We start from the raw sequence: 139,836 nt of genomic DNA on the forward strand, positions 1-139,836 counted from the left end.
CAATCATCCACCATGGTCCACACACAGTCCAGGCATGAAGATTGTAAAAATATATCGCAATATCGTCTTATAATAGTAGCATTTTACTTCCTAAACCACATCGTTCACCGGATGGTGGTGGTTAAAATCTATTTATAATTCCCACTATATATCAGCCAGCCACTTACTTTTTGTAACCTTTCGCTCACAAGCTACTTAATTTTGTAAGTATTTTGACTAGGCCAAACTTTTATTTTACCACCCAATCCAAACCTTCCAGGCCAAACTTCTACTTAACATATGAGTACTCTGTATTACTTGTAAGGGTGATGATTTTGAATAATTTTTTGAAAAAAAAAATACCATAACACTTTTTTATGATTTGATGTATGTGAGATGAAAATGTACGATGCAATCAGATGATTGTTTGCAGGAAAAAGCTATTCAAACACAAGATTTTCTTCGCGATATACATATGTCTGCGCTCCATCAACAAAAGTTAATGAGTTCCTCAATTCACAATAGAAGGGTTTTAGTTTTCCATCTGTTATGGCTTTGTAACTCCATGCACGCGCCACAGATTCAGCACCAATTTTCCGGACATGTTGTCAGGTTAACCTGAAGGGCAAGCAACAAAATGGCTATAACTAAAGAGGCAGTCGAAAAATATCAATATCCAAATTAATACTACCATAAATTGCAATATGATACTTCTGTTTTATGACGAGACATTTCCCCCTGAACTCGAGCTCCCCTCTGTTTGGTCATTCCACTTTTCCAGGCGTTTCCTGGCTTTCTCCACCTGGCAATGGAAAAGGTCATTTTCCAATTACAGCTTCTCTACTTGAATTCCAAGTATCAATTTACCATTTTCCCTCTTTCTTAAGCACAGCCAGACATCCCTTTGTCCTTAATATGTAACAACTAAGAACTACTGTTGTTTGTTGTGGACCAACAGACAGGAGAAGACTTTGATTACTTAATTTTGTCTATATCATTTTGACAAAGTGAATAAAGAATATGTCCAAAAAAAAAAAAATTTCAGTGTTTATGCTGCATAAATTTCAAGGGATAATTTCCGAAACCTCCCCTGAGATTACTGACATTTTCACATAGCTCCCTTCAGGTTTAGAAAATTACACCAATCTCCCTTGATGCAGTGAAATGACAAGAATGTCCTTCATTAAATAGATAATCTATACCATGTGATTAAACAAAATGGTGAAAGGAAAAAAAAATTGTCACTACTACCCATCTTGCCACAAATTCATCAACTACTTATAGTTATTTGTTTCTCCCATCCCCCTTGAGTCCTATCTTTTTTCTCCTTCTTCCCATAACCTGTTCCCACCAACCATAATGACAGCAAAGCAATGTCCGCCTCTCTCAGTCTTAGTAATTAGAACCTTTCGATTTTTCAACTTTTCTTATGCTTTGCTGATGCTAATGACTTGAAATTGCCAAATAATAAATTGAGGTAAGTAGATTTTACTATCAAAATAGATAGAGACGAAGAGGATACTAGCGATAGATTTTTTAAAAAAAAAACATATGGTTGGAAGGGGAAGAGGTCTAGATGAGGATGCATGCAATTTTGCCTTCTATAAAAATAAATTTTCTTGTATATTAACAGCTGCATTTGGGTTTCTTTAATTGATTTGCAATAGTTGATAGTAGTTTGCTATGGATATCGAAGTTGGTCTAGATCCCTAGATGTTGATGGAGTATTACTAAATTGTATGCTTTGCTATGTAAAAGCATTGCTCTTTGGTATTGGGGGTTGTAGGCTAGGAAATTGTTTTATGTTTGACAAGATGACAGCCAATGATATCACAGTTTGGAATTTGAGATTGGTTAATTTTGGATAAGGAATGAAATAGATGAATTGTAGAAACATTTGAGTATTTGAGGTGACTGTTGTAATTGATTTGCACTGAAAGCATTTGAGCTGAGGTTAGGAATTTTGTGACTGTCCAAATTTTGGGGACTAAGTTGGAGTGAATCTGGGACTCTGCCATACTGTAGGGATGGATTGAGTTGGGAATGCTTGATTAGTTGCAAAAGTGTATAAGTGGAAAGTGGTGACTAAATTATTTTTCCTTTTTGTTTTCACAATTTAATAGAAGGTTAGTTTAGGATTATTGAAAAAGAATCTAGTAGGTTATTGGGCCTAAATGGTTACCTAAATAGTAAAAGTAAGGGCAGTAAGTATAATTTTGAATACTTGAGGGGAGCTATCCATAATTAACAAAAACTTTGGGGGAGGTTTCTGAAATTATCCCAAATTTCAATGAATTTGTGTAAATAAAACTTATCATATTGATGGGAAAAAGAAGGTGCTAATTCGACTGTAAAGGAAAGAAAATGGTGCAGGAGTTTCCCTTCTCACACATTCTAGACACACAAATGTGAAGCGTAATGATATGTATAGTATGTACCTCTGCATCCCAGTTGGTTCGACAAGTGACCCAAATTAAGATAAGAGTCTGCATGGCCATTCCTCCTGACAGTCCAGACCATATTCCCTACAAGCAAAAGTGGAGAAGACCAGGCATTTGCCCTTTTCCAAGATTTTATTTATGCCCACTAAACTTGTACTATGATAAATTTGAACAGAATCACAAACCTTAGCACCAAGTTTGAATTTGAAAGCAAGCAGTGTACCCAAGGGAACCCCTACACCGTAATAGCATCCAACGTTGACATAAGCTACAAACTTCTGCCATCCGCAACCAACAGCAACCCCTTCACCAAATTCACATGGAAAAAGAAAAAAGAAAAAAGAATCATCAGCCACAAGCTAGGACGAAATGACTGATAATTATCATCTATAACAGAACTGAATGTTTGAGACATTAATGATATAGTAGCAGAAGTTTCAACCTCAAGTATCAATAGCATTTGTCTTAATGCATAGAGCACACGTTTTAGAGCATATATGTATCATGAAGTATCTTGTCCTTGACGCTGGAAGAATGCAGGATTCTGAACTTAAAATTAGAGAGAAATTAAACTTTTCTGATTACCGGACAAAATCGGTTGAATGCCATTAAGAGTGATCGAAATTGCCAAGATCGGCATAAGCTCTGAGGTTGCGATGGCAATTTGTTTACCACTAGTGAAGGCATAACTTATGACATGGCGATATGCGAGCACCAAAATGGCAACGGTCAATGCGATTAGGGATGAGCTTGCAGTCACAACCAATACGGAAAATGCAGCAGCTTTGGCATGTCCAGCTCCAAGTTCATTGCTAACCCTCACACTGTAAGAATAAGAGGATGAGTTCTTGATCAGATTCCATACTGTCTAAATCCACTTGCCCTTTTCATAACAAAACAATTGTCTAGAAGAGTAATCCGATCCATCCATATTTTGTAATTTTTTTCCATATCATTTCAAAATCCTGCCCGATCGTGAGAAAAAAAAAACTATCTAGAATGCTTTCCGGAGGATTGATTACTGCCTTCAAGCAAGTATTAACATATAGATGACTTAATCATAATTAAGAGTTGCTTTTGCCAACTAATCACACATTGAGTGACGAAAAAGTTTATTTCACCCTCGGGCGAAGAATTTGTGTGGAAACATATCACATTAGAATACTAAAATGTAATGCAAAATAGGAATTAATATGACTAGAAATCATTGTAGCAAATATTATATCTAGCAAAATTCAAAAGTCGGACATAAAGGAGAGGAGAAGAATTCTTGCCTGGCTGCTGCATTGAACCCTGATGAGATCATAAACATACATCCGTTGATTGTCAAACTGCATATGAGGCCATAAATCTCTATTCAATGAGAAGTTTAGAATTTTATTGGAAAACCATATACAGCAAAACACTGGGGGAGACATCTTCAACATCTTCTCTAGTTAGAAGGAACAGGCACTATTCCAACTTTTTTGGATCATAAAAGTTTATTCTAACAGCACTTAAATTTGCATCATTTTCGTAGAAGGAAAATATTTGCAGCATTACTGATGATCGAAATATTATGGTTGAGGTAGCCGTCTCAAAGATCTGAAAGTCACACTTGTCCCTTCTAGAAAACGACACATTCAAATGGACACGTAAAACAATTAGATTACTACTGCATTAAGCCCAAAAAAAAATCTCAAAATAAATTGTAGCCCCTAATTAAAACATACACTTAAGTCTGGGTAATCCGCCAATTATATTTAGAGGTAAAGGGATGAGATACATATGAAATGCAAGCGAAAGAAAAGAGGAAAAGTAGTATTCTTTCAGCATACCAAATAGACACTGTCTCCAATGCCACTTCAGGATTTGGTAGTAAACCTGCAATCAAAACCATTATCTGGAAATACCAACACTCTAGGCAGAGCATGACAGCTGATGCAGCTGACAGTTTATAGAAGCTCCATAATCCAGAAAATGCCTGCATGCTAAATCCATTCCAAGTCTTGCGACATCTATCACTCACCAGTATATAGACAAACTGAGGAACCACTATCAGCACCCACGAGAAACTCAACACAAATGCAGCACCCAAAAGTCCCCATCCGAATTTAAACAGTGCGAACCATGTGAGCAACATGTGGACAGCCAGTGCAACTGCTGCTATGACTGCACTGGGGAGGATAATGCTCTGGGCTTGCAAGAACTTTTGTATCGGAAAATTGAAAGCATACAGGAAAATCTGAGGAATCAGGCCGTAGACGAATACAGCAGCTGCAGATGCAACCTCTTTTTTCTGGCCTAGCAAGAGGAAAATAGGCTTGGAGAATATGTAAGCTATCATAAGAGGAATTGCAGTTGCCACAAGTAGGATAGCAGCTCTCTGCAAGTAAATTCCTAACATATCATACTTTTTAGCTCCATATGCTTGCCCACACAGGGTCTCCACAGCACTTCCCATACCAAGCTGCCAAAAATATTTCCATAGTAATTAATTAACACATATTAAATATTTATGTTCATAAGCTTTTGCAAGACTAACGCTTTCTTAAGTCTTAACTAAGACAAATTTTTGTACTTGAATTACGATTTGGATTTCGGTTAGTAATTATCGATTAAAGAGTAGAGAGAGAAAAAAACAAGATTTTGATGTCATGCACTGGCACGTGAATTCTTGCATGGATTATTTATTTATGCCATGCCATTAATTTTGTAAATGGACACGTCAAATCTGCAAGCGTGACACGTATTGAAGGTTCTTGTGGTTGTCAGAAATCGGCAATGCGGTCATGGAGAAAAATTTCCAACTTACCATGAGTCCAAAAGCCAAAACTGAGAGTCCATTGTTACCAAGGGAAGAAGCTGCAAATTCAAGATTGCCCAGATGGCCACAGAAAACCTGTGTTGAAGTTGACATAACGGAGTTGAGAAGGTATACTATGCATGCAGGTGCTGCAATTTGGAAGAGAGTCTTCAACTCGGCGCCGGTGGCCCACCAGAGTCGCCGGAACCTCGGCAAGCTTATGTCCGATAGTATTGCTTCAGTTTTGGAGTCTATTGTTGTTATGTGCTCCGATGCCGGTTGTTCGGATGGTTGCTGCTGCTTAGCATCATGCACCTGATTTTCTTGATTATTGAACTCCATAATTTTTTATGTTTATGATTTCCTTACTGAAGAATCTGGAGAGCTTTTAGTTTGTCCCTTTTGGGAGTAAAAACATCAGCCTTGTTGGTAATGGCGGACAATGAGGAAGTGAGAACTCGATTCTGAGGAACAAAACACAAAAGTGCGATTGTCCTGTGATAAAGGGGTAAAATTCGGTATATATACTATAATTTAAAGAGATAATGTGATAATAATAATTATGTAGTAATGTTATAAAATAAAAAGGTATTTTTGTTAAATATTTATTAACATGCTGAGTTGAATTATCTATGGGTGAAATGATTAAAAGATAATATTATGAAGTAAATTGATAGTAATGAATAAGTTTAAGGGAATAAGTAAGAGCAACTGCAGCGCGGGTGCAATGGAGAGCCATTATTGGAGCCGTGTCATGGAGATTACACGCATGATGCGTGTAATCCATTGAAGATGGGACTCATGATTAAATGTAAAATAATTCTAGTCACCAACGGTTATATCCAATATTTGCTTCAACGGTAAATTTGCAAGCACACAACACATTTTAGCTTTCTAATGGTTATATCCAACGGTTAGATTTTAGCCTTCTATATAAACACACAACACTTTTTTTAAAACATATCTCACTATTCTACTCTATTATTTCTTTTACTCTCTCACTCATTTAATTCATTTTTTGTGATTATGGATGAAAATTTTAGTAGTTTTACAAATATGTTAATTGCTCCAAATATAGAAAATTCATCATCCTCACAAAATCAAAACCCTCAAAATTTTCCAAATTACCCATTTTCTGGTATTCCTACAAATGTACAAAATTATGCATTTCCCCCAAATTTATCCACTTGCAATCATCCATCAAATTTTCAAAATCTGCCAAATTTTTCATGTCCAATTCCCATGTATCCCCCACCTCCTTATTTTAATCCAAATATGGGAAATCACTACACATCGGGGTATTATAACTTTGGTATGGGTTATGGAGGCTCAAGTGCTCCGTCGGAGATAAGGAAGGATTTTGATTTTGCCGGCCAACAACAAAATACTACATCAACGGAATCAATGCCGGACTCTCAATTTCCACCATATTCAACACAACGTGGGCTAGATAACATTACTCTCACCAATGAGTCAATGGAAGAATCTGATTATAAACGCGTTCCATGGAGTGTGGATGATGACAAGATACTTGCAAGTGCTTGGCTCACAATTTTTAATTGTAGCATTGTGGGTAATTCTCAAAATGAAGAGAGTTTTTGGAAATGAGTCACGGAATACTTCAACGAGAATCGGCAATCTGGGCCGCCAAGAAAATATAAAGCTGTGAAATCACATTGATATTGGTTGAGTCAAATGGTCAATGAATTTAACCAATGCTACAACAAATTGGTTGGAGAACATTATAGCGGGTGGAATGATGATCAAATCAAACAACATGCACGAGAGCTTTTTCACCAGAATAAGAATAAGCATTTTGTATATGAACATGTATGGGTGATGTTGAAAATTGATCCGAAATGGAAAGCAAATACTCCTATGCAGCGTTCTTCAAAAAAGGTAAGGACTGATGAAAGCGGGGCATACACTTCTTCATCCAATGTGGATTCAAGTTTTGACATCGATGATAGTGAAGTTCGTCCACTTGGTCAAAAAGCAGCAAAAAAGGAAAAGAGAAAGGAAAAATCAAAAACGAATGAGCAAGATGTTGATGGAGAACTTAATCAAATCCGGAGGATGTTGAAAAAGCACAAAGAAGAAAAATTGCAAGCTATGGAAAACTTAGCAAATAAGTTAGACAATTATAATTTTGGAAGTGATTATGAAATCTTATTGAAGGATACCCCAGGCATGTCCGAGCAGCAGCTTAAAATTCATGAGCAAATGTGTTCCATCCTAAAAGTCAAGTATAATATTCCTTAGTTTAGCTTTAATTTCATTGTTAGTAATGTAATTTTTTAATTTTCCATTTTACATTTAAGTGATTAATAAAAATTTGTTTGCACTATGTACTTTTATAGTTAATTTTGCATTTTACTATTTTTATTACAATATTAAAACTAGCCGTTGGAAACTAGCTCTAATAAATATTTGATTTAATTGTGGACCCATGCTATTACAACTTATGGAGTGTAATCCATTGTCAGTGAAAGTGTAATAAAAGAGGAGAAAGTGGAATGCTGACGTGGCATGTGAATTACACTCCACAAGGTGCAATAGCATTGTGGATGCCCTAATAATAAACCTTATTATTATTATTATTGATACATGGTTGCATGTATTAGTATGATATAGATATCGTAATTACGGTCACTCTATATGGTTGATTATAGCCTTAGGATTTTGAGTTCTATATATAATCGGATATTTTCATAGTTTAGTATTAGAAATTTGAGTTTTATAATTTTTTTGTATTTTCCAAATTTTCTATATATAATAGGATTTTTTTTGTACTACGCTCTAAATTTATACAAGGTAAAATCTTCTTGTTCTTTTGAGTATTTCTTTGCCTAAAAATCCAAATTTCTTATAGAAATGATATAAATTTGTGAAAGAAGATTTAAGAACCAACATGTTGAGCAATAGACTTCGAAATTTTTGTTCACAAAAATTCTATATCTATATTCACGAGGGAAAAAAAAGGGAAAACATCCAAAACTTTCAAGATTAATCTTTCCTACACTGTCAGCATTGGATGAATGACAACCATGCAAAATTTGAATATCACACATATCATAAATCAAACGATGTTAGTGTATACACTGTCAGTGTATATAAGATTTACTCAAACTTTCTTTTGGGAGAGGAAATTTAGAGACAAATGAGTTTGGGAGTTTAGATCACATCATAGATCCAAATACCAACCGAATCCAAAGGTGTCGACAAAAGCCCATAATTTTGTCCACTTTACAGTATAGAAGCTGAGTCTCCAAAATACGCTGCTCTTCCTTTCCGTTGTGCAGCGGACGAAATCAACCATCCACTCCATGAGACAAATCAACATGGCAACTAAATCGGTTTTTAGTGTTTTTGAGTAATTGATCTTGTTTCAACCTTTTCTATCATAGACTGAAATTTAAGGTGTAGGCAAAAACGCCATTATCCAATCTATTATTCATTTTTGCGGGCAAAATCATTAATTTTTTTAAATAAACTACGCATATTTACGTTCGTCGTACGATTTACGACTAATTCTGCTAGAACTGGAAATTCATCCCTCTTTGAGAAAACTCATGATGGGCCACTGGGTTGTGGTGTCGTGTGCGTGGACTAAATTCATCATTCGAAAAGATAACTCAAATTGGGCCACTGAATTGTGGTTTTATATACGCTCTGCACCAAACTTTTGACAAGATTCAAACTCACACCAACTGCACGGAACTAGAATGGACAATATCAGGGTGTCAATCAGGTCAGGTTTCATGACCCGAACTTTAGCAAATTCACGCTTGTCGCAGAAAATAAATAGTAAGACTTATGGATTTTCGAGCTCAAGGATAGATTAAAAGGTTCAAATTCAATTCATACTTTAATACAAATTTTAAGGTTACATCGGGTTCAGCTAAAATTCATAATTCAGTACATAATTGTATTTAATCTACTAATATTCATAAATTAATATATAAATCATTAATATTTTTATGTTATATTATGTAAAATTATATACTATATACATCATTTTTTATACAATTATACATATTAAATATGTAATTATGCATATGCATGGTCCGGATCTTAATAAGGCTTGAGTTGAGTGAAATTCAACCTGGACTCACATTTAATTCGTGCTTATTATTCAGATTTAAACTCTAACTCACCCCATTAAACGTAACACTCATAGAATTTTTTTGGAGCCGAACAGGCTCTACAAGAAGAGTGAAAAGGTGAAACTACCACTGACACTGATTAAACCTAAAAGTGGCAATGCACAAGCAGTGATATCCAGTCTGATTTTAAGAAATTGTAGACAAAATCAAGGCTGAGGGCTGCAATTATGCCAATTCACCCATGCAAATTTAGAGCAATTGCCGTGTTTGTGAAGAATGCTTGACTGATACTATATGTAGATGTACAACAGTACAAGCTGTTGCTTTGGCAAAGGCGATAAAAAGACATGATACTCAAAATGGGGTGTCATTTTCTATATTTCCAAGTGGTAGAGTCGTTTTTTTTTTTTTTTTTTTGTGTCAAAAGGTGAATCTTGTAGTTGGTGAACTTGTATCAAGTACAAGATTCACCACTCCACTTATTGAAATGAACTTGTACCTAGTACAAGAATTACCACTTGTAGAAAAAACACAGCCCATATAACAAGAATTACCACTTATAGAAAACAAGGTGAATCTTTTTTGTTTTCTCCTCTACAAGTGCATTTTTTATTTATTAGATATGGCAAAGTATGTTTACAAAGCAATTCCTGGCCCTATGCACCCTAACTTGTTCTATATATAACAAGTAGCTCAAACTAGCATTTCAAATACCATATCCCTTTATTTCAAATTGTCATGCCCCATTTTTTGAAAAAATAATAATATTAATAAAATTTAAGGTGTTAGAAAAATGAATTTTTGATTAATTTTTATTTGAAATTAGTTTTTTTGTTTTAGAGAATAAATAAAGAAAAATGGCCTAAAATGGGACTTAAAAGTGCGACGGTTTTGACCCAAAATAATAGTTTAAAAGGGTTTTCAAGCAAACATAGGAGTCGCCACTTAGTATTGAGTTAAGGTGTATCAAGTCACCCAAAATATGTTTTTTAAATAAAACAAATAAATAAAACCCTTTTTAGACGACTCCAGATTTTCGAAAAACAAGAGAAAAGAGTTCGGGAGTTACAATTAAAGAAAAGAAAGGCAATGATTTGACAGAATCAAATTTAAGGCACCCTTTCAATCTAGCCAATGTTAGTTGCGAGATTTAGTCGAAAATTTTCTTAATCTAACGTATAAAACTTATCACATTTGGATGTTTCTACATGGATACAAATCTAGACCTAAAGGATATCGAGAGGGTCGAAATATCTTTTTAAAATTTAATTGGTGCAAATCATATTAATTATGATGTCCAAAATAAATTTTAGAAGAGGTCATGAAAAATGCAAAAGATTGGATTCAAAAAGAAATTATAATATATAGGTAAATATACATGATCTAAAAAGGGGGAGTGCAACATAATGGATAGTGGTTGTTAAAATTCGTGATTCAAATTTTCCTTCTTATAGAGGGGATGAGAGCGTGCTAAGGGTAAGGCTAAGAAGCCACACTTGATAATTTTTCATATTCGAAGGGTGACTCCCCTAACTTAATCAAGCAAATAAACTAGCCTACTTCTAATTTCTTAAATGGAATGCAAGTCTAAATGTCATGTTTTGCGCACATAGGGATAAGGGAGATAATAAATAGCAGGAAGACAATGCAAGATGAGAAAAGACCCTAAAAATGCAAAACATATATGAAATGCGATGAATATCACGTAAAAATGTGAATCTAGCACGAAAACGATCTAACAGGTCTAGCATTAGACTAACCAATTTCTATAAACTTTCACTAGCGTTAGACTAGCGAGAAATCGGGAAGAAAAGTTACAACTAGCATTGGACTAGTATGGTGATGTCATGCATTTATTATAGCTAAATAAATCATATGAAACATAATTAAAATAAATAAACACATAAATCACATATAGCACGTAACACATAACCATGATATCTAAATGCAAAAACCCTAAAGAAAGCGAATAAACACATACGCATACAAACATGCAAGCACACAAGCAAATAAACGCAAATAAAAGCCTAACTATTATATTCGAAGCTCTAACTACAATTTAAAGGGGAAATTTTAAAAAATAATAACCTAATTATTACATTTATCTAACTAATTACATTTTTGGCAAAATTAAAATCTATCTATTACATAACCTAACTAAATACATGTCTTGTGAGCATCTATTTATTATAATTTGGCATTTAAATGCCTCTCAAATAATCATCAAAATTAAATAAAATAAATAAAACTTAAAATAAATAAAATGTGTAATTAAAAGAAAAGACATTCAAAGCATGCAATTACACATAAAAAACACACGTAGGAGCACATAAAAGGATTAAAAATAATAAAAGAAGGTACCTCCCTTAAAGTAGTGGTTAAATGAGATTGAATTTGTCCTATTTATACTCCAAAATCAACAAAATGGTCAAAACATCAATTTAATTAACAAATAAATTATAATGAAATGAAATAATCATGAAATCTATCAATTAAAATCATTTAAATGAAGTATAATTAACAATTAAAGAAGATAAGCAACTTGTATTTAAGAAATCAAAGTTATTAGAGACCTAATTGTAAAAATTGAGAAAAAATTTTTGAGGTTAAAATACAATTATTATAATGATTAGGGGCCACAATAAAAAAATAAAGTTTAGGAACCAAAATGTAATTAAAATAGGGACCTAATTGAAAGCAATCCAAAGTTTTAGAGCCACAATAAAAATACCCGAATTTGTTATCATACTTCTTAAGAAAACAGGCCACTGGGCCATTCTTTGCTTCTTCTTTGGACCAAAAATCATCTTAGCCCAACAGAAGACCATAAGAAAAAGAGCAGGCTGGCCTGCCATTTGCTAATCCAACCCAATAAAAAATGTATGGGCTTCAACTGCTAAGTCCAGATCATAAACCCAAAATAAAACTCAAAGCCTTTTGTCAAAACCAAATAGAATAACATTTACCCAAATCTCAACTTCTTACTATTAAACCCAACAGAATATTAAATCAATTAAAAAATATGTAACCCTAATTTATATCCTAAAATCTAGAATTAATCTACCAAAAAAAACCACATAAAATATAAAAGGAGGATTAAAACTTAAAATGGGAAAAATTGGTTTGAATTTTCCAAATTTTGGGCCACAGTGAAATTAGGCAAAAGTTTGGGGCCAAAAATGTAATTTTTCCAGATTCTTCATGCATCATCTTCGTAGCGTCGGCAACATTTTTCCGCAACTTCCTTCTTATTCAACCCAGATGTGTTCATGCAAAAAAAAACTCAAACAAGACCCATCGATTCATCAACCAAAACCCAGCGCAAGAAATTTGGCCCATATTTATTAACAAAACCCAACTACAGATTCCATTTCTTGAAGATCAAACGAAGAAAGACAAAGAAAAACAAGAAGAACGTGAAGTCAGCTCATGGTGGAACCAAGGAATAGATCCACCGAATGCTGAAGATTTTCTGATCAAATCATTGTAGGATCTTCAAACCTTTTTGAGCAAATTCCAACCATCAAGACAAACCACTCAATCATGTGACAAGTCACAAAAAATCTAAGAACTTAGTTCAAGCAAACCAACTCACATAATGACTCAACAACTTCATGAAATAAAGTTAAATAATTTAAGGAAGAAAGCTATCATTACCTACCAATGATTGGGGTTCGAATTGATGTGAGAAAAGCTGAAGAAAAATTCACCAAAAGCTGCTGAAACGACGCCAAACAAGTTCCGTCGCAGGCCTTCCAGGGCTGACGATCCTATGATTTTTAGCTCGAATTCGAAGGAGTTAACGGTGTTTTTGGGAGAAAGATTCAAGAGCAAAGTTGTTGATCTACAACTATATATAGTTTAGAAACAAAAAACTAGCTTAAAGGGTTAAAATCAAAGTGAGGATTTGAATCAAAATAGGGCTGGTGCATCAACCCGGTAGCAATTTTTCCAGAAAATTTGTTCTTCTTCTTTTTTCTCTGACTTTTCTTTCGTTTCTCCGCATTTTTTTCTTCTCTGATGATCCGCCGCCTCCCCTCTTTTGTCTTTTACCTAGTGCTGCGTTTTTATCCCTTTTATATGGAACAAAACCTCCCTTGTTTCAACCCTTGTTTCAACGGTGGATGAAAAATTAGATTTTGTTGACCTCTTTGCAGCCATTAGATAGCTTCTATTCTAGAAAAATTTTGATAGAGATCAAGGGGGTGAGGTGACAAAAGAAAGACAAAAACAAAAACAAGTGGAATGAGCGGAGAATGGTTCGCTACAATTTTGTACCATGCCTTGTTCATGGCTTCTGGTTGTGTACGAAGAAGGTAGAAAACAGCGCGCGCGTGGGCTCCTCCTCATTTTTTTTTATTTTGATTTTTCTGATTTTCTTCCTTTTCTTTTCCCATTTTTCAAAAAAAAAAAATATTTGAAGTGATTTTCCTTTTTTTTTTATATATAGAAAAAGTAATAAATAAACATGAAATAAACTAAAATAAAACGAATATAACTAAATTAAACAAAATAAAAATAAGCAAAAAATAGTAATAAAAATAGATGATAAAATTTTGGTGTCTACACAAACAAAAAATGAAGAAACTGACGCTACTCTGGTGAACGTACGTTTCTAGTAAGGAAGGTAAATGTATTAATGTAGGTCATCTGGGAGATTATGACCACAGCTATACATTTTCAATGTAAGTCTTTTTAAGTAATGTTAAATATACTGATAGTGTATACACTGTTGTGATTAATTGTATAACATGTGTTTAAAATTTAAATTTCAAATTAATTGTTATACATTCAGCTCTAATATTGTATAATATTTCAGAATTTAGAATATTGCACCAAGATTTCATTGATTATTTTAACTGACTATCAATTTTGAATTTTAAATGACCAAAAAAGTAAAAATCTGTAATCATTCAATGAGTAGCTTTATTCATCATTTTCTATAATGAAATTTAGCAAAATCTAAAGAAGACAAAAACATAGTGGGTTCGCACTCCACACTTCCACCATTCATCACTATAGGTTCCAGGGAATCAGGTCTTCGCCTGACGTAAATTTCTTCAATCTCGAAATATTTTTCATGCCAAATAACTATCAACCTTGCCGTTCCTTCTAGTTCTGTGATAATGCTAACTTATTGTGAATATACTGTTCGTCTGTCTGAGATTAATAGTGGGTATTTGAAACCTGTTCATCTTGATTAATGTTTTTACCAACTCAATTTATAAATTTATATTCTATCCCTCTTACTCTAACATAGTATATATGATGTGGTCAAGTGGTGATGTTTACTTCAATACGTTTGTTTTTTTTTTTTTTTTTTTTTTCTGTTCCAACTATAAAAGTGAATATTTTCTTCGTACATTTAAACTCTATAATTAATTTTTTACCATCAATCTAAGACTAAGCATTCGTCTTTCACTGACATGAATGAATCTGGCTGTAAAATTTCACGATTAACCATGCATGATAACCCGGTCCTGCGTAATCTTTCTAAAGCAATACTCCCTCCGTTCCTTATTAGATGTCCTAATCCATTGTTTCTTTTTATCTGTCATTTTATTATATCAAGAAAGCATTTATGAACTTTTTTCCAAATTTACCCTTGCTTACCCTTTCAACTTTCTTGAATTGGAACTCTAAATAATTAAATGCAGTATTTGTAGCATTAACAATAAAAGTAGTTGAAGAGATGAAGAGACATAAAGGGTAATTTTGAGAAGTAAAGTTAAACTTTTGTTGACTTTTAGAAAATAACCAACTTTTTTAATCTAAGAGAATTAGTTATTCAAGCCATCTAATAAGGAACGGAGGGAGTAGTATGCAAGAAGGAAGACAGACTGATGCTGGCAAAATGTCATACATATACCATCGATCCCAACAATGTCAATGTGGAGGCAGGCATCTTGGGCTCGAGACTCCTCAGACTGACAAATTATTCATTCTAGTGAAGGGAGCAAATGAAGGCATGCAGAAAAAGCACCCACGCTTCATTGGTCAATGATATCATAAAAAAATATGTGAATAAGAATATGAGTCCCACAATCTCAATAGTTGCAAAAGCAAAAAAAAAAAAGAAAAGGTAATCTTAATTAGTGCAGCATGTAACGGAGGAGTCATTGAGCGAGCTTGCTATATATATATTGATCCAAGAGAACTATTGTAGCAGAGGTTCCTCTTTTTCGTCATCCCAAGTGTCCAGCCTAGTCCTTGCTTTCTCCACCTGAAGAATTGCGAAAATTAGACATTCCTACATAGGTTAGAAGAAATCTATGACCTAATTAATTCTTGGGGTACGTAGCATTTATACTACATAGGTTAGGTTAGAAGAATTTCGTATCAACTTAATTACAGAACCCGAAAAGCTTGACTCTGACTAAGAAAGTTTGATGGTCTTAATCAAGAAGTTTTTTTTTTTTTTGGGATTTTAAAAAAATGAGATGCTAGAAAGATTTGAATCCAAAATCTTTAATTGTTTTTTGAGTCGAGGTTTAAGTAATAAGTACCTCATCGTTCCAGTTGGTTCGAAAAGTGACCCAAACTAAGATCAGAGTTTGCATGGTCACGCCTCCAACCATTCCTAACCATATTCCCTGCAATTAAACCCGAACAAAAGTCACACGACAGTCGAAAATGGCATTCACTGCTGCTAGCTAGTAGGATCGATGCGATGGTAACAGTGGAATTCTTGTAGTTTTGACTTCATCCTTCTTCTAACTGGAAAAGACCCCCAAAGAAAAGAAAATTTGATGGCTATACTATACGTACCTTAGCACAAAGATTGAATTTGAATCCAAGAAGTGCACCCAATGGAACGCCCACCACGTAGTAACACCCAACATTCACATAAGCAACAAATTTTTGCCATCCACACCCAACAGCAACACCTACTCGTACGTGAACAATCCAACACCAAAACCTTTTTAGGAAAAAGGCAATAAGGTAACTGTTCCTTCCATATAGTTAGTCACTTAGTCTAGAGAAAATGTTCTGTCTGCCACAATACAAACTTGCATCTGGTCTAGAGAAACTTTGTAGTATTAACTTGGTTAAAACATATAGTATACAATATATGCAGCTTACCAGACAGAACTGGTTGAATCCCATTAAGCAAAATAGAGACTGCAAGAAGCGGGGTAAGATCTGAGACGGCATTGGCGACAACTTCACCTTCAGTGAAAGCATAACTCATGACATGCCGCAAAAGAAGCACCGCGATGGCGCAGATCACTGCGATGATAAGCGAGCTTCCGGTCACCACCACCACCGCCAATGCTGCTGATTTGGGATGTCCGGCCCCCAGCTCGTTACTAATCCTCACACTGTTCCATTAAGAACATTACGTTGACTAACGGGATCAATTATTGAGTCTGTCTAGTCTAATGGGTGTCCACTCGTTAAAATATGCATGGTGCATATGCATATGCTATATATATGCTGCGAGATTACAGTGTCGAGGAGGAGGAGGAGGGGAAGGGTCTCTTTGTAAATTATACAATTAAAATGCATTTTTTAAAGATATGTTAATTAGAACTTAAAAATGCACCTCGACCATAATCTTGAACCCGGGTACGTATTACAGAGTCTATAACCTAAGTATTTATTTACTCTTTGTGTATTAGGTTAGAGGTGATTTAAGTGTTTTAATAAGTGTTTACCAGGCACTCGTTAGAAAAATGCTTTAACAAATTAGTCAATAAAGTGGTTCAAAAGAACAAACAATAGAAAACAAATTAAGACAACTATTAATACAAAGTAGTACTTTTTTAGGCTTGGTTCATGTAAACTATTTGTGTACTACCGTACGCTGCATGTGTTTGGCTACATGTTAGTGATGATGTAGGAAAAAATGAGCACCAATGATTGATTGACATCACATGATTCACAAACAAATTTGTGGACCAAGCCCTACATATATAAATATCTGTCTCAATACATCAAAAGGTTTTCTAATCTTTGGGCGGAGGTCACAATCAAGTTTTCTTTCATGCCTCGAATTCATCAGCAATGAAAGCTGATAAATTATTAAAATCTCGATTGCTCTTGATTTTACAAAATTTGATTATAGAAACTGAGAGTAATTAGAATCAGTAAAAGCTACTCTTTAGATAATTTTAGATTTTAGATTTTTTTAATGATTAAAAATATCCACAATCAGAATACACCCTCAGCAACCGCAAACAACACACGCATACACTATTTAAGGGAATCTACGGCCCAACCCAAAAGGCATGGTAAAGTAATCGACAGAGAACATCACGAAAACTGATTATTCAAAATTAAAATTTATAACCATGGAAAATAATCAAACGAGAACAAACCCTAAGCCAGAAAGGCATTCCTATTTGTAGCAAGAAAAACTAATAACGAAACAAAAAAAAAAGGCCTAAACTTGCAGAGAATAAGAGAACTACTAACCTTGCTGCAGCATTGAAGCCCACTGCGACCATAAAAACCCATCCTTGGATCGTCTGACTGCACCACAGAGACATACCATTCCATTACTTATTTCTCTGCTATGTTAGGGTGTGGTGGAAAACATTTGACAAATGCTTTCTAGCCATACTGTGGAAACATGACAAAAGCAGAGAGTACAGAAATTTTGCTCACAAAAAGGAAATTTTCCAATTTCATGTTTCGTGGCCAAGAAAAGTTCAAAAACAAGCAACTATGAGTTCACATTATTCTGATCCAAACCTTGGGCCAATGCATTCAAGCAATTAATTGCATTTCATTTTCTTGCCTGAAAATTTGGAGGAAAAATAATTTAAGAAGTACCCTTTCACCCATCACCATTACTTTCCCTTGGTTGGGCCCATTTGATTTGCCTCACCTATCCGTATGATCACTGAGCACTGAATCATCTTGTCTTGTTCTGTGGTGTCACGTGCATAAATGGCAAAGAGACAAACTGATCGCACCATTTATATACATCAGACCAATTTCTAGTTCAATAATCTTTGCCAAAAAATATGCGTCCATCCAATCCGGCCCTAGTAAGGAATCCTGAGTAGTGACTGCTGACCCCTATTTCCTTCCCCCACCCCACGCCACCAAAAAACAAGAAAGAAGAGTGGGAAAAGGTGGATGGTAGTATTTTTTGTCTGAGGATACATCTAATAATAAAATTGAAGTTTGAAATCCGAATTCATTATCTTATTGAATTGTTAAGTATTAAATATAATATATTCAAGTACATATCACATTCAGTAATAAGTGAATAGCTTATCACTTAATTATGCAGTAAATTTTATTCAGAAAATTCAGTATCACTTAATTAATTCAGATAATCAATTTTTTATTATCAAATGGTCTAAATATATTAAGACCCTAAAAGAGTAAAAAAAAATAAAAATAAAGGGGCAGAAAACATGGCTTACACGTTAATCACAATTTGTTGCAAAAAGAAGAAAAACACTCTATTATCTTACCATATAGACAAAGAGTCCAATGCAATAGCAGGATTTGGAAGCAAACCGGCAATCAGAACCAATATTTCGAAGTACCATGTCTCCAGGCAAAGCATGACAGCGGATGAAGCAGACAATTTCAAGAAGTTCCATAGTCCGGAAAATGCCATCCAACTGAACCCATTCCAAGTTTTCTTGCATTTCTTACTCCCCAAAATATACACAAATTGAGCCACCACTATTACCCACCACGAAAAACTCAAGGTTAGCGATGCCCCTAATAATCCCCAATCCAGTACATACACCACAATCCAAGTCAAAAAAACGTGCAGGACTAATGCCCCGGCTGCAATATATGCGCTTGGAAAAATGATACTCTGAGCTTGCAAGAATTTCTGTATGGGAAAATTGGCTGCGTATGCAAATATCTGCGGGATTAGTCCATAAACGAACAAGGCAGCTGCCGATGACACCTCCTCTGATTCACCAAGTAGAAGAAGAAGTGGCTTGCAGAATATGTACACCATCATCAGGGGCACTCCTGTTGCCATGAGAAGCACTGTTGATCTTTGCATATATACACCTAACATGTCGTACTTGTGTGCCCCATATGCTTGCCCACAAAGGGTTTCCACAGCACTTCCCATCCCAAGCTGCGCATAATAACATTAGCAATGCATCAGTAATTTTTACTCGTTCGTTCGTGATTAATTCATCAGTGGTGTCTAAGCCACAAATTGACAAAACTGTGGTGGGAAAATGGAAGATGTTTGATTTGGAGGCGTAGGCTGGGCCCTAGAATATATGCACATTCGCAGTGCCGTACAAATTCTGTACCCAGAAAAAGCCAAGAAAAACGAAAAACAAAATGGTGCACAAATTGTACGCAAGCAAAAGAGACATTCAAGAAGAGACTGTTGCTGATTACTCAGTATCCGTATAAAAAGCACTTAATATAGAGGATATAAACGTTACCATGAGTCCATAGGCCAAAAGTTGGATACCAGTGTTTCCAAGAGAAGAGGCTGCCAGCTGAATATTACCAAGATGGCCACAGAATATCTGAGTAGACATGGAAACAACGTTGTTAAGCAAGTAAACCACACATGCCGGAGCAGCAAGCCGGAAAAGAGTCTTTATCTCAATGCCAACGGCCCGCCAGAGACGCTGGCACCGTGACAAGCTTGTATCCGATAGCACATCCTCAAGCTCTGAGCTAACTTCCTCCAACATGGATCGTTTCTGCTCTAGCAAAGTCTGATTGAACTCATTTTCTGGGGTGGACTCCATGCTTGTTCTTGTTCTTCTGCTTTTTTCCTTATTTTTTCTTGGTTTGCCCCCCTAATTCAAGAACAACAACTCGTGTATCTTATCTTATGAAATTTATGTTGGAGGTGAAGATCAGATATGACCCGCAGGCGGCTTTACAAGTATACTTCCACTAAGGTTTGGCAGACCTGCCCTTGCAAAATTGAACTACCGATATAACACGGTTGGAACGAAGACAGATGCCTTACGCATCTCTGAAAGGAAAAAGAAGAAACATTAATTAAGCTACCATATATATATATATATATATATATATATAAGCGAATTTCGTCATATATGGAATGAAATCAAGATATTAATTTGAGTTACGAATTAGTTACCTTGGAAAGAAGATTATATACTTGATTTCTTTTTTTTTTTTGAATAATACTGTAATAATTTTTTTTATAGTATAGATATGGGATAAAAAAAGGTAACCGCAAAAAGAGAAAGGTCATTAAAAATAGAATGAAATCATCTCTTCATTGAGTCATTGGTGCATTTTTTTTTTTTCAAAATGAAGAAATAAATAAATCAATCAATCAATAAATTCACGTACTGTGGGGTACCGAAGTTGACAGATGAATATATTACCCAATCACGTTGCGGAGCTGGAATGAATATGAATTTGCATCATCTACGATTTTGACCACGATTCAAGATGCAACAAAAATGCAGTACGCACACCTGTACCTCGAATTTTTTTTATTTTTTATTTTTTTTGCAGTCTACTTCTAAACTGTCAATTTTAGTGCTTCTTTGTTTTGTCACATCAATTTTAGCTTGTCACATCAATTTGTGTGCAGTCTACTTCAGCACTAAAAATTACATCAATTATATACGGATATAAATAGATTTGAAAAACAAATACTTGACACTACTGTGATATAAAAAATCAATAGAATATTAGATAGAGAATTCAAGAAAATCAAAAGATAAAATACTTATAGCTCCAAAATTATCTGTGTATGCATCCAACTATACTTCTTGCTTCCTCCCAAGTCTTCTTACTTCTTATACCTTTAATATATTGGTTGAAAAATGAAATCAATTTCTCTACTTACCTTTAGATGAAAGGACTCAATTAATGGTAGCTAGATTAAAGTCTTTTCAATTGAATTAGATTTTTAATGTTACAAAGAAAAAGCAAATTTATAAGAGGACTGTCTAACGGGCGCCCAATGATGTATTTCAGATATTAAATTTTTAAAAAGATAAGATTAATTAGAGAAAGTATATAAATGTCAGAGAGAATAGTAATTACTAATGTGTGTATATATATAATAGATTAAACCTTTCGATTATCAAAGAAAATATAGATTAGAAAAACTCTTTTAAACTTATACCCCTATAAAATTGTAAAAATTATTGATTGTTAGACTTATACACGATAAAATTCTAAAAATTATTAATCAATATACGAGAGAGATAGTTAAACGTAGATTGAACATACAAGATAGAAACGAAATCCAGGAAACACAAAATATCCCTATCAAGATCCTATTCTTTAGGATCGCATCAGCAATTCTTCAGCACTAATTGATAAGAGCAGCAGCAATGATTTGATTTCCACCGCCAATAGTTTAGCCTCTCTTATTTACTTTATTTATTTTTACTTCATTTTCTAGGGGGAGAGTGGACATCGGTGTCAAGAGAAGTTCAATACGAAAACAAGAAGACGAGAAAGGGGCATTGTTTATTTAATAAAAAGGACTGATTTGGATGGAGATTTTAGTCCAAAAGATCCACAAAATTTTTAATAATAAATTCTGAGAGTACGTAAAGATTCCCCCACCCGTCCAAACAAAAAAAAAAGAGAGAGAGAGAGAAAAATCCTTCTGGGAAACAACAGTACCTTGTCCTTGTGTTAAATCAATTACCAACTTTCGCGGATCCAATTATTGCCCCATGCTCGTGTGCCAGGTTTGGTGGCAAGGTCAAAATTGATTACTTCCAAAAGCTAACAAACAAGATTACTATACATAGCGATTTATCTATGAAAATAATTAATGATGCGTTTGATAAAAAATTCGAAATCTGAATTCGTTAAATTATTAAATATTAAATATAATATATTTGAGTGCATGTTATATCAAGTAGTTTATCACTTGATTTTGGGAGTAAGTTTTGCCTAGAAAATTTAGTATCACTTAATTAATTTAGATATTCAAGTTTTGATTATCAAACGATCTGAATCCATTAAATTTAGGTGCTGAACTGGGTTATCAAATAGGACCTAAGTGTAGAATGAGGAACAAGTTAAAGGAGGGGCACATGATATCTGATAATGTGGCCAAAATTATGTAACTCCGGGAAAATATATTATGATAAGTTTCTTTGGATGGTTTTTCTTGTTTAAATTGCAAAAGTCAACCTTACAAAGCAAACTTGTCTTCCATCATTCCATCAAATGTTTACTGTTAGAGTTACTTCCACGTGGAATGGAAATATATGTACACATTTCCTGGAAGAATTGGAAGAATATGAATCATGGCAATATACCATAAACTTGAAGTAGACAACAAAAAGATAGATGATGTCGCAAGGGGTGAAATCAGTTTATTGTCGTGTACTTGAATTGCTAAGCTCAAAAAAAAAATTTTTTTTTTTTAAGTAGATGAATCCCAAATAAGATATTCTTTGAGAAAATGACCTACACAGAGGTGCATAGAAAGAAAGGCGTCCAAGAATTGACACTGATTTTTTCATTTCTTAACAAGATATCATCATTTTCTTGAAAAATTTTTTGTACCAGTGTAATTTGTACAAAACAGCTCATCTACTTGTTGATACCAATTTGCTGACCCTTTTTTTTTTTTTTTTTTTAATAGAATTTTGGTCACATAAGTTTGGCACATGTTCCCGAGTTTCCAATTCATCTGCCTTTTTTCCACGATGCAGAATTAGTTGCCTTATTTGCTTTCTCTTCTTTCCCCGTAATGGCAGCCCTTTAATTTTCCAGTCAGTGCTTCTTTGCTGGACTCAGTCTCTATGCCTATGAAACCAATGTAACATGGAAAGGTTGTTGGACTTGGGTCTCTACGTTGTTAGTTTAGTCTAAGATTTTAAAAATATCACCTACCTTCTTTACTTTTCTTATTTGTGTAACAAAACTTTTAAAATCCTTGAACCACCCTTTCGCTCATTTTCCTATACTAGGCCTGGTGCCCTGTGAGTTTCGCGGAGTGTCCATTGTTGATTGTTTAATGATAATGTAGGTTATAATTTTAGAGAAAAGTTTTTTTTTATTTTGGTTTTTGGTTGTATATTTTTGAATTTTTTAGTTTTTGAAATATTATTGAAGTAATATTTTTGGAATATAGTTAATGGAAGGTAATGGAAAGTGGCATAATTAATTTGTATTTATTAAATAGTTATTGATTTTTTGTTGATAAGTATTTTATGGTAGTTGTATTTGTGTTATGTTATTTAATTTTATGGTAGTTGATAAGTATGTTATTTATCTTTATTGGATGTGTGTGAAGTTTTTGTTGATATATATATTTTTGAGAAAATGAATTTTTTATATATATATTTTGGGTGAGAAAATGTATGTTATGATTGTTCGATGCTGTTTATATTTTCTGTTTTTTGTTTATTTATGTGCGGTTATTATTGTAAATATTTAGAGTGGGCGGTAATGGTAAAATTTTGTAAAGTTGTGTAATGAGAGGAATTTGATAGTTGGTGGTAAATTTTTTATTTCATTACATGAAAGATGGATGATTTAGGGGAATATAACTGTTATGTCTAATAAGCTTGATGCGAACTCGATTCTCCAAGGACCACTCGAGAAGAAATTGAATTGATCAGACAGCGGAAAGATCTATCTTGATCAGGTTATGGGTACAAAAGACAGACTCTAAACCAATCAAGGACAGCTCGAGATTGTTTAGAACGGTAGAATGGCGCTACAATTCAACATGGTCTTGAATTGATAAGCCGAAACTTGAACAAAGGAGATTCAACTCACTTTGTATCAAGGGACGTTCCCAAAGGAACAAGAAAGAGAAAACTCTCACATTTTATTCATAATTGTCTTCCCCGTCATATATCATGAGCTATAATATTTATAGCCTTACAAGACTCAAAAACCTAATCTAAGTTGGAAACAAATCAAATTTTCTTACTTGACTTGACTTCTAAACTTGACACAATTTTCTAAACAAATTTGAAAGCAATTAACTATTTTCCTAAAACTCTAATTCAATTAGAATAGGAAACTAACTAACTCAAATTGGCTTAACTATGGTCAACATGACCTTAGCTTTTATTCCTTAATTCAAACAACTTACTTAACTCTCAAATTAACTCTAATTAACAACTAACATTGCTGAAAACTCAATTAAATAAATGATAACAAGAAATAAGCATGACACAGGGCTGGATCTTCAATGATTCTTGAGCCCGATTGCACCATCAACCATCATTGGAATGTGAAGACTTATAAAATAAATTTTCTTGGACTTGAAAGGAATCCAATTCTTCATGTTCTCATCATTCCCCTCCTCTTGAAAGACGATTTGTCCTCAAATCGAGTACTTGCTTACAAACGAGTAACTTGGAGAATGTCTTGATATATGCAACCCAAGAAGCATGTCTGCCTTTTTTTTCTGTCCAAATTGCTCTCCTGAAAAAGGATGACCAGTGGCAGCCTAACTCCCTAAAATATAGAAAAAGATGAGCGAATGTGAGGATAAGATGAATGGGCTAAGGAAAATCCTAAAAAGTAGGAGAAATGGTGGCTAAAATATAGGGATAGGTCTTTGTAACGGGTTAGGAAACTGGGTTGGGAGTGTTTTGGGAATGGTTAGATCAGTAGGTTCTTTGGAAGTCAATCAATATTTGGAAATCAATCAAGATATCAATCAAGATTTGGAAACCAATCAAGACTTGGAAATCAATCAAGATTTGGAAACCAATCAAGACACAACTCACTTTGGAAACAAACGCAAGGAAAAAAAATTCTTTTTTTCGATGAACAGTTCTGCTACAGTACTATGAACAGTACTACTACAGTAGCGGCGGATGAACAGTACTGCTACAGCATGAACAGTGCCAATGAACAGTACCCCCCGTGAACAGTCCGATTTTTTTTTTTTTTTTTTTGCTTTTGACGACTCGACACGAGGTTACGACTTCACTTGGAAGAAATTTAATGGGAGTTAAACCCTTGAAAAATCTGTTTTCAAGAATGTAATCACACCAAAAAATTTCAACCTCGATCAATCACAAGGTAGGTTAGACTCAAGTGATAAAATCAAGAAAACAAGAATCAAAAAATTTTTTTGTTCATTTAAATCGAAAGGCGGCTAGGGTCTTGTTAGAAAAATAAATAGAAAAAAAGAAAATCAAAGGATATTAACTTGAATCAAGAGCTGAGCTCTGATACCAGATGATGCGAACTCGATTCCCCAAGGACCACTCGAGAAGAAATTGAATCGTTCAGGCAGCGGAAAGATCTATCTGGATCAGGTTATGGGTACAAAAGACGGATTCTAAACCAATCAAGGACAGCTCGAGATTGTTTAGAACGGTAGAATGGCACTACAATTCAACATGGTCTTGAATTGATAAGCCGAAACTTGAACAAAGGAGATTCGACTCACTTTATGTCAAGGGACGTTCCCAAAGTAACAAGAAAGAGAAAACTCTCACATTTTATTCATAATTGTCTTTCCCGTCATATATCATGAGATATAATATTTATAGCCTTACAAGACTCAAAAACCTAATCTAAGTTGGAAACAAATCAAATTTCCTTACTTGACTTGACTTCTAAACTTGACACAATTTTCTAAACAAATTTGAAAGCAATTAACTATTTTTCTAAAACTCTAATTCAATTAGAATAGGAAACTAACTAACTCAAATTGGCTTAACTATGGTCAATATGACCTTAGCTTTTATTCCCTAATTCAAACAACTTACTTAACTCTCAAATTAACTCTAATTAACAACTAACATTGCTAAAAACTCAATTAAATAAATGATAACAAGAAATAAGCATGACACAGGATTGGATCTTCAATGATTCTTGAGCCCGATTGCACCATCAACCATCATTGGAATGTGAAGACTTGTAAAATAAATTTTCTTGGACTTGAAAGGAATCCAATTCTTCATGTTCTCATCAAAGCTGTAATGAACATTGTTGATCAAGATTGTTGGATGAAGTCTCTGTCAAAGAGGTTGGTAGAATAATTGTTTTCGTTGAGCAGGGTAAAGAGCACGATACTTCCTTCATGCAAGAAGTGTTTTTGTGTGAATATTGGTCAACCTTGTGTTATTTCTATTCTTTCTAGCTGAAAGATCCATTGAGTTTTAGTATAATAGCAATTGATGACTCCTGCTTCATTTGTTTGTATATATCTTGGTATATCACCAACGAGGATCCGAAATAGAGAGTGGAGGGAAAAATGTATTGGTTATATAGAGAAGGGAGTAGTAATGTGACGTATGGATTGTATTGATTGGAATGTAATTTATATGGAACTTACCAAACATTCAAGATCGTCTGCTGTTAGCATTATGTAAAATGAGAAATACGCCATCAGTTTTTCTTCTTCTGTGAATAGTGCTTGAGTGATGAAGAAAGAAAGCTATTAGTTTATTTTGTTATAGAGGGTTGATGTATTTGTGTGGAAGATGGAAATTGATTTATAGAAAACAGATTATTTACTGCATTCAATAGAAGATAGCAGGTTGTTGAAGAGAATGTTCCATTCGTGAGAAGCCAAGTAATTATTTGGATTGTAGATGGCGACTCTAAATACCATACAACCTATATGTAAAAATTGAAGGATCAAACCATCTTGGAGATTGTGATCTTGTATGAATTTGGTCCATCCGGAAAGCTGAAAGTTGGTATCAAGTTTGATGAACCATGTGCGATTTCCATTTCGTATGATCATTGTGTTTGTCCAATGATTTCTCAAATAGGAACAAAATGTTGGATTAATTGTCTGCAAGGAAGGGAATATCACGAATATAAATGACAGTAAAGTAAAAGTTCTAAGCAGGGGTTTTATAAGCTTACCAATCCTTCTGGGAATGCTTGTCTATATTCGATTAGGAATGATTTTGTTGATAAACCTGAGATTTGGATAGATATGTATTTTGTAGTTGGTTAATGGGAAATACATGTGATGTATATTAGTCAGTGGAGTATTTAAATGTGTAGAGGTTTGGTAAGTAGAAAAAAACTTACGTGATAACAGTTCTGGTGATGGATATTTGACTATGAATAAGGTGAGCCAATCTATAGCGTTGAAGTGTGACGACCAGTATTCAAGATGTGGATTAGTGAATCTGGAACCCATGATTCTTTTAAAGTTGAGACTGATTTCATATGTAAAGGTATTATTGGATGTTGGGGTTGCTTGGATTACTTGAACAGCTTGTCCATGAATTGTATGAAGGTAAAACAAACTGGTTATGAGGTGATCATTTTCTTCTATTGTTTCTGTTGTCCAGTCTATGAAAGTTGGTGTTGTCATGGGTTTTTTGTGTTGTTTGATGTTAGCGATAGGGAGTTATGCTATTTATAGTGATTTTTACTGATGTGCGATAGTTGATATGAATGATGGTGTTTTTGTTTTATTTTGATATGTTTTTATGTGTGAGGTTGTTGGACATGTGAGATACAGTTTTATGGAATGGAGTGTATAGGATGGGACTATTATATAGTCATGTGAATGTACAGAGATGTTTTGTTGTATCAGATGTATTAGTGTAAGGGAAACAAAGTTCATAAGTGAATATAAGCAGTGTTTCATACTGGTGATAAAGTTTTAGATATGTCTGATGAGGAATTAAACAAAAGTATGTTGTGGTTTAGTTTGCAGATAAAGTACAGCGGAGCAAAAGGTGATTAATAGCTGCAGGGAATAAAAAATATTAACAGGTACAGATAGCTGGCTTCACGTGCTTTTCTGCTTCTTGGATTCTTTGTCAAATTCTTGATCTAAGCTGCGTTTGGCAGATGGTGGTGCTGTTAGAGCCTATGGTTCAGTCAAAACAGTTGTCTGAAAAGCTGAAGATTCGTCTGAAGAAGTTTTTTGGTGGATTGAACTGGGAGTGGCAATAGGTGTAGATGGATCAGATGGAACTGTAACTTGCTGAGGCGTGTCTATTTTCTGAATCAACTGTTGCTGCTCTGAGCCTGAAGTTTTTTCTTCATCTAGGTGCTTGAGAAGTGGTTGAGTTGATGATTTGTCAGTAACAAAGGCAGTGAAAAAAATAAAGGGGTGTAAATTATCTTTGAGATAGTAGATACGACCTCATCTCACAGAGTAAAGTTTGCTGTTGGATTTTTTGATTGATAAGATCAACAGGGATTGGCATTTTCTGTGTTATTGAAAACAATATAGATTAGGCTATAAGAAAGAATAAATGCAGTGAATGTTTTATGTATATGTATCAGCCATTTGGTCTATACCTTGGTATGCTTGTCATAGATTTCAGCAGCAGTCATGCCAAGCAGGATTTCTGCATAGTTTTCTTCAATAGTAGCAGTGATGTAGCTGGTGTCATCATGTATGTTTACTTGGAATTTTGCTCTGTGAAAGAAATAAGAGAGTGCTTTAGTATATTGTGTGTTGTTAAAGGCGATTAAAGGATTAATATATAATTTATGTAAGAAATATAGATACTTTGGTTCTGATTTTTTGTCCTTTGTTTCACAGAAGCTGCAATCAAATTCAATGTCCATCATTGCTCCTGTTGATTTGCCACATATAACACAGCTAGGGACAAAGAATTTTTGCTCAGAATTGATTATCAATGGAGTTCCTTTGATCCAGAAGTTCTTGATCTATTCAAATGAGAAAATTGAAAGTTATTATTAATGTAAATGAACTATATATGTAAGTTTTTGGATCTACTATGTAAGGAGAAGCATATATTAAGAAAAGAAGTTATTTTACCAGTTCTGGGGAGGCAAGAATCTGTAAGATTGGTCTTATTTGACTGTTAAGAGGAGTAAGCACTTTCTGATTTATTTTTTCATAAAGCTTTTGGCTGATGACTCTATCAATATATGCTTTGTTCTCATTACACCTGTAGTATTTATGCAATATTTTGTTTTAGTTGTTATATTAATCTATGAATGCAGGAATATTGAGTATGGAAATTGAGAAATAGAGAAATGTGTACCAAATTTTCAGTGAAGCTGTTTGTTGTAATGGTGGGTCAAGCACAATTGTGGTGTTGGGGCGGGTAGTAATATCAATTTCTTTAATTGGTATTTGGAAAGAGGAAAAAAGAAGAGAAAATAATGAATGTGATCAGATATATTATTGGTTATGAAGTAATTGAATTGGTAAGGAAGGTACTGACCATGATATGTTGTGATCTTTGGGTGAATAAGCAGAACTACTGGGCATGTGTGTATAATGTTCATCAATTCAATGCCTTCGATGTAAACATATGGTTCCCACATGGTAAAGATCATTGGTTTGCATCTGGAGTATATGCAAGCAGTAATAAGTGGGAAAAAGAACTTATCATATAGATGATGGATTGGATAAGACTTTAGAGTGTATGCAGGTGAGTTTAATAAGATAAAATGGCTATGGTTAATAAGATAAAATAGCAGGAAAATTACTCGGGATTAACGGCAACAAATCTATGAATCATGCGTGGTCCTCTTGGAGTTGATATCATTGATTCTAGAAATCCTTGAATCAGAGCACAAAACAGATTTGCAGACATGAGATTATTTGAGAAATGAAAGGTTTTAATACAAGAAGATGTAAGATAGATATAATTGTATTGAACAAGTCGAAACAATGAAGGCAGGCTTACTGAATCTGGAAACATCATTGTTTTTATATTTATCAAGATCCCTGAATGAAGTTAATGGAAAATGATTGTCCAATGTCAGCTGTTTTGCTTTTTGTGTCTATTTGATAAAAGTTGTTTTTGTTATTGTCAGCTGCCATGCGACAGAACTAGCTTGATTTCTTTCATCAGTGATAGATGAAATAGCAGCATTGCCGATGTAATAAGTGTGATAAGGATGAAGCTTGCTATATGCATACTTTACATCTCTAGTGAAAGCAATTCCTTGAATTGATTCATTCTGCAAATAAGAGTCATTAATTGATTGGAAGTTGATGATAAATAAGAGTGATAATGGATAGTAGATGAAAATGTTATATTGAAACGGATTATTTTTAATGGGTAAGGGTCTTTTTTATTGCATCAGTAATTATTATAGTATAAACAATAAGTAAAAGCCTTGTTTTTATAGTTAATTTTTTTTTAATGAAAAGGATCTTGAAGATGAAATTTACCTGCTCATCTGCAAACATGAAGCGTTGGAACATGCTGTTGTCTTTTCCGGTGAAGATGTTTGTTTTTTCAATTAGAATGACTTTAATTATCCACTTACTTGATTTATTTGTCAAGCTGTTCAGAGGAGTGCATTTGTCATCCATGCCTGCAATATAGAATGTCAAAAGTATGTTAATGTGGATAGAATGATGTAAATATATAAGAGACTGAATATAAGCAGTTTTAATTGAAAATTTTTCAGTTCAGTACTTAATCTTCAGCTGCAGCTGCTAAAATTTCTTGATACACTACATTTCGAGTACAATTACTGGACATAGAATCAGAAGCAATACGTCTGAGCAAAATTTTAACATCATTAGCAGTTCTGGCTCTTGATAATGTAACATATAATTGGCCATGTGAGAATACTGGTTCTTTCAGATATAATCCTACAAAATCAAGTGTTTGTCCCTGTGATTTATTAATTGTCATGGCAAAACATAATGAAATTGGGAACTGAGTACGCTTGAATCGTATTGGATATGACTCATCATTAGAACTGTGCAATGGAATGCGAGGAATGAAAACTTGTTTACCAGAATGAATTCCAATTGAAATTTGAGCATGAATGATGTTTTTGTTAAAATTCAAGCATATCAAACGGGTTCCATTGCATAGTCCTTGTGTTGGATTCAGGTTTCTTAAGAGAATGACTGGGTAATTTGGTTTCAAAATCAACAAATGTGGAGGTAATCCTGGGGGTGGATAGTATTTAAGAAGTCACCGTGATCAGCTTGTTTTGTTGGATCTATTGTCTCATCGAAACTGATATATTTGATTTCTTCTCCAGGGAACTTTTGAATCAAGATCTGATTGATTTCGAGCATAATATCATTTGTTGTACTGAGAATGGCTCTGTTAATGAGAGTTGAATTCTGAGGGGGAAAGTTGGACAGAGATGGATAAACAGTGTCTATCAAAGTGTGCAAGGATTGCTGATCGTCATTAATGAAAGGGACAACCATTAAAGAAGGCAACCGTATCTTGTCATCTGTAATGGTTGCTTGTGTGCCATTTCCAATATTGAGCAGAAAATCTGAGAATGATGGATCAAGAAATGCTCTCATATTTTCTGTCAATCGAATCTTTTGGAGGTGTGGCCAGATATATGAGTTGATGAGAGATGCAGAAATGTAATCTTCTCTTTGATCTTTCTGGACAACTGGTAAAGTCTGGCAAAAATCTCCACCGAAAACAATGAGTTTTCCACCAAATATTTGATCAGAATTGAGCAAGTCTCTAAGTACTTTGTCAAAGGATTCGATTGCGTACTTTTTTGTCATTGTTGCTTCATCCCATATTATTAGCTTTGCAGCTTTGATTAGCTGAGAAACGGCACCTTGCTTAGAAAGATTACATATGCTGCTGGTTTCATGATGGAGTGGAATTTTGAAACCTGAATGAGCAATACGACCTCCTGAAAGTATTGATGCAGTTGCTCCTGATATTGTAGTTGCCAGTGCAATGTCACCTTTTGATCTAATTGTTGCACGGAGAGCTTTGTAGAGAAAGGATTTTCCTGTACCACCAGGGCCATCAATAAAGAATGCACCTGATTTGTTTGTATTGACTCTTTCCATTATTTTTTGAAATGTAAGTTGTTGGCCACTGTTTAACATAGCTACTGCTGCTAAATCTTCTCCTGATACAGGTATTGCAAGTTTAGCTTGTATTTTTTTTCCCGGATGGTTAAACTAAAAACTTGGAGTAAAATCTGAGAAGCTAAAATCTTTGATGCTTTTTCCCATTATTTGCAAGTATTGATCAATGAGGCCGAGAACTCTCATGACAATTGTATTTTCTGATAAAGAAGGATCTGCTGCAATGTTTTCTGACAAAAAGGACTAAAACTTTGACTAGAGCTGCTGCGGATTAGCTGGTAGACAATGGACTAAAATCACTGCAAATAACTGTCTCAAACATTGTGGCATTTTGTACATAACAGCCTCTGATAAGCATTCTTCAGCTCCGTTATCTGTGTGGAGTAAACCGCGCAATTCTGTTGCTTTTTTGAATGAAGACGTCAGATAACCATTGACTGTTTTAAGATCATCAAAGGAGGTTGGTTTTCGAACATTCATGAGTAGTATTCTCAGATAATATCTCTCACCTTCAATTGGTGTGCTGTTATTATACGGCCAATGACTTGTCCTCTTTTTCTTGTATACCAGATTCTATCATCTTGATCCCAAACAAAATGTTGAGGAAACTCCCTGTAGAGAAGACTTAAATCATCTGCTTCCTTATTTGTTTGATTCATGTTAAAAACTCTATCAGCATTGTTCGTGAAAGCCTGTCATCTGTAACTACCTGTGTCAAAGATTGATTCTCATCAAAGCACATAGATTGGTAGTTTTCAAGGTGCAAATGAAGTGAAATGACTGATGGACTGATAAGATTGAGATCAAAAGCATAAATCTTTCACATAGCTTCAGGAGCACACACCCATCTTGCAGACTAAAATTCTTGATCTCATCAACAATCTTATTTGCTTGTTCTGCTGTCAATTGATACATTACTCTGTCGTAGCCTTTGTATATATACTTGTATATATACTTGACAGCTTCGATAGCAGAACATATTTCCACATTGATGTGACAATCATATTTAACAAGAATGTATGGATTATAAGGGACAATCCATCGGTTGTCTAACTCATGCTCTCTGATGTAGATTCTGGTGCCATCATCTCGCCTTCTGTATATTGGATATGAGTTTTTTTCATGCTTTGTATATTTTGAAAATTTCTTTGGATAATTGTTTCTGCATTTTTTATTTTGTCGCATACAGGGATTACTTGGATTCATTGCTCCACATGGTCCATGAATCATATGCTTTATAACTAAAGCATGTAAGTAAGATGACTGATGTTTATCAGGGAGCTCTGCACAGACAATTTTGTCATATTCTTCGGGTGAGAACATCTTTGAACGTTTTTTCAAGATAACCAAAAAATGAGTATGTGGGAGGCCTCTTTTCTGAAATTCAATAACGTAGGTATAAGCGGCAACATCACCGATAAGATGCTTCTTGAAAAGGTTTTCTTTCAACTGTTCTATTTTTGCACGGAACACTCGTGTGATCAAGTCTGGGCGATTCTGAGTCTCATCCACCTCTTCCAAATGATTCTTTATTTCAGGCCAAGAGGGATTGCAGGTCATTGTAAGGGAAATATCCGATTTCCCATAACGCTGCACAAGGGTCATAGCGTCCATATATCGTCGCCGCATATCCCTTGGTCCTCCTATAAAACTTGCTGGCAATATGATACGCTTTCCTACATCTGATGCATTTGTCTTGCCTCTTGCTATGATATCAAGTAATCCCTGATAAGCTTCTGTCCTCAATTTGTTTTGCCTGTTTCTGTGAAATTCAAGACGTGATGTCTCTAACTTGACATAAGCATCAACAGAATACTGCTGCAATAACCGGCCAATGTGTAGCAGGTGTGATTGATCTCTATCTCGCATTTGGAATTTGTAAGCATAATATTCTCGGCACGAGACTGTTGGCCTTTTCCTTTTTTTTTTCTTTTTAGCAGCTGATAAAATAAGAAAAATGTAAGAATTAGTTATTTTACATTGTAGTAGACAAATGCTGAAAAATATAAAGGTTTCTAAATATACCTGTTTGTTCCACATCAAAGAGTTGTTCTAGATCATTGCATTGATGAACAGGAAGCATATTTTCTCTTTCACAAGTCTGATGAGAGTCATTAAGAATCTGAGTTCTTGTTTTCCGAAGGATTCCAGGATGCCATCCTGTTTCTCCACGAGCAAATATTAATGGATATTGTAATGTATCATAACAACCATAATGTTGCTTAATTATTCTTGTGCCTCCTGTTTTTGTATAGATTTCAATTTCTCTTGAACTGTCTCCATTAGTATTGTCATTGTCAGACCAAATTGCTGCCACTTGAGAGACTGCAGGAAAATTGAAGACACGTTGATCTAATCCTGGATTAGATTTAAGGAAAATTCTGTAGTTATCCAAATCTTGAATGTCTGTTAACCTTCGGATAAAGATGGAGTAGGGGTTCTGATCAAGAATGGATTTTAGCTGCTGAACAATTGATTCTTTGAATTTGCTGGAGAGAGCCATTCTATTCTGTATCTCATGTTCTATATCATAAAAATACAGTTGCAAATTCGATGCTTTTTCACCATCAGAAGGTTTCAATGCACTGACAAAATGGTATATCTGTCATTGTACTCGAAATGTGTATATACCTTTATTTCTCTTACTGAGGCCTTTGTTATAGTGAACTCCCAATGATGTAAAGGCAAATATATTGTTGTAACTCCTTATACATTGTCTAAACTCAGTAGCCTCAGGAGTATTTCCTTTATAGAGTTGCACAAGCATATCTGGCATTTTTGTTTCTGCTAAATGAATTTCTCCTGATGCATAACAAAATCTTGGCAGTTCCATATAGAAGCGTTTTGCACAACAATGTGGACAGTCTGGAGCAGGTGGGAGAAGAGCTGGTTCTAATGGTATTTGTTGGAGCAATGGGATATTTTTTTTGCGTCGTCGTCGAACTAAAAGTATGAAGTATAAATGTAGACAAGTTATAAGGCGCAAATACAGATAAAGCATGTGGTATGTATGAAAAGAGTAACAGGATAAAGATAGGAGGAAAGTTTTATCGCACACTTTGATTTTGGATAGGTGCAGATGAACTTGATGGTTCTGCTATCACCGATGGCTGTGCTGAAAATTTATCAACGTGAGTTAAGCTATGTTGCTCATGTAAAAGTAAAATATATTATACATATTTGTTATAATAAAATAGGATTAAGTAGTGATCGAAATTATTAAAATAAGGAGGAAACCTACAGGCAAAAATTGGACAGGGGAACCAGTGAATGGCAGCAGGAGATGATGCCGGATTGAAAAGGTTTTCTAAGACAGGATCGTTTCTTGCAGGAAGATAATCTATGTATGTATGTATAAGAAGGTGTTTAGTGTCATTGAAATGACCAATAAATACATGAAAAAATTATATGCAAAAGGTAGGAAGAGAATAAATACATGGATCAATCTTAGATATAGCTGATGTAGAGGAGCTGTCTGCTATATGAGGAATTGGCATAACGGAAAGAGGAGAATAGGAAGAAACACTTGGAACAAAAGGTGAGGATGGGGAAAAAGGATGAGTAGGTCTATAAGGAAAATGACTGCTGGCTGTTGATCCAGTAGTATAGATAGGCACATCAACTAAACAATCTTTATGTGTAGAGCAAGTAGAAACAGATGGAATATTTGGAAGAGGAGGTGCACTAGATTCATCAATTGGAGTACAATGTGTTTTTTGGTTGGCCATTTGTGCAGTTCCTTTGCATCGTCTCGCTATTTCTGCAGCATATCTGTCTCGGCGACGTTCATTCTTTTCGAGATGGCACTGATCTTCATAGTAAGATTTACGCTTTCGAGGCATAGTAAATAAAACTAACGGCAGATAGAAATAGATGTCATAATTAACGATAGTTATGGTTGAATGTAACAGTGAATGAATGAACCAAGCAAGCGTCAGGAAGATTGCATATAATAGTAAATGAATGAATGGAACAAGATAAGAAATGTGAGATTGTAGAAGTCAAGATTACCATGTAACTATAAAATAATAAGATGAAAAATATACAAAGAAAGACATAGAAATGTGAATGAAAAGGAACCTGCAGTTAAAGTGGAAATTGCAGGAAAGTGAATGAAAAAGTAAAGGTAAAAAATCTATAATAACAACTATAAGTACAAGAAGGGAAAAACTGTTTAGTATAAAATGATCAGCTCCTAAGTATGAAAGTTCGACTGATGCACATGCATGCAAGAGGGGAAAAACTAAAATCAAAAAATGGAAGGAAATATTTTTATGCCACTATATAATAAATGAAAAGAGGCGAGGATTAAAGGTAGTTAAATATTCTAATGAAAGGAGTGGTAGGAGTGCAACCATAAGAGAATATTAGGAGAAAGCAAATAGAAAAATCATGAGCAGGGACAATATTAGCCAAAAAGGGACATGGGTGAAAGGCAAACCATCTATTAGGAAGGAAAAGTACCAAAAAGAGATATAAATGCATCTGCATAATACGAGAGGCAATATGGGATAACGACAAAGGATGCATGTTTGATGGCAAGATGGCAAAGAAAACAGACAAAAGTAACTATTAATGCAACAGAAGGGTCGAATTAACGCATAGGGGAATGATGCAACGAAAAGTGAAATATTACAGAATGGAAAGGAGCATTCGTAAGGTTGAAAATGAGGAATAAGGAATAATTTACCAGGCAGAACCTGGAGCAGGATGATAAAAGGCTATAGCGAAAGTGAAGTCGACTATAAGGAAGCAAGAGCTTAAGTGGGAACCAAAGTGGAAGGAAATGAATAAAATAATGAGAGCTAATAAAACGAGGTGCTTGTTGGGAGCACGAATCCGACGGACAGAATGGTGGGAAGACTAAAATCAAGGATAATGAATATTAATAATATGATTCATGGAGGAAGGAAATATCTGGGCATATTTAATGCAGATTAGATGGTGAAAGTAGCTAATGTGAAATGGATCAAGAAAATAGTGACAATCCATGTAGATGAATAACACGTGTGCATAAAGTAAGCTAAGTAGTAAATAAGCACATGAGCACATTAAATGAAGACTGGACAATAAAAGAATTAGACATAAGAGACAAGGAGAGAAAACAAATATAGTAGAGAATATAAAATTGTAAATATAACATATATAAAGTAAACAATTTTAACAATAGGATATTAGAAATTACGAAATCATATATTTGTATTTATTAATTGAATAATCATTTTTCAATTGAATGAGTATTGGATGAATTGAATTGTAAATAAGTGTTACCGAAAGAAATAATAGTTGTATTAATTTTTTTGGTAATTAATAAGATTCCAAAATTTTAAAAAACACAATTTTAAAGAGTCTATTAGCTCATTGATATGAAAAATTAATCACGGTTGTTAGCTCATTAATATTGATGTAATGATGAAATCATTTATTTATTGATTAATGAATATGTTACTCAAAATCAGCGAATAGCACATGGCCTTCTGTGTTATGGGGAAAAAACACAATTTTAAAGAGTAATTTAAAAGATTGTATTAGATTATTGATGTCAAAAATTACTAACGCTTGTTAGCTCATTATATTTATCTAATCATGAAGTAATTTATTTATTTATTAATGAATATGTTAATGAAAGTTGACGAATAGTACATGAGCTTATGTGTTATAGAAATTTAAATTACAATAAGGTGACTGGAAGCATATTTTTTTTTATAAAATTAATATGTTTGTTAATGTATATATTTGGAGTAATTAATTTATTGATTAATGAATATCATAATAATATAAAATTGTATCATATTATATATAGAATTTATATACTGTTCTATACATATTAGATGGATAAAGATTTTTTATTGGGTTTGCATATTTGTTCACAAAATCAACATTTTTGCTAATATATATATTAATTAATGAATATCGTAATAAATATGGAATTTATATACCGTTCTATACATATTAGGTGCACAAATAATTTTTTAGTGGTTCGTATATTTTTTCACAGAATCAACATTTTTGCTAATATATATATATGTATATATTAAATAATGAATATCGTAATAAATATAAAAGAGAAGGGAAAATTATATTTTGAAGAAAGAAACCTTAATACAATGCAAAGTTAAGGGAGTTATATGCGAAAGAAACTTAATAAATAAAAGCAAGAAGCTAACATTTTGGTGAATAAAGTTAGACATAACAATTCCAGCGAAAATGGAAGAGAAAGAAAAGGGGAAAATCGTGGAGCAAAGGTAACAATTACAGTAGCGGAAAACGAATGAGAAAGAAAAGGACGAAATTGGGGAGAAAAGCCAACATTCGTGAGTAAACTCAAGCAACAGCGGAAGATCGAGGAGAAACAAAAGGACAAAATTACAGGCATACCAAGCGAAAGGGCAGAATGGGAACAAAGCAACAAGGACAAGCGGAAGCAGAAGCAATGGCGCTACACGAAACCTGCGAAAAGACTAAAAAGGACAAAATGAGCTGCAAAACCACAGCGAAACCGGCACAATCAACTGTTCATCAGGCTTCAGGGCTTTAAGTAGTTTAGATAAAAGTAGGAAATTTTGCCAATTTGGTCCCTAAACATTTTCACTTAAATCAATTTCGTCCTTCATTAAATATTTTAACCAATTTAGTCACTGAACTAGTTTTTTGCTTTCAATGTAGGACTTTTTACTACATTTTACTCAATTCGCGTGGACCAAAGGGGTATAATTGTCACACTGGCTTAATCTCCTGCAATTATCCACTGAAACGAATTAGATATCATTATCCCGCCCATGCGATTATCCTTGGAAATAGAACTCAAATGGGAAAAATTGGGAGAACAACTAGGGCGAGCGGTGAACAGAAGGTGGAGGCCGAAATCGAAATGTCTACGCCACGAGCTCAGGCAATGGACGATGGCGATTCTGTAAAGGATGGCAACGATCAAGTGGAGTCATTGGGCTTGGGTGAACAGACGATGGAGGCCAGAATCGAAATGTCTACACCACGAGCTCAGGCAATGGACGATGACGATTCTATCAAGGATTGCAACAATCAAGTGGAATCATCAACAAGATCAGGTAGCTCGGCTTACTTCAAACCTAACTTCATCAACCGTATGCATGAGGTGCTTGAGTTGAGTGCCACTACCCACTCGTATGTTGGAATGGTGATATACTGTATAATGGAAGGACTTGAGGGGGGGTTTAATTTTGCAGTATTGTACTTCAGTGGCGAGGCATGAACAGGTTAGGGGATGTTAAAATTTTTTGTTAAAATGCTTATAGATTCCACATGGGTAAGATAAATCATTTAGTTTGGGTATGGTACTTTCAAAATTTTACTTTATTTTCCTGAGATTTGTGATGTTGAAATGTTGGTAATTTTGAAATTGAATATGTATGCTTTTGGTTTAGGTGGTGAAATTTGGTCTCGATTAAAGTAAATTTGTTTGTTTGTGAACTATGATGTGGTCCCTGTGCCTTTAAAGTATACTATGCGTTGCTTTCATGTTGATGAAAAGTCAGACATAACTGGGGCCAAGGTTCTGCATCTGAGAAATAATAAAAGATTTCTATTTTTTTAAATAAAAAATCAGGTCAAGATATGGATTATTTTACTTTGAAAGTACATTATGGTGGTGTCTATGTTAAGGAGCCAAAAGAAGCATACGTAGGGGGTAGCGTGGAAACATTTGACGTTGTTATTCCAGAAAGAGTTAGTAAGTCAATTCTGAGTCACTTTTGCACTTCTGTGGGCTGTCGGGAGGATTCAAAGATGATGTATGGAATCCCCTATGAAAAAAATGTCCTGAAGTTTCAACAAATAGATAGTGAGGATGATGCAATAGACGTGGCTTGCATTGGTAAAAAATATGGAGAAGTTGATGTGTATGGTATCTATGAATTCCATATACGAGATGTTAATAGCAACACTGATTTAGGTGCAGCAACTGTTGAGGAGATTCAACTAAAAGATGATAATTTATATGTGGGGCTCACCTTTGATGATATTGATCTAACTGACTTCGAAGAAATACCAGTCAAAGTTGAGCAAATGATGGAGCGTGTGAGGTCAAAAAATGAAAAAGCAGAGCCTGCTGAACATGAAGGAAATGATGGTGATGATGATGCTGTCCATTCGGATTCATCTAGAGCTGAAAGCTTCCATGATAGCGATTATGATTTCAGCCATGATGAAGAAGATGTTATATTTCAGAGTTGCATTGTTACACCCGAGCAAGAGTTAGGTTGTCGAATTGGAAAGATACAACCTGATGGTGGAGCAAAAAGTAGGGGCAAGGAGTGTAAGAAACAGAAAATGTCTACGCCTGCAGCTGAGAAGAAAAAAGATAGAGCCAAAAATCATTCTTTGAAGGACTTGCACTTAGATGAAGGAGATCAGATTCCAGTCCACAAAAATCATTCTTTGAAGGACTTGCACTTAGATGAAGGACTTTGCCTCTAAGGTTGAGGCCAGTGATGACTCTCTTGTGATGAAGACTATGGGACCTGAGCACACTTGTGGCCGGACATTCTACCACAAGAGAGTTACCTCAGGTTTTCTAGCTAAAAAATATGCAAAATTTTTAAGGTTGAATAAGAGAATCACTGTTGAGGAATTTAGGGAGAAGGTGCATTTGGAACTTAATGTTCACATCACTATAGCACAAGTATACAAGACATTCATGAAAGCAAAGATCATAATCCATGGGAGCTATAAAGAATAATATCAAAGGCTTTGGGATTATTGTGACGAGCTGCTAAAATGCAATCCGGGTTCCACTGTGTACATGGAGACAGAGTTAGATGAAGACATTGGGAGAGAGAGATTCCGAAGGTTGTATGTCTGCTTTGGGGCACTAAAAAGAGGATATAAGTCTGCATGTAGGCCCGTCATTAGAGTGGATGGCTGTCATTTACGAGGTCCACACCCCGAAGTGCTACTGATAGTTATTGGGATTGATCCAAATGATTGCCTGTATCTCATTGCTTATGCAGTAGTAGAGGCTGAAAACAAAATGTCTTGGAAGTGGTTCGTCAAATTTTTGAAGTATGACTTGGAAATTTATGACCAAAGAAAGTGGACACTTATTAGTGATAGACAAAAGGTATTCTCTTGCTGAATTAATTAATTTTCATTCTTACGATAAATTTAATACTTAATTCTTACTGAAATTTAATAATTAATTCTTACTGAAATTTAGTACTTAATTTTATATGTAATCTTATAACAGGGTTTAGGGACTGCAATTCATGAAGTGCTTTCAGAAATTGAGCATAGACACTGTATTAGGCACATTCACAACAACTTCAAAAAGTTGCACCCGGGCTTAGCATTGAATGAGAGATTTTGGACTTGTACTCGGTTGTCCTACATGACATGGTTTGAAAATCAGATGGAGAGTTTGAAGGAATATGATGGAAAAGCATGGAAATGGCTAATTGAAAACACATCACCTTGTCATTGGTCAAGATCGCACTTTCGGACCACACCAAAGTGCGATATTCTGCTCAACAATTTGTGCGAGAGTTTTAATTCAGTCATTATGGCAGCTAGGGAAAAATCAATTTTGGGAATGCTTGAGACACTCAGAATTTATCTAATGGAAAGGCTGAGAACCAAGAGAGAATGGATGAAGAAGAGAAATGACAAGATATGTCCCAAAATTCAGAAAAAACTTAAGAAGGCAAAAACAGAAGCTGGTTCAAACATTGCAAGATGGTCCAAGGAGGACCAGTTTGAAGTGACACATGCGTATGGTGGAAAGTATGTGGTTGATCTCAAAAAACAAACATGCACGTGCCGAAGATGGGACCTGACTGGCTGGCCTTGTTGTCATGCCATATGTTGTATTTCCTTGACTGGTGTAACTCCCGAATCGATGGTTCATTAGTATTACTCAAGAGAGAATTACTTGAAAGCCTATGAACCAACCATAGCTCCAATGAGTGCCCCGAATGCTTGGGTCCAGTCCAAAAAAAAGCCGGTTCTACCTCCAACGAAGTTAAAGCTCCCTGGTAGGCCAAGAAAAGCACGGAGAAGAGAGTCTGATGAGCCAAGGGCCAATTCCGTAGGTGTAACAAAGCTGCCTAGAAGAGGACTTGTGAAAATAAAGTGTTCAAACTGCCATTTAGAAGGTCATACTTTTAGAAAATGCCCATTGATCATTCCAGTGAATGAGCTGCCCGGTTCATGCTGTGGTAGGCCACCATCATCTAACTCCAATAAATGCAGCTTCTGCAAGGAGAAAGGCCATAACAAGAGGACTTGTCCACAACTAAGTAAGACAACTAAGAGGCCTGAAGTGAATGAAGACCACGGATCAACTACTACAGCTGGTACTGAAGATTGCTTGTTGAATTAATTTTTTTTATGATTAATTCAAAACTAACATAAATTGATACTTTTTTGTTTAACAGATGTAAATCAGGCCTTCAATGATGGGGAAAGTGGAAGAGACCAACAAAAAGCTGCTACCATATCTTCATCAAATAATGGTTTGCTGTGTTTCTATGTTTTTCTAAATTTTTTCGACTAGAGTTCTTTTAATGGCTGTATGTTCTTTTGCTGAATTAATTGTAAGCTTTTCTAGTCCCAGGTGGAATTGCAGAAGCTGGTACTGAAGATGCTGAAGTGATAGAGTTCTAGCTTTCGGCTCCCCAAGCTATTTCTACTGATTTGCCGGAAAAGGTGATGAAGTGTTCAGTTTGCAAGAAAACTGGACATAATAGGCAAACTTGTGATTCCTTTCAAGCTCGATCTTGGAGAAAAAGACGGGCTGCTATGTCAGTTTATGGTCCATTTCCTCCTTCAAAAGGGAAAGTGACCAGGAGAAAACAAACGGTCTGTTTGCGTGTATAATTCTTAATCAAAATTGGAAATTCGTTGTATACTCTATTCCCTAACGCATGTATGTGATTTATGCAGGCACATAGGGTGTTAGACGAAGATGATGATGAAGCTGACATAGTAATACTGGAGGGATGATTAATAAATGTGAACCCCCCTGACTACTTAATTTTTTGTTGCACATGTTTAGGGCATGAAGTCTCCTTAATATAGATCTTACAATTGTAATTATAGCATACTGATCTTGTGGGGGAAAGAGAACAGAAAATATCATTGTGATTGTTTTGTTTTGTAAAAGTCTGCCAATGTTACCTTGCCATGTATCTCATTGCCTAGACATGAGCTTGGCATTGATCTCTTTTGGACAATTGGCATTCACTGGTTATATGAAATTCCTAATATCTTTTGTTGGTTGCATATTCATCAAGTGTTACATGGGTTGGTTGTGTTTAGAGATTGTCAAATTTTAAGGCGAAATCTTGCCAAATTTTTTAAGACACCATTAGCTACCTGAATGGCTATCCTTACCATCCAGAATGAAATTAAAATTGCAGAATTAGCATGTCTATCCTTACCTAACTCTGGATGGTATAGACATTTATGAGTGATACATGTCTATCGTTACCTAACTCAGCAACATGATACACCTATCAAAACAATTATGAGTGAAATATTTGTGGCAAAGCAACCAAAGAATGAAGGAGAACCGAGGAATGCTATCTTTATCCCACACAAATTTGCATGATTCAACCTTAGCTCCAATAGGTCTCAAAGCCGATGTGAAATGTTCTGCACGAACCAACTAGCCATTTATTTTGATCAGCCTTATCTAGAGTGGGAACAAACAGATTTGGAGTGAGGTTCTGCAATTCCCTCACTAGCCTACATCAGATAAGGACACTTGAGAAAGCGAATAAAACTACGGATCAACTACAGGTTCCAACAAAATTTGCTAATTCTGCATTTCATCAACAGAAGACAGCTTCCAACAAAATAGATTACGATGGGCTAAATCTAATTTTTAATCTCGTTCAGGAAGGCCTATCAACATGTCCATATACAAAATTTGCCCAAAATTCGATATATATATTAGACAAATGTTCATCAAATGCTTACACAGCCTTACAACCAAATCATAGTCAGACAAAATTAAGGCCAACCATAGCCACCTTATAACTTCGTGAACAAAAGGCTAATAACAACTACATACGTTTCTCTAATTCATCTAAACTAACATTTGGAGCCCCAAATCTTTTTTATCATGTCCTCTTTTCTCGTTGCCAACAAGTACAGCAATTAACAAGCAACCACAACAAATAGCAACAAAAACTAGCAACTTGCTCTTATCTCTTAACTTTCAAATTTCAGCCTTCATCATCTTCTTTTCTTCTTTCAACCTTGCAAGTTCAATCTTCATGAACCGGTTCTCTTGTTCAGCTTTCCTGAGTTCCTTCAAAAGTTTTGCCATTGTATTTTTTGTCATCTCCAGCATTAGTGGATCATACCACAAAAAGTACTTGCAAGTCTTCGGTGACTATAATCAATATCAATACCTCAATTAGATTACCTATTATTGCAAGTTAATCTAAAGCACAAATTACTACTAAATACCCATATCCGATTATACTGCCAAATTTAAAAAAATTAATTCCCCTGAAATATATTAACAAAATAGAAAAAAATACCCTATAATTCTTGCAGCTGTGGAATCTTCTTCCTGGATTTGACAATGTCCACGAAGTAGCTATTCGACATGGTTCATTACAATCACAAAACACGCTTTCAGATCCATTGTACTCACCTACCTTCTCTCTCTTCACTCCTGATAAGTTTTCACTTTCCTCATCCTTATGATTTGAGTGTTGGAAGCTGCACGAACTTGATGCTCCATTGAAATACTTTTTCCCTTGATGCATCTTACATGTGCTCCTTTGCAGAAACAATTGGGCAACTAAAAATGAGCCCTAATGTCTTCAAACCAGATGCTCACCCCTTTTTGTAATGATATCTAATTCGTTTCAGTGGATAATTGCAGGAGATTAAGCCAGTGTGACAATTATACCCTTTTGGTCCACGCGAATTGAGTAAAATGTAGTAAAAAGTCCTACATTGAAAGCAAAAAACTAGTTCAGGGACTAAATTGGTTAAAATATTTAATGAAGAACGAAATTGATTTAAGTGAAAATGTTTAGGGACCAAATTGGCAAAATTCCCGATAAAAGTACTCCTAAACCACTTTGTTTACTCCAAAAAGAGTTACCACCTGCAAAATAATCTCCAATAGTACCACTATATCACAGAGCTATAGTCCATAAAATTACAAATTTGAAAAATACAACCGATTTACTAGCGCCAATTCAATTATATATGCTTAAAATCGATTTCTTATGAACTTTATTTTTTTTTCCCAACCTCTTCTCAACCCATGGCCCAAGCCTTTAAGTTTTACTGAATCATTATAAAAATTAACTCAAAATAAACAAAGAAATCATACTCCACTCTGCCACAATCAAAAAAAGAAAAAGATAAATAAAATTTGACTCTAATTTATAGATAAAAAATTACAGAGTCATCTAACAAAATGAATAAGAGAGAAAGTTCGAGAAAGGGGAAAGAGAAAAAAGTGGCTTTGTTTCTTTTTCTTTAATTTTTATGAACTCCATTTAATTGATATGCGAATTATGTACCAAGTGAGGGATAATATAGTCATTTTAAAATCACTAGAGGAGGTAAGTAATGTTTTTAAAATTTCAGGGGTCCTAAGTGATATTAGAAAAAAATCTCAAAAGAGGTTTTACAATATTATATGATCAAGATTGGTTCATGTATTATGAAAATTCTACGTTTCGTTTAAAGAACTATACCCTTATATATATATATGCTGGGTCAAAATCAGTACCTCGGGGATTTTTTTTGTCAAGGTAGAGTAAAACTAGAAGTTATACCATTGTATATGCAAAATTTTCTTTCATTGCACAGTGACAGTAGTGGTCTTCTTTTCTTTTTTCTTTTTTTTTTATGGGAGTTCTTTAGAGGACGTAATTAATCAACAACTATAATAGTACTTGCTTTTTGATAACTCGACTAACATGATTCACTTTTTTGTCATTTACCCTGGATACTTACAGCCACAAAGGAGCATTACAACATCCTAATTCAATTGGAATTAGAGACTAGAGCATATAAATCTTTGCTGTCTATATTTGGACAAGACAATATAATCTTAGCTACTCAGTTATGTTATTCACACGGCAGAGAGAGAGAAAAAAAAGAGGAGAAAAAAAAAAGACAACCTTACATTTAACATGTCACTCTACAAGAAAAAAGAGATGAATTGAGTGGTTTGGAGAAGGGAGTATAAGTGAGAAGTTTAGAATTCGAATCCTTCCACTTATAGTAAAAAAGTAAAAGAAATAACATATCCTCCATATATAGTGTCACTCTACTATAGTTATGAACTATTTTATCATGGATTTTCTTAATAAATACACTTAATTTATAAATGACTTATTGTCTCCCTTGCATTTATACTCTTACCCAATATTATTCCTAGTTCAAGAAAAGGGACAATTTAAAAGACTTCTCTTAAGATTCCTGACGATTTCACTAAGCTTCTTTAAAGTTCCAAAATTACATCTACCTGTCTGGTTTGATAGTTTTAGGAACCAAAACTTAAAATAAACTTGACTTGGCCAAAAAATTTTAATGAATAACCTACATTGCCCTTATATAGCGAAGTTCAATATTCTTTCCCAAACAATTGTAGAATAATGCAGCACAATTATAAGGAATGGATGTCAAACTTTTCATACTTATATTTATTGTTTGATAAACAATAATTCGTTCACTACTACAGGTTATTCTTTTTAGTGCTTTACCGGAGACACAGATTTTTCCTGTGGAGAAGAAAGTGCTGCTATAATCTTTTTTTAGTTTGTGGATTTTCGAAGTGATGAAGCTACCACACTTTGGCATGGATTTTCTTTTTGAGTGGTTGTTGGTTATCTTCTCAAAAAAGGTCACTAGCTTGAAAGTCGATTATTACAAAGCCTTCGCCAAGCATTGATAGTTTTATAGTTTTGTTGGCAATATATAAAAGCAAAGAGTAGGAAGGACAAGAAGAATGAAGGAGAAAAAAAAAATCCTAGTAGCCATTCCTAGGCATACCAAACAAACAATGGAGAAGCATTAAAATATAATATTGTCTTTTTCAATGAATAAAGGAGTTAGGTGTAATTTTGAAAACCTCAAAAGGCACTAAGTGAAATTGCCATAAATGTTGGACGTTAACTACTTCTGTAATCTCCTACGAAGTCTTTAACTCTTAATAATGATTGTGGTGATGCTTGTGTTGGTGCTGTACTGCGTTTACGTGCTCAAAAATCTTCTCAAAACGGAATGTTTTTTCCCCACCATATCTTCTTCTTCATCTTTTTCCCTTTTTTTCTAAAGTTTCTTGGCACGACCTTCCACTGCCGTATTGTGCAGGCAACCCCAAGAATTGCTGCAACTTTCTTTTCCTGATCATAATAATCCTAAAGGATCGAATCAACAGTCTTCATGAATGGTCACCTTTCTACACATTTGGATGTGCAAATATGACAAATATAGGTTACAACTCATAGAATTCTCGTCGCTTTCACTGGTTATGAATTATGATATCTCTGCTCTGGAATCTGGTTGCAGCAGCTGTCGGAAGGATCAACCTGATTATGAACCCTGTATGCAGCAGTACATGATTTCGGGTTAGATTGGGTTTCCAACAAGATATTATTCAGGGCAAGTAATTCGATGTCTCTGGAAACCAGGTGCTTAAAGTCTGAATCTGCCCAGAAAGAGGAGGAAAGCAATTACCATTCATGCAGCCACAACTCAGCAAGAACCTTACTATACATGCATTATTAGTTCACAACATACATACATATATATATTGTTTTCCCAGTGTTGCAGATCTACAGAGACACTTTCAGAGGTGATAATTACATTAACATCCTCGACTTGTAAAACTTTACAAAATTTTTTATTACATGAACTTGCAGGAATGGATGCTAAACTGTAGTAGTAATAGGTATGTATATATATATATTTTTATATGTCTTTGCAGTAACCTCAAAGTTCATTTTCACCCGGTAGCTAAGTTTTTTCTGTGTGTACCGGTCAAAGCCCAATTAGTAGCATGATATTTGGCAGAATCCTCCTCTGCTTCAACTTTCACATGATGTTCTTCGTGCCCCAGGATTGGTACAATTCTTCAAGTTGCAAGGTGTAGATCCTCCTCTCAGGTAATTCAACAGACAAGAATGGCCAATTAAATTTTCATCAGGAGTGCAAATATGGCCAAGACTACAAAAAGCGCATGGGATGCTTGGTCCGCACTACAGATTCCTGAAGTGAACAAATAGTATCATGTCAAAAAAAAAAAACAAAGCAAATATAAAGATAAAATAAACTTGGAAAAATCTTTCTGATTTTTTTTCCGTCAAACGGTCAGGCACTTCATCCAAGACATGCAAGATTAGGTGAAAAAAAAAAAAAACCAAGCAGTCCACTGTACAATCCAATCAATAAGAGCATCGTAATATTATGTCTCTCTTTCACAAAACCACATTTATTTAGAAGCATTAAACTAGAACTAAGTTGAGGGGAAGAATGTTAGGTGATAACTTGAAAGAGAAACTTCTAATAGAAACACTCAGTGATGGCACATAACAAGTTGGTTAGAGTTCTCTCCCACCACAGCCACAAATCCCTGCAGTTCCCCACAAAAAAAAAATCCATGTGTCAGCTGACACATCAGTCATCTGGTTTTGTCATGAATAACTTTCTCTTTGTTTTCAAGCACTGTGAGAGCAACTGATCGTTAATTTCAATTTATGCACTCAAACAAGAAGAAAAACTAAACTGATGCACAGAGGAATGGATTTTAGCTCTTGTCAAGTAACTCCAAAGGAAAAAATAATGCTCTTACTGCTTTGCCCAGATGCTGCGGCAGGAAGTGCGGGAATTTTGACAGCTGCAGAAAGAGAAATTTGGAAGGCATCAGAAATGCTTTAAGGAAGAGAATGCATGCCTTCATTTCATACATCTAGTATTCCAGCTAATAAGTTGCAAAAAAATAAAATAATCATAATGTACTCCACATACTCTTATTGCATGATGAAGCTGGTAATTGAGAAGGAGCAGGCCAGGGAGCTGGAATATTGTCATTCAGATCACAGAGGAAGCTCAGACCAGTAGAACTGTCAAATACTGCATCTGATGGCAAGCTAGGCAAAAGGCATCCAGATTCCACACCTAAAAGATGCATTAAGGACACTTGGAAGGATGAAGTAAACACCACAAATGAATATTGTAAAACAACAATAAAAAATTGGTGCCCATGATCAAAAGGTTGTCAAATCTCAAAGATTTGATATTATCCTTCTTTAAATTGATCCTTTTTTTTTTTCCTAAAGAGGAAAAAGCATAATGCTCTATCTCAGAGTTGATGGCTTCTGGGAAGGCAAGGATAGACAACATATCAACTAAAAAATCATTCTTGTACCTCGTGCCTTGATATGTAAAAGAAGCTGAGTTTGGGTAGAAGAGCAGAGAAAAGGACATGATGTTCTTGAAGTTTATTATGCAGATTTCCTCAAATTCATCCACACTAGAGGAGCTAAGAGTAAACAATGAAAGCGATGGAATATTAAAGATGCACACTTGCAGCTTCAAATATGCTTAGACTTGGAAGATTTCCCTGTAAAACCTTGGCATGATATGTCAATGCTTCATTTCTCTAACCAATTGGATAGGGAATCGTTTACTCATTTGAGTTAAGAAATCCTGGAAGATAACATGTCCTTCATGTTACATTCTGACAAATCAAACTTGCACCTACTGATAAACGAACCATTAAATGATTCCTGAATTTGGCCTATTCATAGAATATCACCTTTCCTGGCAGGATATGCAAATCAGAACTCCTTAAGGTTTGAGCCCTAAAAGAGTATGTTGAATGAAGTTTATTTAGTACTGACTATCTTGCAGATCCACCAGCGGGTTGAAATATTATCAACTTCAAGAATGCTAGGCATGTGTAGGAGCCTTCTGGTCCTTCTTCCAATAAGTCCTAAACTAATTTCTTTGTTTATTTTCTAAAAGCTTTTTAGTCCTGACAGATCCCACTAACTCTATCTAAATTCCCGTGCTTTATCTTTCCAACATGTATGCATTCATCCTCTGGCATCAGATGTATGAACAAGGGAATTCTACGTAGAACATGATAGTAAGAAGCTTCTTCTTTTCTTCACAAAAATTTTATAAGAAATGACACAATCAATAGAGTAGGTAGATTACCTTGCGGGGTAACTGGTACACAGTTGTTGAAGATTGCCAGATCATATCATCAGCACAAGCTTATGCATTAGCATCTTCAAAATTTTCTATTTAACAATCTAATATTCAGAGCAGTAAAATAAAGAAAAAATTACCTTGGACTGAGAAGTCTTTGAGACTGACACGACAGAGATTATAAATATTTTTGGTAATATTTGCTTTCTGTAATTTAAGTCCCAGTGATGCAGCACAATTTAAAGCCTGCAAGTTGGTAACAAAACTTTGGTTTTGCAAATGAGACACATAACTCTCCACTGACTTGCAGCAAGCTCTCTGGTCATGCAATTCACTCCCACAGCTCTTTATAACATGGCTCATGTTTGGAAAAACCAGAGGACACACTGAATTAAGAACGTAGTGACATTAGTCAAATACAAGGGGGAAAAGAAAGTTAAGTTGAATGCTGCAAGGAAAACAATTGGAATATTTGATCTACACAAGTAATCACCAAAAGCGAGGGAAATATCAAAACACGTGTCAAATTGATATTTTCATCCCAAAAGTTTATTTAATGAAAACACATGTCAATTTGAATGCTGGAAGGAAAACAATTGGAATATTTGATCTACACAAATAATCACCAAAAGCGAGGGAAATATTAAAACACATGTCAAATTGATATTTTCATCCCAAAAGTTCATTTAATGAAGGAAGTTGAGGAGAAAACAGCACGACATTCCAACCACCACCACTGAAGAATGCAAACATGAGAGGCAACTATATTTCACCAAAATTTATGTTTCTGTTATCTGCATGTTAGAAAACAATATATCCCCTAAGATCCTTACACATGCCTGAAAACCTAAATAACCCTATCTAATCAAGATCATACAGTCCTACATATTTTAGCGTATCACTACTTAATGAAAAAGAATACCATATCAAAGAATATGACCTTCAAAAACTTCAAATTCACCAGAAGTTTGACATGAGACAACACAGCCAAAAAAGTGCGGATCATGATCAATCATCTGGTTCAGAACATCAAAGAAAGATTAATATATGTGATATCCCTAAATTAGCTACAGGGTAGGGCTAGAAATCCTTTTAGTTATTTATGCTTGACATTTAAAACAGAGATACTCATATGCTTGTATTATACTAAAGAAAAACAGATCCTGTTATTAATAACTGTAAAAATGAGCAAACAGAGCAACTGTGTCACAAAATACATATTGATTTACTAGCAACAGAGTAAAAAATGGAAGTATATTGCAATTTTACATTCACATTTATGTTAAATCACAAAAGAATCTTCATAAATCACTCTTAAGGCCTGGGACAAACTAAATTTCATCATTTTGGTCAGTGGGGGTGTGAGTAGACAGAGAGACAGAAAAAGAGAACAAAGTTAAAGGGACACTGAGTGTACAGTTGGTTAGGGTACTTCTGAACATCATCATGTATTTCAAGGAGCAAGAGATAAATGATATTCAAGATTTTTATTAGGCCAGCCAGCCACAAGACCCAGGAATTGCTTCTTTTTGTACATCCTAATTATCAGTCTTCCCTGATTTTTTTCCCCTAATTAGTACATCCTAAGTATTGTTTTGTTGTTTAACTGGAGGTATACATCCTTATTTGCAGTTTGTTTAAGGAAACAGTGAAGACTTTTCAAACATGAAGGTCAGAAGACAATTAACTATGTCACAGGTTATTTAACTCCAAAAGAATAGTCTGAAACATGGGTAAATTAACTCACCTTTATTAATTTTGCAATTAGATAGCCCTCTAAGAACTTCTTTTGCATGAGAAGGATCAAGTTTACTTGCCAGCCATCGAAGTACTATAGTTCTGCAATCATTTATTCGAGTTGAGTGGTCAGCTAGTGCATGAGAGCCACCGATGCTCATAAGATCATAAGTTTTTACAGCCAGCTTCCCAGCTGCTTCTGCTATAGCATTCTGACAAACTTGCTTGCAACATTCATTAACAGTGTCAATCTTCCCACAGGCTGCAAGAAGACTAGATGAATCCACTGTGCTCTCAAAAGCATTAACATCGCCGACTGGGCAAGAACCTTCAGTAAGGTTTGATGGATGGATGGAGCATATACGGGGCAGACTGTCATTGGCACCCTGACCCACTAGAATTTCCTCAAAATCAGAAAGGCAGGGTTCTGCAAGAGTTCCATTTAAAGCAAGCATATTGGTGTCCTTACTAGATTGACCAACAAGGACAGTAAGAGTCGCATCTACTTGAGGGCAGCATATAACATTAGCTAGATATGGTGCAAAACCACCCACACAATCAATTGATGTCATCCTCATCATGCTTTCCACGGCCGCAAAGTTTAATATGCAGACTCCTGAGAGAGAGAGAGAGATAGCTCAACGATGATATAGAAATTTATAATCCTCTTGATCTAAAATGGCAAAGATTAAAAAAGAGAAAGAGCAGAATCGAACCAGATAGTTTTGGTATACTGCTGTTGGTGAATGGTGAAAATGGAGAAGGTGCCAGGAGAGGAAGAAGGGGCTGAGGAGCTTCACTAGGAGATATTTCAGGCAAGAGGGCATGTTTTCTTTGAGCTATCACAGAACTTTTGATATAACTTGATGAACTGCAATACGATGTAAATAAGCCTGCATAATTAACATGTGTACATGAGAGACAGTGGGAATAAAGATAGTACTCAATTTAACTATAAAATCAATGGCCAAGGCTCATGTCAATTGCAATTGTGTAAAAGAAACAGAAATCATCATATACTATCCCAGTATGTAGCGGCAGAGTAGAAGATATTAGTTCTAGACCATAGGCAGGAAACCATACAATCCAACTTCAAGACGAATTTCAATCAAACAGACAACTAGGTTCACTGTGACTTTTCTTACATTGAAGATTTGAAGTGGAAATGATTGACAAACAAAAGTACTAAATGAAACTGGAATTGATACTCATACAAGTTATTCAGAAAATTAAAATTGGGCCGTAACTGTAACAGTCCTAAGGTTGCGAATTCCTTGTCGGGTAAGTTCCGACCCACATATCTTTTACCACGATTCAACTTCCCAAAGCATAAAGCATGTGAGAATGTAGAGAAACGCACATATATTCTAATCTGCTTAGATCTATTTCATACCAAAACGGAAATTGAGTTTAAATCCAAAGGACCAATAAAGAAAACTTTCGTACTTCTTCATGAATTTCATTATATTCCCTTCTCCTTGACATGTTTCATTGTGAGCTAAAGTTTTATGTTTGTCTGACCCCTTCAAAATTTCTAAATTTAAAGGGAGGCAGACAGCAAGTGTATAATGGTAGTAACCAAAGAAGCTACGACAGGGCTTAAGAGAAGATTATCATCCAAATAAACTAATGCTAACGCTAGGAGAAGACACCTTATAGCTAAATATTAAGGTGGAAGAGCCCAAAGCCGCATACTGGAATCCATAACTATTCAAGGCCCCCATGTGCAGCTAACTTAAACAGACAGTGAAAGGTATCTACAGAAAGTAAAGAACAACAAATACGGCCAAGAAGTCTCAAGCAAGATCATCTTTTATGCGATGTTACTATACAGTTTCCTAAGCCCAGCAATCTTCCAATCCTAACAAAGGAAACATTTTCCCCTTTTTCTTCCCAACATAGACCGTTACTTGCTGAGAAGTACGTATCTCCATCAGAACAAGCATGCATTTCTGCTCTTCCATGTAAAAAAAAAATGACGGCCTTTCCATTTGAGGTGTCATCCTTGCGTGGGCCATGCACTTCTTACTTCAACATCTATTATGAATTTTTACTTTATAAAGATTGCTTGGCAGAATTGTAGCAAGAAAATAAGATGATATTCGTTTGACTTGCCTAGTTGAAGCATGTTACAGACACTGACAACTGCCTTCAAGTTCCCAACTTTAAACCCTAATTTGGACATAACAGCAAAATAACGCCACCCTATCCTACCTCAAAGAGCCCCAGTAATAGACGTAAACCAAGCTAGCAGAGCACACAAGCAAACTCTGAAACCGGGGTTGATCATCAAGAACGGCGGTAATTTAAGTTCATTTTCTTGTCCATCAAATAATGTTAAGGTTACATTAAAATTTCAACAAAGTGGCAGCCAATGCAGCAATTTCACCCACAAGATAACGTTAAAGTAGCAATTTGCAATTTTAGCCTCCACAAGCACTCACAAAACCAACAAAGCAAGCAATTAACCAATTCCAGCTAATTCTTGGGATTAAAGAAAAACTAACGTAAACTCTAATCAAAACCCATTTAATGTTACGAATAGATCATTAAAGATGCATTAAAAACCAGCCAGGAATCAAGAAAATGAGGTAAGAATACTTACAAAGAAGTAGCAAGAACACAGAATGAAGATAAAAATTGTAACTTTGAGGCTCCCCTCCGCTCATTCCTGCCCCTTTTGCTCTCATACCACTTCCAAACTGAGTGAGGCACTAAAAAAGGGGGAAAACAAAATGCAAGAAAAGAAACAAAAGGGCTTCAAAGCAAAAAAGGAGTAGTCTTGGAAAAAAATCCCAGCTCAGAGACTAGCTATAGCTGCAATGTGAACGTGAAGACTGGAAAGAATGGAAAAAAACACAAGTGGGCTGGTGAGGAATGTAAAGAGGAAGAGAGTTAGAGTTGGGGGCAGCCATGAATGAGGTGCTGAGGGGGCGTGGGGACAAAAGCTGTAATTAGCAATAGCTGTCTGAATATTGTGAAGACCCCACCCCAACTGAACTTCTACTGCTACTAATAACTAGAGCAGAGATCATAATGGAGAGAGTGAGAGAGATAGAGAGCCAGTTTTAATTACTATTAATTTCTGGGAAACTCAGACACCAAAGAAGTCCCCATAGGCCATAGCCAACAACACACCGCTGCTGCATTAAATTCCATTTACTGCCTTTTTTTCACGCTTTGTTTTGTCTTGTTTTAGCTTTCTTTCATAACGCGCATGATTGGCACGTGATACTCTTGACGTCTATACTCTATACTTCGCATTCACTCCACAGCTCCACACACTTTCTTAGAGATTTGAGGGTTGACCGTTCGAGTCATTTTGTTTAGCCTCGATCTTGCATGTGATTTCTTCTTTGTTCGTGTAACAAAAAGCTTGGATCACCGCCACGACGAATCAGGGCATGGCCACAAGGATCATAGATCATTTACAAGATTCTTAAAAATCACTAATTAAGACTCACAGTTGTCGTATCGACAGCAGAATTCGAATTCGATAGAATTTGAGTATATAAATTTTTTCGTAAGCAAAGAAACGATTGATTCTTTTGAACTAAATCAACTTATATTCATGATTTTGGTATGGTTAGTATACCAAAGATCATAGTAAATCTTATGTGTCCGTCTGTATGTTTATAAACTTTTCCAATACAGTTTTAAATTTGTCATTTAAATACAGAAACTTACATTCATTAACCTTCAATTTAATTTTTATAAGAAAATAATATGTTAGACCTTGATTAATAAGTACCCGGAACATTCATTCATTGGGCAATTCCCATAGTTATAGTTGCCACAGTTGATCACATAAAAGTGTGATTAAGAAGGAATAAAATGATCCATTATCTTAACTGAGGTTGGAATCTCTCTTTGTCTTTTGATTGTCCTATTAAGGTTGGAATCTCTCTTTGCTCAATTTTTTCGATGCCCAATTAAGGGAACTCGTGATCATGAAGTTTGTACAAAATGGTTCGTACACTAATTCTTCACTTGTCAAAGCAAACCAAAAAAAAAAAAAAAAAAAAAGTGTTGCAATATCCCACACAGTTTTATTTATCTAAGAGTTGATATTGAAAATTTTCAACATTTATTGTTAATAGCTTCTAAACTTAGTAAACTTCTTGGCTAACTCTCTAAAATATCAATTCTTTAGCAAAAAAAAAAAAAACACAAATCAATTTATTGTACTAAATTGAGAAATATTGTATGGCAAACTAGAGCAAGTTGAAGAATTTCATGGACTACTTCTACTTGTTGATATGTCTATATAATATAGAGAAACTCTAGGTCCTAATTTTTTTTTCTTTTTATTAAATTGAAAAAAGTGTCTAAATATTGTGGACGGTATTTGAGACTTGAGAAAGATCAAAGAATGAGAATCCTATGGGTTTGGAGTCTGCAACGTTATCTTGTTCTGGGCTTCACAAGTGTTTGGTGAAACACGACGAACCGCCAAAAACTCTCTGGGCTTCAACTGAGTGCGTGAAGACATGGGCGATCAACAGAAGGCCCACTGTAGCTGCTACTCGTGCAAGGTGCTCAACTTTGTGATTTGGTTTTAGTTTCAGAAAGAGGTCCTTGTGGAAGCCCAAGCTTTAACAAAAGTGTTCAACTCTATGAATGTTGTGGAATTGTAGTATTTTGCCTTCTTGGAAAGGAGGCCTGTTTAAGTTGGGGTTTCCTGTGGACATGGTTCCCCTTTCAACTCGTCTTGGGAAAAAAAATATTCTTGGTTGTTTGGAGGGATTGATGTTTGATCTTAGAGTATGATACGTCAATGATCAATGGAGCTCCTTGGCAACTCGATTGAGTTAGATTTAGTGGCTTTCAGGCACCATAAGTATACTGACAACGAAGCGTAACTTAGTTAGTAAAACGTTTTATCTGTAACTGACAAGTCACGAATTCAAGTTATCAAGAAGATAAGGGGAGGATCACTATTGATTCTTTTAAAGAAAAAAAAAAGTGTATATTGACACGGGGGATTGTATAACCAAGTTAAAATGGTACCAGCTAGAAGTTGTTCTGTTAGTCATCTCGGCTCAAAGTTCACTTGCACAATTGGATGCTGTGAAATTGAATGTATCAGTGATGGATTTACACAGCCAAAATATTGATCTTGATCCCTCGAAGGGTGGCTCCCGCTAAATATCCACAAAGTCCTTGGCGACATCATTATTGGCCATTATTTATGACAAGGAAGAAGGAAATGGAACCACTGGCTCACAGCGATCGTAAGCCTAATCAAGAGACTTGTGTCTCTTTCTGGTAAAAGTAAGCTGGAAGCTATTCAGCATTTGGGAGTGGGGATGCCTCCGGGCTCCATGCTTCTCTACTCTATAGTTCCCTATTTTTTGTCCACTTGTACCAAGACGGCCGAATCTATCACCTTCCACCAAAAGCATTTTGGTTTTTCCTATTTTCTGGATTTTTGGGACCTGGAATGGATTGGAGCCCTAGCGCTACTCTTAACTTGCATGCAGTAATTTGATTTTGCTTATGCTGTTCTTCTGATAATTGAAAATTTGGACGGATTTGGTTGCAATTACTACTGCAAGCGCAAGCAGGGTATGGTTCGGGATCATAAGTCCGAAATTGTTTTGTTACAGATTGTCCATCAACGTAGTTTTCATTTTTTTTTTTTTTTTTTGTCGACGGAGTGGGTGTCCGGGTCAAGTCCGTAAAGGCGGCCCGACTAATCCCACTTCGACCCGGTCCAGCGCCCCAACCAGACCTAGCACGTTAGATGCACGAAGAAGCCGATGTTACTGCGGAGGTTCGACCCCAGGACCTGACGGTCCCGAGAAAGAGGCGCCAACCACCAGCCCATTCACGTGGGGGCACGTAGTTTTCATATGAACGGAAGAATTTAAGCACTTTTTATATATTTTTTTTGTTAAAGAAAGTGACCACAGTGAGCTGATTTTGCGTTGGCATTCTACTTTAACGGCTTTCCACTTATATCCTACGTTGATGAGAGTATACCAATTTAGTTGAAATGGGGAAATAGCCGAAGATGACAACTAACGGCAACTTGGTACTTTAGGTGGGGATATACGTCCACAGTACACACGTCATGCACAGTTGTGACTTGCAAACAATAAACATGCATAACCGCAGTACATTGCTTATGCTAAACCCCATGTTTTCCAATTTTATTTTCACGTCAGAAGATTTGAAGTAACCGAACACTAGGTACTCACAGAAATTATTGAAACCTATAGATTGAAAATTTTTTTTTTTTCCTTCTGGCAACAGCAACGACGACAATCTACCCTACTCCTATACCAATCTACGCTACTGGAAATAGGCAGATCAAAGGAACTTTGTATGGAGAGTTAAGAGAGGTGAATCATCAGATCAGACAAGTGTATTACTGCGCTCTCTAAAATTTTTAAGAAATGAAATACTCCGTCCCACTTTGATAGTCCTGTTTCTTTTTTCACACAGTTTAAGAAAAAGTAGTTAACTTTGTTGGAAAAGTAAATTTAGATTGCTATTTTTCTAAAATACCCTCACATTAAATAGAGTACAACTTTATGGGAACTTGAATTGATGGTAAAAAAAGAATCAACTCTCATTAAATGGGGTAGGTTTATAGCAACAACAACTTGTATTGAATAAGGGTATTTTAGGAAAATGAAAATACAACTATATTCTTCAATTAGAAAGTGGACTGCAATTTGGGACAGACAAAAAAGGAAAACATGACTATCAAAGTGGGACGGATGGAGTACCATGTTATGCACTAACGAGGGTGCATGTTTTCGTGGTAATCAAGATTAATCATCACCCAAAACTAGCAATAGGGACCCTCGTCCATCTCGAGAATTGCTTTTTGCAAATGTATGGATTGTTACATTAACTCAATTGTCGTGCATTCTAGAAGTGCTCAAATAATTGACCTGCATTATTAATACTAGTACAACTAGCTTTCAAGTTCCATTATATTGAAGTGTATACAATGTGGATTCATGATCTCATTGAAGGCAAAGAGAATATGGTAAGATAAACAAAATTACACCACTTTTGGCTTTTTTTTTTTTTTTTAGGCCACCTAATTTGGGCCAAGTGCGAATTCGCTGTGTACCACCACTTTGGTTTGGTTGCTTGATGCAAGACACACTGAATTTATGGTCTTTTAAAATTGTCATAAATTTTTAGTACTTTTTACGAATGAAAATCCACAACCTCCATAAAGCTCTCCGCCATTGGACTAATCAGTAATATCAATCTTGGCCTTTTGATCTAGCAATGATCGAAACGACGTTTTAGCCGTCGAACCCTGTCTGGCTCCAGACCGCATCTCGGACCCTGCTCAGGTCTCGGCCCTTGAGAGTCCGACCAACGCCCTCAAAAACGGAATTTGCGGCCATTTTCCGGCTGCGTGCGTACTCACGCGCCAAGTACTCGTGTGGCGGAACCCACTGGGAGTCCTCCTGATCGTCTACCCCTTCATCAGAGTCATGCAAGGACTCGACTGAGTCAACTCGATAAATTTTTGACCAATCAGGTACGTTCACTGGGGCCGAGGTGGCCATCTGTAGTCCATGTGGCGACGAAACGCTGCCATCCTGCCCCCCGCGAAGCTGGTGGACGATCCTGTGCGACGACGTCGTCTTGCCAGCATCTTCAAAGGCCAACGACAAGCCCCCCACATGACGCTGATTGTCCGCCAGCGAAGGATGCCGGTGGCTTCTATAACCACTCAAGCTTCCATTACTCTCAGAACCGGTGCTTGGACTCCACCCTCCGTTCATTAGCTGAGCGTCCCTGTTGACCATCCCATCAACCATTGACCAGACATCATCTTCCCCTAGCTCAGGAGCGTCGTTGGCCCCTTCCTGACCTTGATGATTGTAACCGTAGCTCCCTAACAACCTTTCACTCCGACTGGTCGTCAATCTTCTGCCCTTTGCCATTTATCTTACAGAAGATTAACGAAATCTTTATTCCTTTATTTCCCTGCAAACCCAATTCAAAGCTACAAAAAAAAAAAACACAGTCTAGCTATCTTTGGCAGCCGGAGTCTTGATTTTCCGGCGAACCAAGTTAGGAAAAAAAGCGTTCTCGAGTGCGTTCAATGATCATGAAAACAAGTTAGCTTCATTAGTAAATTATTATAGTGAGAAGCATAAGCGAATAATTTAATACTAATAATACAAATACTAATGATAAATGCCTAGACGGAGCTGCGAAGGGAGAGGGGAGGTATATATAGAACTGGCAAGTGCATGAGAAATTTGAGGAGTGGAGGTAGTTTTCAAAAAGACGTGAATTTCATTTGAATTTGGGGTGAATTTTGTCTGCATTTCATTGATCTATGATGTCGCAATCAAGGGCAAAAGAATAAGAATACTAAACTATGGAGAGGATAGAAGACCAGCAAGAAGCTGCAAAAATCAGACCAACAGTTTGCTCTGCTGAGCTGAGAGTGGTGGTGGCCACAGCCATGGGGGAGATAGCGACGCGCGTTTGGAAGAGAGTGGAGAGCACGTGGCACTTACTAGTAGTTGCAAATTATGATGGTCTTAGTCTTTTTCTCTTTTTTCTCTTTTTTTTTGGCTGTGATGTTAACTTCTTGTCATTATTGTTCCACAAAAAAAAAAAAAAAAAATTGACAGAATGAATTTTTAAAGTTATCTGCTGCTGCTTAATATTCTACAAAAGGTGGATGATGCAGGTAAAATTGAATTGATTATTTCTAGTTATCAAAGTTCAAATTCGCTCAAAACATATTGCAATTTTCACCCAAAAAAAAAAAGAAAAAAGGAATCTATTCTTAAAAGCAAACAAAAATTAAAAAAAAAAAAAGGGGACACGGGTCAGTTTATCCTAGAGATTATCCTTTAATACGATTTCAATCTAGTATGCGTAAGGTTAAACATGCTACTGCAACATGATATCAAAGTTGATCACTTCATTATCTCGCCACTTTGCTGCTTCCATAATTAATTAGCTGGTTAGGGTATTTAACCAGGCTAATGCAAGATCCCTGATCCGATTTTCAAGTCCTTCAGTTTTCTTCTTCTTGTAAAGTTTGAAATCTCCCCTTAACAAAAATAAATAAATAAAACGCTGATTATTGGTCACTCCAACTTTCAATTGATTAAAGTAGTTGTGCATCCGTAAGAAGCCGTGATCGATCTTTAAGTTTGATTTCAACAAAGTGAAGAACGCGAGAAGAAAGGGTTTACACTTTGTAATTTGGAATCCTCAAATTTTGCATTTAATGTTTTCTTTTGCTAACAAAAGAGAGAAGCAAGCAGGTGATTAATGGCAAAGTAATACTCCAGGAAAAAGTCGTTAACAAAATTAGCATGATATAGATGTCAAATTGCATTAGTATGATGATGCACAGTACCACTATAAGAATAAGTTTATTGTGCTTCGCTAAATTAATTTTGAAAGTCAACAGCGGATCAAGTTCCAATTTTGAGTCTTTCGGGAAAGAAAAGGTTGCAATTCCAGTGTAAATCTCGAAAATAGAGAAGTAAACATGTACGGTATCAATTAGATAGTCGATTTAGAATATTGGATGCATTTGGTAAACAAGGATCACGGGCAACCGTTCGTAGCGGTTTTGTGCGTAATTTTATTTGCACACAACGTAACTTTATTTGCACAATGTGTAACTTTAAAACAAATTTTTATGAATCCCACACATGTTGTTAAAAAACGAGATACAATAAATGATCTGAACCGTACAATTTTTTTAGACCAAATCTTGGCCATGAATAACTCAGGAGTGGTCCTTCTGATGACCGCTCCTGTCCCTCGTGCGGTAAACAAATTGAGTTTTAATAACTTAAAGACTTTTGATTTTTTTTTGTGGCAGATGTAAAGCTTTTTATTGCGTCAATAGAAGGACAAAATGTCAATGTGAAGCACAGTTTGTAGTTTACTGTTATTGAATATACTGATAATGAAAGATGGTTGAAAATGGGAAATCTATGGTGGAATAATTTCAAGTGCGTTTATTAATACCGAAAGTTGAAAGTCAAAAGTAGCTTTCAAGCAATTAGCGTCACGGAAGGAAGAACTATAACATCTATCTATACCTATACTATATATAAATAAATGAAACCAGAGCCTCCTTATGGTGCTCCATCAGTTAATGTTTTGCTATTTTTAGTTTTATCATTGGATTAAATGTCCCATTTTCTAACAAAACAAAAAAAAAAGAAAATTGAACTAATCTCCAATCTTTCCGTCTTTAATTCATGTTTTGAATTTCTTCATACTTATCAACAACTCTTTAGAATTATGAACATTAACTATTTTTTTCCTCTTTTCTTTCTGCCTTTTTTCTAGTTTTTAAATCATCTCAACTCCATGCAATTTTTTCTCTTTTAATACTATAACTTTAAAGAAAAATTTCTTTTGTATACATTTTTAATTTAATTAGTTGCACATATATCGAGTGTGTGTTGATCACTAGTATCCAAACATATGGAATATATATATATATCTATTTTTCTGTATCTGTGTGTGTCTATCACCATTGAAATAAGTACTTTCTCTCTCCTGAATGGCATGCCAAAATTGAAGAAAATTGTTATTTTACTCTTTTTTGTATCATACTATTCTCTAATCAATATTTTTTTTTGTTTTTCTCTCTTTTCTAATAGTTTTATCTTTTTTTCACAAATTTAAATTATTATTTTTATCATGGTTTCTCTCTCCTTAAGAATATTTATCTTATTTTATAAATATGAATCATATTTTATGCATAGAGAGTGACACATTTTTTAGATAATATTGAGTGACTTTATTTAGTGGATTTTAATTGTTACATAGTAAATTTATTAATGTTGCTAGATTCAGAATATATGTTCGTGATAAAATGGACTGTTGCATTTTCTGTGTTCAACTAAATGCATATATGTAATAATCATTGTAAAGATTTAATAATTATCTCAAAAACTATCCATTAATCTTTTGGTATACCATGGAGTATTTGATGAATATTGTTGTACTTTAATACTTGTCACTATAGAAGTTTTTAAATATTGTCATGATAGTTGAATGGTTAGAATATACTAATTTTTTAAAAAATCATATCACTTAACCAGTATTAATATCTTTTTCATGAATTATTCATGCTTGCCAACTTCAACAACTAATCCGAAAAAAAATAGAAAAACAAAAAATGCCCCATGCATTAGCACTGGTTAAAGTACCAGTTATATATTACGAACCAATTGTAAAGTATGAAATTTGGATCTCACATCATAAGGATGGGATTTTGATGATTTTGAACTCTCTAACTCAAAATCTAGCTTTTGAGTGGGTTCTTTTAAGATTTATATTAATTTCCGAGATGAAATAATTTTTTTTTTCTTTCTTTAAAACTGATATATTGGCTTCTAATTGTTTAATGTTCAAACCTAGTCTCTGAAGAATACTCGAAAAGAAAAAGTGGCTTATCAAATTCTAAACAATTCTATTTAGTGTTGTACGAAATTAATTTAAAAATCACACGTACAATAATGAATTTCAACTTGCATTAATGTCCTTCATTTTGTATAATTAACAAATGATCGTACAGATTTTCTTCAGAGTGTGTATATATGTCAGAGCTTGATTATTCTTATGCAAAATCACAGATGCATGCAGAAATTGAATGAGTTATTTGATACAACTAACAATCTTCGTTTCGGTTTTAGTCACGGCCGGTGTGTAGATGTCAAATATAAATAAATTCAAGCAACTTGATAAAATGTTAAAATCATTAATTAGCATCTTGAATTTCAAGTAATTAACAGAGCTTCAAACTTACCCCAATTTTGTTTGTTTCGAAGAATGCATATATGCGGTTGAAATCCTACGAGCTGAGACGTTTCCGCAGCCTCTCAGATAGACGTAGAAAGTTTCCCTAGCTGTGAGAGGAGTTGGAAAAAAGCGAAGTCTGTGATGATGGGGCACATTGAATGGTTGAGGATGATTTTAGTGGGAACATTGTGGATCCTACAATTAGCTTGTCTTTAATGGAATAAACAAAAAGCCTCATCGTCCTTTATCTTCCAAGACACTTTCGCACTCAAAGATTCAGAGGTCCCCTTGCAAAACTCCAGAAAACCTTCTCCCCTTGTGCAAGAATAAGGTCACACACACACACACACACACACACTTTTGACAGTACGCTGTACGTGCATATAGTTGCTGGCTACACTGCTGTACATAATTACATATGCATGAATCATGATACATATATTGACTATATCTACTTAAACTTTTCCTAGCTAGTTGATGCGAGTCAAGCTCCATGCTGATTTTTTTGGGGGGGGGGGGGAGAGGGATTGTGGATTTCAACATGTGTTAACCACTACGCTTTTGAACATGTTGATGATCAGTTCCATTGAGTAAATATGTTAGGTAGTGGTAGTTGATGCTAGTGAAAACTGTAAATGGCAGTGGAGGGAGAGCATTATCGGGGACCCTCCGTCGATGGCCTTATTTGTGTGGAGCAGAGCAGTAGAGGTCAGACACCATTTGATTTTGGCAGTGACCGGACTATTTTGGACCCTCATGAACCCATTGGCTTTGCCTGGCGTTGGACCCATGCATGGTTCTAACTTCTAACCCTCTTGCTGCCGCTGCTGTCCAGCTCTGATAGTGTAAAAATAGGAAGTATCCGATGCTAGTGTTGTTTTTTTCCTTCTGGACTGTGATTGGTTGTGGAATTCCAACTTACGATCAATGGAGGCAGAGGAGGTTGAATCACATTCTACTACTATACAAGATTAACAGAAACAGACAAGAGCTGAAGTTTCAAAAATACAGGCTTGCTCTTCCGTTCACGTTTCTGCTGTAGGTGGTGGCCAGTATTTAACGTTCGATGCCTGGAAATGAATTTTTGTAAACTGGGAATGCAGTTATGAAGTAAAATTTGATGGCTTCACATTAGGTTATCGACTACTGTGATAAGAGCGATTGCATTAAAATTTTCTCACCGCAATAAAATCTATTTACTTTCAGCATCAAATGTCAAGAATTGACTATTGAACTGCTTTTTTTTTTTTTTTCACTAATAGAGTGACAGAGTGTATGCAATTAATAGTGTATATACTATTAGTAAAGAAGAAATTAAAAATTTTTTTTTTTGGTATAAATGAAACTCCAAGGCTTAATTACTAGTAAAAAGAAAGGAAGAAGGAAAGGATTCGAGGGTCAAATCAGGAATCTCAATGATGACCTAATTTTAACTTAATTTCATCTGCAACTGAGGGGTTCATCCAGTCACTCGTGTGTGTAAATTACTTGTGATTAAAAAGAGAAGCAACCCTGTGATTAATTTAGAAACATAAAGAATTGATACAATCAAGATTTTTTTTTTCAAAATAAAATATACAAAGCATTTCATAATTTAGAACACACAATTTGTTTTCCACCCAAGAAACAAAACTCAAAATGGTCATGAGACGAAAACCTTGAGTTCACAAACAAGTACAGTTAAGCAAATGCACCACAGCATGCATTATGTGGAATCTTGCATTAAAAAAGTCTTCTACGATGATCTGCAATATACAGCCATCATTTCACTTGGTTAATCACTTTTAGATGTCACACATCGAGACGATTTGCATTCTTTTCACTGATCAAAATGTGTAACCATCAAGATATATAGTGCACTACGTCTGTCATTCACTGGATAACCAATTGCCTCAGATGTCATTGGCTTTTTCTGAGGCTTCTGTAAATTCTTCCACGAGATGACTCCAACAACCATATATCGCTTTCAGAAGGGGCAAGTGTTCGCTCATTTTTGCAGCAAGGAAAGAAAAATTGGAGAAGTTTGAGACTTTAATTTGTTGTAAATAAGAAAAGGCCACAATCAATTATTCACCACTACGTTGAACTCTCCCACTTGAGAAGTTAATTTCCACTTTTGTTATGAATTATACTACATTCTTTGGAGAATGTTTCACTCCTAGTTACGATGAATGAGTGAGAACCAATGTACCTAGCTATCATATCATCATACCTTGTTTTTCTCATAAGAGTTATCAAGTACTAGTTCTTGTTTAGACCCCCGCCCATCCTAATTGTTGAGCCTAGTCTTTTACTTACGTCCACGCTTTCAACTTCTAATGACAAGTCTTTATGGACAATCCACTAAACGTGGATGATGAGAAATAGGTGATAATGATATTTGACGATGTAAGAGTCTAATCAATTAAATGAACACTCATACATGGAGAATAAAGAAGCTCATCAATAAACGAAATTAGCAATAATCATGACCATACTCCAAGAAGGAGTCAAATCACTTAGAGTATAAAACCATAAATTGATCGTAAAATTTCGAAGGAGGTGTTCAAGATAAATATCCAGAGTATACTTGTTTGAATGAACCCTTGTTTGGATTGTATTTTTTTGTAAAAAAAAAAAAAAATTATGATTTTCTCAGACATATTTTTCAATCCCTTTTTATCTCATATACATACATCAAATCACCGCAGCATATTTTTCTATAAAATCTTCTAAAAACAGTAATCCGAATAGGCATGACTCAATGATTTGAGTTCTGACTCAGCATTTTAAGAACGTACATCTTTCTCCACATAAAATAAGCCAGAAGGAAAAAAGAAAAAAAAAATAACAGCAAACAAAGAAGGTGAAAAATTTTTAATAAGCACAAATGCTTTGTTCACAAATCGACGAGACTATCCAAAGATAATCCTTCATAATTATTAGACATTGTGCACGAATGTTAGTTCAACTTTCTACCATGCAATAGAACCTTTTAATTTGTTTTGTTTTCTTTTTCTTGCTTTTCAAATTTTTTTCACACATAAATGGAAGAGAATTGTAGGGCTGTAATGAATAACACAGAGAAAATAAACTATATATACACCGTTTTTATACCGCGTGAGCCTCTATTAATCAAGTTCATGATTTCGTAGGGCACTTTACAGAGACCCCAAATGGAATCATACATATATTTTTTTGGCTTGAACAGACAAGATTTGGGGTGGCACAAACCCTTTTGAATAGAATCAGGATCTCGCCTGCTAATCCCCCCAATTGATTCCCATGTGATCTCATGGTTGACAGATTGATTAGTTTTTTTTCATTGAATAATCGTAGTAGTGTTGCATCTACATGAACTGGCAGATTAATTACATTTATTAATACTATCACTTTGGCTTGTCGGTTATGCTGTCCCCAATTGATTGAGAGCCATAATCATTAGTACTTAAGAAAGTATTGAGGGTATTGAGAGAGTTTGTGTATGGTGCTTAATTAGTGCAATTTCCCAGTGCTTTGACAACTTACACGAGAACATCTATATATATATATATATATATATATATATATATATATATATATATATATATATAGTTTTTAACATTCTAAAGAAAATCCAACTGATCTATGGTTGATTTAATAGTTGGATAGGGATCTTTCCAAATTGGAAGATTAATTTGGTAACTAATAATATAGTCTCTTCAACTTACAATTAATTACAATATAGAAAATATTGATACCTTAATATATTCCAACTTTGAATAATTAGGGTTCGAGTATTTTTTACTTCCCCAATTCGTGGACAATAGAATGAGGGCTGGTTCAATTCTCATCATTTCCTTTGTAAATTTGGTGAAATTTGTTTTTTTTTTAGTATTCTTAAAACAAGACATTATTCAACAGTATATGATGATATTTTATATGGGGTTCACTTTTGATCCCTTCCGAATCAGAATCTAAAACAATTAAATAATGGTAATAATCACCGCTTCCATGACTTATTTTAGTTGAAAATTTGAAATTGGATCCCAGATCCAATAATGAATGTACTAATGCAAATTGAATATGGCTGCTGAATTATGAATGTCCAGTACTGCCCTACTAATGATTATTTTAAATGCTAGCAGCCGGTTTAGAAAAATTAATTAAGTGATTAATTGGAGTTAAGTACTACTAAAACAAAAAAAAATTAAAATTTATTCTGATTACATCATAAATACATAATTTTTAATTATTTTTTATTTCACGTATATCATATCATTAAAAAAAATGTTATAATATTATTATTTTAGGTAATTTTCTTCAAAGAATCTCCCATATATATTTTGTAGTTCAGTGAGAGATGGGGGCTTTCTTTCAGGGGAAATGGGGCAGGGGCGGTCGTCAGTATGACCGTCCATGAGCGGTTAATGGTCACGATTTGGCCTCAAAAATTTGTGCGGCTGAAATTATAAGTTGTAACTCGATTTTCACGTCATGTGTGGGTCTCACAAAAATTTACTCTAAAGTTACGTGATGTGCAATAAAAATTACACGATATACAAAGAAAGTTACGTGCAGTTAAAAATGGTCAAAACCGCCCAGGACGGTTGCCCCCAGTCCTTCTTTCAGGGGTTTTTGTCAGAATTGTCAGAGCTCTCAAGTATGAATGATACAGCAGCCAATGGAATATGAAGCTTGCACAAGCGTGGCTAACGTCAACTCAGTGAACTTGCAATAGATTCTAGTAGAATATACAAATGCCAGAGCTACTCGCTACAAGAGCGCGTGGCTCTCAGATTTCTTGATCATTGGATACACGGAGATTCTTGGGACTCCAATTTATTTCATTTTGTTTTATAAGTTGGATATATTAATATTATTCTTTTTGGGATAATCAATATTTTATGCCATTATTCCAAAGCCTTGAATAAAATATATAGTCTACTTTAACTACAATTATAATGTTTTTGGAATTTGGGCCTTGAAAGCTTTATTGCCAAAACAGCCGAATTAATAAAATGATTAAAAATTATTCCCTTTTCAATTTTTTTTCACAATACTCATAGTTACTTCATGCACCTAAGATTACACATTAATTTTCCTTGAAATTCATAACTCAGCATTCTAACTTGTAAATTATACGTATTTTTGTTACGTTCATAATTAAGGATTGTCTTCTATGCCAAATTGATTTGAGAGAGAAAAAAAAATAGTGCTTAATTAATATATTTAGATAAGGGTCTATCACGTATTGATTTAAATCTTTGGGCTAATCTATTAGCTTAATCTATTAGGCTAATGATGTTACACATTAGTCTCTTTCATGCGCTCGATCTCTCAATTTTTTTCCTAATAATTTTGTGTGCATCACTTTCGAAGTAGCAAATGATTGGTAAAACCTACCATATATATTTATATTCGCATCCTTTGCTTGTAGGAAATTAAAGAAATAGAAAGCGAAACAACAGCCTTCTTTACAAAGGTGGCAGATAGGATGGCGATGCCGTTGTTTTTGCCCAATAGCCAATAGAGAATTGCCGCAACTCCATGCAAAAAGACATCACCCCTCTCGCCATCCCTAATAATTCAGACAACCACACAACTTGATTAAGTCATTTTACAGTGTCACATACATACATGCACCGGTGCCTCGAAAGGTGAAGGATACTGACAACTGCGCTCTCTCATTTTGCATGATATATATTCATCATTCAGATGATTTTTTAGAATTTCAGTTTCTAGAATAATTAGATGATGTTCAAATGGAGAAGTTGTTTACTGGTTGTACAGCTCCTGAGCTAATTAATTTTAAGCAAAAGGGCCTAGATTGATATCCCTTAACATGAGTTCACAATGATGAGAGAGTTACATCTCCGGTGCAAGAATTCAACTCCTAGTTATCCACAGTGCAACCCCACAACTTATATCGCAAATTTTTATTAGTTTCGCGGGAATCTCCATGGGGAAAGCGGGGCGGGGAGGGGGAGCAGGGACGGGGGTGAGGGGAATTAGAGGGCAGTGGGGCAGGAGTGGGAGAGGGGGAGGGATCTCTTACCCCAATCCCGCTCCGTTGCCATCCCTATATATCTGCTCTTGAACAATTTTCAACTGACATCTGTAGGGGACTTTTGAGAATAGTAAAATTGTAAAAGTGTTGATAAAATAAAATGTACAAGTATGTACTGCAATTAAAATATACTATTATTAGTTTTATCATGTTTGATAACTGTTTTTTTTTAAAATACACTATTATTTGTTGAATGAAAAATCTTCTCTAACCACACAGATACCAAATACCCACGCGATGTGCGACACTCCCTCCCTAGTATTAAACACATGAATGAGTTTAGCTACTTGTAACCAGAGAAGGTAAGAAGATCCAGAATAACCCATTCCCAAACAATCAATGGAAAAGAAATACAGTAAAAGACAAAGGAGTTTCAAGTTTTGACCCATGCCCAAATGAGTCTCAATCAGTGAGGCCAGGAAAGGACTCCACCACCGCCAATCAGCTATTCCGGGATGCTGATACCGCCACCAATGGCAGCATAACGATTGGTGCCTGGTGGGCTCGTTTTCATCTTAAGCGTGACCAATCTACAGAATAGGCCGTCAGAACTAACAACACAACCCGCTCGGTCTTCTTTCTTGGTAGGGTTTGATTAGATAGGACCCTGCCCTACATGTGCCCTTGTGCGCATCTCATTTTCTTGATGACGACTCTTGTTCAAACAAATAAGCTTTTTTTCACGTTTTATAGCTATTTTATGTATACTTGTTTGAGTTTTAGTTGTAAAACTTAATTATTTCAATCAGCATGTTCAATTTTAGGGTATATAAAACCTTTCTAAGGGTTTTGCTCCGTGCAACAAAACATTTATCCTGATTGTGCATGTAAAATATATTCTCTTTTTGTTTTCTCAAGTTGAAATTAGTACTAAGTGGTTCCTTTTCATCTTGTTTCTTGTTGCAATGTACTTGGTCTACTTGAAATGGGCTCAATCTCTCAAAACTTTCCACAAACAAATTTTCTTGATGTAAAGATAATTTATAATAGTTTGAGTGTTAATCGTTTATAACCTCAAAGTCATCATGTAAAACTTTCCACAATGAATTATTTGGAGAGCATGATTATCAACCTTTAAGGGAGGAGCTTGCGTTCTTTGGTCAAACCATTGCACGCAATTAAGAAATTCATCATCGACAACGAAAAGCTTTCACCTTCTACTTTGTTGACCATTTATGCAGTAAGGATCAATCACCCGATGGGATGCCATTTTAGTGGTCTAAGTACAGCCTTCCAAAGACATTTTGTTGATTAATCCTTATTCAAACTTGTTATGAATAAGAAGTGAATCTCCTTTTATATATATATATATATTTTAAGTCATAAAATATACGTCTCACAAGATTCTTGTCAATTATTCATCATCCGTGCGACAATCTCAACTTTACCTAACTTTTCTGCTATCAAAAAAAATGATAAAGAGAGTCTCAAGCCCTTTCAAATCCGTAAAGCAACTCCATTTGCTGACCAAATTAATTGCTGCATCTTGATCAATTCCTTGTCTATTAAACTATAAGTTTTTGGTTTGTTTGGGAATTAAGCTTCTAGTCGAATACATTCGATCACCAAATTATTCTGGGCATATACCAATGAAGTACAAAATAATTATGAACTTATAAAAAATTGAGAAGATTGACTACTTATGCTCACATGTCAACTTCTTTTGATGTAATAAAGAAGCCCTTTTGGGCTACTGTGGCTCTCATGTCGTTTATAGATTGAACTCTTTCTACCTCTTTCACTGCAGCCGTTAAGGACAGTTAGGAGTAAGCAATTATCTGTCCACCGCTTGGGTATCTTGCAGCCGTAGTTAAGAGTGGCTCAAGTACTGGTAGCAAGTCCATTTCTCTGTTAGGTGGGCTTTTCTTCAATCATCAACTTTGGCAGGAATGAACATATAATTGATTGATATGGCATCTTGGCATTTGAATAACGATATCCGTTGAGTGATCAAATCACAATAATAGAACACCAATTTTCTCTCTTCTTCTTACGGTATAGTATCTCTCGTCACAACGAGTTAGAGGATGATAATGTCCGCCTAGCTAGCAGATTTCTTGCCAACCTGATGAACATGTGAATGTTTGTCCTGCATTCCTCTGTGAAGGTAATCCTAATCGGTTAAAGACCTTATCAACAAGTCTTGCATCTACAAATTTGGCATATCTCGTAGTCCCTCGGTTCCATTCTATCACATGACTAGCTTTTGTATTGGTGATTATAAGCATTCAATCAGCCCCTTGGGGTTGGTTCAGATGGTTTTAGGGTAGCCTAATTAGGTCCCGAGATCGTGTGTTTAAATCACCTCTCTACCGCTTGTGTATTCTTAGGGAATGGGGTGCACAGGCACAGGGAGATTGGTCTGGCAAAACTGGAATACTTCCTGTATTAAAAAAAAAAAAAGATTATAAGCATTCAATCACCCAACTTCAGAAAAATCTTGCATGCATAGGGTTATATTATCAACAATACATAGTGAAAATGAACAAATTGGTCCCTTATTTTAGGGTCCTAATCAATTTGATTGCTTACTAGTATTTTGATTTTTTATTTTTGTAAAATAAAGTGGATGTAGAAAATTTATAATGAAAAAATTGGAGAATTCCAATGAAATTGGTCACGTGCAAAGCTACCATGTTGATTTCTTTTGAGATCATAACCAATTTGATCTCAGATGTGTCATTACTTATCAATTTATCCCTGAGTTCTACAAAATAAAGTCAATATAGGGTTTCTACCGACATATTAGAGCTCTTTAACGGAACTGGTTACATGCACAACATTTATAGTCTTTCTATTACCATCATTGGGTGGAATTTTAAGAATTAAGTTATCTAATTATAGAGATTTAAAAAAAAAAATTGGAGAGGGAATTCGACAGAATTATGAGATTTTTTTTAATTCTCCTTTTAACAAAATGAAAAAAAAGGATGCACATACTATGCACGGGATCAACACATTAGAGTTAAAAGCATCTTGCTGAGTTAAGGGATTAAATTGATAGACAATAAATACAAAAGGAGCCAAATTGACCATCGCTCCGAAAATAATAGATCAAAATGGTTATTTATGTTTATTTTCTTTAGCTTTCCTTTCAACAATCTAAATGATGGAAATTTAATGTAATTTAATGAGCATCTCAGATTAATTTTAGAAAAATCAACAATTGAAGATTTAGTTAACAATAGCCAAACTTATCTCAGCTTTGATGTTGCTGGTGCATCAATTTCACGAGATGCATTTTGTAGGGCAGTGTAATTGTTGCTAACCTGACTGAGTATCTTCTTCAACCTTCTGTTTCCAGCATTCATTCTTTCCAATTCCTGCTCCACTTGCAGCAGAGCCAGCTAAATTGTGCAGAATAGGAAATAATTACACCAAGGAATACTAAAACGAGAAGCTAATTCAGCTATATCACATAAATGGATTTGAAACTTCAATAATTAATGAGAAAGTCAATTAATTATCATCAATTATCACCTTCTTTCCTCAGCCTTTCAGCTCTTTTGTCTGTAATATCTGATGAAACCACATCACCCACCCTCGATTGGGAAGAAAAGAAGAGAAAAGGTAAGAGCAAAAACATAAACATGAGGTAATAAGATTGGAAAATTGGAGAATCCTAACAATATTGGTCAGATGGCAAGTGATTTGATGCTTTATTTTTAAGGTCATAATCAATTTAATCTCTTATGTGTCTCTACTTGCCCTTTAATTCCCAAGCTCTACATAATAATTAATAAGTCTAATATAGGATTTCTAACGAGAAATTGCAAACTCTTTAACAGAGCTACTCATACATCCTTCTTCTCTTGAGAACTATTTTCTCCTCCTCCTTTCTAGAATTCCTCCTGCCAAAATCTCTTCTAACTCTACCATATAAGAAACCTGACAAATCTAGTCTTTTCTTATGAGAGGAAGTCCTCTCTTTAGGTTTTTAGTTTCTCTCGTAGGAATAAATTCTCTCATAAGGTTTTTGAGTGAGAGATTCTTCTCTGCTAGTTCTCTTAGTGAGAGTTTCTTTCTCCTACATTTGTTCTAGTAAGAATTTTATTTTCTTCTAGGGTTTTTCCTCGTAAAACTTTATTTTAGTTTTTATCTTTTTTGGTAAAATTTGAGATTTTGTAGATCTAGTTTCTCAAATTTGTTTTGTTTTATATTCTGTAATTTGTTTTGTTTTTCTTTTATTATTGTCAAATCTAAACTTCTCTTTAGACTTGAATCAGTGTTTAATCAGATGAAGCCATGCACAAGACATGCACAGATCTATGAGATTACAACGATTCATCTAGATGAAAAATATGTTCGAACTTATCCTTGTTTCTAGTGATTTTTCATTGTATCTATTAATTTCAGAAGATTTGTATATATCATGTCATGTCTGATTTGATGTAATTATGCAATAAGTGTACATGTACTGAATGAAATGATATTTTCTATCAAATCAAAGAGCTAATCCTATGAATGACATATACAACATATATAATCTTTGCATTACCATCGTTCCGTGAAATTTTAAAAACTAAGGGTCCGTTTGATTCAATGTAAAATATTTTCAACAGAAAATAATTACCTTCTCTATGTTTTTTCTGATGTTTGGGAGTAGATGGATACTACAAATCTTTTAGTGGGCTATTGCACAAGTGGTAAGTTTTGTTCTGAATTTTAAGGCTAGTGGAGAAGCATGAATGGATAGTCTTATGATTTACACCTGGACATGGAAAATAACTTTAGTTCATTTAGATGGGAAGTCATTTTACACCAGCTGATGTAAAATATTTTCGGTAGGAAAAAATTTTCCCAAAGCAATAACCCAACCAAACAATAGAAAATCAGAAAAACATTTTCTGGAAAATATTTTCCTTCCAAACAAACAGACCCTAAATGGTCTAATTAGAGATTTAGGAAGGAAAATTGATAGACTTGGATTGGGGCTTGTGGGATTTTTTTAATTCTTCTTTTCTTTTTTTTATTTGTCATTAGTGTTCTATGGAAAGCCCTTTATTGATTTATTTGTAGGGATGAAATGTTAAATTAGAAGGCAATAAATACACAAGGAACCAAATTAATCACGACTCCCAAGATAAGAGACAAACACTGTTGTTTTTAATAGTTTATATATACTGTACACATGACTAGAGGTGGCAAATCAACCCACTTAATTAAATTTACCCATACCCGCCCATGAATAGATGGGTATGGTTATCTTAAATTTTTGTATATGGGTATAAATGAGTTACCCAACCAATAAGACCCATTTATTAAATGGGTATTATTGGGTAACCCATCAAACCCAATTAACTCATTTAAAATTCTCTTCCCCCCAAGTCTCTTCTTTTCTCCCACCCATTTTTTTTCAAAATTTTCATTTTGTCATGTTGTTAACTACTTTTGTTTCATTATTATTATTATTATTATTATTATTATTATTATTATTATTATTATTATTATTATTATTATTATTATTATTATTATTATTATTATTATTGTTATTGTTATTATTGTTTGTTGGTATTATCTTATTATTTTATTTTCTCTTAGTTTGTTAACTTGCTTATTTTTCAGCATTACTGATTTATGATAAATTTTACCCTATTTTCTTATCTTTCTAAAATGAAAATTTAAATTTATATATGAAAAAAATGTTAAGGGTTCAAAATTTTTGGATTAAGTTTTTATATTAATTTTTATAGTACTTAGTTCAAATTTTTATATTCTTATTATTCAATTATTAAATAATAGGTAATTTTGTGACATAGAGTATAAATGAAAAAAATTGGTAATTAAGTTTATTGAACATTATAAATAAATATTTAAAACTAATGATGGATACAAAGAGTGGTATAAATCGATAACTTAGTTTGCAAAAATGAATTTAAATGAGTTTACAAAAAGTTAAAATAAATGGGTTATAAATGGGTAATTGGGTTACCCAATTCATTTTTTGACTTACCCATTTATACCCATCTAATTAAATGGGTATAAATGAGTTGACTCACTTATACCCATTACCCATTTTACCCAACCCAAACCCGCCCAAGTCACTCATTTTGACACCTCTACACATGACTAACTCTATTAAGTTATTTAAATATCTCGTTAAACGCCTTAATATTAACTTTATTTGTCAAAATGAGGGACTAAATTCTAAAGGATCAAATTGACCACGATCCAAAGAAAATGGATCAAAATGATCGTTTCGATCACCGATAAACAAATAAAAATATTTCTCCACTAAGGTGAACAGATTTTTCCCTTTTTGTGAATTCTCTCATAAAAAAATTTTTTTTTTTTTGGGAATTCCCTCATACGTAATTGATGCCTGCCCACGTTTCAAATTAGTATCATTGAAACTTGAAAAGTTTAATTGCAGGCTGCAAAAGAGATCAGAATGTGCAACCATTTCTTGACGCCTGTCATTTCGTCTCTTCTTGCCTAGAAACACAATTGTTTCATAGAAGGTGATTGTTCCAGCACAGGTTACATCAGAAAGAAACCCGAACATGGCATGAGTGATGGGAGTAACAGGTCCTTTCAGTTCTCAGAAATGGCCCATTGTCCTTGATTGTGCTCTGCAAGGATACTGGAATGAGCATCTTTTTCTAGCATCCAGTTTGCTTTGCCATCGAAAGTGCTTTTCCTCAACTGATCATTGATTTGGCTGCCCATTCAGCCTCTTTCTGTGATCACCATATGGAGTAGATGATCTCGGTTACATCATCCCCAGCCCTTCATCAGGAAAGCTCCACTTCTATCATGCGTCCGCCATTTGCTGCTTTATGCCAAAGGGTAAAAAAAAAAAAAACCAAAAACAAAAATCTAACGAAAGGACCAGTAGAGAGTATCAGTAGACTGCAATTTGTCATTGCAGGAAGTCTTATTACAAACAAAAACTAAGAAAAGAATGGAAGATGAAAAGCAGAATTTGCACAGAAAGATAGAGAGTATCAGCCAAAGCAGAGGACTGCGATAACTCGGGAATGACAGAATTCTAGCACCATATATCTTGCATACCAAACAACACTTCGAACATGCACAGATAGACTTCTACAGTTGTGTGTGATTACCACATTTAAATACCAAAAACTCATTCGACAAATACTAGAGACATTTGGTTTATTACTGTTTCTTTTTCTTGGGCCACCAAAAAAAGATTTTATCAAAGACTTCATTTAATCAAATTTCACATCTGAGTTGATAGAATTTGGATGTGAAAGCAAGAGAGAAGTTCATCTTTCAAGTAAGAACTGGAACCTTCTGATTGGCGGCTAAGTTTAGACCCTTTCTGCTTAGAGGTACGCAACTCCACACTTTTTGTGAGAAATATCAGTAACTGTAGACTTGTCTATCGTAAAACCACAATATATAGTTATCTTACAAGCCAAAATGGAGTTTCAATTGCTTAACATGAAAGAGCATATAAAGGAAATCAGTACATATTCACAACTGCAGAAAGTACTAAGGCAGCCATAACATTATTTGCGTAGCTAGACCAGTGGCAGAGAACTGTTAATACAAGAAAAAAGAAACTGGTTCTCTTAAGCTCAGATACCAAATAGAGGGTTTGCCATAGTGATCACCAAAATTGGAATAATATTTTAAGAAATGGTTAGGCTGATCTTCATCTAATACATATCTTTGTGCCGTCCAATTTTTTTAATTAAACAGAACACTAAATCCAGCCTTTCACAAGATTGTGAAAAGTAGTGCATATGGCCTGATTGTAGATTGATGCACGTACAATATCAATGCACCAAGTTGAGGGGATGGTTGTCCTCTCCACATAGGGTAAAGGGAAGCCTGAAGATAACTGCTCAAGAATGTTTTTCTAAGAGCAAAGACCAAAAGGATTATAAGTAGATCATACAAAATTTTGGATTACCCAGCTCCATGACATCTTGTCTGGAACTTTCAAAGATGCATATGTTCCGCACTTTCTCCCAAATAATCTGAGTGATACAAACAAATGATCCATACTCTCAGCAGCTTCAAGACAGAACGCTCAAGCCTCAAGAACCAGTTTAATCAAGAGCTTAGAGTGGGAAGTAGTCTTGGAATCAAGAGCTTTACAGGCTTGCTCACCACTGGACTTTCAGTTCCTTTGGTCATCAGTTTAAGAGAAAGATACTTGCCGTCACTGTATTCAAAATTTGGAAGGCTAGAAATGTGGCTAGGTTTCAATCTAAGCAACAGTCAGCTGTGGGAATTCTGGAATCTATAGTAGCCACCATTCACTGCGCGGTTTTATCTTGACGAAAAATTTCTGGGACTAAGGAAAATTGGGAACTGGTTGTTAAATGGGGCTCCCTTGCAATTGCCTGTGATAGTTTTGTTAGTGGTTAGTATTAGCGTGTTATTGTATGATGTAGTAGAGTTCCATCTTGTGTAAAACTTTCTTGTTGATCTTAGTTAAAGCTCTTTCATTTTGTACCAAAAAAAAAAAAAAACCACTGGTGCTTGGTCCAGGTCAGTAGCTGAAAGCAGCCGAACAGAGTTAAATGATGCAAATTAAATCCATAGTCATTAAGCCTGCAGAATTGCGCAAAAGATAAGAGCATGCACATAATTCATGTCCTGGAATCAAAACCAACCCTTTGATTTTCACCAGTTGCTTTTTGGGAAAAGAACTCAGAACTGCCTTCTAACACTTCATGATCCCATAATTATAATGCAACAATTATACGGAGTAATTAAAATTGGTCTACATCCTTGGATGGGGAATGTTTGTAGAAGTTGCCAGGGGATTTTTCCTCTTCTAGCCACATTACCAGTACCACTTATGGACTATTAATATGTTGTCGTCCAAGGAACATTAATCAGCTAGCTGATTTTTAATTAAATTACCAATGCAGCATATATATATATATTTTTTTTGGGTCTAAATGCAGCAACCTACTCATAATCTTACGTTACATTATGGAGGATAAAAATTAACTAAATTTGTATGAGCACTAAAGAGACAGAGAATCCAAATCCAAACTAAACAGGTGCCTTTTAATGTACCGAGCGGAATTGAACGCTGGAACATTAGACTGGCCAGAGACCAGAGGTTCAGTTCAATGCAGCATATCATTACATGGGTCACTTGTGACATGCAAATTTCCATGTAAGAGTGTACTTTAAACATATCCGAACAACTCCAAAAAAAAAATTAAAATAAAACTTGCTAACAGGAGGCACAAATGGAATTACATATCCAAATAATGATATATATATATATGTGTGTGTGTGTGTGTGTGTGTGTATTAAATTAGTAAATCGAAATTAGGGCTGCTTAAGTAACCTGTGCATGTAGTCGATGTACATTAGCAAATAAACTATGCATGGGATAATAATAAACAAGACGATGTGCGAGTTAGATTTTATTGTCAATGGCAGCCCTGTTCCTAGAACAACAACTCAACAAAGCATAACATGAGATATAAAGCGCCTCCATATATACTAAAAAGCTCAAAGATAATGTTATCTCCTTGTTGCCAAAAGTGCCAGTCAAAGATGATATATTACCTTTAAATTAAGGGATAATTGCATAAAACTTCCCTAAGATTTTTGACAATTGCATTCACCTCCTCTGAAATTTAGAAAATAGCACTAACCTTCCTTGAATTTAAGATTTTGATAACAACTTCAGCCTATATTAGAGAAAGTGCCATTAAAAAAGTCTTTTGAGAAGTGAGATAATAATTTTGTTCTATTTATACCCTTTTTGTCTCTTGTGAGATTGTATTAGTAAAAGAATAAAAAACATTAAGAGATGGAAATAATTAGTGAAACTTAAAGGATATATGTGTAAAGAGAACAAGGACAGCAATAAAATCTACAAGAAGCAACAAACATATGCTTAGAAAAATGAGATTCTAAAACATATAGAAAGACTGTTGATCAAACAAGAAAATTCACATTTGATCAGTACAAGAGAACTTCTTATTATCATACTTTATAATATATCGATTTTACACTATTTATCATATTTCGTACACAGCTATATTCTCTCATGATCGATACAACAATTTCATCATACTATAACTAACACTACAACTTTATGTATTAAGTTGAGATGATAAAGGATTGCTTACCTATTATCTTCTGATTGTCACAGATTTTTAACAGAAAAATCCTCAAATTTTGCCTTGATTTCTACTTTCTTTCTTCTTTGGTTTCATGAATGCATAAGATGAAATAAGTTCAACCAAAACACCGAAACTTATTCTTTTATGAAGTCTTGTTTGGAGGTTTATTTCTCCTATATTTTTCTTAGTTCTGCCTCTCTTCTATGTAGAAAATACATGATTTGCATTGTGCTCTCAAGTTTTTGTCAATCACAAAATGGCACCCATGTTGGAGTATCAATAGGAGCTATTTTGTAAGTGCATTTACAGTGCCTAATGAAGCAAAAAATAACTGTTAATCTTGCTTAATTAGCTATTTTAGACTTGTTTATTGCCCTAATTTCTTTGGTCCAAATTTGTTTACTAACAACCTTAAACTCTTAGGGTATAGAAGTAAATTTATCCTATCTTATGTCAACTATAGGTCCCAAATTCATGTTAGGGGAGGTTAGTGCTATTTTCTAAATCTTAGGGGAGATGAGTGCAACTGTCAACAACCTCAGGGGAGGTTTCTGCAATTATTCCTTAAATTAAAGGAAGCAGATGATTTCAAAACTAGAAGACAAATTCCAATTATGCAAATGACAGTGTACTCCAGTCCACAGTGGGCTCACGCAGGAAAGTGAGGAAATGAGACGATGGATGCTGAAATCCGGGGAATTGGGTCCCCAGCATGATGGAATAAGTTTACAGTCAGCAACCAAGCACCTTTAATTGCTCAGCCAATGAATTTGGATGCCCACGCCGGCCAAGCAGTCCTGTTTGGAATGATTTCCAAGGAACGGTTACTGAAAGTACATATTTCTGCACCCCACAGCAGCAGTAAAAGTTCAATCTTGATAGTCTAGCCGTAGTTAATGCTTCTATACTTGTACAGGGCAAAGAAGAAAAGTTACTAACATTTAAGTTTTAACAACCGACTGATTATGCAGTCTTCTATGTAACTGTACCCAGATACCACCTTTTCTCAAGTCATTACTTGAATCTTTTATTAGGATAAGAGGAACTTGACGCTGAATCGATCTTGTGGTTTACCATTGGTGGAAGAAAGAAGTGCAAGGGGGAAAAAATGCAGCCTAATCATTAACCCTGTGTACATCTGGATGAGTTTGCTTGCAAATTTCTGTTGATGTATACATGCTTGTACTCATGTGTACAAGTCTTGGTATAATAAATTAGCTTGAAGACTTTGTGTGGCAATGAATCCAAAGAAAAGGATGTAATAGGCTACTTGCATTGTTCAAGATATGTACTTCGCTGATTAATCCAGAAAGATGAGCTATCTCAAGATTGTGACGCCGCTTTTCTTTCCACATTGATGAAGATGAGTGGGAAATGATGGAATCCGAACGCTTTAGCAAGTGGCAGCATATATGAACAAGATTTTATGATGTGATCTGCTAATTTACAAGAGGCAATTAACCAGCGTGTTGCATAGCCTCTGATACAAGCTACTAATCTTCGAAAGGTCGTAATACTCAAAATGTAAGAAATAGAAGAGTACAATTTCTGCAAGTAATGGTTCTTTTTTGCTGTAAACAGCTTGTATAGTTCGTGATAACAGCAGACTAATTTTGAGCTACAACTCATCCAAACAATGTCCCTGGAACAAGCATGCAAAAGTATACCTGCACAGCGGAATTCAGCAAAATTCTTGAAGGAACGGTTACATACAACTATCGTCAAGCTGCAGCCCCAGGGAAGAGCTCTTAATGGACAATTTGATTGCATAGACGATCCCACCACTACAAAATGATACCAGCAAATTGATTCTGCCAAAAGTTTTAACAAAATGACCTCAATGGCGGACCAACCTTGGCAAAACAAGAAGTTTAGGGATTTACTCAATCCTTTGCTTAAGCACATTGCGCAACTGCTTTTTCTGACTCTCCAAGCTTGGTTCCAAGGGCCTGGCCTTCAAACCATTCCTCTGAATCCCTCGTGGCCATTCAATATATCCTCTCATTGCTCGAGTAACGTGTGGATTTCTTTGGCCAGGCAAGCAGCAATGACCTACCAGCTCATTGTGGTTGACAGCCTCTTCGGAAAAATTTTCTGGGGAGACGGCTACGTTGGAAGAATTTGATCCATTTGAAGGCCTTCGATTCTCATCAACTGATATTGTCCTGAGAACATCAGCAACACTAGGTGTGGATCTCCAAAATTTGCGAACAGATGGTCCTTTATTTTTATCTTTCTCCATGGAGGTGAAGTTATTAATCGTACAATTTAGAGACTGCTGATTTGCATTCTGAATGTTGTGGATAGTGAGACTAGAAACATATCTGCCTCCAGAAATTCCATCCACAGAGTTTGTGCCATCTCCAAGAGTATGACTTGAATATTGATCCATACTGCAAGTCAAAATTTTCCTGAAACTGGCATTTGCTGAACTCCTATCATGATCAATGCTACGGTCTTTGGTGAATTCATTAGCTTCACAGCTGGCGTTATGAAATTTAGTGGAGTGAGTGTCGGAAAGATAACTTTGACATTCATGACTTCCAGTTTCCATTGTTCCACCATCTTGAAGATTCTCAGTGATTGTGTGTATGTCATTCACCGTAGGTGGCATGTAACGTAGCTCCTCTCTATCTTGAACGCTGAATGATTGCATTTCCAGGTTCATGCCTTCGACTTCTCTCATCTTGATCATCTCTGGAGTTGTACCATTAGTTCTCAACAAATTCTCCAAATCTGCTATCAGATTATTCATCTGGCAGTACTTTTCTTCAAGAATCAGCTCAGCATCAATTAATTTCATCTGAACACGTTCTTCACGCCAAACTTCAGCAATTTGCAGCATCTGTCTCTCTTCTTCCACTTCCTCTAGGATTTTTGCGCATTCAACCTTGATAGCTCTTATTTTGGCTTTGTGATCCTTGATGTCATTACCTAGATCATGGCATATATCCTCCAGTAACTCCCTTGCATTCTTTTCTTTCTCGTATTCTTGCTTGAATTGCTTGGCCGCTAACTTGGCATGGGTTAGATCAGTCAGCAGTTTGGAATTGACGAGATCCATCTTTTGATAGTTTTTTCTCTCCTTTTGTAGTTCGACCTTTAAGTCATTAATCTTCTGAACCATCTGCCGTTTGCTTCTCTTACTCGACTCCTTCTCTTCACTGTGCCCCTTCAAAAACTGTTTGATTTTCTTTTTAACCAAATGGCGCTCAGATTCAAGCTCTTTCACCCGATTTTGAGATCTCACAAGTTCAACTTGCAAAGCAGAAGCAACGGAGATTGTTGCAATTTGGTGACTAGTTACAAGCCTCCCATTGCTGTGAAATTGGCAAACTTCATTGGCACTCGGCGTTTTTAGACCCGCCAGCTCCCAATCTGAACCTCCCTTCATCGCAGATTTGCAAATGGACAAGAGTGGTTGAAGCTAAATACCAAGGATGCAAAGAATTGAAAGGATATCACAATTCAACAGTCATGTTCAAAATCGAAGAAAGGATTACGGCACACCTTGTTCATTACGCACTGACTCAACTTCACAATTCTTGAAAGTTGACACAACGACATGAAGTAAGATGTCAATGAAGGATATGACATTTAATGCAGCAAAGCAAGGGAGCAAATTTTAAGTTCCAATTTGTATAGAACAGAATGCTTTAGAAATGCCGCAAGGCAAGAACCATTCAGTTAGGCAGAGACGCGGTTGGCTTGCTCTATCAAGGAAACTATAGCTCGCTAACACATTCGATCTGCATCCTCTTGAACAAGAACATGTCAGTTATCACCTTACTTCAGTCTTCATTATGATTGTATCATATCTATTATAATTGCAGATCACGTTCAATATCAATGTATTATGCACAGTAATTCTGTTCTATACTTCTTCTCAGCATCAGATTTGCTCTTTTATCTTGAAACTTTTGATCAACCCTTTTATGCATTTACTTTCGGCTGGGCAAAAACGAAAACAAAACAATAATAGACGCATGCTACCATCCAAGAAAAGATCATCATTGCGAGATTGGATTCTCTCTGCAAACAATCTTGATTCTTGAGTAGTAGTATTTCATTTTATGAGCTACCCAATTCTTTACATTCCAAGTCTAGCTATGGAAGGAAAGAAAAATTCAAATTGGAAAAAGACACATGCTGCAAAATCCAATAGTCCCTGGGAAAGAGAGGACAACCACAAAAATTGAATCTTTTTTTGTATTGGAAACTAAAAATTTTTTGAAACATTACATAATAAACAAAGATCAGTTTAAAAAGCATACCCCAAAACGTAACCGATTAAACCGCCCCTGCCGCGTCATACCACCGCCACCAGAGTTAAAACCCTCCGCCAAGCGCCACATCCGAGCTGCCAACTTCCTAGCTGAGACCCCTTCCACAATGCCACCTCGCACCTGCCGGATCCCTTCCCCTCCGGCGGGAGCCGCAGCACCGGATACAGCACCATCTGATTTCCACTCCACACGTGGAGTGGCCAACCCACTTGCCTCCCACCTAAACCTCCTTCTAGGTCCCCTTATCGTACTCCGGTGGCCGGAGAGGTTCCCAGTTCCATCAGTCACGCGTCGCCCACGTGATCGTGAACTAAGAGAATGACCATTAACGAAGTCTTTACCAAAATCACATGGAAATTTATGGGCTCTGTCTGAAGTTTCCATGTTATTGCTTAGCTAGGCACGTATCATCTGACCTGCCATTGCACTGGAAAAAGAAAGCAAGAAAGTTTTAGACTGTGTGAGTGTTCTTGAGAAAAGGGGAGGGGGGGGGGGTTCTTGAGTGTTCAGGTTGACATTCATTCAACTGTGTCACTGTGTGAGTGTGTGTGTTTTCAGGGAGATGAGCCATTAGGAGGGATTAATATAGGACAAGGAGCTGGAAACCAGTTGGGTAGAGGGCACAGAAATGCATGCGGGCACATCTGATGAAAGCGATCAATAAATTCACTCTCCGCTGAGCAGCTTTCTGTAGCCTGCCTCCATAGATTTACTACTCAAGAACTAGTCACTACTGTGTTGCAAGTTGTACTCTTTTCCTTTCGGGGTTCGACCAAGTTGTTAATTCCATTCATTAGGGAAACAATCAAAACGGTGCAAGTATGACAAAAGGAGTAAAGTAACTACGTAAGATTTCAAATATATGAACGATCAAATAAGGATAAATTACTCATTACTCGTACTTTAGTATAATATCTGCATAAGCAATACCTTGAAATTTTATGTCAAGTGAAATAGATAAAAAGCATCTCTCGTTACCAGAGATGCAACTTCGAAAATAGGTAAGATTAACACTGACATTCAACTAATGATGCTACAAAAAACTAATTTTCAATTCACATAAAATTCTAGGAGGCTTTACGAGAATTATGCAGTATCAAGCAAAAGTAAAAGAGCATTATGAGTAATTTATCCTAGAAATTACGCAAAAATCATGTCTTGGTGCAATAACAAGTTCCGCCGCTTCTGTAATTGGCGAGTCTCCCATCGAAATAGGCAAAATCTACGGTTTCTACTTACCATGTTCGATTTTGGTCACAACCACCTGCGATTGCTGTGAATTTGTTGGTGTCGCAGCCCCATTACAGAGCCATTTAATTAGGTCCTGTTTCAACAACAACCAATTGGTGCAAGACATGCAACTGCGACGGGGGAGAAACTCACGGCTAGGTACTAGAGCTTTTAAAGAGTTACAACTTACAATCGAGCTACACAATCAAACATTGAACAAACACATATTTATTATTTTTTTGGTTTCAATTAGTTAAGGGTTAAATGCGCTAAACCCTGCATGTACCTTTAGTTTTTTTTTTTTCATAGACAGAAGAAATATACACACACAATTAGATTAGAAACGCTAAGAAGTCATCGTCAAATTGGATCCAAAGACCAATCTAAAGGGGACCCACAAATCAATACCATCCAGCCAATTGGTGACATGCATTTACCTTTAGTTGTCCATTTGAATTTATTAAAATAAGCACTTCGCTCCCTTATTTGTTAGTTTAAGATAAAAGCGTCATTACTATTTTATTTTGTTTCTTTTTTACTTATGCAGTTCCTTATTTTTCACTACTTTCTTTTTGTTTTTGTATGTTTTCTTCTTTTACTATTTTCATTTTTTTCACTCTTCTTATGTCACTACTTTGTTTGATTTTCCTATTAGCATTACTAATTTGTACATTTATTATAATATTGTAATTCTCTTTTACTTATAAATTCATTCTTGTTTTATTTATTTGCATTATATATTAAACAACTGAAGACAAACCGTATAGCGTAAAAAAATTAATATGTGCATGTCATAATCAAATTGGCTCGTGCATAGAAGAAATCCAAATTAACAGCCCAAATTAGCGTTTACTGGATGAACCAACATCTCTAAGCTCAAGCAAGCTATTATGTTTCTAGAAAAGATTTCAGCTAGCGGTAGGCCTGTCAACGGGTCGGATCTAGACCCGAATCCGGACCGGATCCGTGAAATTATTGCGGGTATGGATAGGGATTTAATTCCGTTTTTCGGATCCGGATTCGTTTTGTCAAACAAAAAAACGGGTTGGATACGAAATATAGTATTCCGACCCGTATTAGATCCGGATCCGGATATAAATGAATTAATAATTTAAAAAATATATATTTATCAATATAATTTGATTAGGGTGATGAATGTGAGTAAAGTTAATTTGATTTCTTTTCTTATTTGGTTTTTTCTTTGCATTAGTTAGAAATTAGTTTACAAATATATTTTTTTCTCATTTTTATTAGAAATTATAAATTTTGCTAAATTTGTGCGGGTAGACCCGATCCGGATCCGAGACCCGCCGGATCCGGATCCGGAATATAGAATAAAAGATCCGTCGGGTAAACGGATCGGATCCGGTTCCGGTATAGTAATTCGGGTCCGGATCCGGAATAATGAATTCCGATCCGGACCCGGCCCGTTGACAGCCCTAGCTAGCGGCCCCTCTGTTGATAAGAAGCACATTCTGCTGGCTGCCGTATATTTCGATGGTAGATTCACAAATTACGTAACAAGAAATGTGGGATGCTGTTTAAAGCATCAAGCTTGAGGGATATGTATAAGTAAGTAGCTATGTCAGAATTTTATTTATTTTCTTTGACTAATCCAATACCATATGTGCATGCACAGGGAATAGCTATTTCCAGACAATAGTGCTAGTGGGTGGGTTTTCTATACAGCAGCAGGGTAGCCATAACGACAGTGATCATTGGGTTCTCAGTTTCCAACACCAATAATATAATGGTGTCTCTCAAAAAAAGAGATGATGGGGGTATATGGTAAAAATGACAGCCAAAGTGGAGGTGGTGGGTTGAGGAATTAGTAATGTGGAAAACAAAAGATAGAGAATCATTTTGAACCACCATATATGGTTACTTGAAGAGGTGTTTTGTTTCGTCCTCAAGACTTGACTTAATTGATAAACAAGTTAATAAGTTTGATGGTGAGATTTCTGATTCAAATCTTTCCCTATCCACTTCTTGTAAGCCTTGGACTCCCCTAAAGAAGAAAGATAATATTGTTTATTTCGACCGAATCCTTTCTTAAAGCTACATTTCCCACCTGAACCTCATGTGTTACTTAACAGTTAATACCCTGCATCGATCGAATTTGGTAAGTTACTATGGTGCTGATAGAATTTGAGGGCCACCAATGGTTGGTTAAAATGGGGACTTGCATCATGTAAAATACGGCTCTGCCCAGTGTTTATATCTGTCTGTAAGTGAGCCCCAATTCCTCCTGATTGATTGCAATTCTTGGAAATAAGCCTCTACAATCAGATTTGATTTGATTCTAGGGTCTAATTTACATGATAACATAGGAGGAGTTCACAAATTCAAGAAGGAGATGCAATCACAATATTCCTTGCAGGGAAGTGTAAACCCTATCTTCTTTTCTCTCTTTTTTTTTTCTTTTAAATCAATGGAAAAATGAATACCATAGCTAATATTTTAATGCCATAGCAATTTCCTTCCAAAATGACAAATTTAGAAATTTTAATGTAAACTTAATTTTTGACTTGTCATTTTGAAAGAAAGCTGCTCTCTTTCGCATTGAATAATAAGACAACGTGACGAACCCCATTTGCCTAACCTACCTAAAAGCTTTACGTTATTGTGAGCAATTGCCAAAATCAATCTAGGACGAAATTTCTTAAATTCGCTCTCCTACATCCCTAAATAGCAATGTGGTTGGAAGCTTCATTGATCAGCTTTAAAGAATGAGATAAGAAGGGCCCTTGCACTTGCGGTGTTCACTCTCACTCGGTTGGTCTATAACAAAGAATGCTCATATATCAGAAATTTTTGGACGTAACTGTAGGACATCAGAATTGTCATAAAACACCTTATAGTCCTCTTTTCATCTGTGTCCTTCTAAAAGAATTAAGGGAAAAAGTCTCGAACTAATTAATGGAAAGATTTTACAGTTGAAATCCTTGTGAACTGTTTGTTTGCTCGGGTTGCTTGCTAATTTGATACTTGCACACAAGGATTTACGCAGGTGAGCGAAAGTGTCAAAGGGACAAGATTAGGTCGAATTGGCTGTTAAACATGATTGTGTAAAATTGACAATGATGTTTGACGAGGTTTTAAGTTACCATTATCAACTCGTGAAAAACTAAAATTAATTAGCCCTTTAGCTGATGATTATGTAAAGCTAAGGAGGAAAACCAAGGTAGGTGAAGAATATCAAGATTCCATTGACGTTTTCGTGTTCACATTTGTGTTTCTCTGTTTGATCTACAATAGATACCATCGCCCAACCTTTTCACACTAGGAAAACGATTAGTTTTTTCCATCATGAGTTGTTGGCTTTGGTAGACGGCTAGCTGAGGTGTAGACGAGGAAGGTTTCGTAGCAATAAACTAGAGCAGAAAAGGTCCATCTTCAGAGGATACTTCTATTGGAACGAATTAGGCTCGGACATGAAGCACAAGACTGAATATACTAATAATAATTATTCAAAATGCCAGCATATATGCTTAGTTACATGTCCAAATTAACATGTAGAAATCTTGAAAACAATTTTATCTTGGTTGAGATTGCTCTTGGTACATGTGAATTTGAGGTGATATATATATATAGCAATTGCGTCGACCCTAATTATCCTGAATAGTTAGTTAATTCACAACAAAGTAGAATAGATCTTAGAAGTACAAACAACGAAGTGGACTATATCTTCTATACTAAGTTGCATTAGAGACAATGCAAGGGAAGAATTGTTCTACGTACCTTGATTGTTAATTAGGTGAATCAACTTAAAAAAGCTTTCGGTGAATATCTATCTGGAATTGCAAATGATCTTTGAAAATTTCCAACATCTAGACATCATCCTTCCTTCTAGGAAATCAACATTGAATATTGGAAAAGGCTTCAGCCTCAAGTATCAAGAGCCATGAAATAGCTAGTAGCTAGCCAAGCCAGCTCTACGTGTCCAAGCTCAAGCTATTTCTTGAAGCCTATCCCTTCAACCTCAATCCTCAAAGGGACCGACACAGGCAATTGGTCAACTAATTAACCATCTTCTTGTCTTGGTGGCTTAATTCTTCAAGCTAGCTGGTCCTATTTCATACCACCTCCCATACATATCCAATATTTTACCAACCCTGTTTCCTCCTCCTCCTATATATCCAAACACAATATGCAGCTCCACTTTCTCCCCTCTCTTTGATCTCTTCCCCGCATCACTTGTTTTCTATATTCCCAGCTATATCATACATGCCTCAAATCTTTAGTACAAAAATAGGTACTCAAAATATGGGCAACTGTCTAAAACTCAGAAGGCGTAAAGTGTCATCAATGGCATGGGCTGGTGATGACTGGGATTCCTCCGTGGCACAAAAAAAATATGTCCCAGAAAACCAAAGCTTACTCGATGATGACCATAACCCGGGTTTCTCATCATCATCATCATCATCTTCTTCATTTTCCAATGGGAGAGAAATAAAGATTAGGATTACCAAAAAACAGCTGGAGAAATTGCTAGGGGAAGTTGACGTGGGCGAAATGCCGGTGGACCAAATGTTGTCGAGGCTGATTAATGCTAGCGATCAACATTTTCAGGTTCAAAATCAACAGCAACGGTGGTCATGGAGGCCCCGTCTTCAGAGCATTCCTGAGGTGAACTGAGACTTGATGCTTGGTCTCATGTCGATCACCAATATTTAACATAATATTGACCTCACTTGTCAATTTCACCACTTGATGTTTGTAGCCAGCCAACTTATGTGTCAATTGTTGTTGTTTCATTTGATTGATGTACATATCTCACGTGTCTCAAACTTTGTGGATATGATCAAATAGTGGTTCATTTATTTGTTCTAGAGTACAGCTACCATTTTTAGCCCTGATCAGTATGATGGCTTTGGGTAACTCAATTGCTTCAGATGTCCACTCATTAAAGTTAAAAATTATGGGAAAAAAAAAGTCAGGAGATTTTTTTTTTTATCAGAACGAAATATAAAGACAAGAAGCATTTTCTCCCAACATGGTAATATGTTTGCAAATCAAATGCTAAAATAAGCAGGACAAAATGGACATGGATTGGAACAGTTGCAAACTTCAATTTGTATCTTCACGCACATATGAGCAAGAGATTGGCGCTCAAGATCCTGGAATGGAGTAAAACTACCGATTAAGCACTGCTTAGCTTTTCTGTTTGCAGGCTTTCTTGTTGAAGAACTTGGCCTGAGATTTCAGAGTGTGTTGGACATCCTTAACAATGTATTGGAAAATGTATCTTTCTGTATGGGGAGACTCTCCCTCGTCATGAGAACCTTCCAAGGCATTCAATTTAGATGAACCCAAATCAGCTTTTTCTTTTTTTGCTTTTTCCTCTTCGATTTTATGTACCACTTGATAAGCAGAAGAGATCTGATGAAAAGATCAGATTGAAGTAGTTAACAAGGAAAAAAAACGGATTGAAAAGAAACTGTGAAAAAAAATCTATTTGCAAGCCTCATGGTCCACGTACCATCTCTAGTGCTCAAGGTCCCCCCATTCACTAGCAAAATCATTTATTGTCACACTTTGTATTGTTCTTCCCCTCCATTTGCTTCAACTTGGGGAAAGATGGAAACCGTTTTGGCTGCTTTGTTGTTTGTCCATTTATTATGGAGAATTTTTGGTATCTCAATATCTCAGATTGTGCTTGTCCTGTATTTGTACGTTTTGATTCCCATTTTTCTTTCTGTCCGTAATCTTTCCTTAGTTTCACGTTCTACATACCACTTTTCATTTTTCTCTGTTGCTCGAAATTCTGGAAAAGAAAACCAACTTCTCAAAAGAAGAAATCAAGAACTTTTCCATCAGCGTGACCGGATTTGTGTTATAGTTTGCTTCATATGTCGAAATCTTTTATTTACATAAAATGCACTTTTGGGAACTAGAAAAACATGCATGAAATAGTGCTTAATTAATAAGGCTTATTAGACACTAATTTCATACTAGCATATAATTAAAAATCAATATTCTTCTTCACAATTATGGTAGGAATCGTGCATTATGAACAATATTTATTACCATGAGATTGCAATGAATGTTGTAAAAAGAGGCAATAAAGGTTAGTAGGTTTAAATATTTGGAAAAAAAATTAATCCTTCTGAAACAGTCTATTGGCATGTTACTCATGCATATGCGTGATATTTTGAGGTAATTAAAAAACCAAAATGAACTATTATTAGAAAAGCATGTAGAGACACACTACTGATATGTATTATAATATTTTCTCTTCCAATTTCATTTATTCTCCTATCACTAAAGAGGAATTTATGATTGGATTGTCCATTAATTTAAGTTATGTTCGGATTGCATTTTTCATGGAAAAATTATTGTAGCGATTTGATGTATGTGAGGGAAAAAAGTAATAGAGAAATGTGATCACGGAAAACAACGTAATTTTCCGACAGAAAGTTGCAATCCCTTCTTTTATCACTGTTGTTTTCTCCTTCACTCACTGATCAATCATCTATTGATAATAAGGCGCTGTCTATATCCATTGTGGAGTATCAACATCAATCTTCACTTTCTTTGTAGTGATATTTCATTTTCCCACCTTCGATCTGTTGGTAAAAAAGGCCATATTTGATATTACAGCCTGCAACTTTACTGCTCTTGCTTTAGTCTTATTCAAGTCTTTTAGTAACCAATTACAATTTAATTGAGTACGCACATATAGTATCTATTTTTTTTAACCCAAAAGAAAAAGATATGAACTTTGCCCTGAGCTCTAATCTTGGATACTTGCATCTTAACTTTCATTTCAATCTAACTTTGACCACTTCAATTATTATTGATTGAGAAAATTGATGAGTTTTATGGAGGTGAAAAACGTTAATTAGTAGATCAAGTTTCACTTTGCACCCTTTTTTTTTTTTTTTTATAAGTTGTTTCCACTTTACACCCTTAACTCTAATTTTCGAACATACTACGCTACCTAATTTTATTTGAACTTATTATAGTTACAGAATTTTTAAACATACAATAGGCAGACATATAGATTTTTACTTAGGACTTGGAACCAACTTTTTAAGATTATATTCGTACTTTTAAAAATTTTCTATTATTACGAGAAAAGTTTTAATTGAACCACAAAAAAATGAGGTGCAAATACCTAAGTGGGGAATAGGGAATGGTCTTAATTTAGCTATGATAAAGAGTAAAAGCGTAATAAATTTTTTCATAAATGATTTATTTGGGAATAAATAAACATATTTAACTTATTATTAATAATTTGATAAAGTCATAATACTACAAGATAATCAATTACGATAAGCATAATTTAAATCTGAGTTTAAAACGTGATGACTGGGACATTGAAGGTCTAATCCTACATGAAAGTTGCTGGTGTAGCTATCTATGCATTCATTCATGCCGTATTAATATTATTCATTCAATCATGTGTTGCTATCACCGACAAAAGAATTATGTAGCAATTTTTTTTGTAAAATTAGCATAGACAAGGGTGTGCCAAATATTAGATAAAAATATATATACGTATGCCGACTGTAGATTGAAAGTATTTTGTGAAAATAGGTTAAAATTAGGGATTATTGCAAAGTGTCCACATATGTTTTTGGGTGCAAAGTGGAAAGATTATTCCTCCAAAATATTTTCTTGACTTCACTAGAAATTAACTTAACAATAATGTTTAGAAATTAAACTAAAATGGGATGAAATAAATAAATAAATAAAAATTTACAGTACAATGGTATAGATTAGAAATAAAGGTGTAAAGTTCGATTCAGTAATAAGTTAGAGGTGCAAAGTGAATTTAGTCCAACTATCTTTTTCCTATCTCAATGTGAAAAGAGAAAAACAAAACATGAGTTGAAAGTTTTCAAAGTGAATGAAGAATTGGAGATAGAGAGAGAGTTACTGACTCTAATAGTGTTTTCCAATTTTAACCAATAGTCTTATTTAGTCGCTTTCAACTTTTAAAAGTATCTATTAGATCCCTCAACTTATAAATTTTTGTTTTACATAATATGTACAATTCACATCTAAATAAAATTGTTTTCATTTTGTCCCCTAAACTTTGATTTAGTGTCTATTTTTCTTCCTCTAAATTTAGAGATAAGGCATAAGTTAACTAATTTGACTAACCAAAAAAAAAAATCCAATACTATCTTCTTAACGATTTAGAAAAACTAAAAGTAAAAAAAATAAAAAATTACTCTTTAAACAATAACAAGCTTAAATTCACGTGTTATAAAAAAACTAACTTTATTTATTGTTATTATTGTCGTTATTATTATTATTATTATTTGATTTAATGTCTAATAAATCGATACACACACATACGCCATAATCCATGAGGAATAAGAATAGATTTTAAGCTAAATTCATAGAGTGTTGTTTTGCTTGTATCAATATTATATTTTTGTGTAGTCAATGTAATAATGAAAATGATAAATCATGATACTGAAAAAAAATGACCAAAAGATAAATAAATAGATATTCCAAACGTCAAAAATTTTCTACTGTGCTCTATTCTCTTTTATGTACGTATATTTCAAATAATCAATCCATTTTTACAAATTTTGTCATTATTAGAGTTCAAATAATTTGATTAATCCCACCATAGAGCAATAATATTCACAATTAAATATTAGAACACTATATGATATGCTTAGATAAAATTTGTAAAGCAATTGCTTTATCATTTTTTCATAGTCTAACTTTCCAATTACTCAATATTTACCCAAGCCATTAAATGAGAAAATTTGACTGGTTTATAAATTTTGGAAGTGCCAAATTAACATTAATCTAAATAGTAATGGCTAAAAGTGAATATTGCTCCAATTGAATTTGGCATTGGGAATTAATTAAAACTAAATTCAGAAGCTAAAGGATTTAAATTGACACTTTCAAAGGTTAACGGACTAACCAAAGATAATTGGTAAAAGTTGGGACCCTACCGAAGTCATTTAGGTATAAAGATGGATAAAGATAACAAAAGAAAGTGACGAAGACAATTATGTCCATTGAACAAAAAAATAAAATAAAATTACAAAATTACAAAAACAAAATTGGACTTTGAGCCTGTGATGGGCTGGAGAAAAGTCAACCGACTACAGGTCTTGTGACTGCTGCTCTGATCTGATGAATATCCATCTTTCGGTCGATCCTCCATCAAAGTTGAGCTGGATTACGCCATTTTCCGCGTGGGGTTTTTAGCTTTGAAACCCAAAAATAATCAAGAGATTTTATTTTACTTCCCCCTGATCCCTACTTGCGATATTTTCCAAAGTTGCAATCTTTATCCTTGGATGCTCCAAAGTTCAATCATTTCCGCGAAATTTCAAGAAATCCCATCAATAAAGTCTCAAGCTTGATCTGAAATTCAATAACTTGTCTGAAGAAATGGGTGGTTGTTTCAGCAAGAAAAAGTACCCCCAATCAAGTATTAATGGGCACAGATCAGGAGGTGGTGCAGCAGCAGCAGCCACCACCACAGCATATCAGCAGAGCTACCAAACCAATCAAAAACAGGCCGTCCAATACACTCCTCAGCCACATCAAGCAGAGAGGTTTTATCAGCCGCAGCCACCGTCATCTGTTCCTGCAAAACCTTCAGCGCAACCACCCCAGAGGCCAAGGCCTGCTCAGAGGCAGGAGCCAAATACAATTTTGGGGAAGCCCTTCGACGATGTGAGGGCCCACTACACCCTTGGCAGAGAGCTGGGTAAGGGTCAGTTTGGGGTGACCTATCTTTGTACTGAGAATGCAACTGGGCAAAAATATGCCTGCAAGTCAATATTGAAAAGGAAGCTTGTGAGCAAAAATGATAAGGAGGATATGAAGAGGGAAATTCAGATAATGCAGCATTTGAGTGGACAGCCTAATATTGTGGAATTCAAGGGTGCTTATGAGGATAGGCAATCAGTGCACATTGTTATGGAACTTTGTGCTGGTGGGGAGTTGTTTGATAGGATTGTTTCTAGGGGACATTATTCTGAGAGGGATGCTGCTGAACTTATCAGACAAATTGTGAATGTTGTCCACATTTGTCATTTTATGGGTGTGATGCATAGGGATCTCAAACCTGAGAATTTCTTATTAGCAAGCAAGGATGAAAAGGCAATGCTAAAGGCAACTGATTTTGGGCTCTCTGTCTTCATTGAAGAAGGTGAGCTTCTTGTGCACTTTGTAGTTTATTTAATTAAGTCTCAGTGACAAAAAATTTGATGGATTAGATTTCCTGTTGTCGTTCCTGGATTAAGACTTTCCATATTTATGGAGACAGATAGTTATTCTATATGCTTCCTTGATTGTAGACTTAGTGATACGTGTGATTTCTGTGTGCTACGATACCTACATGGAAGCTGTTTCTCTGAGATAATCAATGGCTATAATCCCTTAAATGTCTATCCTTGCGGGATGTTTTGCATCTTTAGATTCACTATGTCTTCTAATTCTTTTGTTAAAGTCTTAAACTCATTGTCCTATGAGCAGATGTCCTTCAAGTTGCATCCTTGCATAGATAATTTGGTCAACCTCTGAGTTGTTCAGTGTATGTTATTCAGTTTTCTTATACTAGGAAAGTATGTACTCATGGGCTTATGTAGATGACAAGTTGGTTGGTATTCACGTTTCAACATTAAGAGATTGTTGTTGCCATAAATAGCTGCACTAAATCCGTTCAAATAGCCCCATAAGGTTGGAAATGAAGGCTCCTTTAGTTGCATCTGACTATGTGGAAATTTTCTTCAATGAGTTAATAGCTACTTTGGTCACAGTTCTTTATAGATAGTATGAAATTTACTAAAAGTATTATGTTATATGAACTAATGGCAATGTTTTAAATACTAAAAAATATTTGCTATTACAAACTTGTAGCAATATTCTGGTAGGACGTGAGATTGAATTGGAGGTAGATTGAAATGCTGGTGTAACTTGTGCATGCATAACAGTTATCATTAAAATTCAATATGTACAGGTCATTTCTTATCTCAAACATCAAAAATTCTTTGTGAAGAACTGGAGAGAGAACTGTTTTCATTAACTTTTAGAACAAGACCCAGACCCTTGATAAAAATCTGGAAAGATAAACCATAATATTTAGTAGTCTAATGCTAACAGAGTCATGATCAATGTGGAGTTCTTTTCCTCCAATAAATAAACCAAATAAGGAATTGAGTAACACTATGATCCTAAGTTTGTCTTAGAAAAGTAAGTAATTATGAAGTCATGATATAACTAAAATGCATTCGGCTAGGGATTGGCAATATAACAATGTTAACAGGTCCTCTGTTCTGGATCGTTGGATATCTGCTGCATCACTTGGGGTCAAATGGAAGTGCTTTACTGGCTGCAGCTTCTAATAACTTGAGCTACTTTCAAATTTCTAATTTTAGTCATAGTAAAAACTTAAATATGTACCTCCGCTAAACAAACATCAACATATCCTGCACTTCAGTGTATGTCATGGAACAGCTTCAGAAGATGCTATGGTTTTGTTTATCCTAGAATCCTCTATTTTCTCTTTGTCTATGTCAGAGGTACAATACAGTTAACCAACTCAAGTATCTTTCATATAAATCAGACATATGCTCCACTTCTAGCATTCTTCTTACTCAACTGCTTGCTAAGATCATAATCATTATTCACTTTTTGTATATCTATTCTGATCTTATTAGTTGTTGAATAATTGGTCTTATGATATCTAATCAAATTTCACTTTACATATCTCAGGAAAGGTCTACCGTGATATAGTTGGTAGTGCATACTATGTTGCTCCTGAAGTATTGCGCCGTAGCTATGGGAAAGAAATAGATATTTGGAGTGCTGGTGTTATTTTGTATATTCTACTTAGTGGTGTACCTCCATTTTGGGCTGGTAAGGACAATAGCATTTTCCCTGTATGTTGCCTTTTGATTCATGTTTTACTGTCTTTCTCTGACACATATAATATTTTGTTATTTTTGCAGAGACTGAAAAAGGAATATTTGATGCCATACTGCAAGGGGAAATTGACTTTGAAAGCCCGCCATGGCCATCGATTTCGAATATTGCCAAAGACCTAGTTCGCAAAATGCTGACCATGGATCCAAAAAAGAGGATCACTTCTGCACAAGTTCTTGGTATTCTTTTGTTTGCAAGCCTTGGAAGTTACATATATTAAACAAATTTCATAAATAATGTTTAAATAGTATGCACATGGTGCCTGGTTGAATGTTTTATGTATCTTACTGGGCAAGGTAAGCTGATTTGAGTCTTAGACATGTTGATCATCAACCATCTGCATCATTTCACGGTATGATTTTCTAGAAAACTCATTATGGTAATTCTTGGTACACATTTTAGCAAATGAGAATCGATGTTTATGAGTTATGACTGATAAGATGCTAGACCATATTTCATATAAATCTGGAGTATGGCTTCAATTGGGGATGAAATAAATTAGCTTCAACAAAAATTAGCTATGTTCAGAGACTGACAAACATGCTATAGGTAATGGAAAGGTTTTCAATCTAACCTGCAATACTAGTGAGAGGACCATGGAAGTCGAGACCAGATTAGGGATGGATCTATCATCTGATGAATGAGTTGATATATTAGAGAAGCACACATTAGCTGATTTCTCAGGAAACAGGGATGAATTTCTCTTCTTTCTTTTTAGTTAAGTTTTCTTCTATATTGGTTGCCCTGAATATCCTGTATCATATATATGCGTTTGGGCCTAATTAATGTACTTTGTTATTTTCTTGTTTAGCTCTTATCTAGTCTGCTTGTTTTGCTTCTTTATGCTAATATAAGTTCATTACTCATTTCCATGTATTTCTGTTTTTCTTTTCTTGCCAAAATTAAAACTTAATCAGATTCATTAGCTATATTTTGAAATGCATTCCATAACTTTGAGTGCCTTTTTCTATTATCTGCTTGATAACATGTGGTGCATGATTACTCCTGAATTAACTTTTTAACGTTGTTTGCTTTGTCTATACAGAGCATCCATGGATAAGAGTAGGTGGAGAAGCATCAGATAAGCCAATTGATAGTGCAGTACTGTCCAGAATGAAGCAATTCAGAGCAATGAACAAGCTCAAGAAACTCGCTCTGAAGGTGATCTACAGTATTATGTTTCTTGTCGAACATAAATGGACCAATCACTCTAACTAGAAAGACTCTGAATCATATTCAATTAAAATAACTAGACACCCTGTTAACCTGTCGATAACCTAAGCTTTAGAAGGCTCCCCATATGTTTCATTTACTGTAGAATAAGGGCTTCTTAAATGTAAAATTCCTACATATCTTTCGGACACTGATATAATTGAGATTTAGTTCTTGTTTAATCCATTGAAGGAGAGAAATCTTCCCACAAAAATCTTCATCACTTGTTAGCTGTGAATTGATGCCAATGGATCTTCAAGATTGTGTACATGGGACTCATCTGCCTCTGTGCTTGTTAATTTCCATTTTTAATATACCACAGGTCATTGCTGAAAACTTATCTGAAGAAGAAATCAAAGGTCTTAAAGCAATGTTCACAAATATAGATACCGACAATAGTGGCACAATTACTTATGAAGAGTTGAAATCTGGATTAGCTCGACTTGGATCTAAGTTGTCAGAGAACGAAGTGAAGCAACTCATGGAAGCTGTAAGTAACAACGCATTCAGCTAGAAGTAGATCAGTTGACTTTTTTGCAATTCATCTTCTTTGTTGGTTACACCCTACGATCATATATCATTCTTTATTTCAGGCTGATGTGGATGGTAATGGATCCATTGACTACATTGAATTTATTACTGCTACAATGCACAGACACAGGCTTGAAAGAGATGAGCATCTGTATAAAGCATTCCAGCACTTTGACACGGATCATAGTGGGTGAGTCAATATAATGGTCAAACTTCTCGGTTTTGTTACATGCATGTGGTATTTAGTTTGAAACTTCTGCCAAGTGCCAACTCTAGCTGCCCCAGAAGCACACCTAACTGTTTGGAAGAGCTTTGAGAGTTGTTAGAAATTTTCTTCATTTATTTCTTGGAGGACAGACACTTTATCCTGATTAATTGTCCACCTAAATCATCTTTCCTCATGAGCTGCTTTTGAAATATTAGTGACTTTTGATTATTATTGGTGTGATAACAGCTTTATCACGAGAGATGAACTGGAGTCTGCTATGATGGAGTATGGAATGGGTGATGAGGCCACCATAAAGGAAATTATTTCAGAGGTGGATACAGATAATGTAAGTGTCCTTTGATTCTCATAAAAAACATTTCACAATCGATTTTGGATCGAATTGTAGCATAATCTCTGTTGCACTTTACAGGATGGGAGAATCAATTATGAGGAGTTTTGTGCAATGATGAGAAGTGGAACTGCAGCACAGGGGAAGCTCTTCTAGAACGTAAGCACTTGACCTCTCAAGGGAAGTTCTACTGATTTGCTAGGTACAGTAAGAGAGGTCTGCTGGTAAAAGGGCTATTTGGCCTGAGGACGCATGAGTCAGCAAATTTTTTTTTTTCTGTATCTTTCGCCAAAATTGTGTATCGAAACGATTGTAGTTAACACAGAATGAGGCCTATAGTTTGGATTTCTTCTGGAGTAAATCGCAGTTGTGCATATTTGGTTGAATAATAACGTTGTGGGTTTCTCTACATATCACTGTGTTTCACCCAAATTTTACATTGTCTTCAACTGGGGTATATTGTTTAAGGTTTATAAGGTTGCATGTGAATGATATGCTTGAAATGATCAGAAGAAATGCTGATGGCTGTCTTTCAGATTCAACATGGGGAGAGAAATTATGACTCCTCACTTTGTAGTTTGTATCAGGCAAATGCAGCAAAATAGGAATTGCAGTAGTTTGTCCATCATCTTTACCCAGAAGTGGGAGGCATTATAGGTTTCCTTCCATCTGATTAACCAATTTCCATGACTCATTCATTATAACCCAATGAAATGGGAGGAAAAAAAAATTTACTAACAATGTTACATAGGAGCAAAGAGATTGAATGACTAAGATAATCAATCAATTTTGGTAGTTTATAAAAGAGAGAAAAACGATCGATGTTGTTAAATATACACACAGAGCACTTGCACATATCTTGTACTTGGGTTCGATCTTTAACTGAGTATATTGCAGCCCAAGCCTAGTTCTAGGACCAAACAGATTGAGCTCAGTCTAACCAATCCTATTAACAGTCCTAGATAGGACCCTTAAACAAGCGTATTTCACAGACCTCTAGGGAAAAATGGGAATCAGTTTAAAGCTGTCAGAAACATTTTTCCAATATCTCAATTCTAAGTTCCATGAAAGGCCCTCACGACTTTACAAGATTCCACATCTTGTAACCTGTTCTGTATTTCATTTTTAAGTTTGTCCTTTTTCCAAATGTGTCAACCACCCATCCTAGAACTTATTCGTAGAGTACTGGTCTATTAAATTTAATTCCTTACCCTTTAAGGAGAAGGATAATATGCATTATTTATCTGTTACAAATACACTCGTAAACAGTTTTTTTTTTCTCTTTTTTTCGAAGAAAGACTCTAAATTTTACAAGAGGAAAGGAAAAAAGAGAGTATTTTTTGAGACCTCACGATCGCTCGATCAATATCTTTACCCACTAAATTGAATACTAGGCATCACTTGGCAATGTTCAGGTAAATGGCATAAAGAACCACTTAAGGGTAGATTGGCATTTAAAAATTTGAATAACATAACATGAAGTGTTCAATGAATTTTGCTGTGTTGGATCGTGAACAGTTTAGGGGTGAACTCATCTTAAACATTAGTTGGCTTAAGATGACAAGTGCACAAATGAAGAATCCGAGGGTAAGTTTGATATTCCCTGACACAAACTGCATTAGGACAACCATTTAGGTTAACTATTGCAGGTGAGGAATATATTTTAAGCTCGAATGCTTTGCGCAATAAGCATACGATCGTGTGCAAGAGCTTTCTTTATTCTGGGAAAAAGTATCATTTCCCATAAGCCCGAGAAAGACAGCACAATTCAGTCTTCTCTACCTTGATTAATTATTGGTATAGCAACTTTCCCACATTAACATCTAACATTTTCCTATCAAGATCTTCAAACAAATCCCAAAAATAAGCTTATTAACAAAAAAAAAAACAATACAAGGATACACTTAAAGACCTATATTGAATGGAAGTATAGAGTGATGAGCATGTTCATTTCTCAAAACACAAGAACAAAAGATAGTAGGGTTCATGAAGTAACAATCTTCTTGATGGTTAGGTGAATTGGTGTTAGTATACAATGAATGTGCAAGTTCGAGTGATTATTTGTCCACGACAATTTCAAACGCTATTCTTGATTTCAGTACAAAGCTATAAAATCTGTTGTATTAAATTTGGCCAAGTTGCTTGTCTCTTAGTCGAGAAGTTCGATAAGCACCACTGTTATAGCATGTTATGATTAGCCTCGGATGCTCCTAGCATGTCGATTGTTGTGCCTCCAGCCACTCTCCATGTACTCAATCTGTCATTACCTACGCTATCTTATTTAATTAGTAGCACTAATTCTCTAGCATTTTGTTGTTCTAACACTAAACAAAACCTTATTAATTGTTTATTTTATTTCAATCATGTTGATATTCATATGTACGGTGATATAACTTGACTTCTTTTTCGTCGTAACGACATTAATTTTTAATAAGAGAAACAACAATAATAGTACGAAGATTAACTTCAAATTGTTTTAAAAAAATATTAAGTACACCATGTGCACTAATCGCTGCCTTCTCAAATTGTTCTAGGTAGGTCAAAAGAGCTGCAATTTTCTTCTTTAGCCCCTTGTGAATATTTAGACAGACTTTTTAGAGTCCAAATTTGTTATGCATGAAAGCATTTGTCTCTTTGGAACATTAGAGTTTCTTTTTTGTTATGACAAAGGTGCATCACAAGGTCTTCTTTATCTCTTCCGGCCATCTAGCAAGACCAAGACCATCTGCACAATGATTCATGGAAAATTGCTACTAATAGTTGAAGTTTAGTGAATCAAGAGGAGAATTAAGCATATTAAAAACCGCCCAAACCGATTTCTTCTTAGATAACTAGTTAAACTTTATGGAGTAAGATGAAATGGTAATAAAAACAGTATTATTTCTACGTAAGATGGTTTTAAGGTAAGATGTTACACAATGAAAATCCAACCATTTTAACAGTTACAAGAATCTCTTTTTTGTGTTTACACGTAAAAATATCTAATGTAAATAATCGTAGTACCATCAATCCTAGGAAGAGCACATGGCATTGCATGCAGCCTCCCACGGCCATCGGCCTCATTTACGAAACTGATACATCTACCAAACAAAAACGCTTACCGTTTTTCTGATCATTAAAAGTTCTATTTCCATCTACCAAACCAAAAACACTTAAGAACTTCATGACATTCTTGGGGCTGATCCATCTCTCTAACTGCAACTTCAGCAGCAACCATCATGCAATAGCAAGCAAAAGTCTTTATTCATTATCCATCTAGCTTTTGTTAGCTCCAAAAAAAATACAAATAAAAACCCCACCTCGGTTTAGATTCTAGATTAGACTTAGCCTCTTTCTCTTAGTCTGTGCAAGTTGCTCTTTGTTTATCCCATCTAACATTTCTTGTCCCATTGCTGCACTATACTGCAAGTGAATTTTCTTCTCCAGGTTCCGACTTCTGAGAGTTAGGATTTTGTCTCTGATTATTTATTGAGAACGTAAGAATGGTGGAGCTTCAGTCTCGTGCAAGCTTGGTGAATGCATCTGCGTTACGTGCTATAGACAGTGAAGTAAAGGGTGACAGTTCTGTCAATCTCGTTGCTGAGATTTCAGCTGAGTTGCAAAGGGAAAAGCAGAAAAATGCTGAACTTATGCAGAGAATAACTATACTTGAAGCCCAAACAAGAGAAAGAGATAATGGCCCTTTGGTTTTTTGTGGACAAGTAAGCTTGCCCAACTCAAAACATTCATCATCATTTCTCTGCTTAATCCGCGATTGATCAAGTGTATGTTGTTTTCGCTTGTATGATTGCACATGGTTTCATCTGAGGACTTTATTGTTTCAACATTTTCTACTATTGATAATCAGTTTTGTTTTCCATAGTACCTTGGACGAAATTAAAATAAGAAATTTCTTTGATAACCATAACCAAGAAACATCTGTGTATGCGAGGTTAAATTGTGAGACGACAAACTAGCACACTATGCAATAGGATCAATAAAATTGAGACCGCATTGACTGTAATGTCTATGCAAAAATGATATTTTTCCTTTTTCAGTCTTCAACCTTTACGCCCTGGCCTTTGTTTCACTGAGTTACAAGGAACCAAAAAATAATTAAATGAGCTAGCTTTTTAGAGTTTAATTAATATAAGTTGTTTTTGAGTATAAAGTATTGTAGAGAAATAAATTTATAACTCTTATGAAGATAAATTTTTCATTTGTAGTTTGTTGAAACTCCATAGCTTGTCACAAGCATTTAATGATTTGTATTTATGCTGACAATTCTCATATTAGTCGACACTTCCAAACAATGTCATGACAGAAACTGATTGATTGACAGAGAAATTGTTGACTTTCAAAATGTGATACAAGTGAGTTGGTGCTATATGTTAATTAATTCATAAAATTCTTAGATTAACTTTTTTTTTTCAGTATTTTGTGCATCCTAGTTGCTATTTGATGATTATTGACTGATTGAAGAGGTCCTGAGATTCTATGATGAGCAATTCTGGCTTCTGTTATCTATTTGCTTTCCTCTTTTCAATCTCAACTGTAGGATTATTGTCGAAAGACTCAAAACACAGTTGAACACATGTCCAAGAGACAGAAGGTAGAAACAAATTCAATGAAACCTGAAGGTGAAGATATCAGGGTGGGCTCATACATGAAGCATAATAGCCAATGCATGCCAGATAAAGACGTGTCTATGAAAGAAGGCATAGTCACCTGGATGGGCATGGATGAAACTGAATTTTTGCAGTCTGAATTCCTGAAAGGGAGTGATTCTGCTGCAGAGTTTGAAGATACAGATGACACTGGTGATGAAGATGGTGAAGCGGATGTAATAAATAGTTTTGGCACTGACCCAAAAAGTAAGGAAAATTCCAAAGAATTAACTTGTGCTAAAGAGGTGAAAGAAATTCTTTTGAAACAGGAAGTTAATGGGGAAGGAGATACACAAAATGTGGCAAGTTCCTCAAGCAGTCAGGGGAAGCTGATGTCTGCTGCACGTGTAGACAAACAAGTTCATGAGTATGTGATAGAGAAAAGGTTAAAATCATGTATGAATCCTATTGCTAGCTCAAGGGAATGTGATCACCAATATACAAAAGAAACAATCATGACTGGTGGTCATGGGTATACATCATATTCTTGTACCCCTCGAGGGGAGATCAAAATATGTGACAACATGTTTCTACAGAAAAAGCCTCCTAAGATAGCTTTCTGTCCAAAGGAGGTCAAGAGAATGATACAGTCAAAACAGCTCTTGGTGAAAAATGCTCAGTCTCACACTGTTAGGAAGATCATAGTCTTTGCATCCCTTGGCACAAGACATGGATGTGAAGACATGTATGAATTAGACTTCAATCATTTTAGCATTTTACGGAAGGGGGAACCATATTTGTCCCCCAAGGATCCTGGGGTAAGCTTTCTTTTATTAATTGTGACTTCAGGTGTTCCATGTTAGACTGATTTAATATGAAACGAGAATTCCTTTGAAATAGTGATGCTGCTTGTTTAATTAAGTCAAGACTCCAATTACTTATAAGGCCCATATTGTTCGTCTTTGGCATGTATATCGAATACCAATCTCATCAGCATCATCATGCCCGTTACTGCAGATTTTTCTTTTGTCATCTACTTCTGGTGAATATGAACCGCCCTGTGCAGATCCCTTTGGTTTAGCTGACATCATGCCTTAACAGTGCAAAATATTGTGCAATGCTTTAGACCTCAAACTTTGAACTTCCAATGATTTTTTCATGTAATAGCAGCCTTGTTAAATTCTCGGGTTGAAAGAATGCATGATTTATACATGTTATCTCTTGTATTGTTTGTTGGTGATTTGGCGGAAATAGTGCTTCTCTTGCATTGCTTTTAAACTCAGCTGACATGGCCTCGAGGGATAGTACAAATGGCTAAAAGGAAAAAAAAAAAAAAAAAAAAAAAAAAAAAAAAAGAAAAGAAGAAGATGGATGAAGAATAACCTGTACTCATTCAAAGAGGTGATATTATCCTTGTATCAAATTTCTTCTTCTCTTTTATTGAACACTCTTTTGTATCAATCAGTGTCTGCAATGAATCCTTTTTCTTTTTTTCTGGGGATTTGAAGCAAGTTCAATGGCTTCAGTCCACTGGCTTAGTGAAAGATTTGACATGCAAGTCTTCTATGTGCTATTAGAGAACTATTGGGTCCAATGATATCTGAACAGCAATTTAGGTTAAGGTCCCTGAGTCCCAGTCCTACGAAAGTGGTCTATGGTTTCCCTTTGTACAATGGAGTGATACCTTACAGTTCATCCAACTCTATGTTCTCATTGTGGTTCCTTATCTGTGAGCTTGATGAGTTTTGATAGAATCAATATTTTTTTTAGGTATCAATAGAGTTTATTTCAATTTTTGTCCTAGGAACATGTTTTATATGAAAACCCTGGGGTCCGGAGGAAGATCTTCTATCCAAACCGGCAGAATCCTACCTTGTGTCCTGTCCAAATTCTTCAAGAGGAAAAGGCTATGCGTCCACAAGATGCTAGCTGCCCCTCATGCTTATTCCTGTGCATTAAATATGGTGGTAGGACCAGAAATATTCCCCAAAATGAGTAAGTATGAATCTCACTGATCTTTTTTTGGGGCGTTCTATTCAGCGGGGTTTACAGATAGGCGCAACCTTGCGTTCCAACAACTCATCAGTACCTCGTGGCGTCAAGTTCTTGTATTTGTATCCAATGCATAAAAATTACAGCTGGTTCTTCAGCATAAGCTGAAACTCTTCTATGATTTAATATCCAGATATGTCAGGCAGCGAATGGGAAGAAACAAGCTCAAATCCTTTGGGCCTGCTATTTGTAGAATGTCAATGCTAGTCCATATACGCGGAGGAAGCTTCTTTTTCAAGGCTTTAGGTATCACACTTCTGTTTATGGCTGGATATCCTGATGACCTTGTTCAAAGGGAAACAAAGTACAGGAACTTGGATCTCCTTCAGAAATACTACAGGTAATTTGTATCAGAAATACTCCTGCTGAGGTGCTGATAACCAATCTTTCTAACTGCATATAACTGTAATATTATCAGAACCTCAGAACTGTTTACCAGAGAACAGGACTAAATGAGATAACAATGTAGCAGGACTCCATTGACATGTTCAGTCTGCATGCATGATTAAAAAGAACTAGTAGCTTTCCAAGTGAACATGAGCAATGACACTGAATCATGTTTCAAAATTTTTATACTTCAAGGTTCATTACACCAAGAGGATGAGCAGCATAAGATTTTGCACGGTTTGATTTGTCAAACCAGGCACAATTCAGAGTTGCTCTTCTGCCAGCTATCCTTAACCTCTGCCCACAACTTGCTTATCCCACAATGTTTTTCATCACAGGACAGATGAAGATGCTGAAGGGGAGGAATTATTTCTGCCAGACCCAGTCAATACAGATACTGTAAGTTCATGACTATGAGTTGGCTAGTCTAGAAATTTGCATATTCTTTATTCTTTTTTTTTTTTTGGTATGTTGTCCTGAAACAAGATGCTGCAAGTAATATTGTTGGAGTATTAACTATAATTTTAAAATTTTATTTTGAATTCCTTAAGTTCTTGATTTTAGTTCATCCTCATCAAAAAGTTTAAATGTTCAATACCTATTGAATGCATGTGAGTTACTTGTTTTGAGTTTGAACTCTGAATATGAATCCTCCTGAAAAGCAATTCTCTCCAGCTCTTGTTATTTTAAAGCAGAATTCAGAATATATAGCATACAGATGTTGTAGGGTGGACATAAATTGCTGCAACAATGAGACAGTGCCTTCATGGGAGTGCTAAAAAATATGCACCTCAGGCCTCTTAGTTTTGCAGCCTGACCATTTATCTTGATCTGTCCAAAATAAACAGGATCTGATTTTATCATATTTTCTTGCAGAATGACAGTCTTCCTTCTTCACTCTTAAGCATGAAGACTATCTCAAGAAAATTAAAATGCAAGAAAAACAGTTACTCAGCCTGCCATGGTACTAAGGAGAAAACCTCAATCTTGCCCTCAGCCCCTTCAACCTGTGGAGCCTCTTCACAGTTTGAACTAAAGGGATATGCTTCATTGCAAAACCAAGCAATCACAGCTGCTCAGTCCATAACATCTCAATCTCCAGCAGACTTGTTCTCCAATGCCAACCCTCTAATCGGCAATGCTAATTCAAACATCATCCAATGTGATCAATCATCATGTCCTATGTTCCCACCTCATCCAACAAGTTCCTTTGTGCCCATGATGTATTGGCATCCATCCACTGCCTTCCTTCACTACCCTCATCCATCTTCTCATATCTTTAGGCATCCCATTGCTGGGAATTACATCTCTATCTATCCACAGCCTTATTATGGCCCTCCTACTCTAATACCAAAGCCATCAAAAGATACTTGGAAGAGTGATGTAGCATCTGAGAATGCTAACTATGATTCTAATAGCACTTCATGCAGTATAGAGCCAAAAAAGATCAGAAAATCTGACAAGTGAGACAAATAGGATTCTATAGCTTTTTATGCGAATTATCATTCTTCAGCAGTGCCATTCAAGAGGGACTTCTACTCCTCTAGTTGAACTTAACTCAAAGGTGTTGGTGGATACTAATTGTCATATAAGCTTCAAAACATTGACTTGGAGTTCTTTATATGTGTAATTTGTGGGCTTTCGATTCCTGCTTCTACCGTGGTTCAACAAATTTGCTGGTCTTTCAATTCCAGCTTCTACTGCGGTTCAACATTGCTACTGGAAAGCAATTGGCCGTGGTGACTCCTTTCAAAATATTGGTACTTTGGCACCAAGGATTGCCTGCAAATTCAGTTCCAGAATTACCGGCCAGTGTGGAGGGTACCTAGATTAGATAAACTGGATTGTCTCAATTTCGCATTGTAAGTAATGTTCGATTTATTTAGGAGGTATGGTTGTTATGTCTCCCACATGCATGTTCTCCTTGTTTGGTCACAGGAAGGATGCTTCAAAAAATTAAGATCAAATTGGAAAGAAGATCAAAGACAGTAGGATTCTCCTTGAAATATGCTACTGAAACGCGCATGTCCTTAACTACTGAATATGAAAAGAATTGTGGTTCAGGAATGTGATGGAAGTAACGGTGTATAAAAGAAAAAGTGCTAAGTAGAGAAAATTTAGTAGATCTCAATCTGTTGGGGGTACTTTCTTGCAGAAGCATAAATCTAGCCAAATATATCTTCTTTACTTGTTACTTGTTACAGTAAGAAACGTATTGTCAATGTATTCTGGAATCAATCTGGCATTCAAGTTTTCCTCTTTAGTCACCTATATTTGGCAATTGCCACAGGTACACTCCTGAGGTGAAATGGTGTTATAAGGTTCTGCACCAAGGTTTCTTTGGGCTGAAAACGTAGATGTTTGAACTGTCAAAGTGAATGCTGAGTTTCTTAAATTAAGCTAAATTTGATATTTGAATAGATCAACTCAATCGACTAGTAACTGCATATCAAACCTTTTTGCTAAAGTAGATATGATGGTTATTAACAATAAGGGATAATTTCAGAAACCTCCCCTGAGGTTTCTGACAATTTCACTGACCTCCCCTGAGGTTTCCACAATTACACTGACCTCCCCTGGCAGAACTTGGGACCCAATTGCTGACATCATATAATGCAAAATTACTATTATACCCAAGACATTTTGTGTTATTATAGGACTAAAATATGATAAGGCAGATGGTGTTTTGGATAGTATTGGATTGCATTTCTATTTATTTAATGTATGGTTATGAAATTTGTAATGATATTACTCTTGGATTGCAGTTTTGGTTTGCACCTTATTACTGTTAAGGTTTTATAAATGACTGTTTTAGTTCTTGGATTACACCTTACCTCAAAATTTGGGAATTTACCCAAATTTTCCATTTTCTAATATTCCTACAAATATGCAAAATTATGCATATCCCTCAAATCTACCTAATATTAATGTTTTGTTAAACTCTAAATAACAAAACTATGAAATATAATATTTAAATATATTTTAATACACACAAGTTGGACGGGTAACTAGTGTGTCAGAGAGTTGCCATAATCTCCTTAAACCCGCATGCGGGTTTAAAGAGTATTCGGATATTCTCATATGCACCTATGCAAATCGAACCAACCGGATATCTTATCCGTATCCCATTTTTTTAAATAAAAATCTTATAAATTTGAAAAATAAAATCAAATTTAGATGTATTAGGGTTTTAAAAATATTATATAAGTGATAAAAATTTTATAAATTGTAAAAATAAAATCAAATTTAAATAATTAAATGTTATATTTGCATAAGGAATAATACAATAATCATAATAATGATAATACAATAATATTGGTGTAATAAAACTGCCATTAATTTAAATATTTACTTATAATGCCCAAAGAGCCTAATTACCAATTTTTTCTTCTTGCGCTCATATATAACATTAACCCGCATGCGAGCTAACCTTGAAATAGAAAAAACACAGAATCCCGCTTGCGGGTTTCAACGTTATTATGCAGGCGGGATTTTAACCTGCTTGCTTGTGAACATGTACCACATTGCTTTGAATTTTTGTGACAAGAGGAAAGCTTTGTCTGATGAATGTATTTGTGAAATGACCTGAGTGGTGGTAGATGGGTTAATTGGGTCGGTTGCGTTACCCAATTGTTTATATCCATAAGTAAAATTTTATGATTCCCATACCCATCCCCTCACTTTTTCTTATTTATTTCTGATTTTTATTAGTTTTCATTAATTCACTAATATAACTTGTACACCTGCCTCAAGGGCATTTATGGGAACAAAATTTCCTCTCTTTCCTGAAAACACTTTTTTATGCTTACTTTTGTGGTCATGGGCTGATTTTGTTACAAAATCAGAAACCTCAAGGGAGGTTAGTGTAATTGTGGAAACCTCAGGGGAGGTCAGTGAAATTGTCAGAAACCTCAGGGGAGGTTTCTGAAATTATCCCTAACAATAATTATCCACCATAAGGTATTTTTCTATTCTCTAGTCTGGAAGTCTCGAGCCATGATGGCTTGCAGCAGAGAATCATTCTTAATTCTCCTTGTGTGGCTGTTCCTGGCTACAATGATCTCTTACCTAATACAAACATGCCCCAATAAGAGAAAATTTAATGTGGATAAAGTCACATCCGCTCATGCAAGGGAATCTTATCTTTATGTATTTTAGCAATTTCTCTGAGGACCCTTACTTCGCTTTTCCTTCATTAGTTTTTGTCCCCTTGAAGAGGACGGAGGCTTCTCTTTCTTTTACTCTGTCGAAAGGATGCTTCTCTTTCACTCGTTCCAAATCCATACTGGCAGCCATAATTGCAAATTTGCAATAATGAACGTCAAAGAAACTACAGTGCAAGTATTACTTTAATCTTCAAATCTGCTAAAGCAACCATCACATTGCAAATGCTGCATATTAATCTATCACAATCACCATCATCATCAACAATACATCATGATCCACGCGAACATTCACCATGATCATTACTAAGATCAACCTTGGAAGGTCACAGCTCACAGGCAATCAAGCAACAACGAAATACATAGAAACCTACAAGACAAATAGTGCGTAATATCAACATGGGTCACAGCCACTGGCGTGTGAACCTCAAATTTATTGGTCAATCCTCCCTTTCTTCCCCTTCCTGAACGCATACATCAGAGAAGAAAAAAGGTGGGATTTTTACAGCAATGCAAACCCTTTAATGGAGCTTGTTTGCAAGATTGCATTGTTTTCTGATCTCTCCCTTTGATCCTGTAAGAGGGTTGTTCTCAGAGAGAATGGTGATGGCTCTAGAGAACTCCTTGAAGAAGTAGTCTTGGCTCTTGGCCATTTTCTTGACGTAGGGTTTGGTTCTTTTGTCATTAGCCAATTGGTGGTCCACGAGCAATAATCCCTTGTTGTCCAATATGTTTCTGTAGTAATTGTTGTCCAGTATCATGGGTGTCCCACGGTCATTTCTCACATACTGGACTGCCTTTGGATCAGGGATCGTGTCAGGGCACTTCTTGAGCATGTGCTCTACATGGGAAGCTGGGAATGCTGGATCAACCTCTGGGTATAGACGGTGAACCAGCTTCACACAGTGGGTTCTGCCCACACTGTGAGCACCTTCACCCATAGATTAATAGTAAAGTTAATTCAGCCCTTCTTTTCTTTTCTAGAAATATGTTCAGGTATGTAAAAGTACTGCTAAAATTCTAAGATGATCAATTTAATATTCCTAAGGGAATGCTAAGCTAGTTTCACCAGTAGAATTGTCTGAAACTATTTTAAGTGCTTATACAGGGTGTGAGTTCTGAGTACAACCTCGTGTTTAGATATGGACAATGCATCTTAATTTCTTGTGCCTATTCTTATCTTAGGAACAAAATGTAGGAAAAGGCACGGGAGTATATACCTAACAAGGCAACAACTCCAGGGGCATCAATACCAATAGATCCAAATCGGTCAAGGACAACAGTCATGCTCTCATTGTGATCCGGGAGATGCTGCTCAAGAATCTCAGCTCTGCTCCTTCTGCCATCCCTTCTTCCAGTTTTAAGTGGAATATATGGGCCTCCCAACTGTACAAAAAAGTTTCAAAACACAGGATTATACCAATTTCTAAAGTGTATTCAGCAAAATACCAGAAGAAAACATACCAATTTCCACTGTACTTCAAGAAAAATACAGTGAGAAACGAGGCCTTAATGTAAGATAGGAAAGAGGAAGTTCGGTATAGGTATAACACAAGATTCCGCTACTACCCCCGCATCAAGTCTCTAACTAGCTTCCCAGTGGAACAGAGAATAGGAGCTATCTGGTTAGTAGATTATTTGGAATATTTCCTTTAAAGAATACCGTAGCATTTTTATTAATGTGATGTATGTGAGGAAAAAAAGGCGATTGAAAAATGTGTATAACGGTGTTTCTTTAAAGTTGTCCCGAAGAAACACGACGATTATTCACCAGCACGACACAAATTGGAGAACTTTAGAGCCCTGTACCATAACTTTAAGCGTCTAAGTGGTTCAGAAGTTCAGGAAAAAAAATCTTGCTTCAAATGGTGCATAGCACAAATAAAAATGTTACAGAAAATAGTTTTACTAAAAAAGATAGTACTATGAACTTTAATAGGAAGATTTAACTTACAGCAACGATGCCATCTCTGGCAGACAACACCAGTATATCAGCACAGGAAACAACTCCAGGGCACTCTCTTTCCACAGCGTCTTTGATGTCCTCAATGTATCTGAAGTTCCTCATACCAAAGCTCCTGTCTGTCTCCTTCTCGGACAAGACTCTCCTGGTTGAGTCCAGCAGCAATGAAGCATCACATGACTGCAAAACAAAACAAAAGATGCATCAACTTCAATAATTCCAAGAATTTACGCATAAAATTCTCTAACGCAGAATAATATTGATATAGTAGTATCGAGCACCTCGACAAAGCAGTCATGGAAAATGTTCCTTAGCCAGGAGAATGCAGTGTTCTTGTGGCGCTTGTAGAGAAGCTTGACTTGCTCCCTGATGATATCTTCAGCTTGAGGGCATGAATCCTTGTAGAAGTTCATGAGAAGACCAGGGTCTTCCCCATTTTCTTGTGCAAAAGCAGAGAAGGCAAAGAAGGAGAGGATGGCAAAGATGAAGAGAGCTCTGGAATTCATCTTTTCCGTACAACAGTAAAGTAAAGGTCACTGACCTTGCATTTTGGATCGCTTACCAAGCTACCTCTTAAATAAGGGAAAAGGAAGGTTTTTTTCAAAACCGGCAACAAAAGGAAGCTACAGGAGTTCTTTTCATTATTCATAAAACATCCAGTGATGTATGTCAGAATTATGCTTAGACCCCTATAGCTTTAACAGCACCCCTCGGGCATCCGGCGGTAGTGTTTCCAAATAGTACTACTTTTGTCCCATTTTTATAATTTTGATTTTTTTTACATAGTTTAAGAAAATTAGTTAACTTTATTATAATAGTAAATCCAACCTATTATTTTTCTAAAATATACTTACATTAGGGGTATGACTAATTATTATACCTTTACAATTAGAGCCGTTAGAAATTTAAATTACTCATAAACTGTTCTCAAACAACTCGATCAATAATTGGACTCGAACTCAGTTAAAATCTAGTTTAAATCGAGTTTGAGCATCCCGTTTATCAATTCAAATTGAGAGGCATAGAAGTTGTGAAATTTACCACTAAAAAATGGAACTCGAACTCGATATAACTCACCAAGATCCTCAATTTTAATCAAGTTGAGTTCGAACTCATATTCTAGTTGCTTGAGTAGAGTTTGAGTTTAAGAATTGTTACTCATTCAGTTTCAAGTTTGAGATCGAGTAATACTACCAATAATTGAATTGGAGATTGAGCATGATATTACTTGAAATCAACTAGACTCAAATGCAACCCTAATTATAACAACAATGCTGATGGAAAGTTGCACCATACACGTCATGAACCAGAGTAATTATTGAAATCAAGTAGACTCAAATGCAACCCTAATTATAACAACAATGCTGATGGAAAGTTGCACCATACATGTCATGAACCAGAGTAATTATTGAATAAGGCAAGTTATACTCACTAATAACACCTTATCATCCCAACCTAACTCTCCCCCCAAATTTTACAATTTGTACATTTTTCATCGCATCTTTCATTTCTTGCTCTCCAAATATTCATATATCGTTCCATTTTTAACTCACTACCCTTTCCAAATGATCAAAACCACAATAAATCTTATATTAGTCTTGAATCCAACTCTACCAGTTATTTTTTTGCCTTTTTTCTTGAAATATTTTTATGTTTTAAGTTTTAACACACAATTTGACGTGTGAAGAAGCTCGGAAGCTTCCCCCGTGGAGGCCAATTGTGTGTTTTGTCCGCCCCAACATCAGGTGCGTGGAGGGGGGCCTTCTCAGGATTCGAACCCTGGTCCTTGTATATAAGGGTCTTGGGGTTGAAGTCCTGGTACCACTTGAAGCGCAGAGCTTCTTCAACGTGCAAACTCATACAAGTAGACACCAAGGGCATGGTGCAAGGGAAGTAGCCCTGTAGGCTGCAGCAAAATCTTTCTGAATTTCTTTCTTATAGAAATCTCTTCACGTAAAGGGTTTGACAATCTGTAAAGGTTATGATAGTCATTTTCAACCATAAATGCAAATACAATTACCCAAACTTATATGGGGGCGTGGCCGTAATTAACATACCTCAAGGGGAGGTTTTGTCAAATTATCTTTAGTGAAGAGTTGCAGTCGTCAACTTGTCATGCTGATGCATTTGCCTTATCTTGACATTTGTATCGGTGCAGCATTTACGGCTGACGCCGAAGAAAAGCGTTGGCGTTTCAGCACCGCAGTCTACCTGTTTTTGGGAGTCGGGCACCTGAATTACTTACTATGGTTCCGTCTATGGTGGAAAGCTGACTCACCTATGCATGGTGGGAAGAGCAAAGGAAATTAGGACAATACATCACTGTGGGCCCGGGCAAAGCAAAGTTATTAAAAGTAGTGACCGGGACCGGGTAGAAGAAGTTTCATACAAGATCCATTGTACTTTTAGGAGAAATAACATGTATGCCCATCAACAACTTATGGGCATTTGTATTTTTTTTTCTAAACGATAATTTATGGGCATTTGTACAGGCATTGTATGCACCTAAAAATTGTCATTAATACGGGAGTAGCTCCCCATGCCTAATTGACAGGAAATAAGTTGCAAAGAGCAGGAAAAATTGGTCAGATGCAATAATCCTTGGAATACGCAAAAATGAAACTACGTGTACTCCAATTTTAATTTATAAATGCTTACTTGACAAAAGAAATTATGACAATTTAAATTTAATTGTTAGTTGGCATAGATGAGTAATTATATACATAAATAATTAAAAGAATTTAATTTTATATAAAATTTATTTTTGTGTAAATACATTTATTAAAAATTTATTTAAAAAATTTTGGTTTATAAGATTATTGTAATTTATTAATTACAATATTTAGGGTAGTTATGCATAGTTATATTGGCAAAATGTGATTAAGTAGTCAAAGCAAAAATTAGTTTTTTTTAAGAATAAAATTGAAAGTTTAAAAAATGACATAAAAAAGTTTACATTAATTGCGATCCCTCTAACTTTATATATTGCATAGATAGTGGCTTTTTAACTGAAATCAAAATTATAGAAGAATTATTAGAAACATAATAGTATTTCAAGAAACTAGAATCATGACATTATTGACCTGGTAGATTTTTAATTTAAATTTAGCAATTAGATAAGCAATCTTATACGTAACATGATGATTTTCAAATCGATATCGAATTTGTAGATGAGTAATCAAAAACACAATTAAATAGTACTCCAAGAAATTAGAATTGAGATTGTAGATAAAATAATCATAAACATAAATCACATAATGCAAATGTTTCAAAAATTGAACCTTTCCGCTATTGAAATAACTAGATGGTTATCGATTTAAATCCTAATTTCGCAACTAGTTGTATTGGACGTGACAGACTATTAAATCACAAATTTGACTAGTAAAATAGTGTCAAATTTTGAGATTTGTTAATATATTAGCATTATCTAATGATAAGGATAACCAAATTATAGTAAAAATCAAAGTTCACTCTTAAAAGTAAGTGCTAAATTTAAAGATTTTGTTGTGATATGGATTATCTAATGATAGCAAATCCATTGAAACATGCAAAGCAATGATATATAGATAAATATCAATTACAATCCCACGTTCAAATTAACATATTCTAGTATTTTGATTCGTAATATGCATTGATATATATTTCATTTCAAAATAATAACAAATATTTATACATTGCAGTACATGATAGAGTAAATGAAAAAGATCCTCTTGACCCAATGCATCGTCCCCAAATTATTTTAAAGCGGCGTCTTTATCCTTTGGGAACTCAAAAGACATTTTTGTTTAGCATGTACAAAATTCATTATCTCACTTTAATTTAATGTTAGGTTCCATTTGTTCTACATTATCACGAAGTGTGTGTCTTCTATCTATTTATCTAAATAGTTTAAAGTATATCAAGTTCATATTGATTTGACAATTTTTAAGCACCCAATGATTTATTATCGCGTAAACTTTCTTAGGTATTCTATTATAACTAGTGCTCATGCACATCCAATGTGTGTGCAATAAAAAAATATATAATATTTCTGATCATATATTTTAAATAAAATTTTTATTATCAAAACAAATTTTAATCTTTTAAATATTTTTCATAAAATAATTTTATGTAAGTAGTTATAATATTTATAGGTAGTTATGTTGAAAACATATATTTAAATAGTTAAAAGTAAAAATAGTCATGGATAGTTATAGGTAGTTAAAGTAAAAGTAGTTTTTTTGAGGATAAAAAGAAAGTTCATTTTTTTATAGGAAAAAAAGTTAGATCCCATTTGTAATTAAACAAATGATCAAATTCATATTCATTTTTACACTTAAACAAGCCAAATCTAACTTGAAACCATATTCATTTTTGTCCATTCATATTTATTTTTGCCACTAAAAAAGTAAAATCTGACATTTTTATATATAAAAACTATTGCATATGAGTCATGTGGTGATTTTAGACTAAAAAGTGGTTGAAACTTAGGTTAGGACCAAAATTTGTGAAATTGAATTTGTAAAGAATATAAAGTTAATATTTTAAAAGTGGAAGATGAAAAAATTTATTTAACGAAATATGAAAGATATTTTGAATGATTTTCCCTAAAAATATTTATTATTCAGTATGCAAGAATTGAATCTTTTTCAATTATAAATATTTCTTATTATAATAATTAACAAGAAACTAATTTCATAACCATAACCCAGTTGGTACCAACATGGCATGTTAAGCTCGGGATCGTAATTCTGAATACCCAACTAGTATGTTAAGCACCTTGTTACTTGTTAGTAATAACAAAACTCAGGTTTTGACGCAAAAAAGTCATTAATTCACTCAGGATTTCCAGGTTCCATCCATCATCAAGGCCAGGTTTGTTAAGCCAACTCTACAGCCGGTTGCCTTATTTCAATTGGGCCCCACTTGACATGTGAAAGATGTCCACGCTGCGTTGTCTTATTAACAGTTTAACACTTCTTCTGCCCACGGTGGAGAGTTCATTCTACTTTCGACAGTAGAAGCAACCTACTTACTATTACTTATTGCCTGAATTACTTACTAGTATTACTTATTGCATAGCAAGAGCGTATTGAAGGATGAAAAGAGTTTGTTATTTTTTTTGGGGGGTACAACAAGCAGTTGGGAGGAGAACGTGCTTCTTTTATCTAAGAGTGGCAATCGGGTCGAATTCGGGTTGACGGGTCGAATTAAGACTCATGTATAATAGAAAATTCTGTCACGACCTCGAGGATAGTTCTGGAATTGTGTAGGAAATCAAGATTAATTGATTGTAGAATCAGGAAATTGGGGAAGAACAGAGAAAGAATTAGACTGAGAGAGAGAAAGAGAGAATAAGAGGGAATTGGAGATATCAGAGAATCAGTATATTTTCCGTGTGTCCCTTACAAAGTGGGCCCCACTTATATAACTAACTCTAACAACCTGACAGTAACTAACAGCTGAGCTAATGCATAACTGTCTGATTAAGTGGAACAGCACCGTTTGTGGTACTTAACAACTCTCGAGCGACATCGTTTAGCTACTCAGCTAACTAAACTAGCTAATGCTCAATTGAGCCCTTATTATGCTTAAGAACATGAATTGTGCAGCCTGACAATCCCTTCCCCTTGAAAACAGACTTGTCCTCAAGTTTGGAACGCAGGAAACTGGCTTTCGATAAATGATTTATCCTCCCAAGAAGCTTCTTCAGGTTCCAGCTGCTCCCATTTAATCAGGAACTGAATGATAGTCTGCCCATTGCGCAAAATAACCCTCCTGCTCAATATGGCTTCTGGTTGCAGAGGGCATTGATCATGTGTGTCCAGTTCTGGTAGCTTGGTAGAACTCCCTTGCATTGGTCCCATTTTTTTCTTCAGCAGTGACACATGAAACACAGGGTGTAATCTGGTACCTGCTGGTAACTTCAATCTGTATGCCACTGTACCAACTCTTTCCTCCACCTGAAAAGGTCCAAAATATTTAGCAGATAGCTTGAGACATTTCCTTACTGCTACCGTTTGCTGTCTATAGGGTTGAAGCTTCAAAAATACCCAATCTCCCACAGCAAATTCTCTCTCAGTTCTGTGTTGGTCAGAAAAGTGCTTCATCCTTTGTTGAGCCTTGGCCAAGTTGTCCTTTATGCAGTTAGAGATCCTGTTCCTTTCCTGGATCATATTGGAGGCTGCTGGAACTACAGAATCCAAATAAGGCCCCAGTGGCAGTGGCAAGGGTCTATATCCAAACAAAGCTTCGAAGGGTGTCATATTGAGGCTAGAGTGATAGGTGGAATTGTACCACCACTCAGCCATAGACAGCCACTTGCTCCAATGTGATGGCATCTCTCCTGTCATACATCTCAAGTAGTTTTCCACGCATTGATTCAGCCTTTCACTTTGACCATCAGACTGAGGATGGTAAGAAGAAGTGTAGTGTAGTTCTGTCCCTAGCACCTTAAATAGCTCCTTCCAGAATCCACTGGTAAAAATCTTATCCCTGTCTGTGATGATGGATTCAGGTAGACCATGCATTCTGTAAATGTTGTCCAGAAAAACTTGTGCAACCCCTTTGGCAGTGAATGGATGAGTGAGTCGAACGAAATGCCCAAACTTAGTGAACCTATCAATCACCACCAGAATGGTGTCGAACCCTTGTGACTTGGGTAGCTTCTCAATGAAATCCATGGAAATGTGAGTCCATGCCTGTGTGGGAACTGGAATTGGTTGCAACAGACCAGGATATGGAACATTCTCAGATTTATTCCTTTGACAGGTATCACAGCTACGTACGAAGGCTATCACCTCTTGTTTCATCCCTGGCCAATAAAACAGTGACTTAATCCTCTGCCAACAGCCTTTTTGTCCTGAATGACCTCCCAGTGCTGAGGCATGAAGCACCTGAAGGATCTGGTTTCTGATGTTATTGGCCCCTCCCACATAGATTTTTCCTTGATAACGTAGCACTCCATCCACCAGAGTATAGCCATTGTGAGAAGTGGGATCCAGTAGTAGTTGAGCCATGATGTTTTGACAATGCTCATCTAATTCATAACTTTTCTGCAGTTCCTCCATCCACCCTGGCCTCACTGCTGATATAGCCAGGCATGTCTTGAAGGAAGGATTTGAAACAGTCTCCTGTCTTCTAGATAAAGCATCTGCAACCTTATTTTCAACCCCCTTTTTATACTGTATCTCATAGTCTAATCCCATGAGTTTTGTCATCCACTTATGCTGGAGAGCAGTGTTCAATTTTTGATCCAGCAAATACTTTAAGGATTGATGGTCAGTTCTGATAACAAAATGATTTCCAACCAGATAATGCCTCCACTTAGTGACTGCCATTACTAGAGCAAGGAGTTCCTTTTCGTATACTGATAGTCCCAAATTCTTGGGCGATAATGCCTTGCTCAGGAAGGCAATTGGATGTCCTTCCTGCATCAGAACAGCTCCAATACCACCCCCACTGGCATCTGTTTCCACTACAAATGCCTTGGTAAAGTCTGGAAGTATGAGAACTGGGGCTGAGCACATCAATTCCTTCAAGTGCTCAAAGGCAGCCTGTGCTTTTTCATTCCACCTGAACCCATCTTTCCTGAGCAGTTCAGTCAGAGGTTTGCACACCTGGCCATAATGTTTTACAAATCGTCTGTAGTAACCTGTTAGCCCCAGGAAGCCCCTTAATTCCTTGACATTTTGAGGTACGACCCAATTTAAAATGCTACTAACCTTGGAGTCATCCATGCTAACTCCCTTGTCAGTAATAGTATGTCCTAGATAGTCTACCCTCCTCTGAGCAAATGCACACTTGGACTTCTTCACAAACAGCTGGTTATCCCTCAACAGATTCAGCACAAGTCTTAGGTGCTGGATGTGATCCTCTAAGGTAGAGCTGTATACTAATATATCATCAAAGAAGACCAGGACAAATTTTCTCAAATAAGGTTGGAATATCTGATTCATCAACGACTGGAAGGTTGCAGGAGCATTGGTAAGACCAAAAGGCATTACCAGAAATTCAAAGTGACCACAATGGGTCTGAAAGGCTGTTTTGAAAGAGTCCTGTGGTTTGACCCTGATCTGGTGATAACCTGCAGTCAAATCCAATTTGGTTTTGAATACAGAACCTGCTAATTCGTCCAGCAACTCATCTACATTGGGTATTGGGAACCTGTCCTTGACAGTTAGCTCATTCAGCTTCCTGTAGTCCACACAGAATCTCCAGGTGCCTTCCTTCTTCTTGACCAGCAATACAGGAGAGGCAAATGGACTGTTGCTGTGTTTGACAATGCCCTTCTGCAGCATTTCAGTCACCTGTCTCTCTATTTCCTCCTTGTGACAATGAGGGTATCTATAAGGTTTGAGTTTGAAGGGTTGGGCATCTGGTTTAAGGGCTATCTCGTGATCTATACTTCTGCTTGGAGGTAGTGATTGTGGTGCCTGGAATACATCCTCAAACTCCTGCAGCAATTGATGCACCTCCAGTGGTGTGGTATCTAATCTGCTCCCTTCATTCTGCTGTAAATTCATGGCCAGGCACATCTGCCTTTTGTATTCAATAAAGGTCCTCAAGTCTTTGCCTCTGATCAGGTCCAAGTCACAATTATCTGCTTGTCCATGTAGGTGAATTTCCCCTCCTTCATGGTGTAATGATATTCTCAGTTGTTGGAAGTCGAAAGTAATGGGACTGAAGTGTGTCATCCAATCTACCCCCAGAATGATATCCCATCCCCCTAGTTCCATTGCCTTGAGATTAAACCTGAAGTGATGTTGATTAATACTCCATTGCACACCTGGGCATACTGCATTGCTGGTGACACAATCTCCATTGCCCATGAGGACAGAGAAGGGTTGATCCACCCACTGATATTTGAGATCCATTCCAATGACCAGCTCACTGTTTATAAAACTATCAGAACTCCCAGTGTCCACTAAGATGGACACCTCTTCTCCATTCAGGACCCCTGTAAGTGTGATAGTTTTCCTCTTTAGTGCCTCAGATAAGGCATTTAAGGACAATTCCATGGTCTGCCCAGGATTCCCAGTTTGTTCATCCTGTTCCCCCAGGGCATCCTCAAATGTAGTTTCCTCCTCCTCTTCCAGTATCATGCAGTTTGTATGGCCTACCTTACACTGATGTCCTACCCCATACTTGTCCCCACACTTAAAGCATAGCCCATTCGTCCTTCTAAACTGCATTTCCTGTGCAGAAAGTCTCCTAGTATCCTTAGTGCCTTCCTGCCAATTCCCCAACTTAGTAGGCTTATGGTTGTTGTAGAAGGGAACCTTATATGAATTAGCTCCCTGAGTTGTTGTGGTGCCCCGTGTCAACCCCAGTCTGTTTTCTCCTAGAGGTTTGACATTCTCTTTAGAACTCTTATGCTGCAACTTCAAAGAATATTCTTGCCACTGAGCTAGTTCAAATGCCTCAGTCAGGGTCAGAGGTTTTAACATCTTGATCATAGGTTTGATTTCCTCCTTCAAGCCACTAATGAAACTAGAAATGAAGTATTTCTCATCCAGATTTCGATTTTTCATCATCATTAAGGCCTTCAGCTCCTCAAACTTCTCCTGGTACTCTTCAACATTCCCTATCTGTTGCAGTTTATTAAATTCCTCCACTACATCTTTACAAGTCCTGTCATTAAATCTGCAACAGAGCAGTTCTCCAAATTCTTCCCAATTAAGCTTAGGCCTCTCCATTTTAACTCCTTGGAACCAACGGTCAGCCTTACCTTCTAAATACATCTCAATTACCTCTACTCTGTGCTCATCAGGAACTTGATAGTTCAGAAAGTATTTGTTACATTTGCGCAACCAATCTCTAGGATTTTCTCCAGTAAACATGTATAGATCAATCTTAGGAGGATTTGGAAGCTGGAACTTACCCCAATCCTTCCTGAAAGTCCTGTGAGCCTCGCCATCCATTGATAACCTCTGATGAGCTGGTGGAGTTGGTAGGAGCGGCACCTGATCTATCATCCGGCTACCTCCTTCGGTCACTTTCTCCTTCCCAGGCGTCATCTTCAGTAACAGTTCACTAAATTTTTGCTCAAGAATCTGGTGGAAATTCTGCTCCATTCCGGATAACAAGTTCTCCATGCGCCTGTTGTTTTCTTCCAGTTCCGTCTTCAAGTCCTTCTTGACTTGCTGGTGTTCAGATTTGGACGCCTGCAGGGACTCCGCAAGATCCTGGAGCTTAGCTTCTTGCTTCCTCATCTGCTCTTCGATGGTGCGGAATCTGGTGCTTTCCGCCATTATCTATGGTACAGAATCCAAGGATCGCTTGCTCTGATACCACTTTGTCACGACCTCGAGGATAGTTCTGGAATTGTGTAGGAAATCAAGATTAATTGATTGTAGAATCAGGAAATTGGGGAAGAACAGAGAAAGAATTAGACTGAGAGAGAGAAAGAGAGAATAAGAGGGAATTGGAGATATCAGAGAATCAGTATATTTTCCGTGTGTCCCTTACAAAGTGGGCCCCACTTATATAACTAACTCTAACAACCTGACAGTAACTAACAGCTGAGCTAATGCATAACTGTCTGATTAAGTGGAACGGCACCGTTTGTGGTACTTAACAACTCTCGAGCGACATCGTTTAGCTACTCAGCTAACTAAACTAGCTAATGCTCAATTGAGCCCTTATTATGCTTAAGAACATGAATTGTGCAGCCTGACAAATTCATTGATTTGAACTTGACCCGTCAACCCGAAATAGGTCAGGATATCTGACACGAATCCGAAAATTTCGGATTGGTGGGCCAACCCGAAATGGCTCGAAACTTAATTTTAATTTATTAATTTATTAATTTATCACTATAATTTCTAATAAAATCAATTTCTCACAAAACTAATTATATAATCAAGTAATAAAAATTTAAATAAATAATCTCAAACCAAATTTAAAATAAATTAAACACCGTAAAAGTGTTTTATCCCAAGCCAAATATAAATTAAATTAAATCAGTATAAAAGTAAAAAAATAATATAATATATTATTTGTCCAAATATAATAATTTCAACTTCACACAAGTTAAATAAATTCATTTAGGATTAAGTAATTAATGCCTTTAAAAAAAAGAAATAACTTAGATTAGTTAGATAAAATATTTTTTATATTTATTAAATTATTTTTAATTCGTAAACGGGTCATATCGGGTCACCCACGTGTTAATCCGAAATCGACATGTTTTCTTTTTGGATTCGACCCGATTCTGACTTGAACCCCTGAAACCTTAACCCAAACCCATTAATTTCGTGTTAGGTTCGTGTCGTGTCGGAAATTGCTACCCCTACTTTTACTGAAGAAGCATTAGGTTAATGGTCAAAATTGAGATTTCACAGTTTTGAAATTGGGAATTAAAATTTTGCTTTTTCTTTCCCAATTTTTAAATCTCGCTCATTTCCTTACTTAAAATATATAAATGATGGTTGGGACCCACATTTCTCGATTTCCTTGCTTCAAATGGGAAAAGTCCAAAAGATACAGTCATACGTTACCGGATTCAGCGATAAAAGATTTTGTCCCGATTATAACTTGTTTATATTGTACAGCCATTCACCATTTTGAAACTCACAACAATTATTATTGCTCAAGAGGTCAAAACAAACATTAACGGAAATATGTCCACGTTACTTTGAGATTGACATCATAAACTAGTTTAGGTAACGATCGTTTATAAAAAAAAACACTGTAACATAAACGCTTTTGAAGTTGTCAAAACTACTCCCTCTATCCCACTTTGATAGTCACAATATTCCTTTTTCATCAGTCCCAAATTGTAATCCACTTCCTAATTGAAGAATATAGTTGTATTTTAATTTTTCTAAAGTACTCTTATTCAATATAAGTAGTTGTTACTATAAATCCACCCCATTTAATGAGAGTTGATATTTTTTCTACCATCAATTCAAGTTCCCGTAAAATTGTACCATATTTAATGTGAGGGTATTTTAGAAAAATAGCAATCTAAATTTACTTTTCCAACAAAGTTAACTACTTTTTCTTAATCTGTGTGAAAAAAGAAACAAAATTATCAAAATGGAACGGAGGGAGTATATGCTACTTAACTTATAAAAAATTAGTTACCAAACACCCTAAAAATATTTTTAGTACTTAAAAGCGCTTTTCGTGTTTAGCATAATCTGTTGACCCAAATACAAATTTAGGGCTTGGTCGGTTTGTCTACTCTAATTTGCAATTAAATATTCCTCTACGATACCTCCGTCAATGTCTGAAAAGGCAACATCAATTTTAATTGCTTGTTTAAGATCTTAAGGCAGCTGGAATTGATTTCAACCATCCCGTTAAAATTTATCCACAATTGATTAGAATAATAAACAAAAGTACAAAGCATACCTGAATAATTGTTTCGAGAAATTGCAGTAAATGTAGGAGGAGGAGGAGGAGGAGGATATTTATCATTCACATAAATCTTATCAAACGTTTTTAAATTTTTTTTCCCTGATTTCTTCTGTTACACTGCCAAACATCCCCACCTTGCTTATCAAAATAAGTAAGTTGAGTGCATGATTGAAGAGTGTAGTAGGGCAGATCATATAAAACATTATACAAAATTTAGGCTACTGTTTGAAGGAATCCAACTCATACAATCTTCAACGGACAAGAGGCACAGCGGTCAACTAGGGTTGCAAACGAGTCGAGTCGAGTCGAGTTTTGAACTAATTGAGCCGAGTCTCGACTAAATTTTACCAAACTCGAGCTCGACGAGCCGGCAATTTTCAAGTTCGAACTCTACTCGAATCAAGTCGAGTCGAGCTCGAAAAAAATAAAAAAGAATTATTTTATTTTTTAAAAAATAAATAAAATAATATTTTTTTCTTAATAAATAATAAAATATTAAGGATATATACATAATTTTACTATGAAAATAAAAAATAAAAAATATATATAATATACGTAATTTTATTATTAAATAAAAATAAAAAAATATATATACTCAAGCTCGCGAGCCTAACGAGCTTGACTCGAGCTCGACTTGACCCGCTCGCGAGCGGTTCGATTCGTTTGCAGTCCTACAGTCAACAGAGAAGCTGGATCGATTTTGTGTATTTTACACAAGATATAAGTCAATTTACACATGATGTAATTCATTTTACATAACACATAAATATAAAACAAAATTTTGTAGATTCCATCTATGTGAAAAATGATATATAAAATAAAATCTGAATCTTATATATTTTATTTTATCAAATCTTAGCTATCAACCTTTTCAAACGGTTGCTTCCTACAATTGTTCCCGCCCCATTTCCACCTTCAACGCCAGAGATTTGGTAAACTTTGAATTAATAGACAACCCTCGAGACAAGAACAAGCACATGGCTCTTCCTTTCGAAGACACATTGCCCATGCCAATGGCATCCATTTGGGCAATTCTTGTTTAAAGTAAATAGTTGCAATTTGTTTGCTTTGGACAGGGACCAACGAGGGTGGAGCCTTATATTTAAATGGTCACGAAATGTGGTCATCCATAATAGTACAATATATTCAAACACTTACGTGGGTCATTAGTCAGAGAGTAATGAGCAAAAGTTAACCTGTTTTATGAGTGTATTATTGTTGATTTGAAATAAATGATGAAAGAAACATATCAGCCCAGATCGCCTTAGTATTGTTGATTTGGAGTTTAGATTGCATTTTTCTGAATTTTGTTTATATAAAAAAAAAATCTTAACGATTTGATATATGTAAGATAAAAAGATGATTGAAAAATGTGTTTAAAAAAAACGTAATTGCTTTCCAAAGGCAGCGTTATAATATTCAATTGCATGAAGTTTCACCCCATCTGGCAATTAAGTTGGGATGTTGAGTTATTGTTATGTAGACAACATATTTTGGAGTTATGACCAATTTTCTATTTTTGTAATATGAACATGCAAGCTAAGACAAAAGGATGCATGGAACTCAAAACTCAACATATTGATCTTAGTTTTTATGACAAATACACTTGTTGTTGATAGAAGGAAGGAATGAGAATTTTCAAATTCGTAATGTATACTACACTACTGTAACGGGAGAAAAACTACCCACAAAAAAAAAAAAAGGAAATTTGCTAGAACAACCATTAAGGGAAAAGGAGCGAGCCGAATAAGTGACTGAAGGCTGAAGCCAGAGTAAGGAGCCAGCTGCCAGCCGCTTGTGACCACCGACAGATGATTTTTTGGCTTTTGTCCCGAGTGCTCAGCCTTCACGCAACCACCGGACCTAAATTATAAGTATTTACATCCGGCGGCCCCCACAATCTTGCAACGTCCCTGCGACAGCTTTAAAATAGCCCACACACTTACAGGTGGCCGAGTGTGATTGCGACTCCCCGATCCCACTCATCACATCACTCGCTACGCAACTCGCAGCATCTCTACACGCTGTTTGGATTGTGATTTTTGGGATCAAACTTTTAAGTTATTATGAACACATTTTTTAAATTAATTTTTTTATTTGTCATGTATTAAATGATTATAGGATGCTTTTTAACAAACATTCTTAAAAATAGCAATTCAAACGGATTTAATTTCTGCTTCCCCTCTCCATTTCCCTTCGAGTTCCTTTGAACTTTCCATTTGCTATTTTGATCTACGTTTTCATTCAAAGAAAATTGTTGTCAAAATGCGAAGCCTGAACAGCCAATCGATATTCATGTAATATGTGATTTGTTTTCTTATTTTACTCGACACTCACCATATAACATTATAACTACAAATTACGTGTCACGTTTATTTCAATCCAACACTACCATATTTATATGAATAGAATTTTATCATATCGTCAAAATAATTAGTATTTTGTTTTATATATGATTATGATTAATTTTTTATATACTGATGATATCATATATTACTATTAAGAATGGATGCATGACAACTTATTTTAATTAAAATTCATATGTAGTAGTATGTATTTAAAGCCGAGATATATAAGTACGTAGAAAATTAATTCACATGATTAACGACTTTTCATTTCATTTTTTTTCTTTCCTTTAAAAGTGGTTGAGTAGCAGCACGACTTCCATTGCGTAAAGAATGTACATTGATCGCATAACTGTAGCTTCGTCCACGGATGCCCGAGCGATTCTACTTTCCTTGGCGTTTCCTTTTGTGTCACAATGCTTCCATAGATAGATTCTTTTACCGTCGATAAAACAAAAGCCAATAGCCTAGAGATTCACAATGATCTGGTACCCTGCTTATCCGTCCGTCCATCCGTCCGTCGGCCATACTGATTTGACATTTGTGTCTGATCCATAAAAAAGAAAGAAGAAACACCGCCACCACCGCCGCCACCACCACGACCACCACGATGATGATGATGATGGTGAATGATGGGGATTAATTAATTGAAGGTTCGTGTACTTTCCTGCTAGGGACTTCTTGTATGTATATGTGTACTTGTTTAACGAAGTTGACACGGTCACGGGAGGTGTCATATGGTTCTTGGATGATGATATCCAATAAATAAATTGGGATTATGTCTTCCGGTAGCTGGTAAATAATCATATATCTTCCACCCAAAAAAAAAAAAAAAAGGTTATAAAGAAACAAATCATACCCTGAAGAAGTTCAAGATTTGGCCAAATTGGGTCAATAATTTGGGTCAATAATTTTGTTGTGTGAGTCAGATTATTGGATGCATGTATACGTCACAAATTTCACTAGTCGAAACACGCTAACACTAACAACTATATTCACTATATACACTGTATATTTACTATATATTTGGATGGAAGATTATGTATCCGTGTCATGTTTGATTTGATGTATTTTTATTATTAGGGTAGATTTATTGAATGACGTGAATTTTTTAATTAAAAAATTTGCCTTATAAGCAAGTAGTTGCATTTTCTAAGGAGAAACTAATCAACTCTCCTCTAATGAACTTTATTTTTTATTTTTATTTTTTTTTTGACAATACGTAGGTTTGGAAACCCTTCGGCTATGCTATTTTGTTTGGACTTGTTGGATGGGACTCCAGGAATACAAGGATCCTATGCCTCCGCTAAAGGGAAAGGCAAATAAATGTGGATGTCATTCAATTGTCTTCTTTTCCCCTTTTTCCTTTGTTGCTTCTCATGTATTATTTGTCTTTCTGGGTGTTTAGTTCTTTTTTTTTTTTCTTCTTTTTACCAAGTCATTATTGCAGTTTGACCCCCCCCCCCCCCCCCAAAAAAAATGAAGAGAAAAGGTGTTTACAATTCCTAGAGTGGCAAAACTTCAATTACCTTAGGATGGGTTTCCATACCCAAATCCATTCTGCATCCAGAGTCTTTTCCTGTAGCTGTGAATCACCGCACAATACAAGGATCTATCTTTGACCCCTAAAATCCCTAACATTGTGAAATTTTGTTCCTTAAATCATATCCATGACCCTCCCCCCATGATTCCTGCTACACCTTCCACAAATTTAAGTAACCACTAGGATTAACCCAGTAATTAGAGGAAGGCTCTTATAATTCTTCTCGCTATCAAATTTAGCGTTCGAATTCTAAATTTGACAGTTAGAGGTGGAAAGGGCATGAGGAGTAGGAATATGGGACGTTTATTTGAGAGGGGAAAAAAAAAAAAAAAAAGAAACCTGACTGAGGTGTCCAGAGAGTCAGGGCCCACTTTCACATAAATGAACCCAAACCCACCCAACATGGGTGGGCTTAGCAGGGCAAGTGGGCTTGGAATTAATGCCACCTCCAGTCCAGGGCATTCAAGTTTTGCGTTCCCTTCTTTGTCCTATGTCAACAATAAACTACACTATTTTGGCAAAGTTTCACATAAAAACACTTCATAACACCATAAATTTCTGAATTGCATCAAATACTTTGTCCCATTCCACAATTTCGATAGGTACAAAATTGCAGCCATCTCAATGTCTCCTGGGCTTTGATGTTGTACCATGATAAAGGTAAAAGAGCAGAGCTTTTGCTTTCCTTTGTAAGGAAACTTCAATTGTCCATACTCAGCATAGGATAGCTAACATGGCATAGCATAGGATAGCATATAGCATAAGATAGCATCTTCCTTTGTAAGCTAACATAGCATAGGATAGCATCTCCTTCGACTATACCCTTAAACTTTCCTACATTGTACATCTGCAACAAGATGGCGAATGTGGGGGGCATACCATTTAACTCTTTCCACATGTACTACTGAAACTTCCCAGGAATAACCTGCACATAACCAGTGTTTTCCATTAATTTCGAGCGAGCACGTGCAACTTAAGTACGGTTATCCCTTCGAATTGCTATATACGGCTATAACTAAAGATGCAGCATGCCACAGGGTACTAAACGAGGATTTTATACCTTCTGATCGAGCAATGCTGTTGATGGATTTCGAGACATGGTCTGTCCACAAATATTCTTCTGTATCCTTCACATTCCCATGTATATGCAGTACCCCGCCATCACTTCTGCCAAGGCAACAGCAAGTCGAAATGTCTCAAAGACATATAGACAGGAACATAGCAGTACAACTTTCAGCAGAATATGTAACGCATGCATGCAGATTGTAGACACACAGATAAGGGGGAGGGTCAAAACATAGCTAGATGTTCAAAAGTGAAGATGTTTCAGATGCTGAGAATAAGCAAAATCATCAACAATCATCTGATATGTAAATTCAAAGCACAAGATCATTTTCAAAATGATAATATTACGCACCTCAATGCCCTCACAGCAGTAATCCAACTACCCTCACTTGATGGCAGGAGGCCAAGACAGACTCGATCAGCAACTCCCTGTGACCAAGCAAACAACTTGGCTCATAAAAACCTTCTCTATTACAAGGTGAAGCTAGACCATGTACTACGAGATAAAGCTAAATATGTACTTTGGGGGCTGTAATTCGATTGTCTCCTTCAAGTATGACACAACAATCTGCCACATTATTAGCACAAAGATTGCGATGGAGTGCCTCAACAGCATGCGGATTCCATTCACAAGCATATACCAGCTTTGCATTAGCCCTATATAAAGAAAAGATCAGCAAAAGAACTTATGCAGCATTCAAGAAGACATGCAAGATCAGCAATCATGGATGCTTTAGGCTCCAAACCGGCAGTATCATGGCTGAGGTTCAAGTAAAACAAGTCATAAAATAAATATAAAACACGCAAGCTTATCCTGAATTAGCACATTTGAAAAGCTTAAATAAATCAGGCAAGTATGCAAATTGATAGCAATCTTTCCTCCAATTTTTAGGAAGATGCGGAGGAAAGCAATACGACTAATGGTAAGACATAGAAACAGAAGTTAAAATTTTCAGTTTTATGTCCTAGATATATATGCTATACTGCAAGTAGATTTAAGAAACTAGTTCCCAAAATGATGTAATAACTCAATTTACCCAAACAACATAGAAAAAGGAAGTTAGGATTGCCAATTTGATTGTTGCTTCAAAGAATACAAAATACAAAATATATAAGATAGCATTTGAGAGAAACTTAAAATTGATATCATAGTATACCTCACAAGGAATGGCAAGGTAAAATAACCAATGCCAGCAAATAAATCTACAATGACTTCATCTCTACATTCAAGACGGGCCATCCTAAGCTTCTCAGATAGATTCCCCCAAGAGAACATGCACTTGGTAGCATCAAAAGAATATAAGATACCATTCTCACGGTGTTCAACCCATCCGTTGTCTCCCACAAGAATCTCCAGAGTACTATCCCTTGTTCCAGTTGATGCAACCAGACCCTAAAGTATCAGCAGATTCCATCAAAAGCAAGCGATTTTATTCTTCTAAGTGAAAAAAGTACAGCAAAATTCCTGGTTGGATCCAAGTTTATCCCAAAAGCCATTGATATGGACCATCAGAAATTTCATGTTGGCAAATGGAGATGTTTTTTTAATTCCCCATAACAAATCTAACACAATGAAAATAAAAGAATTTCCCTGTCAAAAAAAAATTAAGAATAAAAATTGGAAATAGAGAAGATTAACCATGCAATTATCTACACCATCCCTTCCCACATTCTCAAAATCCTAATATAAAATAATTGTTCCAGCACATGTTCAACAATATGCACATCAATGTAGGATCTGAAAATTTCACACAAAGATTTTAGAAGCAGCTCCAATCAATAAAATGCAGAATCTTACTTGTTGAGCAAGACGATCAGTCCCAATTGACTTGGCAACAACAGGCCAGAGCTCCTTTCCTACCAAATTCCATGCAGGATCTTTGAATGATGTCACAGGAAGCACGACAATGTCCCCTAGTCGCTGCCATCTGAGGTAGATCAAATGTGCATGTAAAATGTATTAGGGAATAAGATAAACCTTCAATCAGCATCCTAGATTGGCACTAAAAATTTCTCATTTCCAATTGTTGAAGCCATATCAAAGAGGGGAAAAAAAAGAAAGAAAGAAAAGTTAACAAACAACAATTTTGTAGTACCAATGATGCTAAATGAAATACTAAGACCTTGAAGGTAGCTCATCTAAGAGATTGGTAGGTAGCCCTCTATGTGCAACCAAAGAGGCCACAGCTTCCTTCATTGCTTTTAAAGGAGAAATTGGTCCCTTTTTTAGTTTAACAAACTCATCCTCGAGTTTAGTGGCACCACATTCCATTAAAGTATTCAAAGCTGTTGATTCAGTTACATCTTTCAACAAAAACCTCTCTGCACAAGATGGTTGATCAGGACGAAGATCAGGTGGTACTTCAGATAAGGTATTAGTGAATAGAGACCAAAAACTTTCAATTACTGGGAAGCAAATGTACTTCCCAGCTTCCTGTGAGCAAACCTGTCTTGAAGGATCTAACCATCCAAACTTTTTGAGTATATCCTTCCCAAATTTTGCATATCTTCTTTCAAGTCGAAGAACCCAATAAGAAACAACCATCTCATCACTAGTTTTTACATCAAAATCTTCAACATCAGCATCATGCTTAAGGCTTCCATTTCCAATCAGTTTCAGCTCCATATCTGAAAGTTGGCAGCTGTCACTGTTTTTATGAGTGGATCCTTTTTCATGACAGTGAATATGCTTCTCCCTACTTTGAGTAAGAGGCATCAGAGGAAGCAAGTTTATTTTTGTCGGTTCACTGAACTTTGTTCCAAATGCGTAACAAGATGCCCCTCCACCAATCATTACCAACTCATCACCAAGGATACTGGCTGTGCTGCGGACGAAAAGGTCAGTGCCAGTAGAATCCACCATGAAATGCTTCCACAAAAAAGAGTGCAGATCAAGAAGGGATAATTCCTGGTGATGTTGGCTCACAGGGCATCCCCCAATAATGCCAAGATAATTCTTGAAAATAAACATTGAGTGGGAAAACCTAGCAGTTGGTTTTCTTCCATCCATATTTAACTTCTTCCATTCACATATTTGAACATTGAAAGCATATAGGTCACCAAGCGCTTTCTCCCCATCACATCCTCCAAACATATATAAATGATCCCCATATGCCAGCATGGAGTGAGAATGACGTGGAGATGGCCATTCACCTTTGATGGGTATCTCTGTCCATTGTAAATTTTTCATGTCAAGGACAAAAAGTGATGATACTATTGCATTATTATCAACTCCACCAAATATATATATCTTCGAACCCATTACAGCTGCTGCATGTCGATGCCTGCAAAAACCTCAACATCATAGGACACATTTTACCTTGACAAGGATACAAAAAAAGGGTAAATATGAATTAGGAGCAAAGGACTCCTTTTTACCTTGACAAGGACACAAAAAATGGTAAATAAGAATTAGGAGAAAAGGACTCTTAAGTACAGCAATCATAACGAATGAAAGATCAAATTCTCGAACCTTACAGCTCAGATGCTTTGGAACATTGAAGGTCATGCTTTTAGGAGGCAAGCACCAATGACAAATACTAGACTCTAATAATTAGCACTGTTAAATGTGTTACCCAATCAAAATGCATCAAAGAAATCACCTTGGTGAGAACTGACTGCCAGAACATTGCAACAGACTCCATTCTTTTGTTCCCATCCTGAATACCCACACATCATTCAGAACACTCAATGGGTCAGCCCTGCCTCCAATAACATACATTGAATCCCCTAAAATGTTAGATGTATGACCCATACGGGGACATGGTGCTGCCCCCTGAACATTTACCACTTGAATCTTTCCACTTTCTCCGTCAAGTAATAACAAATCATTCCGTCGCGCATGTCTTCCAATGCCACCAAAACCACCAAAAATGACAATCACCTCATGGTTTAAATTATCCAATGTACAAGCACTGTGACCCCAAAGGAAAAGCCTCTCCACAGGCTCGCCAACAACTATAATGGGAGAAATAGGCAGTTGTGAAGATCCTGTCAATTATATAAATATTCAGACTCTGCTCACAGTTAAGGCAAAGCATCCTGCAATCAAAGATATATAGCATGTCATTTTATGACCAAATCTTCTGGCTTTACAGCAATAAACAAATTTCCAGGCCTTGCTCAGCAAAACTTACGAGGAGAAAGCAAATCAATATTCCAATAAGAATCAGATTGAAAAAGGAAATAAAGAATCAAATCAAAGATCTAAATTCATTTCCCATATCAGTTATTGGAGGTGCAAAATTGGATGTTACCCAAGTCTCACTGGAAAAACATGAGTGTGAGATGATCTTTCGCAAGCACATGTAATATTGAATTCAATGACTAAGGGACAATGTGCAAAACTAAAAAAAAAATGAAGCTTTGGGCCAGAACTCTCAAGTAGACTGACTAAACGCAATGAATATATTTGGTGCTATAAAAAATTAGAAATTGTGCTAAGAATGACAAATTCAACACTCTTGACGCTAAAGTAATGAATTTTCAATCGAGTTAAAGAAGTAATTACCAGATTGGCTGTCATCAAGACCGCTCCTCTTTTCACCATCCATGGAATTGTCCTCGTGGCAACTCACAGAATTTCCCAAAGATTCCACTTTTCCACTATTGTAACACCCAGAATCTTCATCACACCCCAATTCACCATTAGCAGTTTCATGCTCAAGAACACGCCCTCCTCCAGAAAATCCATTCTTCAGCAGTGCATCAAGAAAAGAATCAGTTCTTTTCCTATTAGCTTCCATTTTCTCATTAGCAACTTCAATCAGATGCCTTACATACTCTGAAGACACCATTATCTTCTCAGTATCACCTAATGGCACCTCCAATCGAATCGAACACCGGATTGCAATAATAACCCTTTTACTTAAATTAGTAATCCCACTTTCCCTGAACCCACGTGAGATAGCTAAAGAAACCAAAAACTGAGCTGCCTCAATATCTTTACACTCCACAGCTATGATCAGGGGCTCAAATTTGAACACTAGGCTATGTGGGCAATCCTGAAATTCTTGATCACTGATGCCACGATAACTTGACTGGATTGAAGAAGAGGGGAAGAGAAGGGGGAGGACCGAAGTAGGGTCGACAGGGGAATGGGAGATGAAGAGCCAAGAACCGCCTTTGGCCTTCTTTTTGGAAGCGGGGTTGGGGTTTATAGGTTGGGAGAAGATGGATATCCGGCCAGAACAAGAGCTGGTCGTGAAATATGAAGGGTGGGAGTTGATAGCTGTTAGGAGAGGGATGATTGGGGTGTCAATTGTGCCTTTGGGGGAATTGTCTGGCTCAGGGGAGCTCATGGAGGCCAAAGTTGCTGCCTTTCTTTTCTCAAACTCCATTCTTTCCTTCTTCTTCTTCTTCTTGTTCTCAGGCCTGTTCCTTTCTCCTCTTTTCCCTTGGAAGAGGGTGGGGGGTTTAGCGGGATAAACCCTAAAACGGTACCGGGGCTCCACAGGCAAGCGTTCGACCTTATAAATTCACGTTTACATCAATTCAAAGGTGGACGCTTTTTTGAAGTCCACGCCCTTGTGTGTCCCTAACATATAGTAGTTGTAAATAGGGCTAGAGAATCACGCTTTTATTTCGAAGTCGTGGCAGTTGGCTCTTTGTGAATTGAAAGGCGTAGTATGTAACTGGACTGGAAAATTTTGTGTGCTTCTCATGCCTGGCTTATTGACATGAACTTTTAGTTTACGTAACTCAATTCTGCGCTTCAAGTTAACGCATTCAAATTTTAATTTATCCAAACGTATTTGATAATAAAAAATATAACATAGTTAAGCTTGATGTAAGACTCCTGCAAATTTTCTCTCCTCCTCCTCCTTCTTGTTATTTCTACACTGATTTTGAAATACTCTGTTCTGGACTTAGATGCCAAAAACTACTGTGGGATTTATAACAAGATGCTATAACAAGATGCAAAAGGAGATTACAATTTCTTTTCTCGGAAGGAGACTACAATTTGCAACTGCTGACGAGCACCCTTCACGTGCAGTATGATTGCATGCTGATTCTGCATGGACTTGTACTATTGTACTATTAATAGATGACAAAATACTAGCTTGGTTTTTTTTTTTTTTGGGTTAAAAACAAAAAAAATCTACTGTAGTATATCTAATACATAGAAAAACCCCTTATAGTTTTAAAACATACAAAACGACACATTATATTTTGAACTAAATTGTAAACTAACAGAATTTGTTAAACTTAACAAAATCCGGTAAACTTTACAGGAAATTTAACGGAATCCGATAAGTTTAACAGTCGAGACCATCATTTTCGTTAACTTTAACGAATTCTATTAGTTTACAATTTAGTTCAACACATGGGATGTCGTTTTGTATGTTTTGAAATCACGGGTGGCTTTTTTGTGTATTAGGTATATCACAGGGTTTTTGTCCATTGAGTTGGAAATATATCCACATGTTGGCACATAAATTGAACACTGATTAACATAATGCACAGATAAAAAGTCTGATGAAGAGAAGAAAGAACTAACAAAATGCACACACTTAAAAGAGTTGCTGAAGATCCATGGAACAATCTTCACAGCTAGGGGCAGAAGCAGCACAATCCAAACCAGGAGTAGCAGACGAACGAACACTAGCTAGATAGGTGCAACTCAAGATCCTTGGCTAATTGCTTGTTGAAGCATTTTTGGAAGTGAAGTACTTCTCCATTTCTTGGGGTGTTCTTCCTGGTATTCTTCCAGCTATCAAAGCCCACCTGCTCAAGAGGGGAGAAAATTGCGAATTATTAGTAGCAACTAAAATTCCACCAACAGGAATATGTACTAGTTAAACATTTCCTTGAACTTAGAATGTACTAATACAAAGTTAACCTTGGTCCAACCAGTCTATACATTCTGGCCATAAGCATTTCTTCATCTTCTGAGAATTCTGGCTTGGACTCCCTCCTCTTGATGGTGCCCTCTACACAACAACCAAGAAAAATAATGAAGAAAGAAGAATGAAAGGTTTTTTAGCCAAAAAAAAAAAAAAAAGATGACTTAATTATAACTTATAGGGGGCTGTAAATAAGCAAAGCTGAGCTCAAACTTAATCGCTTCATTTTCTGATTTTCAAGCTCAACCAGACACAGATTGCGTATCATTATAATCACGTTTGAGCTTGACCTTGTCGAGGGTTTATCAACATCTTCATAATACTTATGGGCAAGCAAAATCATGGGCTATGATTACTTGCCATGGACAAAAAAATTTCAATAGATGCAGTACCTTTTTCAACTTTGTCATTGCCATCAACCCTGGTGCGATGAGATCGGTCTGCCATTCTGGGCTACTAATAGCAGTAGTACAGCAGAGCAGGAATGAAATGGCCAGATTCAATGTCCACTATTTAGTACAGTAATATTTATGCTTTGGATAATGTGTAGTTTATGCTGCATGGCCTATTGATATACTCACCAGAGTACAGACTTACAGGTAGAAGAAGTCTAACGTACAAGACTGGTAGCTCTCATACTTGGTAGTTTGTTGAAATCGTTTTCCGCCTATATACAAACAAGTAAATCATCCAAATGCAAATTCCAAATCCAGCAACCCCAGTCATTATAGTACTATTATATATATTTTCCTTGTGTAGTTTAATGATTCTGTACATTATTGCTCAACGAGTTTTGATTTAATAATCAAACTACACACACACATATCAGAAGAAGATGAACAGAACCAAACGGAAGAAGGTGAAAGAGCAGCCATCAAAACAGTACATTATTGCCGAAAACTGTTGCTTGGAAATAATTCCTCTATTAAATCAATCCCTAAAATCCTTACCACAACAGAAGCATAAATATAGGGCTGTCAACGGGCCGGGTCCGGGCCGGAATTCATTATTCCGGACCCGGACCCGAATTACTATGCCGGATCCGGATCCGACTCATTTACCCGACGGGTCTTTTATTCTATGTTCCGGATCCGGATCTGGCGGGTCCCTGATCCGGATCCGGGTCTACCCAAACAAATTTACCAAAATTTATAATTTTTAATAAAAATGAGAAAAAAATATATTTGTAAACTAATTTCTAACTAATGCAAAGAAAAAACCAAATAAGAAAAGAAATCAAATTAATTTTATTAAAATACATCACCCTAATCAAATTATATTGATAAATATATATTTTTTAAATTATTAATTCATTTATATCCGGATCCGAGTCTAATACGGGTCGGAATACTATATTCCGTATCCGACCCGTTTTTTTGTTTGACAAAACGGATCCGGATCCGGGAAACGGAATTAAATCCCTACCCATACCCACAATAATTTCACGAATCCGATCCGGATCCGGGTCTAGACCCGACCCGTTGACAGGCCTACATAAACACTAGCAGACAAGGCAATGCACCGAATGACTTGCAAACAAAAATCAGAGAATTATAATGGCTTGTACCCAATGCTTCAATCAGGAAAAATACCGGTTTTCGTCCCCAAACTTTGGACACAAGACACATTTCGTCCCTCATCTTTCGGGCATGACACATCTGGTGTCTGAATTAAGAATTTTAGACCAAATGTTATCCTCAAACGGCAATTTATCCACCATTTAACGAAACCGGTCACGTGAGATTCACGTACCGTTAAAGCTTCTGTCCGAAAGAACCCAGGTGGAAAAGGACGTTGTCTCCACTTTCCTTGTCCAAAACCGAATCTGAGCTCACTCTCTCTCTACAAGTTCACTTTCCCCTTTCCCTTGCCTTTCACTTTCCCTTTTCCTTTCACTTCAACGACTTCCTCTGCAAATTTTCAAGCCTAAGCTCAAGCTCCATCTGAAAATTCTGCCGAGAGCAAATACCCTCTTCCAAATCAAATTCTGCCAAGAAATAAAGTAGAAACTTGCATAAAACAACACCCAGCATTGTGGCTGTATTTCCCTAAAATGAGATCTAGAAATCTTGAGTCGTCATCGTCATCGTCATTAAACAGCATTGTTAAGGTTTTATAAATGACTGTTTTAGTTCTTGGATTACACCTTACCTCCAAAATTTGGGAATTTACCCAAATTTTCCATTTTCTAATATTCCTACAAATATGCAAAATTATGCATATCCCTCAAATCTACCCAATATTAATGTTTTGTTAAACTCTAAATAACAAAAATATGAAATATAATATTTAAATATATTTTAATACACACAAGTTGGACGGGTAACTAGTGTGTCAGAGAGTTGCCATAATCTCCTTAAACCCGCATGCGGGTTTAAAGAGTATTCGGATATTCTCATATGCACCTATGCAAATCGAACCAACCGGATATCTTATCCGTATCCCATTTTTTTAAATAAAAATCTTATAAATTTGAAAAATAAAATCAAATTTAGATGTATTAGGGTTTTAAAAATATTATATAAGTGATAAAAATTTTATAAATTGTAAAAATAAAATCAAATTTAAATAATTAAATGTTATATTTGCATAAGGAATAATACAATAATCATAATAATGATAATACAATAATATTGGTGTAATAAAACTGCCATTAATTTAAATATTTACTTATAATGCCCAAAGAGCCTAATTACCAATTTTTTCTTCTTGCGCTCATATATAACATTAACCCGCATGCGAGCTAACCTTGAAATAGAAAAAACACAGAATCCCGCTTGCGGGTTTCAACGTTATTATGCAGGCGGAATTTTGAGGGATATGCATAATTTTGCATATTTGTAGGAATATTAGAAAATGGAAAATTTGGGTAAATTCCCAAATTTTGGAGGTAAGGTGTAATCCAAGAACTAAAACAGTCATTTATAAAACCTTAACAATGCTGTTTAATGACGATGACGATGACGACTCAAGATTTCTAGATCTCATTTTAGGGAAATACAGCCACAATGCTGGGTGTTGCTTTATGCAAGTTTCTACTTTATTTCTTGGCAGAATTTGATTT

The 139,836-nt window shown here is 35.6% G+C and overlaps 13 protein-coding genes across 18 annotated transcripts; 3 read left to right on the plus strand and 10 right to left on the minus strand.

Moving 5' to 3' along the window:
• Positions 1-371: 371 nt before the first annotated feature.
• On the minus strand, positions 372-5,686 carry LOC113709143 (protein DETOXIFICATION 40). Its single transcript, XM_027231897.2, has 8 exons — positions 5,215-5,686; positions 4,238-4,869; positions 3,695-3,751; positions 3,006-3,244; positions 2,606-2,724; positions 2,418-2,504; positions 691-781; positions 372-597 (listed from the first exon to the last, which is right to left on the minus strand). The coding sequence occupies exons 1-7, from the start codon at positions 5,545-5,547 to the stop codon at positions 698-700; spliced, it is 1,551 nt and encodes a 516-aa protein (XP_027087698.1). The 5' UTR covers positions 5,548-5,686; the 3' UTR covers positions 372-597; positions 691-697.
• A 1,214-nt stretch (positions 5,687-6,900) lies between these two features.
• Positions 6,901-7,467, plus strand: LOC113709025 (glutathione S-transferase T2-like). Its single transcript, XM_027231777.1, has one exon. It carries the CDS (start codon positions 6,901-6,903, stop codon positions 7,465-7,467), a length of 567 nt encoding a protein of 188 aa, XP_027087578.1.
• A 7,813-nt stretch (positions 7,468-15,280) lies between these two features.
• On the minus strand, positions 15,281-20,180 carry LOC113708049 (protein DETOXIFICATION 40-like). Its single transcript, XM_027230496.2, has 7 exons — positions 19,697-20,180; positions 18,743-19,374; positions 17,730-17,786; positions 16,395-16,633; positions 16,080-16,198; positions 15,818-15,904; positions 15,281-15,534 (listed from the first exon to the last, which is right to left on the minus strand). The coding sequence occupies exons 1-7, from the start codon at positions 20,009-20,011 to the stop codon at positions 15,469-15,471; spliced, it is 1,515 nt and encodes a 504-aa protein (XP_027086297.2). The 5' UTR covers positions 20,012-20,180; the 3' UTR covers positions 15,281-15,468.
• Positions 20,181-27,951: 7,771 nt separating this feature from the next.
• Positions 27,952-31,947, minus strand: LOC140014253 (uncharacterized). Its single transcript, XM_072064696.1, has 5 exons — positions 31,092-31,947; positions 30,328-30,473; positions 28,684-28,844; positions 28,470-28,590; positions 27,952-28,032 (listed from the first exon to the last, which is right to left on the minus strand). Exons 1-5 carry the CDS (start codon positions 31,945-31,947, stop codon positions 27,952-27,954), a joined length of 1,365 nt encoding a protein of 454 aa, XP_071920797.1.
• Positions 31,948-32,682: 735 nt separating this feature from the next.
• LOC113710640 (uncharacterized) lies at positions 32,683-33,837 on the minus strand. The gene has a single exon (XM_027233756.1). The coding sequence runs from the start codon at positions 33,835-33,837 to the stop codon at positions 32,683-32,685; it is 1,155 nt and encodes a 384-aa protein (XP_027089557.1).
• A 13,101-nt stretch (positions 33,838-46,938) lies between these two features.
• Positions 46,939-55,009, minus strand: LOC113708661 (uncharacterized GPI-anchored protein At1g61900). 3 transcript variants are annotated; one of them, XR_003452456.2, is made up of 9 exons: positions 54,482-55,008; positions 52,593-52,769; positions 51,887-52,492; positions 50,280-50,525; positions 50,146-50,157; positions 48,952-49,101; positions 48,776-48,820; positions 47,962-48,192; positions 46,939-47,526 (listed from the first exon to the last, which is right to left on the minus strand). XR_003452456.2 is itself a non-coding variant. In XM_072065016.1 (9 exons), exons 1-9 carry the CDS (start codon positions 54,564-54,566, stop codon positions 48,116-48,118), a joined length of 1,323 nt encoding a protein of 440 aa, XP_071921117.1. In that variant the 5' UTR covers positions 54,567-55,009; the 3' UTR covers positions 47,680-48,115. The 3 variants fall into 3 exon arrangements, 2 of the variants coding, with proteins under 2 accessions (XP_071921117.1, XP_027087021.1); XM_072065016.1 differs by lacking the exon at positions 46,939-47,526 and having other exon boundaries at positions 47,680-48,192; positions 51,887-52,270; positions 52,346-52,492; positions 54,482-55,009; XM_027231220.2 differs by lacking the exon at positions 46,939-47,526 and having other exon boundaries at positions 47,680-48,192.
• A 3,756-nt stretch (positions 55,010-58,765) lies between these two features.
• On the minus strand, positions 58,766-60,074 carry LOC113708858 (protein S40-5-like). The gene has a single exon (XM_027231518.2). The coding sequence runs from the start codon at positions 59,796-59,798 to the stop codon at positions 59,148-59,150; it is 651 nt and encodes a 216-aa protein (XP_027087319.2). The 5' UTR covers positions 59,799-60,074; the 3' UTR covers positions 58,766-59,147.
• Positions 60,075-81,274: 21,200 nt separating this feature from the next.
• Positions 81,275-84,920, minus strand: LOC113708914 (uncharacterized). 3 transcript variants are annotated; one of them, XM_027231632.2, is made up of 3 exons: positions 84,642-84,920; positions 84,024-84,462; positions 81,275-83,176 (listed from the first exon to the last, which is right to left on the minus strand). In XM_027231632.2, the coding sequence occupies exons 2-3, from the start codon at positions 84,417-84,419 to the stop codon at positions 81,629-81,631; spliced, it is 1,944 nt and encodes a 647-aa protein (XP_027087433.2). In that variant the 5' UTR covers positions 84,420-84,462; positions 84,642-84,920; the 3' UTR covers positions 81,275-81,628. The 3 variants fall into 3 exon arrangements, with proteins under 3 accessions (XP_027087433.2, XP_027087436.2, XP_071921399.1); XM_027231635.2 differs by having other exon boundaries at positions 81,275-83,137; positions 84,024-84,919; XM_072065298.1 differs by having other exon boundaries at positions 84,024-84,919.
• A 9,369-nt stretch (positions 84,921-94,289) lies between these two features.
• LOC113708503 (calcium-dependent protein kinase 2) lies at positions 94,290-99,889 on the plus strand. Its single transcript, XM_027230961.2, has 8 exons — positions 94,290-95,403; positions 96,969-97,112; positions 97,205-97,357; positions 98,224-98,339; positions 98,713-98,880; positions 98,984-99,111; positions 99,376-99,475; positions 99,560-99,889. The coding sequence occupies exons 1-8, from the start codon at positions 94,638-94,640 to the stop codon at positions 99,632-99,634; spliced, it is 1,650 nt and encodes a 549-aa protein (XP_027086762.1). The 5' UTR covers positions 94,290-94,637; the 3' UTR covers positions 99,635-99,889.
• Positions 99,890-102,670: 2,781 nt separating this feature from the next.
• On the plus strand, positions 102,671-108,408 carry LOC140014062 (uncharacterized). The gene is made up of 6 exons (XM_072064391.1): positions 102,671-103,179; positions 104,016-104,882; positions 105,869-106,059; positions 106,250-106,456; positions 106,842-106,902; positions 107,380-108,408. The coding sequence occupies exons 1-6, from the start codon at positions 102,961-102,963 to the stop codon at positions 107,968-107,970; spliced, it is 2,136 nt and encodes a 711-aa protein (XP_071920492.1). The 5' UTR covers positions 102,671-102,960; the 3' UTR covers positions 107,971-108,408.
• A 2,443-nt stretch (positions 108,409-110,851) lies between these two features.
• On the minus strand, positions 110,852-113,294 carry LOC113708682 (peroxidase 42). Its single transcript, XM_027231248.2, has 4 exons — positions 112,911-113,294; positions 112,621-112,809; positions 111,887-112,052; positions 110,852-111,597 (listed from the first exon to the last, which is right to left on the minus strand). The coding sequence occupies exons 1-4, from the start codon at positions 113,133-113,135 to the stop codon at positions 111,188-111,190; spliced, it is 990 nt and encodes a 329-aa protein (XP_027087049.1). The 5' UTR covers positions 113,136-113,294; the 3' UTR covers positions 110,852-111,187.
• A 16,091-nt stretch (positions 113,295-129,385) lies between these two features.
• LOC113708978 (tRNA wybutosine-synthesizing protein 2/3/4) lies at positions 129,386-135,949 on the minus strand. Of its 2 annotated transcripts, none has more exons than XM_072064756.1 (9): positions 134,438-135,949; positions 133,530-133,884; positions 132,051-133,211; positions 131,726-131,855; positions 131,085-131,320; positions 130,449-130,584; positions 130,280-130,356; positions 129,923-130,029; positions 129,386-129,787 (listed from the first exon to the last, which is right to left on the minus strand). In XM_072064756.1, the coding sequence occupies exons 1-9, from the start codon at positions 135,264-135,266 to the stop codon at positions 129,687-129,689; spliced, it is 3,132 nt and encodes a 1,043-aa protein (XP_071920857.1). In that variant the 5' UTR covers positions 135,267-135,949; the 3' UTR covers positions 129,386-129,686. The 2 variants fall into 2 exon arrangements, with proteins under 2 accessions (XP_071920857.1, XP_027087531.2); XM_027231730.2 differs by having other exon boundaries at positions 133,530-133,917; positions 134,438-135,947.
• Positions 135,950-136,309: 360 nt separating this feature from the next.
• Positions 136,310-137,379, minus strand: LOC113708979 (transcription factor CPC-like). Its single transcript, XM_027231731.2, has 3 exons — positions 137,165-137,379; positions 136,769-136,859; positions 136,310-136,653 (listed from the first exon to the last, which is right to left on the minus strand). The coding sequence occupies exons 1-3, from the start codon at positions 137,217-137,219 to the stop codon at positions 136,563-136,565; spliced, it is 237 nt and encodes a 78-aa protein (XP_027087532.1). The 5' UTR covers positions 137,220-137,379; the 3' UTR covers positions 136,310-136,562.
• Positions 137,380-139,836: the final 2,457 nt, after the last annotated feature.

Source organism: Coffea arabica, chromosome 9c (assembly GCF_036785885.1).
Source record: "Coffea arabica cultivar ET-39 chromosome 9c, Coffea Arabica ET-39 HiFi, whole genome shotgun sequence".
NCBI lineage: Eukaryota > Viridiplantae > Streptophyta > Magnoliopsida > Gentianales > Rubiaceae > Coffea > Coffea arabica.

Coding starts and splice junctions, on each gene's coding strand:
- LOC113708978 (XM_027231730.2), bottom strand. CDS start 135,266: ATGGAGTTTGAGAAAAGAAAGGCAGCAACTTTGGCCTCCATGAGCTCC. Junction 133,918..134,437: donor TCTTGATGACAGCCAATCTG/GTAATTACTTCT, acceptor TATAATTGACAG/GATCTTCACAACTGCCTATT. Junction 131,856..132,050: donor TTAGATGAGCTACCTTCAAG/GTCTTAGTATTT, acceptor GATCTACCTCAG/ATGGCAGCGACTAGGGGACA.
- LOC113708049 (XM_027230496.2), bottom strand. CDS start 20,011: ATGGAGTCCACCCCAGAAAATGAGTTCAATCAGACTTTGCTAGAGCAG. Junction 16,634..17,729: donor GGCTTCAATGCTGCAGCAAG/GTTAGTAGTTCT, acceptor TTAATGGAACAG/TGTGAGGATTAGTAACGAGC. Junction 16,199..16,394: donor GATTCAACCAGTTCTGTCTG/GTAAGCTGCATA, acceptor ACGTACGAGTAG/GTGTTGCTGTTGGGTGTGGA.
- LOC113709143 (XM_027231897.2), bottom strand. CDS start 5,547: ATGGAGTTCAATAATCAAGAAAATCAGGTGCATGATGCTAAGCAGCAG. Junction 3,245..3,694: donor GGGTTCAATGCAGCAGCCAG/GCAAGAATTCTT, acceptor TTATTCTTACAG/TGTGAGGGTTAGCAATGAAC. Junction 2,505..2,605: donor AATTCAAACTTGGTGCTAAG/GTTTGTGATTCT, acceptor TTTTGCTTGTAG/GGAATATGGTCTGGACTGTC.
- LOC113709025 (XM_027231777.1), top strand. CDS start 6,901: ATGGTCAATGAATTTAACCAATGCTACAACAAATTGGTTGGAGAACAT.
- LOC113708914 (XM_027231632.2), bottom strand. CDS start 84,419: ATGGAAACTTCAGACAGAGCCCATAAATTTCCATGTGATTTTGGTAAA. Junction 83,177..84,023: donor TTAATCGGTTACGTTTTGGG/GTATGCTTTTTA, acceptor CTTGGTATTTAG/CTTCAACCACTCTTGTCCAT.
- LOC113708661 (XM_027231220.2), bottom strand. CDS start 54,566: ATGAGAGCAAAAGGGGCAGGAATGAGCGGAGGGGAGCCTCAAAGTTAC. Junction 52,493..52,592: donor CAGTATACCAAAACTATCTG/GTTCGATTCTGC, acceptor TCTCTCTCTCAG/GAGTCTGCATATTAAACTTT. Junction 48,193..48,775: donor CGCAGCATCTGGGCAAAGCA/GTAAGAGCATTA, acceptor TGTTCACTTCAG/GAATCTGTAGTGCGGACCAA.
- LOC113710640 (XM_027233756.1), bottom strand. CDS start 33,837: ATGCGAGATAGAGATCAATCACACCTGCTACACATTGGCCGGTTATTG.
- LOC113708858 (XM_027231518.2), bottom strand. CDS start 59,798: ATGGCAAAGGGCAGAAGATTGACGACCAGTCGGAGTGAAAGGTTGTTA.
- LOC113708979 (XM_027231731.2), bottom strand. CDS start 137,219: ATGGCAGACCGATCTCATCGCACCAGGGTTGATGGCAATGACAAAGTT. Junction 136,860..137,164: donor CAATGACAAAGTTGAAAAAG/GTACTGCATCTA, acceptor GTTGTTGTGTAG/AGGGCACCATCAAGAGGAGG. Junction 136,654..136,768: donor TATAGACTGGTTGGACCAAG/GTTAACTTTGTA, acceptor CCTCTTGAGCAG/GTGGGCTTTGATAGCTGGAA.
- LOC140014062 (XM_072064391.1), top strand. CDS start 102,961: ATGGTGGAGCTTCAGTCTCGTGCAAGCTTGGTGAATGCATCTGCGTTA. Junction 103,180..104,015: donor CTTTGGTTTTTTGTGGACAA/GTAAGCTTGCCC, acceptor TCTCAACTGTAG/GATTATTGTCGAAAGACTCA. Junction 106,060..106,249: donor AGAAATATTCCCCAAAATGA/GTAAGTATGAAT, acceptor TTTAATATCCAG/ATATGTCAGGCAGCGAATGG.
- LOC113708682 (XM_027231248.2), bottom strand. CDS start 113,135: ATGAATTCCAGAGCTCTCTTCATCTTTGCCATCCTCTCCTTCTTTGCC. Junction 112,810..112,910: donor TCCATGACTGCTTTGTCGAG/GTGCTCGATACT, acceptor TTTGTTTTGCAG/TCATGTGATGCTTCATTGCT. Junction 112,053..112,620: donor CCAGAGATGGCATCGTTGCT/GTAAGTTAAATC, acceptor TTTTTTGTACAG/TTGGGAGGCCCATATATTCC.
- LOC140014253 (XM_072064696.1), bottom strand. CDS start 31,947: ATGGAAAGAGTCAATACAAACAAATCAGGTGCATTCTTTATTGATGGC. Junction 28,591..28,683: donor GACAAAAAATCAGAACCAAA/GTATCTATATTT, acceptor TTTCTTTCACAG/AGCAAAATTCCAAGTAAACA. Junction 28,033..28,469: donor TCTATGACAAGCATACCAAG/GTATAGACCAAA, acceptor ACTGAACCATAG/GCTCTAACAGCACCACCATC.
- LOC113708503 (XM_027230961.2), top strand. CDS start 94,638: ATGGGTGGTTGTTTCAGCAAGAAAAAGTACCCCCAATCAAGTATTAAT. Junction 95,404..96,968: donor CTCTGTCTTCATTGAAGAAG/GTGAGCTTCTTG, acceptor TACATATCTCAG/GAAAGGTCTACCGTGATATA. Junction 99,112..99,375: donor TTTGACACGGATCATAGTGG/GTGAGTCAATAT, acceptor GTGTGATAACAG/CTTTATCACGAGAGATGAAC.